The 143,106-nt window shown below is 45.1% G+C and overlaps 5 protein-coding genes and 1 pseudogene across 12 annotated transcripts; 3 read left to right on the forward strand and 3 right to left on the reverse strand.

Moving 5' to 3' along the window:
* Nucleotides 1-336: 336 nt before the first annotated feature.
* FPR2 (formyl peptide receptor 2) lies at nt 337-8,039 on the forward strand. Of its 2 annotated transcripts, none has more exons than XM_087421215.1 (2): nt 337-388; nt 5,810-8,039. In XM_087421215.1, the coding sequence occupies exon 2, from the start codon at nt 5,821-5,823 to the stop codon at nt 6,874-6,876; it is 1,056 nt and encodes a 351-aa protein (XP_087277341.1). In that variant the 5' UTR covers nt 337-388; nt 5,810-5,820; the 3' UTR covers nt 6,877-8,039. The 2 variants fall into 2 exon arrangements, with proteins under 2 accessions (XP_087277341.1, XP_087277342.1); XM_087421216.1 differs by having other exon boundaries at nt 343-383.
* Nucleotides 8,040-19,947: 11,908 nt separating this feature from the next.
* HAS1 (hyaluronan synthase 1) lies at nt 19,948-77,800 on the forward strand. 6 transcript variants are annotated; one of them, XM_087421211.1, is made up of 8 exons: nt 20,372-20,462; nt 24,517-24,763; nt 28,507-28,633; nt 69,613-69,689; nt 72,167-72,865; nt 74,101-74,322; nt 74,935-75,071; nt 76,794-77,800. In XM_087421211.1, the coding sequence occupies exons 2-8, from the start codon at nt 24,749-24,751 to the stop codon at nt 77,467-77,469; spliced, it is 1,953 nt and encodes a 650-aa protein (XP_087277337.1). In that variant the 5' UTR covers nt 20,372-20,462; nt 24,517-24,748; the 3' UTR covers nt 77,470-77,800. The 6 variants fall into 6 exon arrangements, 4 of the variants coding, with proteins under 4 accessions (XP_087277338.1, XP_087277336.1, XP_087277337.1 ...); XM_087421212.1 differs by lacking the exons at nt 20,372-20,462; nt 24,517-24,763 and adding an exon at nt 19,948-20,085; XM_087421210.1 differs by lacking the exon at nt 24,517-24,763 and having other exon boundaries at nt 20,318-20,462.
* On the reverse strand, nt 45,094-52,180 carry LOC101395877 (N-formyl peptide receptor 2). 2 transcript variants are annotated; one of them, XM_087421208.1, is made up of 2 exons: nt 52,132-52,180; nt 45,094-46,687 (listed from the first exon to the last, which is right to left on the reverse strand). In XM_087421208.1, exon 2 carries the CDS (start codon nt 46,674-46,676, stop codon nt 45,621-45,623), a length of 1,056 nt encoding a protein of 351 aa, XP_087277334.1. In that variant the 5' UTR covers nt 46,677-46,687; nt 52,132-52,180; the 3' UTR covers nt 45,094-45,620. The 2 variants fall into 2 exon arrangements, with proteins under 2 accessions (XP_087277334.1, XP_087277335.1); XM_087421209.1 differs by having other exon boundaries at nt 52,137-52,177.
* Nucleotides 77,801-83,024: 5,224 nt separating the features above from the next.
* Nucleotides 83,025-94,214, reverse strand: SPACA6 (sperm acrosome associated 6). The gene is made up of 10 exons (XM_014794328.2): nt 92,994-94,214; nt 91,742-91,819; nt 85,637-85,705; nt 84,927-84,950; nt 84,489-84,566; nt 84,270-84,376; nt 84,087-84,089; nt 83,702-83,858; nt 83,396-83,606; nt 83,025-83,123 (listed from the first exon to the last, which is right to left on the reverse strand). Exons 1-10 carry the CDS (start codon nt 93,205-93,207, stop codon nt 83,090-83,092), a joined length of 975 nt encoding a protein of 324 aa, XP_014649814.1. The 5' UTR covers nt 93,208-94,214; the 3' UTR covers nt 83,025-83,089.
* Nucleotides 94,215-110,921: 16,707 nt separating this feature from the next.
* Nucleotides 110,922-111,161, reverse strand: LOC147912791 (beta-defensin 122 pseudogene; annotated as a pseudogene).
* An 18,820-nt stretch (nt 111,162-129,981) lies between these two features.
* Nucleotides 129,982-135,380, forward strand: LOC101390603 (sialic acid-binding Ig-like lectin 14). Its single transcript, XM_087421218.1, has 6 exons — nt 129,982-130,030; nt 130,108-130,491; nt 130,713-130,991; nt 131,171-131,218; nt 132,446-132,703; nt 132,811-135,380. Exons 1-6 carry the CDS (start codon nt 129,994-129,996, stop codon nt 132,948-132,950), a joined length of 1,146 nt encoding a protein of 381 aa, XP_087277344.1. The 5' UTR covers nt 129,982-129,993; the 3' UTR covers nt 132,951-135,380.
* The last annotated feature ends 7,726 nt before the right edge of the window (nt 135,381-143,106 follow it).

The raw sequence follows: 143,106 nt of genomic DNA on the forward strand, positions 1-143,106 counted from the left end.
CTCTGTTTCTCATTAAAACTGCCCCTCATTCTTCTCATCTCAGTAACTGTTTCTTTCATTTTCCTGAATCTGTAAAGTAGAAAGGGTGTGGACACCCAGATTCCTTGACCCTTGATATTCTAGGACTGAACTCCTGTCTCCCCCAGAAGGTTGGAGGTGAGGGGAATGTTCACTTAGTTAAGTTTCTAAGGAGAGTATGCTGACAACATCTCCAGGGTGCTTTCTGGAAACTGCAAGAAGCTCTGAGTTTCTGTCACTTGATTGGTTCCAGCTCCATTGTCCCTCCCCCTTGTCCTTCAATAAAGCATTTGCAGAAGCCCTTCCAGCCTACATTCTCAACAAGAAGCCAGGAACCAGCCAGAGCAAAGGGATCTCAGCTGGTGGTAAGGTGGGGGCCTGACAATTTAAAAATTATTACTTGAACATCTCCTATGTGGCAGATGCCTCCTAAACTCTAGAGCTGGGCTATCCAACATAACATCCACTTGCCACATATGGTCATTGACCTGAGATGTGCTGCAAGCATAAAATGCATTTAGTATTTTCAAAGACTTAGCAGGATAAAAGAACGTAAAATATCTCATTGATAATCTTACATTGGTTACATGTTCAAATAATATTCTTTTTGATATGTTAGGTTAAATAAAATATGTTATTAAAATTCATTAATATATTATTAAAATAATTTCTGTTACTTTGTAAAAGGAATTGTAAGTCACATATGTGTAACTCACATATGCGGCTTGCACTGATGGCTCCAATTTATGTGTTTATTGGACAGCATTACTCTAGGGATGTAGCACTGAAAGGACTTGGTAGTCTTGTGGAGCTTACATACTGGTGTGGAGGGTGTTAAGAATAGAAAATAAATGAATGGATAAACAAACAAGAAAAGTATCTGGTGAGATCGGCTGTGCCTGGGGTAGCTGCTTTGCATTGTGGGTCAGGCAGGACCTCTCTGAGGATGAAATATCTAAGCTGAGATATGAATATTCAGAAAGAGCCAGATATGGGAAGCCTGAAAGGAAAAGCATTACAGGTAGAAGGAAAAGAGGATGCAAAGGCCCTGAGATGGCAGTGAGCTTGGCGTGTTCAAGGAATCGAAGGAATTCAGTGCGGATCGAGCACAGTGTGTGAGATGAGAGCGGATGTGTGAGGTGTGAGGGACAGACTGGGCAGATCCAGGAGTGCTTGGTAAGCTTGAATTAGGAGTGTGGAAGCCACTGGAGGGTGGTGAGCAGAGTAATGTCATAATCTGATTTGTGTTTTTGAAACATCATTTGGTTTCTGTCCGAAAGGATTGGGAGGGGGGCAGCATCAGGAGCAGGAACAAGCTATTTGCAAGGTTACTGCAAATATGCAGGTCAGATGAGGCCATGGACAAGGGAGGTGGTGATGCACATGACAGATAGAATCAACAGACTTGGACTGGACTGGGTTGTGAGGGAAAGGGAAATCATGGGTGAGTTTTAGATTTGGAGTTTTAACAACTGTGTATTTAAGCTCCAAATACATACAGACACAGGGAGAGAGGCAGACGTGGGAGGATGGAACAATTAAGAGTTTGGTTTGGGCAACGTTAGGTTTGGGGTGTCTCTGGGATTCCCATGGGGCGATGTCAAGAAGTCAGTTGGTTATACCAGGCTAGAGCTCTGGAGAGAAGCCTGGGCTGATGGTTTAGATCAGAAGTCATCAGTAAGATGTTACAAGCCATGAGACTGTATAGAGGATGGAGGGGGGCAGTTAAATTTGGAGGCAAAAATCTAGTAAACTGGACTGAAAAGAGGTGGCCAAGTGAGCTATAAAGGCAAGCAAAAGTGTGTTGTCCGTACATTTTATTATCTCAAGGCATAAGAAAAATGTGTCTTAAGAAGAAGGAAGGGGTCAGATGGGTCCTATGTCACTGAGATATCAGGACAAGAACTGGAGTCAGCATAGAAGCCATGAGCATCCTTAAGGAGAGCACATTCCTGGAGTGCTGAGGATCAAAGTCAACTTGGAGTGTCTTTAGGAGAAAAATGTGAGGTGAGGAAGGGGAGACACTCCCTTGAAAAGTTTGGCAGAAAGAATTCTCTTGAAGAAATAGGGCTGAAGCTGGAACGGAATATGGGTCAAGGATGGTTTCTTTTTGAAAGTAGGGGATATGATCACGTTTATGTGACAGTGAGAATGATCTAGTGGAAAGAAAATCTTGGGAGGGTTTTGGCAGAAAAGAAAAGGGATGATGCAGGAGGAAAATTCCTGGGAAGGTGAGAGAGAGAGGGACCCAGAGCAAATATAGGGTGGAGGGTAGCCTTTGGAATGGACAAGAACTCTATTCCCTGCAACAGGTGCAGACAGATTGCAGGATTTGGGTGAGAGAAGGCTGAAAAGTGCACAACTAATTTTTACCGTTTTCTCATTAAAATATGAGGTAAAGGCATCAGCTGAGAGTCGGGTTGTGGGAAGGGGTGAGGAAGTCCATGGAGAAAGCAGAACTGAAACCATTATTTCAAAGCATGGAAATGCTAATATGCTAGAGAAGAGGAGTCAGCTAACAAACAAGTGCGGAGTTTCCATCTCAAATCTGTGGTCATAAATCCAGAACACCCCTTAATAATTGTGACATTGGGCCACCCACTTCCCCGGCCAGAGTTATGGTTTCCTCTTGTAATACACGATGATGATACTTATGCAAAAGCAAGGATGTTGTAATTAGAGATGATGAAATGTACAGTGACTGGTACATATTAGGGGCTCACCAAATAGCAGCCACCATAGTCCAGCCGACTATTACCTGTGGTCATAGATTCTCTCCCACCCTGCAATGAGGCTGGTCCCATAAATTTACAACTTTACCTCACTGGCCTTTCCCCAGCTGTCATTGCACAACCATCCTTCTTTGTTGTATCAACATTTTTAAAGGAACAATTTAGAGATTATTGAGAACATCGTATCTTCTGAGTGCTTTGTAGGGTGTTAATGGGTGGGTAGAGTGAACCAGACTCTCTTGAGGAAATATGCGGTGGGAGAGACTTAAAAGCACAATACTGGTGGAATCAGTCTGGTTGAACTCAAATTCTGGCTCTACCCCTTCCTCACCGGGGGCCTTAAACAATTAATGTAACCAGTTGAAGTCTTAATTTCCTCTTCTGTACAATGGTTATGCTAATTATATCTAATATTATTGTACATTTACAATGCCACAGAGTATGCTCGATGCTTTATAAATATTAACACATGCAATCCTCAGGAACCCTAGGAGATGAGTCATGATGAGGGTGGAAAGAGAAGCTCTTGGCATATGGAAAAGATTCATGAGCAGTACCACTACTGTTATGAGCATTGTTCTTGACATGAACTTGAGCTTCCACAATGTCTGGCCCAGGGTTGAGCCCCAGGACATAGCATACAGTCAGGTGTGGATGTAGAGTTCTCATTTGTTGAAGACTCACTCAGTCCTGCCTAAAAGATTTCCATATCTGTTCTCACTAATCCTCACCTGAAAACCAGTCTTCATCACAAAATCACCCCCAGTCTGCAGTGGAAGAAACTGAAGTTTGCAGAGATGTTCACTGACCAAGAACTCATTTGGCAGGTGTCAGAGATGAGATGAGAATACAGACTGACCAAACTCCAGAGCCCAGCACTCCTTACACTGTAACAGGCACTCTCAACTGGGGGTGATTTTCCCCCAGGGGATGTTTGACAATGTCTGTAGACACTTTTGATTGTCACAACTGGCGGGAGGGGGTGCTACCGGCATCTGGTAGATAGAGACCAGGGATGTTGCTAAACATCCTACAATGTAAGGGGCAGTCCCCACAACAAAGAATGATGGAGCCCCAAATGTCAATGGTGCCGAGGTTGAGAAACCCTGCACTCCATCAAGCGACGTCCCATAGACGACTTGGGAGGAAGTGTCTGGTAAAGGCAAGAAGCAAAAAAAGGAAGGGAGAAAGGTAAGGAGGGAGGGAGGAAAATCAACATCCTGGGAGATGTCATCTCCAGGTAATCTTGGGGGAACCCCTTGAAAAGGCAGCACTTTAGAGAGGCAAAGACAGTGGCTCTGTAATTGGTGAAATCTGGTTTTCAAAGTTTGCTGCCTCCACTGACTGGCTGGGCATGATGTTGAACAAACTACTGAAACCCCGGGGCCATGGTTTCCCCTTGATGAAAGATGGATGATAATGGATATCCTGCAATATTATTACAAGTACTAAACGTGAACAGGTGCTCAGTAACTGCTATGTCTCTTAAGGAGGCAGAATAGCCTAGTGTAAGATGATTCTCAAATTTTTGAGGCCATAGAAAATCACCCTAGCTATTATGCAAAGAGATCCTAGGGTGGGGTTCATGAGTGTGCATTTTAACAGCCACCCTAGATGTTTTTGAGATAGCTACCACACCGCAGCGTGAGGAAATTTGGCCAGGTGGCATGGACATGGGGGTCACACAGACGTCTGGGTTGAATTTGGAGGCAATAGTTACAGATGTGACCTGGTCCAAAGGCAGACACTACAATCTTTTGGATTCTCATTCTTAAGAGCAAGGAAATCTATCACAGAGCTCCCAGGATATTTTCCCATGGTGTTATTGTCCAGGATTTAGTCATGTGCCCCCTGCTAAAACAAGCCCTTGCAAAGCAAAGGGGATTCCAGTTACTAGTGAGACTAATGAGGATTTGCCTCCAAAGATGGAGCAAGGGACATCTTCCCTGAAGGGTGAGTTACTAAACCAAATTGTGGTTTGGTTAGCAGAGAAGAACGGGGGAATGGATATCGGGTGGGCAACCAGCAATGTTGTTCACAACCAGCAATGCACAGTTGTGTCATGGAGAAAAGACTTGGAAGTCAGATCAAGCTGGATTGAAGTCCTTCCTCTGCCAGTTACTACTTAAGTGACCTCCGGCAGGTTTCATAACTGCTCTGAACAATATAACTAGAAATAAAAACTAGAAATAACAAACATTATAGACTTGTTATGTAGATCAAACTAGATCCCTATATACTGCAATTAACACAATGCATGGTCTCTAATAAGAACCCCACAAATATTATTAACAAAACTTATTACTCTCATACTCTTTATCCCACAGAATGCTAAAGATGTGCAATGGGTGAGAATTCTTTGCATCCCAAATAGAGGAGAGGTCCATAAGAAGCAGAGACAATGAAAAACAGAGGGTTGAACGCAGAGATAGGGCCCCCTTCACCGACTTCCTCCCTTCACCGAGTCCACAGGACATAACATATTACTACATATTACCAGTAACTGTTCAAGATCCTCTTCACCTTTAAACTCAAACCAAACTCTAAAACTTTAACTTAAAGACTAACCAAACAATAGGTCAAGGGTCCTCACAGAGGGGAGGGACAGGAGCTGGGAGTCTGGGAGAGCCTGGAACTGAAGGAGGCTGCACGCTTGCCAGCATCTGTGCATTGAGTCATGGGTGGAAGAAGATGTGAACCTACTGACTCTGAGTCTAGTGCTTCCCTCACTCTGCTGAAGCTGCCTCTCATCAATTTCTGTTGTCTATACACCTTCAGTTCAGTATTCTGCTGGTGGACAGGATTTTTGTAATCCTCTTGGTTAAGTAATCAGCCTGATAGGCTGAAGGCATATTAATAATTATGTGAAATGGAGAACTATCCTTTCCCTAAGGAACAGCCAAGGGAGTGCCAATTTTATAGTAGGACTGGCTGCAGGGTCAGTAGAGTGGGCATTCTGGTTGGAGTGGGAGGTTGAATGGAAGCCAATGCTGGCCATGAATAGGGATGCTGTAAGAGGGTTCCACAGCTGAGAAATGGTCATTGTTGACATGTTTCAGGTGTGGGCAAGATGGAAACCAACTTCTCCTTCCCTCTGAATGGATCTCATGAGATGTTCTATGATCCTCCTGGCTACACCGTTGTGCTGATCATCTCATTGGTGATACTTGGGATCACCTTTGTCCTCGGCATCCTGGGCAATGGGCTTGTGATCTGGGTGGCTGGATTCCGGATGCCACGCACAGTCACTACACTCTGTTACCTGAATCTGGCCATAGCCGACTTCTCTTTCACTGCTACTGTCCCATTCCTCTTTGTCTCAATGGTGATGAGAGAGCAATGGCCTTTTGGCTGGTTCCTATGCAAGCTAGTTAACATCGTGGTGGACATCAACCTGTTTGGAAGTGTCTTCTTAATTGCTTTCATTGCCCTAGACCGCTGTATTTGTGTCCTGCATCCAATCTGGGCCCAGAACCACCGCACTGTAGGTCTGGCTACAAAAGTGATCATTGCACCCTGGATTCTTGCTCTAGTCCTTACCTTGCAAGTTTTAATCTTTGTGACCACAATAAAGGATCCCACAGGGAATACATACTGTACTTTCAACTTTAGATCCTGGGGTAGCACCACTGATGAGAGGATCAAGGTGGCCATCACTGTGTTGACGGCCAGAGGGATCATCCGGTTTATCATTGGCTTCAGTATGCCAATGTCTATCGTTGCTATCTGCTATGGGCTCATTGCTGCCAGGATGCATAAAAAAAACATGATTAAATCCAGCCGTACCTTACGGGTCCTCACTGCTGTTGTGGCTTCCTTCTTTCTCTGTTGGTTCCCCTTTCAACTGATGGCCCTTCTGGACACAATCTGGATCAAGGAGATACTTTTTGAAGGGAAGTACGAAATCGTTACTGTCCTGCTTATCCCAACAAGCTCCCTGGCCTTCTTCAACAGCTGCCTCAACCCAATACTCTATGTCTTCGTGGGTCAAGACTTCCGAAAGAGACTGATCCACTCCCTGCCTGCAAGTCTGGAGAGGGCCCTGAGCGAGGACTCAGCCCAGACTAGTGACACAACAACCAAATCTGCTTCACTTTCTGCAGAGGTCGAGTTAGAGGCAATGTGAGGAGGGCTGGGGGACATTTTTGAGCTCTGCCTGCTCCTACTTTGCTCCCAGTTCCAGTTTCATCTTATCTTGGGTCGTCCTGAGCCACTCATCATGAAAAATACTTTGGTGCCCCCTTATTGGGGGCAGAAGGACATAAGGGTACCATTGGTGTCATTTTTGGTTTTTGGACCTCAGCTTAAACCCTGGGGTAAGTGGAGGTGGGAAAAGAGAACAAGAGAAAGAGTGATGGGGAATTTGTGAAGCTTAGATGGGAGAATCTATCAAGAGGAAAACTTTATTATTTCACCATTAAGTAAGATGTTTGCTGTAGGGTTTTTTTAAAGCTATTTTGCATCAGACTCCAGAAGTTTTCTATTCCTACTTTATTAAGAGTTTTCTTCTTTTTTAAATTATGAATGGCTATTGGACTGTATCTAATGCATTTTCTGCATATATTAAGATGATCATATTATCTTTATCCTTTACATCATCATAAGCTACTCTGATTAATTTTTTAATGTTAAACTATCCTGCATTCCTAGAATAAATCACACTTGGTCATGATGTAGTTTACATGTTTATAATTAATCTCACTAGATTGTTTAGAATTTCCACATTTATTTTTATGTAAAGATGTGTCTGTTATTTTACTTTCCTCTAATGTCCTTGTCAGGTTTTACATCAAACTTATAATGGCCTCCTAAAAAGAGTTGGGAAGGGACTCCTCTGATTCTATTCTCTGGAGTTATATCTTTTATAAATGTTTAGAGAAATTGGCCACTGAAGCCAATGGAGTCTTAGGTTTTCTTTCTGGGAAGGCTTTTAATGACAGTTTCAATTTCTTTAATAGTTATTGGACTATTCAGATTTTCTATTTCCTCTTCTGTCAGTTTTGGTAAATGTGACTTTCAAGGAATTTAGCCATTTCACCCAAACTGTCACACTTACTGGCATAAAATACTATAGTAACTGTGGACAGCGTGTGGTATGGTTTCCTTCACGTAATGACAATGTAAGCTGAGGGCAGGGATTTTGGTCTGCATTGTTCGCTGATGGACCTCCATAACTTATGTGTAAATAGTGCCTGATATGTGATAGAGTCTCAAGAAATAGTTATTGAATTAATGAATCAATAAACAATAGTATCACCCAGGTGTCACGTGAGAACCTTCAATGTCTGGTTAAAATTATCTCTGACCCTCGTATCATGCCTTGGGCCACGTCTGGTGAACTCTCACCCCTGTGCCCACAACTTTTACAAATTCCTATGTGGTTTACATTTTTATAAACACCTGTGGTTTTGAGTTTCTGCTGCAAGTAAAGTACTCTGGCTAACTGTTGCCTGATGACTTTGCTTTGAAATAAATCAGTCCTAAATAGCACTCAGCTTTTTTCCTTGTTTTCTGCAAATAATCACTCACAAATTGTCCTTCATGTCTAACCATTTTCCTGATGCACTGGCAAAAGAAAGAACTCAAAATAAATATTCGTCTTGTTTTCAAAAGTCCTTAATCCACACCACTACTTTACTCAGTCATCCTTCTCCCTTTCCCTCGTGTTATCTCTAAAGTTTTTGCAATTCCAGTGCAGTGCAGTTTACTCATTTCATTTACATTCTTGACTCTTAGAAATGCTTTTCAGTTCCCAAGAAATAATACTCTTTAATGCACAACTAAGGTGTGGCCATAGAAAATAAGGAACAAGTAAGAAATGCAGGAGGGCAAAGCCAGGTACCGTGAAGGATGGTGCACATCCTGTAGACAGAGAACCAGTGCTTCCAACTGGCTAATTAAGAAACTTCCTCCACTGCCAGGGCAGGCAATTCTTGCTATTCCTGCCCACTGGCCTTGGTTAATTGCAATAGAATATTGCTGGCTACATCCTTTTCTTTTCTTCAGTGAGAGTTTTCATTGTGGATGCCCTGTTCCCATTGCACCATTGTATATTGGGTCTCTGGGAGCTGAGGATTCTTTTAAGTTTATGGAATGCTTACCACAAAGAAACATTTCTAGACCTGAGTGAGTCAAAAACTCCAAAATAAAACTTTGGGGCTGTCAACATTGGGAAGGATGGGATGACTTCTCTTTGGGGAGAAGAGTATACAGGGATGCTGAGTAGAGAAAGGGGTAGGATGTGGGAGAGACTGTCAGCTTCCTATACAATGTTCATCCCCCGTCTTCATTAACAGAAGTGGGTGGAAACTCATCCACCTAAAACAATACTTTTCTCAGCCATCCTTCCAGCTAGATGTGAGTAAATTCTGCGCAATAAGATGCGATGTTTGTATCACATCAGTACATGAAGAGCTTCCTCATTCTTTTTAATACTTGCATTATATTCCATTGGGTGGATATAAGCAAGTTTATTTAATGAGTCACATAATAATGAACATTTAAATTGTTTCTAATCTTGTGCTGTTACCAAGAATGCATAACTGTGCACACACATGTCCCTTTGTGTGTGTGTGGGTTTATCTGGAGGGTAAAGGAAAAGATGACATAATTTAGTTGACTTCCCTGCTCTTATCTGTTGCTAGTGTTATAAGGCCCATTGCTAATCTCTCTTAGGAAGACAACTTTTCTTGGTGTATATATAGAAGGCTGATTAGGCTGAGGAAAGATCAATCCAATTAAGAAATTACTCTAAGTTTGTTTGGGTGTAATAGGTGCATTGGGGCTATTGTTTTTAAAATCCTTATCTGTTAGAGATGCAGACAGAAGCAATTTATGATAGAATGTTTGAAACTTGTCTAAAACGTTCCAGAGTAGAAAAAAGAAAGGGGAAGAAAAATGCCAAATGATTGGAAAAAATATTTATAATTAGTGAAGCTGGTGATTCATTATACTATCTTCATTGCTTTCGTGTATATTTGAAATTCCTGTTAAGACTTTTTTTTAAGACTCTCTTATACCCAGCAACCCCACATACCCTCCACTATAAGTATTCATGTTAAACAGCATACGTGTTCACGAATGTTCATTGCAGAATTATTCATGGTAGGCCAAAACTGTAAAGAACCCCAAAATTCATCAATAATACAATGAACAAATGGTAGGGTATTCAGAGAGTAAATTATTATTCAGCAATAAACTTTAAAAAAAATGCATCTCCATAGATGAATCTCAGATACCATGTTGAGAAAATAAAAGAAGAGATAGAGTATGTACAACATGATTCCGTTTACATTAAAAATAATTTTGATTAACAAAATTAAACTACAGCTTAGGGATACATAACTATGTGGTAAAAGTATAAAGGAAAGTGATGAATTGATTACCATAAGAGTCAAGACAGTAGTTACAGTTAGAAGGAGGGAGAGAAGATGTTGGAAAGAGGAAAGAGTATGCTGTGACTGGTGGTTTCTGGAATGCTGACAGTGATCTATGTCTTGACTTGCTGGGGGTACACGGGTGTTTCTTTAATAAAAATGTATTAATCTTCATGTTTATCTTTTATTCATTTTTTCCCCCTTAGGTCTGTTATAGTCCACATTTTAAAAGTTAAAACAAAATATCCATCAAATTCAGGTCCCTTTTCCTTTATACCAGGAAAGATTCATCACTTCTGTATTTAGGCTGCTTGAAGTAGGGTGACCCATTCATACAGGCACTGCAATTCTCTAAATCTGGACTTAATCTATTAGATTATAAATCTGCTTATGAAAACTAACTCACTGGAAATGGAGCTCCACCTTGTGGTTTCCACAGCACACAGCAGGGAAAGGGAAGTTGCTTCATCCTCAGCTCTAGGACCTCACTGGGAGAGAACCCCTAGGAGCTTGGTTATTTTCTGTGAGTGCCCCCAAAGTGAATGTCTAAGTGCATCTGAACAACAAACTTTGCTTTTTAAATCCAGGAAGTCCCCTTCATTCCAGAATGTACATTCAGAGCTGGGAGGGTCTATAGGTCTCTCCTATATCTATCCCCTCTGGCAGTTCCCACTGCCACTAGATAAAAGAAAATCTGTGTAAATGTTTCAGAATCTTGGGACAGTGTGGATTGTTCAACTGGGTTTTTTTCCTTACATTCCCATCTCACGCCTCTCCCAGCTCCAAAGACCATCTAGGTAACTGTTTCCTAAATGGTGATCTACAACTGATATTTCATCAGAATCACCTGGGGAGTTTTTTAAATACAGGTTCGGTCACTGCAGCACCAAGACATCTGATTAATAAAGTCTGGTGCAGAATCAGGAATCTGTATTTATTCACAAAGCTCCCTGGTATTTGTGATGTGCAGATTCCTCTGATTATTAACACTTGAATAAATGCTGTCTTTACAAGAGAACAGAATGAGAACTAACATTAGATCTTGGAAACACAGACATATCTTTATAGTCCCCACCCAAGAACAAATGCTCTTCTTCCTTATGGGACTGGTGAGGCAGCCAGTGGGAGGGCACTTCTGTGAACAGAAGTGCAGTTAGCAAAGTAAATCTTGACAGAAAGGGTGTTGTCCCCAACATATTGTTGAAGGTCCTCTGGAGCTGCTCTGGTCTTGAAGTGGCAGATGTGGACAAGGTAAGCTGTCAAGATTCTGTTCTTCTGAAAGGAGAGGTTCTCAGAACAGTTAACAGAATTACTAATTAATCAGAAAGATGTCTTCCCCACCCTTTCCACCTCCAAATTCTCTGCCTCCATAATCTTGTGAGCCAATACCTTATAATAAATCACACATACATGCCCACCTCCATTGGTTCTGTTTCTCTGGAGAACCCTAATATATTAAAGAAGTACTGTTAATTTTGTTGGGTACAATGGTATCATGGCTATAGTCTTTTTAAATCCTTATCTGTTACAGATACATATTAAATATTTAAGAGGGAAATGATATGACACATGATATTTGATTAGAAATATTCCTGGGGAGAAAAGGAAAGAAAGGCAATCAATGAGAGATCAACAAAATGTTTTAAACTTTTGAAGCTTTCTACTCTTGCATACGTTTCTATTTTCTATTTTAAAGTCTTTTTAAAATCACTCTATGACCCAACAAATCCACTCCTAGATACACACCCTACCAAAAAATGTGTGCTTATGAACACTAAGATATATAACACGTGAGAAAAAGCCACAGTGGTACAGAGCATGCCCTAGATGATAAAATATTTATATATTTGACAATAGCGCCAAACTGGAAACAAACCAAATGTCCATCCAAAGTAGGATAAGCAACTGCAGTATATTTCTTTTTTTTTTTTTTAAAGATTTTATTTATTTATTTTTCCCCCAAAGCCCCAGTAGATAGTTGTCTGTCATAGCTGCACATCCTTCTAGTTGCTGTATGCGGGACGTGGCCTCAGCATGGCCGGAGAAGCGGTGCGTCAGTGCACGCCCAGGATCCGAACCCGGGCCGCCAGCAGCAGAGCGCACGCACTTAACCGCTAAGCCACGGGGCCGGCCCTGCAGTATATTTCTAAAATAAATTATTATACAGCAATAAAAGTGATTGAACTAGCTACACAACATGGATGAATCTTAAGGTCATCAAGTTAAATGAGAAAGTCATGTATATCAGAATACACATGTTATATTCCATTTACATGAAGTTTCCTAAAAGGGAAAATTAAACTATACTCCTTAGGTGTGCAGAATTAGGTATCAAAGGTATTTTTAGAAAGCAAGGAATTCATCACATAAATGCCAAGAGAGTGATCACAGCTCAAGGGGGAGAGCAGATTTGATCTGTAAAGTATCTGAAAAGTACACCTGGTTGGCTGGCAGGCTTCTGAGGTTCTAGTAAGTGTCTATTTCTTGATTTGTGTGAGGGCACACAGGTATCTGTTTTACAGAATGGGTTAAGCTGTACATTTAAGTTTTATGCAATTTTCTGTATATATGTTGTTTCACAATGAAAGGGTTATTATTATTTTTTTAAATCAACCTATCTTGTGTAACCTGCTCTTTATACTAAAGAAACCTCATGACTCCTTGAGCCCAGACTGCCTGAAGTAGGGCAGCCCAGTCCTATTGGAGCTGTGGTTTCTCACACTGGGCTTCCTGGGGAGAAATCTGAGGGATCAAACAACAGCAGAATAAAACATCTATGGTTTGACCTGATGCTGATGCCACTCAGGTTTTCTTTACTTGTCCTGAGGATGAATGAAAACTCAAGTTAGAACACAATTTCCACCTCGTGATTGCTCAGAGTTGACCCACAATGAAGGAAGCTGAAGTTTTGCTAAATCTCACTTCTTCATCCTTACTAGGAGATCCCCTTAGGAGAACTTGCTTACTTCCCGATCAGCTTCTCTAGTGGGTTTTCTGGGGCCCCCTGAATGAAGAACCTTCCAAGAAATCCAGGATATCCTCATCCACCCAGAATGTAATTTCCAGAGACTGGCCCTCACCTCATCCCTCTGTTACAAGACAGAAGAAAATAGGTTATAAATGTTTGGCAATCTTGGGACACTCTTTTTGTTCAACTGTGTCCCCTCTCATTCCCACCTCCCTCTCCCACCTCCAAATACCATCTGTGGCAGTGTGTCCGTAAAGTTTACCTCTAGTGTGGCCACAACAGAATCACGTAGGGAGGGGTTTAAAAATACGGACTAAACTACATATTCTGAAAAAGCTCCCCAGCTTCTAAATATTTACCTGAGAGAAACAAAAATGTATTTCAAGAAAAAGATTTCCAGAAGGTTCATAGTAGCTTTATTCATAATGGCCCAAAACTGGAAAAAGTCTGGGAGTCCATCAAGACGAGTGTAGGTAAACTATGATATGTTCGTTTATGTTTTCTGCAATTTTCTGTATGTGTTATACCTCACAATAAAAATTGTTAAAGAGGAGGATATCAGCAACATGGCAGAGTGAGCTGTTCCCTCTGTCTCTCCCTCTTTGAACTACAACTGAATGGACATTCACTGATCAGTGGAGGATACTTACACAGCACATCAGGACACCTAAGAGACCCATACAGCTAAACATCTGAAGGTGGATGGACTACTCCTGGGGAGGTGGTGGAAATAGATGAGCACTCACCAGCCCCCTGGCAGGTCTGTACACACGTCTGACTGTTCTGGCTGGAGTGCCCATAGTACAGCTGTGGCCCCGAGGGTGAGAGTGTGCCTCGACACAACTGGGGGAACAGGTGACAGCAGCCCTGAGCCCCTGCGTGATTGTTTTCCCATCTGGTGGGGGAGTCCACAGTGCCGCTGCAGTCCCCAGGGAGCATACCAGGCTCGGATCCAGTTGGGAGGCCCCACCCACCAAGCACAACAGCTGGGATGACCTAGGAGGGGATGGTGGTGGATCTGCGTGCCAAGATGAACAAGTTCCCAGCTGCCGCAAATGCCCATAGTATTGCTGCAGCCCCAAAGGGGAAAGCATGTCTCAGTGGGACTGTGGGAGTAGGTGGTGGCAGCCCTGAGCCCCCATATGATCACTTTCCCATTTGGTGGAAGAGCCCACAGGGCTGCTGCAGCCCCAAGGAGTGGCCCAAGCTCAGACAGGCACAGCTGACAGGGATCATGGTGGGCTCAGAATACACAGCTCCTGCCCTCCCTGCCCAGTGGTGGCAGGTGGAATCTGCAATGAGATATTATCACTATGTGAAGGCACAAATGCACTCCATAAAATAGCATGAAAAAATGTATTAATACTCCAGACTACAAGTAAAAAGACAAACACCTAGAAATCAATCCTGGAGGCACAGAAATCTATAATCTAAATGACAGAGAATTCAAAATAGCTATCATAAAAAGACTCAATGAGTTACAAAAGAACTCAGATAGACAGTTCAAGGAAATCAGGAACAAAATTAATGAACAGAGGGAATTCTTCACGAAAGAGATTGAAACTATAAAGAAAAACAAATTAGAAATGTTGGAGATGAAAAACACAGTGAATGAGATGAAAAATCCGGAGTACTTAAATAACAGAGCTGATATTATGGAGGATAGAATTAGAAATTTAAAGGATAAGAATATAGAAATGCTTCAGATGGAGGAGGAGAGAGAACTAAGACTAAAAAGAAATGAAGAAATTCTCTGAAAAATATCCGACTCAATTAGAAAATGTAACATAAGGATTATAGGTATTCCAGAGGGAGAAGAGTGGGAGAAAGGATCAGAGAGCTTATCCAAAGAAATAATAGCTGAGAACTTCCCAATCCTAGGGAAGGAGGTGGAATTACAGTAAAAGAAGCTAATAGAACGCCTAATTACATCAATGTAAAAAGACTTTCTCCAACCTATATATTAGAAAAACCGGCAAAAGTCAATGACAAAGAAAAAATATTAAAGGAAGCAAGGTGGAAGAAAATAACCTACAAAGGAACCCCTATCGGGCTTTCAGTGGATTTCTCAGCAGAAACCTTATAGGTTAGGAGAGAGTGGAACGATATAGTCAAAATTCTGAAAGACAAAAATTTTCAGCCAAGAATACTCTATCCAGTGAAAATATCTATCAAATATGATGGAGAAATAAAAACTTTCTCAGATAAACAAAAGCTGATGGAGTTCATTCCCACAAGACCCCCTCCTACAAGATATGATCAAGAAGGCCTCATACCTGAAAAAAAAGAAAGGGTTTATAAAGCCTTGAGCAAGGAGATAAATAGGCAGACAAAATCAGAAAAGTGCAACTCTTTATCAGAACAGATTAGCAAACACTTAATTATAACATTAAAGATAAAGGGAAGGAAAATGTCAAGAATAAATATGATCACTTCATTTTAACAACAAACTCACAACACAAAATGGAATAAGTTGTGACAACAATAACTTAGAAGGGGAAGAAGAAAGGGATGGAACCTACTAGACTAAGGGAAGAAGAAGCTATCAGAAAATGGACTATCTCATCTATGAGATTTTTTAAACAAATTTCATGGTAACCACTAAACAAATAATCAGAATAGAGACACAAATGATAAATAAAGAGAAAACTGAGAAAACCATCATAAAGAGCCACTAAACTGAACTGGCAGTCCGAAATACATGGGATGAGAAACAAGGGGAATACAGAACAACTGAAAAACAAGCAATAAAATGGCAGCATTAAGCCCTCATATATCAATAATCACTCTAAATGTAATTATCTAATCTAAATGGATTGAATTCTCCAATCAAAAGACACAGCATGGCAGAATGGATTAAAAATATGCTGCCTCCAGGAAATGCACCTCAGCTCTAAAGACAAACATAGGCTCAGAGTGAAAGGATGGAAGACAATACTCCAAGCTAATGGCAAACAAAAGAAAGCAGGTGTTGCCATACTTATATCAGACAAAGTAGACTTCAAGATAAAACAAGCAATGAGAGACAAAGAGGGGCAATATATAATGATAAAAGAGACACTCCACCAAGAAGACATAACACATAAATACATATGCACCCAACACAGGAGCACCAAAATATATACAGCAACTATTAACAAACCTAAAAGGAGATATTGACAACAACACAATAATAGTAGGGGACCGTAAAACCTCACTTACTTCAATGGATAGATCATCCAGACAGAAAGTCAACAAGGAAATAGTGGAATTAAATGGAAAACTAGACTATATGGACTTAACAGACATATATAGAACACTCCATCCAAAACCAGCAGAATACACATTCTTCTGAAGTGCACATGGAACATTCTCAAGGATAGACCATATATTGGGAAATAATGCAAGCCTCAATAAATTTAGGAGGATTGAAATCATATCAAGCATCTTTTCAAAGCATAATGCTATGAAACTAGAAATCAACTGCAAGAAAAAATCTGTGAAAGTGACAAACATGTGGAGACTAAACAACATGCTACTGAACAACTAATGGATCATTGAAGAAATTAAAGGAGAAATCAAAGAATATCTGGTGACAAATGAAAATGAAAATACACCATACCAGCTCATATGGGATGCAGCAAAAGCAGTCCTAAGAGGGAAATTCGTAGCAATACAGGCCCACCTTAACAAACAAGAAAAATCTCAATAGCAATCGTAAATGACACCTAACAGAATTAGAAAAAGAAGAACAAACAAAGCCCAAAGTCAGCAGAAGGAGGGAAATTATAAAAATTAGAGCAGAAATAAATAAAATTGAAACCAAAAGAAAACATTAAAAAGGATCAATGAAACTAAGAGCTGGTTCTTTGAGAAGATAAACAAAAGTGACAAACCCTTAGCCAGAGTCACTAAGAAAAAAAGAGAGAAGGCTCAAATAAATAAAATTAGAAATGAAAGAGGAGGGGGTCCAGCCTGGTGGCATAGCGGTTAAGTGCTACACTCTGCTGCGGCGGAGTGCACTGACAGACCACTTGTCAGGCCATGCTGTGGTGGTGTCCCATATAAAGCGGAGGAAGATGGGTGTGGATGTTAGCCTGGGGCCAGTCATCCTCAGCAAAAAGAGGAGGATTGTCAACAGATGTTAGCTCAGAGCTAATCTTCTTCACCAAAAAGAAAAAGAAAAAGAAATGAAAGAGGAGAAATTACAACCTATACCACAGAAAGACAAAGGATTATAAGAGAATACTATGAAAAACTGTATGCCAACAAATTGGACAATCTAGAAGAAATGGATAAATTCTTAGACTCATACAACCACTCAAAACTGAACCAAGAAGAAATAGAGAATCTGAATAGACCAATCACAAGTAAAGAGATTGAGACAGTAATCAAAAACCTCCACCCCACAAAAAAAAATCCAGGACCTGATGGCTTCTCTGGAGAATTCTACCAAACATTCAAAGAAGATTTAATACCTATCCTTCTCAAACTATTCCAAAAAATTGAAGAAGACAGAACACTTCCCAACACATTGTACAAGGAAACATCACCTTGATCCCAAAGCCAGACAAGGACAACACAAAGAAGGAAAACTACAGGCCAATATAGCTGATGAACACAGACGCAAAAATCCTCAACGAAATATTGGTAAACTGAATACAGCAATACATTAAAAGGATCATACACCATGATCAAGTGGTATTTATACCAGAGAGGCAGGGATGGTTCAACATCCACAAGTCAATCAATGTGATACATCATATTAACAAAATAAGGAATAAAAACCACATTATTGGGCTGGCCCCGTGGCTTAGCGGTTAAGTGTGCGCGCTCCGCTACTGGCGGCCCGGGTTTGGATCCTGGGCGTGCACCGACGCACCACTTCTCCGGCCATGCTGAGGCCAGGTCCCACATATAGCAACTAGAAGGATGTGCAACTGTGACATACAACTATCTACTGGGGCTTTGGGGAGGAAAAAGGAGGGGGATTGGCAATAGATGTTAGCTCAGAGCCGGTCTTCCTCAGCAAAAAGAGGAGGATTAGCACGGATGTTAGCTCAGAGCTGATCTTCCTCACAGAAAAAAAAAAAAAAACACATTATCATCTCAATAGACCCTGAGAAAGCATTTGACAAGATTCAACATCCATTTGTGATAAAAATTCTCAAAAAAAATGGGTATAGAAGGAAAGTACCTCAACATAATAAAGGCCATATATGACAAATCCACAGCCAACATCATATTCAATGGGGAAAAACTGAAAGCCATCCCTCTGAGAACAGGAACAAGACAAGGGTGCCCACTCTCACCACTCTTATTCAACAAAGTATTGGAGATTTTGGTCAGAGCAATTAGGTAAGCAAAAGAAATAAAAGGAAGACAAATTGGCAAGGGAGAAGTGAAACTCTCACTGTTTGCAGATGACATGATTTTATATATAGAAAACCCTAAAGAATCCATTGGAAAACTATTAGAAATAATCAACAACTACAGTAAAGTTGCAGGGTACAAAATCAACTTACAAAAATCAGTTGTATTTCTATACTCTAATAATGAACTAACATGAAGAGAACTCAAGAACACAATCCCATTTACAATCACAACAAAAAGAATAAAATATCTAGGAATAAGTTTAACCAAGGAGGTGAAAGACCTATATACTGAAAACTACAAGATATTATTGAAAGAAATCGATGATGACATAAAGAAACAGAAAGATATTCCATGTACATGGACTGGAAGAATAAACAAAGTTAAAATGTCCATACTGCCTAAAGCAATCTACAGATTCAATGCAATCCCAATCAGAATCCCAATGATATTCTTCAAGGAAATAGAACAAAGAAACTTAAAATTCATACACGGCAACAAAAGACCCCAAATAACTAAAGCAATCCTGAGAAAAAAGAACAAAGCTGGAGGCATCACAATCTCTGACTTCAAAATATACCACAAAGCTATAGTAATCAAAACAGCAAGGTACTGGTTAAAAAAAAGACACAGATCAATGGCACAGAATTGAAAGCACAGAACTAAAACCACACATCCACAGGCAGCTAACCTTTGACAAGGGAGCCAAGAACATACAATGGAGACAGGAAAGTCTCTTCAATAATTGGTGTTGGGAAAACTGGACAGCCACATGCAAAAGAATGAAAGTAGACCACTATCTTTGACCATACATAAAAATTAATTCAAAATCGATTAAAGACTTGAAGGTAAGACGTGAAACCACAAAAATCCTAGAAGAAAATATGGGCAGCACACTCCTTGACATCGATCTTAGAAGGATTTTTTTCGAATTCCATGTCTACTCGGGCAAGGGAAAAAAAGAAAAAATAAACGGAACTTTGCCAGACTACAGAGCTTCTGCAAAGCACAGGAAACCATCAACAAAATGAAAAGACAAACCAACTGGGAGAAAATATTTGCTATAAATTGGAAGTATCCAGGACCCCCCTCTTCAAGTTGGGTTAATTTGCTAGAGTGGCTCACAGAACTCAGGAAGACAGTTTACTTACTAGATTACTGGTTTATTGTAAAAGGATATAACTCAGACACAGCCAGATGGAAGACACGTATAGGGCATGGTATGTGAGAACGGGTGTAAGGCTTCCATGTCCTCTCCGGGAGCGCCATTCTCCTCAAATTTCCACATGTTCATCCACCTGCAAGCTCTCTGAACCCTGTCCTTTTGTATTTTTATGGGTTTTACTCAGGCACGATTGATGAACTCATGGCCATTGGTGATTGACTCAACCTCCAGCCCCTTTCTCCTCCCCAGAGGTAGAGGTGGGGCTGGGGTGGAGGGGCGGGACTGAAAGTTCCAACCCTCTCATCATATGGTTGATTCCCCTGGCTTTCCAAAAGTCACCTTATTAACATAAATTCTGGTGTGGTTGAAAAGGGCTTGTTATAATTAAAAGGAACAACCACATCCCCGCCAAGATGGCACTGCTCGCTGTGAGGCGTCCTTAATTTGCCTTGTACAAAGCGGCACAACGACTAGGTAGGTATGGGCCGCGTCTCCTGAGCAAGCGTAAGGGCCTTTGCTGGCTGCGAGGCGTGGCCCTGGGGTGAGTTTTCAGGGAGAAGCGTGATAGAGGGCGGGGGACACAGAGTGCTTGTTGGTCTCTGTACGGCGCATGTTTCAAGATGGCCGCTCCCATTGTGACGCTGCTAGATGGGGGCGGCCATATTACTCACCAAGCAGCAAGGGCTCAGAATCCGGGTCTTTGGAAGGATGCGGCCCTTCAAGTCACACTGCCCCAGAGAAAGCAAGAGGAGGGGGTCCACAAAATGTGGGGACCAGAAGCGGAAGTGGGGTGTGCCATCCGTTTAAACCTCCCTTGGCGCGTTGAGGAGTCTGTAGTTGCTCGGGTACAGGTGAGGAGCTTAAGAAAGTGCTTGGGGAGGATGGTGGTGTCCGTAATCGATGAAGGCAGCCCGGGGGCGTAGGGCTTTTGGCGGTGGGCTGGGGATCTGCTTGTGGTGAATTACGGGAGAGGAGGCTTGGGTGTGAGTGAGCGGAGGTGTCAACGGAGTGGGTCAGGTTTGGGGGTCCGTTTGGGGTATGGGCCAGGGGAGCTAGGGGTTACTCCTTGTCGACTTTTGGTAGTGTTTGGTGGCTGTGTGGGTCGGTGATAACTTGAGTGTGGTGGGTCCTTGAAGGGGGCGACTGGGTTCAGGATGAGATATCAGTGTGGGCGGGAGTGGTTGGACAGGCTCGTTGGTGTTTGTGATTGAGTAGCTTGTCGGGGTGGTGCAGAGGTCTGAGAAGTGAACTGGGGGAGGTCTGGATGGGCAGGGAGTTCAGTAATTTGAGTCCACTGCTTGGGATAATGGGAACACGCTTTCTGGAGGTATAATTCTCAGAGCTCACACACAGTTTGGTCCATCATTTCCAATCTCCTTCTCAAAGCGTGTTTTCAACTCTCCTTTGACTCCAAGTCATCCTCTCTTCTTACTCTTTCTATGAAAAATGAAAATACTTTGAAGTGATTAGATTAAATTGATCTACAATAATATATGTGTTATGAAAGGTGTGGCTTTTGCCTTTTTGTCCTTAAGGTTTTTGTATATTTCACTTGAGTATTTCCTTTCTCGTTGATTATGACACAGGTGATGAGAAACAAGCCAGTTTCCCCAAAATATGCTACCTAGAGACAATTGTTAAAATTAGGCTATGTTTTTTATTTTAGGCTTTTTATGCTTTTTAAAAAGTCATTAATTGAATAATTTCTTATCACTTGAGTTTATCATATATACATCTTCTTATTATTAATTATTTTTAAAATACTTTTTTAAAAGTTAAAAAAAATTCCTTTAGTATTCCATCAAGTGAATGTACTATGGAATTTTTTGACTGGTGTCACATTAAAACCGTATATAAACTTGGGCAGAACAATCTATACTTTTATCTAAATATAAATTAATCCCTCTCTCCAGCTCATCAGAAAACTTTCTGGTTTTATTATGTACGTTCTGGAAATTTTGTTATCTTTAATAATTGCATTTTTATTGCTATTGCAAATGTTTCCTTTTGCCATTTAAACTTGTAAATTTTGGTGTGAAGAAAAGTAAAATATCTATCTGGACCTATTACTGAATTTTCATTATTGTGAATAGTGTTCAATTTGTTTTTTCCAGATTTTTTAGGAAAGCAGTCACAAAATCTTCAAATGATTTTGGTGGAAAGAATATGGATTTTAGAGTGGGATCTTGGTTTTTATCTCAATTATACCACTAGCTGGGACATTGGGAAAATTACCTAAACTCTCTGAGTGTCCAGTTTCTCATCTGTAGTAACTGAATCCACAGTGATGCTGAGGGTTGTGAACATTAAGTGAAATCTATCTAGTGCCTAGGACAGTGTGTGACATAGTAGTTATTTGATAAATGGTGGTATTGACACAAATAACCAATAACTATTCTATAGGTAGGAGAGGAAAGGTGATTTTTTCTTGAGCTGGGAAGATAATCTCCACAAAAGGAGAAAGCATTCCAGAGAAGCATGGTTTGCAGCATGATTATATACCATTTCAGAACAAAGAACGTACGTCAAGCATGATGGATACATTTTTTTTTTTCTTGACATCACCAGGAAATATTTTGCTGCAGTTCAGCACATACACAGCAGGTCAACTTGACCCTGGTTTCTGGGAAGAAAAGTTTATCTTTGAAAGAGTACCGCTATTGATGTCAAAGGAAGGGAGGCATTCATCCATATCTTCAAAGAGTGCGTCCTATGGGATAATATTTAATGTTTAAAGCAGATGTACAATGCATGTTTGACAGGCCAAGTCAGGCTGCTCTGGGAAAAACAAGTTTAGGCCAAATCAAGTTTAAACCAGAATGGCTTCCCCATATACCTCATTACATGAAATTTTCTTATTATTTTCATCAGTAGTTATTCCAATATTTATATTGCTATAGGGCTTTCTGCACTTTTAAATGTTTCTATTTCTCATTTTTTTCTTTCTTTTTATGTATAAAAAATAGTTACATACTATTTTTTGTGTCTTGCCTCTTCAGCATTGTGTTTATGAGCTTGATCTATGCTGTTACATATAGCCTGTGTCTTCATTATTATTTAGTTTGTTCATCATTATGAATATGGCACAGTTTATTTTTTCCATTTTACTGTGGAGGGACATTGGAATTTTCTCACGTTTGGCTATTATAAACTGTGCTGTTGTGAACATTCTTGTATTCATATCCTGGTTTCCAAGAGTCTATACGTTTTTTAGGATATTCACTTGAGTGGTATTGCTAGGTCATAACAATCAACTGTACTAGCTAAAGCCATGTGTTTTCTAAAAGAACTCTACTAATTTGCACCCCATCAGCAGTATGTGGAGGCTCCCTTGGCTCTACATCCTTGCCAACCCTCGGTATTGTTGGATCTCTTGCTTTTGGACCATCTGATGGGCTTGTAGGTGGTATCTCACTGGCATTTTAATTTACGTTTCCCTGATTATCAAGAGGACTCGGCCCCTTTTATTATGTTTCTTGGACATTGAATTTCTTTTTTATGACGTGCCTTTTCAAATCTTTTGCCTAATTTTTCTTGGGCTGTCTGCCCATTTTTAAGAATTGATTTGTTAGTTCTTTATATTTTCTACATATGAGCCCTGCCTGGTCATACATGTTGTAAATATGTTCTCACATTTTGTGGCTATTTTTCACGCTTTAAAAAAGATGGTTAGGGGGCCGGCCCAGTGGTGCAGTGCTTAAGTTCGATGCATTCCACTTCGGCAGCCTAGGGTTCACGGATTTGGATACCTGGCGAAGACATACACTGCTCATCAATCCATGCTGTGGTGGCATCCCATACACAAAGTAGAGGAAGATGGGCACAAGACTTTGGCTCGGGGCCACTTTTCCTCGAGCAAAAAGAGGAAGATTGGCAATAGGTGTTAGCTCAGGGCCAATCTTCCTCACCAAAAAAAAAAAGGATGATTAATTTTTTTTTTACTAATATTATTTTTAATTGCTTGTTGTTACTATATAGAAATATGGTAATCTTTATATGTTGATTTTGTATTTAGCTATGTTGTAAAAATTTTTGTTAGTTTTATTAATATATCTGAAGAGGCTTTTCCTTTATAAACAATCATAACCAAAGCAAATTATGACATTTTCTATCCTTATACTTTTTGTTTCTTTTCCTTGTTTTTTCCTGGCCAGGACAATCAATATAATGTAGAATGGAAATATTGATAGCATCCTTTTCTTCCCAATTTCAGTAGGGGAAAATTTTCACTATTTTACCCTGAAGTATGATGTTGGATGTAGGTTTTTTGTAGGTATGAGATTTGCCTGTAATTTTCTTTTCTTGCACTTTTCTCAAAATTCAGTTTCTTCCAGCTATGTGTTTCCCAATAGGTCACACTTTTTTAAAGTTGTGGATTTTAATATTTAGTCAAAGACGCAAGTTTTAATTTAACTTCCTACTAGCTGGCAAAGTTATCACTATACAAGTGTCCTCAGGATATATTTGAGAGCATCTTAGCCTTGGACATTGTATTTCCGGAGCCTTTGGATTAAAGTAAATATTTTAGGTATCAAACTCCATGTAATTTTTGTCCCCAGCTGCCTTGATCAGAGTCAGCGGAAAGCCCAACCTGGAATTTTATGTGAAGATAAGGTCTTTGCAATAAAAGCAGACATTCAGGGCCTGCAGTTAATTTGCCGTCTAAAGTGAATGTTCCCCTTAAATCCACAGATGCTGCCTTTCTGGGGAAAGACAGGTGCCATGATGTGAGGAGGTAGAGGCCCCAGAACAAGCAGTGTCTTGTTGCTGGGAGTTCTCTCTTTTTTTTTTTTGCTGAGGGAGATTAGCCCTGAGCTAACATCCGTTGCCAATCCTCCTCTTTTTGCTGAAGAAGATTGTCCCTGGGCTAACATCTGTGCCCATCTCCCTCCACTCTATATGTAGGACGCCTACCACAGCGTGGCCCGATAAGTGGTGCACAGGTCCATGCCCGGGATCTGAACCTGCGAACCCTGGGCCGCCAAAGCGGAGCACACGAACCCAACCACTACGCCACCGGGGCCGGCCCCTGAGGGGGTTCTCTTGATCAGGGAGCTCTTCCTAAGATTCAGAGCAGAGCTGGAAAAGTCATTTGAGCAGATGTTGGAGTCACTTGCCTTCCCCAAAGCGGCTGAAAATGACCAAGTCCCAGGTGAGCTGTTTTCCAAAGGGTTTGAGGCAATTACTAATAATGCACACCATTAAAAGTAACACCATACGCAGATAAAAGTCAGATGGGAAAAAAGCATAGAAGACAAGATAGGAGAGTAAGATGCAGCCCAGTTGGAGAATGGACATACGCATGGATCATGGGTCATTTAAAGAGCTTAATATTGAAACACTGCTGTATAAACCATAGGATCCAAAGCCGAGTTGCTGATTTTCCTCTGGTGCTGATGGCAGCCATAATCAAAAGAGAAACAGGCATGTTTATGAAGTACATTTTCCATTAAGAGGAAGCAGACAATTCCTCAGTCGATAAGTATTTTCTGGCGTATAGGCATCGGAAGTATTTGCATAGTTCTTCATCAGAAATCAAACTCAGCATCACCAATTCCTCCACCCTTTTTTTCTTTTTTTTTTGTGAGGCAGATTAGCCCTGAGCTAACATCTGTTGCCAATCCTCCTCTTTTTGCTGAGGAAGATTGTCTCTGCACTAACATCTGTGCCCATCTTCCTCTACTTTATATATGGGATGCCTGCCACAGTGTGGCTTGATAAGTGGTGTGTAGGTCCGTGCCTGGGATCCAAACCCTGGGTAGCCGAAGTGAAGCATGTGAACTTAACCAGTACACCACTGGGCCGGCCCCCTCCCTTTCTTTCTTGAACCTACTCCAGTTGCCTTTACTCCCACCCGTCCCCCAAAAGTGGTTTTTATCGGGATCACCAGTGACTCCATGTTGACAGTTTTTACTTGCCCTTTCAGCAGCATCTAATATAGTTGATACTTCCTTCTTCCTTGAAATCTTTTGTCATTTGGTGTTCAGAAGGCCACAGTCTCTTGATTTCTTTTCTGCCTTGTTGGCCACTTCTTGTAGGGTTCAGTTTCTTTTTTGAAGTTTTGTCCTGTCTCTTGTCCTCTAATCTTAATTCTCACAGTGTCTTAGGTCTCAGTCCTTACATCTTTTTTGTCTGTACTCACTCCCTTAGAGCCAGTCCCAGTGGCCTAGTAGTTAAGTTTGGCATGCTCTGCTTCAGCAGCCCAGGTTTGGTTCCCAGGCACAGACCTACACCACTCATCCGTCAGTGGCCATGTTGTGGCAGCAGCTCACATACAAAAAGAGGAAGATTGGCAACACATGTTAACTCAGGGTGAATCTTCCTCAACAAAACAAACAAACAAAAAAAAGCACAACATCACTCCCTTAGTGCCCTCATCTAGTGTCACAGTTGTAGGCACCACTCATAGGCTGATGACTTCCTGTTTATATCTCCAGCCCAGGCCTTTCCCCTGAGCATTACCTCCTGTGTCTCACTGCCTCCCTAACATCTGTAAGGTACGTCTTGTCAACTGAAATAAAGAGTCTAGGTGATATTAGTGAAGGAGTTTATTCAATAATCAGCGTGAGGAGTTCGAACCCCAGGAAAACAGTTCAACAGAGCGCTCTGGTGGAACTGCTCCAAGGTGTGTGGGTTTAAGTGCAGCTTATATCTCTTTCACAAACAGTGTATGTACAAGGAAGAGGAAAAAAAGGGATAGAGTACATGTGGGCGTTTCCCTAGATTATGCATTGAAGGTAACATAAATAAGAATTCCTTCAAACAATTTCAGAGATGCTGATATTATCTCTGTGTGAAGGGAAGCAAGGACCAGGGTTGTTAGTTATTCCCTCAATCCCTGAGAAAGGCAGCTGGGAAATGTGAGAGCGAGGTTCTCTTTATCCTTTCCTGTTGTGGATCTGTCCAGCTGGCGTCTTCGGTCATGAGGTATGGGATTGCAAGGTCATTTGACGCAGGCTGAACATGGCCTGTGCGGCTGCTTCACAGGACAGCATGGATTGTATTGTACTGACTTAAAGCCTACGCAGTTTCCTTGCTAGATTTGCCTGTTAGAGCAGGGACAGGGTCCCAAAAACCTGTCCACAATGTCTACAGTTGTGTCCGACTTACAATTTACTGAACCAAGCTCCTGAGCTCACCTCAAGCCTGTTCCTTCCACAGTTTCCCTACTTCAGTAAATAGCTTCTCCTAGTTTCTCAGATGAGGGGTCAAACTTCTGTAAAGGGCAAGATAGTAAGTATGTTAGCCTTTGTGGGCCAGACCGTCTCTGTTGCAACTACTCAACTCTGCCACTATAGCACAAACGCAGCCACAGACAAGAAACTAGTGGGCATAGCTCCACTTCTCACCTTTCATCAGTCTCTGTGCTTCCCACCATCCCAGGGCAAATCCTGTTGGTTCTGCTTGCAAAGTAGACCTCAAATTTGTCCCTCTTCTCCATTGCTGCAGCACCACTCTAGTCAAAGCCGTCATCATCTGTCACTTGGACCACCACAGCAGCCTCCTCATTGTTCTTGCTAACATCCTTGCTTGTCTCGCAGGCCCTGCTCCAGACTGCAATGTTGCTTTGGCTCTTTTTATTTTCCTGTAAATTTTAGAATCAGCTTGTCAGTTTCCACAAAACACCTGCTGGGATATTGGTTGTATTGCATTGGTTCTACAGATTAATTTAGAGGATAATCAACATTTTCATAAAATAGAATTTTCCACTCCAGAAACATGACGTATCCTTGCATTTATTGAGTTTTCTTTCATTTCTTTCAGTTGAGTTTTGTAGTTTTCAGCGTTGAGGTCTTGCACATCTTTTCTAAGAATTATTTCTAAGTATTTGCTGTGTCTTGATGCTATTATGAATGGTATTATTATTGAATTTCATTTTCTAATAGTTGGTTAGTATATTGAAATACAATGATTTATGAATACTGACTTTATAGTCAGGGACTTTGAGAAACTTATGAATTCTAATAGTCTGTAATTCTTATGGATTTTTTTTTCTTATGGATTTTCTACCTTCAAAATCGTGTCCTCTGTGAATGATAAATTTCTTCCTTTCCACTTCTTTTGTCTTTTATTTCTCTTTCTTGCTCACTTGCATTGGTAGGATCTTCAGTACCATGTTGAATAGAAGTGGAATTAGCAGGCATCCTTGTCTCACTCTGATCTCAGTGCAAAAACTTTCAATAATTCACCATTAAGTGTAATGTCTGCTTTAGGTTTTATATGGATATTATTTTTCAGATTAAGGAAGGTTACTTATATTCCTAATTTGCTAAGAGTTTTCATCATTAAAGGGTGTTAAATTTTATGATGTGCTTCTTTTTAGTTTTTCCTAATGTTTTCTTAAAAAAAAATTTCAGATGTACAGAAAAGTTGAAAGAATTTTACAGTGAGCACCCGTATACCAACCAACTAGATTGTAGAATTAACATTTTACTGCACTAGCTTCATCACCTATTTCAAAGTAAGTTGCAAACATTGGTACACTTCCTCCTAAATACTCCAGCATGTGTATCATTAACTAGGGTGTAATATTTGTTTATAGTACTTTTATTTATTTTTATGTAAAATTCATATACAATGAAATGTACAAATCTTAATGTACCATTCAGTAATTGTGGCACATGCATATAAACTTGTGTTCGGTGCTTTTCATGCATTCATTGTCATGCTGATGTGATTTTTATCCTTTATTCTGTCAACGTGGTGAGTTTCATTGGTTGACTTTTGAATGGCAGGATATTTTTAATGAGCTTTAAGTTTCTTCCATAAAGTGTAAGACAAAACTAGATTCACCAGACCTTGGATTATAATGTATTGTGAAAATGATCATAATAAATTCATTTTTTCCACATCATTGAATGAAAAATCACTTGAAACAAGAATATGCCGTTACAGGTAACATTGTCATATAAGGATGTGGTTGTGGACTTCACCTCGGAGGAGTGGCAGCTGCTGGATGCTGTTTCCAAGAACCTGTACTGGGATGTAATGTTGGAAAATTATGGCAACCTCGTGTCAATGGGTAAGGACACTTATATATCCCATATATCCCTTGATGAACCCCCAGTCTATTGCCTTCCTTTCTTGACTGCTAGAACTTATAGGTCCTTTGAAGTGTTTAATGTTTTTGAACTTAGGATTTATAGATGATAGAATCTTTGTGTCCATCTGAACCTGGAGAGAGGATTGTACTCTTACCTCCCACATGAAAGTTTTTCACTTTGCTGAGGTGCTAACTCTGCAACAGGCCCTTCCTACTTCTTCAGAGGCTCTGAAGACCAAGCTCTTGGGCTCATGTTTATCAATATACAAATTATTGGGCTTCCAGACTAGAAGCAGTCTTCCAGATGGAGCAAGAACAGTCATGGGTTGTAGAGAGAGAAATCTGCAGTGAGGGCCATCTAGGTGAGTGACTAAAAGCTTGGTAGATGAGTGGAAGTGTAAGGAGTTAGAACCTTTGATATGTTATTTTGAGAACTCTACTTAAAAACCCTTGAACCCTTAAATATGACACAAAACTGTTGACACAAGCTTCCTACATGTCTTCTAGATGTCACCTTGCTCATTTGAGGACTCTCCTTTGCTTGACATTTAGAAGGAAGTAGGCCCCTTATGTCTACACTCTGTATCACATTTCTGGAATCTGAACTAGGAACTTGCTTTCTTGGTTATTCTTTCTTTGCAGCATCTTCACTCTTTCCCACCAACGCTGTTCATGTTGCCTTCCTTCTACTCAACATCTCACCTGTGGTCAGAAGTATGCTTCCAGATACACATGGAATTTTCCCCTTTCCTATGTTTTGTATGACTTTCATGTCCCTCTGCTTCTCTTCTATTTTCTCTTCTCCTTCTAAATACCTCTGACTTGTATCCTGTGTCCAGCATATCATTTCTTTCCTTGATCCTTGATCCTTGTTATGAGAGTTTACCCCTTCCAGTACCTACTCATATACAGATTCGTTGGTCTCCTTCCCTGAAGATGCCTGACAAAGTGATGATGATATAGACAGCCACCAGGAAAACCCTGACAAGCCTGATTCCATGGACAGGCACTGGGAATGGGATGCATTTGGAAAAATATCTCACCTGAGAAAAGACTTTGATCAATTTGATTCAAATGGAAAAACTTCGAAGTGTAATTTAGATTTACTTTTCCAGAACAGAAATTATGTAAGTAAGAAAGATAAAAAGTTATATCTCTGAGACATTATTTCTCCGTACTAGGCATAAAACACTCATTCTGGAATTAATTGCTGTGAATATGATGGTGGAGAAGCTGTTGGTAAGAAGTAATGCCTGAATATAAATCATATAGAAATGAGATTTTACAAATGTAGTGAATCTCAGAGATCTTTCAATCGTATGTCACAACCCCTTCTACACCAGGGAACTCACACAGGAGAGAAACCCTATGGATGCAGTGAATGTGGGAGAGCCTCCCCCACAGATCTAGTCTAATTTTACATAAGAGACTTCAGACAGTAGAGAAACCTTATGAATGTGCTGAATGTCAAAATCTTTCTTTCGTAAGCCACATCTCATTAAGCATGAGAGAAGTCGTACAGGTGAAAAACCCTATGGATGCAGGGAATGTGGAAAAACTTTCTCTCTTAAGTTTAGTCTCACTCTACATCACAAAACTCATATGGGAGAAAAGTCCAATGAATGCAGTCGGTGTCAGAAAGCTTTTTTCCACAGGTCACAGCTCATTCAACATCAAAGAACTCACACTGGAAAAAAACCCTTTTCAGGTAAAGAATGTCAAAAAGCTTTCATCCAAAAATCAGAGCTCACTTTATATCAGAGAATTCATACAGGAGAGAACCCTTATGAATGCAGTCAATGTCAGAAAGCTTTCATGCTCCAGTCAGAACTCATCTTACATCAGAGGGTGCATACCGGGGAGGAGCCTCCCCGACGTGGTGAATGTCAGGAAGCCTTCAGCACTAAAATCACCACTCATTATACACTGGAGAACCACACGGGAGAGAAATTCTTCAGATGCAGTGATGTGGGAAAGTCTTCTCACAGAAGTCACAGCTCATTGTACATCAGAGGACTCACACAGGAGAGAAACCATATGAGTGCAGTGATTGTCAGAAACCTTTCAGCTGTAAGTCACCATTCATCATACATCAGAGAACACATGCAGGAGAAAAGCCCTATGTGTGTAGAGAATGTGGGAAAACTTTCACCTGGAAGCCTGGTCTAACTAGACATCACAGAACACATACAGGAGAGAGGCCCTATGAATGCAGTGAGTGTGGGAAGTCCTTTCGTGTCAGGTCACACCTCAGTACACCAAAGATGTCATACAGGAGAGAAATCCTATGGATACAGAGAAAATGAGGAAGCATTTAAGAAGATCATTCCAACACAAGATTACAGGCATATAGGAGAGAATTCTTATACAGACAGTGAATAAAGAAAAGTTTTCACTCAGATGTTTACCTTCTTAGAGACTTAAAATGAGAGAGAAATCTGTAATGCAGTAAATAAATATGGCAAAATCTTCAGTAATAACTTGCAGCTCATTGTTCATCAGGAAAATGCATACATGAGAGAAACTATGAATTCAGCAAATGTGCGAAAGTTTTCACATAAAAGTCATAGAACATTCATTACACAACAGGAATGACAACCGCTCTGAATGTAGTAATTTTGTGAAAACTTTCTGCCAGAAATGTACATTGTTTTATATCAGAGAAACTCATATGGGAAAGAAACTATACACAAGAAGGGGATGTTGCAGTATTTTCATTGAGAAATCAAATTTCAGATGCATCAAAGAATTTACACCAGAGTGAATCATATAAGAGTAATAAATGTGAGAAAAAGTTTTTATTAAAAGTCAAGGGGCCAGCCTGGTGGCGTAGTAGTTAAGTTCACGCGTTCTGCTTTAGCTGCCTGGGGTTCGCCAGTTTGGATCCTGGGCATGGACCTACGCACTGCTCATCAAGCCATGCTGGGGCAGCGTCCCACATAGAGCAGCTAGAAGGATGTATAACTATAACATACAACTATCTACTGGGGCTTTGGAGAGAAAAAGGAAAAAAGGAGGAAGATTGGCAACAGATGTTAGCTCAGGGCCAATCTTCCTCAAAAAAAAAAAAAAAGCTTATCATATAAAAAAATACATTTAAAAAGTCAAAATCATGTGATATTAGAGACTTTAAAGAATAACTCTCTGATTGCAATAAAATGCTTGAAAGCCTTTTCTGATTATGGAAAAAAAATGTCCACAGATAATATGTAAAAGAATGCAAACCTATCAATGTATTAGATGTGGAGATGACTACACCATGAAATGCAGCTTTATTGTGTGGAAGACAATTAACATTTAGGAAAGGGCCAGCCCCGTGGCTTGGCGGTTAAGTGTGTGTGCTCTGATGCTGGCGGCCTGGGTTCGGATCCCGGGTGCGCACTGACGCACTGCTTCTCTGGCCACGCTGGGGCCGTGTCCCACATACAGCAACTGGAAGAATGTGCAACTATGACATACAGCTATCTACTGGGGCTTTGGGGGAAAAATAAATAAATAAATAAAATTAAAAAAAAAAAAAAAACATTTAGGAAAAATTAAGCCAGGTCAATGAATTGAGGAAATCATTTCCTCTAGAAATAATTTTATGAAATAAGCCATGTTCTTGCTGTGACTACCATGTTGGTAAAGAAAATATTTCAAAAGGCTTTCAGTATGAAGAAGAGATTTTCACTGTGGGATATGAGACGTTTTAAGTGTGTGAATGAATGGGATAATCCAAAGAAGAGATGAAGAGGTTACCAACAATTTCAGCTGTATCTAGATGTTTTCTCCCTGGGAATATCCTGGAACATAAATTTTGTGGCTTCTTGAGTTTTGTATGTAAGTAAAGTACTTATAGGCATGAAAGGAGTATATGTGTTGTTTTGTAACTTTATTTTGAAATGCTTTCAAAATTACAGACAAGTTGCAAGAATAGTACAAAGAACTCTTCATCCAGATTCCCTAAGTGTTAACATTTTACCGCATTGGCTTTATTATATTGTCTCTCTCCATACATACAAATTATTTTGTTTTTCTAAACCATTTAAGAGTACGTTTCAGACATGGTGCCTCTTCAGTATGTATTTATTAAGAACAAGGACATTCTCCAGCATAATCACAGTCTAACTATTAAAATCAGGAACATTGATCCAATGCTACTATCTTGTTTACAGATTTTATTTGAAGTTTGTCAGTTGTCTCTAATAATATCTTTTATAACAAAAAAAAAAAGATCTGGATTCAAAACCATACATTGTGTATAATTGTCATATTTCTTTAGTTTCCTTTAATGTGGAACAGTTCTGGTCTTTGTCCTTCATGACTTTGCCATTTTGAAGAGTAAAGGCTACTTATTTTGTAGAATACAGTAGTCCCCCCTTATCTGTGGGGGATACATTCCAGGACCCCAAGTGGATGCCTGAAACCGTGGATGGTACCAAACCCTATATATACTATATTTTTTCCTGTATATGTGTATTTGAGGTGCAATGGCAAAACTAGCATGAATTTCTTTTTCCTTCTTCACAATTTCACGGATAGAAGATTCATTCTTACTGTAGATCTTAGCAACCTCAGCAAACAATTTCTTTTCTTTCCTTATTAAGTCAAGAACTTCCACCTTTTCATTTAAAGGAAGCACTTTATGGCTTCTCTTGGGCATATCTGTATTGCCAGCATCACTACTCTTGTGCTTTGGGGCTGTTACTAAGTAAAGTAAGGGTCCCTTGAACACAAACACTGTGATACCTCCACAGCCGATCTGATAACCTAGACATTATTAAGTGACTAACAGGTGGATAGCGTATACAGTGTGGATCCCCTGGACAAAGGGATGATTCATGTCCCGGGCGTGTGGAACGGGATGCCGTGAGATTTCATCACACTACTCAGAATGGTGCACAATTTAAAACTTAGGAATTCTTTGTTTCTGGAATTTTCCATGTAATATTTTCAGACTGTGGTTGACTGCAGGTAACTGAAACCGCAGAAGGCGAACCTGCGGGTAAAAGGGACTACTGTATCATTCAATTTAAGTTTGTTTGATGTTTCCTAATGATTGGTTATGTTTTAGTGGGAATACTACATAAATGATACTCTGTCCTCAGTGCATTACATGAGGAGGTGCATGATATCTGTTTGTCTGATTACTGATGGTATGAACTCTGGCCAGTTGGTTGGGTGTTCCCTGCCTGGTTTCTCCACTCTACAGTTACTGTTTTCCCCTTAGAAATTAATAAATTGCAGAGAGATAATTTGAGACTATGCAAATATTTGGTTCGTCATCAAACTTTCGTTAGTTTTAGCAACCATTGGTTATTCTTACCTGGTTCAATTATTACCATGATGGCTGCAAAATAGTGATCTTCTAGCTCTGTTATTTCATACATATTCACTATTTGGTATTCTACTGCAAGAAAGGGTTTTCCTTTCTCCCTCACTCATTTACTTATTTGTTTATTTTTCTTAATGTCACTATGGATTCAAGAATTATTATTATTATTTTTGTGTGTGTGTGAGGAAGATCAGCCCTGAGCTAACATCCATGACAATCCTCCTTTGTTTGCTGAGGAAGACCGGCCCTGAGCTAACATCTATTGCCAATCCTCCTCCTTTTTTTTTTTTCCATTTTTCTCCCCAAAGCCCCAGTAGATAGTTGTATGTCATAGTTGCACATCCTTCTAGTTGCTGTATGTGGGACGCCACCTCAGCATGGCCGGGCAAGTAGTGTGTTGGTGCGCACCCGGGATCCAAACCCGGGCCGCCAGTAGCAGAGTGTGCGCACTCAACCGCTAAGCCACAGGGCCGGGCCCCTCAAGAATTATTTTATTCACTAGTTTATCATTTCTTGCTGTCATTGCTTGTTTTGAGCTCATATTTCCTTAGATTTGGCCACTGCAAGAGGTATATTTAGAAAACAAGATCACGGTGCTAGGTGTACCCATTATTACTGAGGTGTCATTGCTTTTAGGCTATCTCAGTAGAGGGAACTAGAAAACACATACGTATGTATATATATCTGTGTATGCATGTATTTACATATGTATATGTATGTATGTATATATGTGTATGTATATATAACCATGAATCACACTGAGACTTCTCATTTTAATCCAACACCTTGGATTCATTCTAGTCTTCTTCCTCTCCATATTTGTTACTCTCTTCTACAACAGTGAGATCTTTCTCCCATTATTCTAAAAATATTTACTTATTTTCTCACTTCCTAGAATATACAGAAAGGAATTTCAGAGTAGCTAACCCATACTGTTGTGGAAAATTTACTAACTCAAGTTAATATTCATTTACAGTTCTTTTAGTCTCAAATGTATAGTTAACATACTATGTTTAAAAGTTCCTTGGGAGCCAGGCCTGATTGCCTAGTGGTTAAAGTTCGGCACTCACTGCTTCAGTGGCCCAGGTTCGTTTTCTGGTCGTGGAGCCACACCACCCATCTGTCAGTTGCCATTCTGTGGCGGCAGCTCACACAGAAGAACTAGGACTTACAACTAGGATATACAACCATGCACTGGGGGCTTTGGGGAGGGAAAAAAAAAGAGGAAGATTGGCAACAGATGTTAGCTCAGGGCGAATCTTTCCCTGCAACAACAACGACAAAAAGTTACTTGGGATAGTTTTAAAAATCACTTAGATGTGATTACAAATAATATAAAGTTAGATTAATTATTTTCTGTTTGTATTCTATTTTAGAATTTTTCTACCCATCCTTGTTGATGTTATTTGTTTTTGTGTGGAAAACATTAGCGTGCTTCCAGAAGTTACAACTATACCCAGAGGTGTATTCCGCAAAGTAATTCGTGTGGTTTTTAGTACAAAGACTTTCCCTAAAATTTCCATTTGTATTTTATATCATAACAATGCAGTATCATTATAACTGAAGTAGTATGAATTACTATACCATCTACCTACCTACTGTTTTGGATGGGGATGACTGAAGGTGTAGAGGGAAGTATGAGACCGTCTTTCCCAGTATTTCTGAAAGGGTCGAAATTCCTATGTACTGTGCTTATTCATGAACGTGGACTAAAAATAAGGATAGTTTCCTTTACAAAAAAGGATAGCTAATTATTTTATATATTTTATATGTACAAAGGCAAAAAACATGTGTGTTCATTAGTGGGACACTATCCCACTGTGCAAAGAAATGACTTAGAGCTGTATTTGTCAGTATGACTGAATCTACAAATAGAACGTTGAAAGAGAAATCTGTTCATAGAAATCTGTTCATAGAACAGTATACTAATATTTCACAAAATTAAATGGTATAAACAAGTTTCTGAGAGGTGCATATATAGCAAAACCATCAAGAAAAGTAGGGGAATGCTACACACAAAATTTAGGATAATGGTTATTTCGTGGTGTAAAGGGGAATGTGGTCAGAGAAGCATAGAGAGGAGGCTTTCGGCAGTGTTGAGGGTGATCTCTCTCTTAAGCCTGGTGGTGGATATGAGTCTGCACTCATTTTTTCTCTGTCTTACATACACATAATAGGTGGTCATTTGTATGAAATATATCACAGTTTCAGGAAGTACTGATGTGGGTCTAAAACAGCAACACATGGCTTCTGTTTGTTTTTGCTGTGATACCTGATTGACAACGAGTGTCTAACTCAAGCACTTTGTAATCGAGAACCAGTTGTATGTGAACAGTAAGATTTCATAGTGTCTTTCTGTTGTTTTTATCATCTCAGGGTTTTGTGAAGTGTCTGACAGTAAAGTCAGAACAGCCTTATCATAAAGTCAAATACTTCAGAAGTCTACTGCATGCAGAGATTTTGGAACAGTAAGAATTAAATTGCTTGGCTTCATTTTTGCTTCACGCAAACTTCCACATGACAGTTCATTAGAAACTAAGGTTTTTATTATTGTTTCAAAGAAATAAATGTGTCGTCTTCCAGGTATTGCCATAACATCAATGTAAGAAAACCTACTTTGGGCCGGCCGCATGGCTTAGCGGTTAAGTGCACGCGCTCGGCTACTGGTGGCCCGGGTTCAGATCCTGGGTGTGCACTGACGCACCGCTTCTCTGGCCATGCTGAGGCCGCGTCCCACGTACAGCAACTAGAAGGATGTGCAGCTATGACATACAACTATCTACTGGGGCTTTTGGGGGGGAAAAAAAGGAGGAGGATTGGCAATAGGTGTTAGCTCAGAGCCAGTCTTCCTCAGCAAAAAGAGGAGGATTAGCATGGATGTTAGCTCAGGGCTGATCTTCCTCACAAAAAAAAAAAAAAAGAAAGAAAACCTACCTTTGTAAAACCACTCGTGTGCAAAGTATGTCCCCCTTTAAAATTGGGTAATGCAAACAAGATACTGATCTCTCTGTTATGTCTGACCATGCCAAAAAAGAAAAATAAAAAGAAAAAAAACTTTTCTTGAACGTTGGTTACACTGAAAGACTATATTAATCGTGATTCTAGTTCCTAAAAATTACATTACTCTTTAAGCACAATTTTTATATTGAACTGGTGTATTTAAAAGTAAATGTGAAGTGTCACCTTCTCCTCTATCTTCTGGAAGAGTTTGTTGTAAGATTGATGTTATTTCTTCCTTAAGTGTTTGATAGAATTCATAGGCAGAGCTGTGCAGGTCTGGAGTTTTCAATACAGGTTTTTGATTAGGAATTCAATGTCTTTACTTAGTATTGTACTATCGAGATTTTCTTTGTGTCAGTTTTGTATGTTGTACTTTTCAAGGAATTTGTCCATTTCATCTAAACTGTTAAATATAGTGACATAAAATTATTTATAATATCTTTTTAATGTGCTTAGGGCCTGTGAAGATGTCCCTTTTTTATTCTGAAGGCTGGTAATTTATGTTTTCTCTCTTCTTTTTTGATTAATATTGCTAGAAGTTTATCAGTTTTATTGATATCTTAAATAACCTACTTTTTCACTTTGTTGATTTTCTCTTATTGATTGTCCTCTGTTTCATTTATTTCTTGTTTTCTTTTTATTATTTTCTTATACTTCCTTTGGTTTTAATTTGATCTTTTTCTAGCTTCTTAAGGAAGTTTATTTCATTGAGTTCACACCTTTCTCCTCCAATATCGGCACTTAGAGGTAAAAATTTCCGTTTAAGCACTGCCTTTGGTTGTGAATCACAAAGTTTGATATGTTTTATTTTTATTATTATTCATTTAAAAATATTTTCTAATTTTCCTTGAGATTTCTTCTCTGACCCATGGGTTGTTTGCAAGTCTGTTGTTTAATTTTCAAATATTTGGGCATTTTCTAGTTATATTTTTGTTGATGTATTGATTTCAAATATGATAAGTTGTGGTCATAGAATATTCTTTGTATCGTTTAAAGCCTTTGATTTTTATTGAGACATTTTATAACCCAGCACTTGAGAAGAATTATGTGTATTATGCTGTTGTTGGGTGTAGTATTTCATAAACGCCAGTTAGGTCATTTGAGTGATCATGTTTAAATCTCCCTATGTTTTTACCATTTTTAGTTGTTGTTCTTGGATTCTCTATTCTGGTTGTCTTCTCACTATTTTTTCCTTTTGTTTCAGTTTAGATTCTTTCTATTGGTGTGAATCCAAGCTCACTGATTCTTGATGTTGAGTTCAGTTTGTTAAACACATCTGGTATTGTATTTTTCATTTATACCATTTCCTTTTGATCATTTTGTAATTTCTGTCTCTCTGCTGAAATTTCCCAGCTCTTCACACATATTGTCCACCTTTCCCACTAAGTCCTTTAACATTTTTATAGTAAAGTCCCTGTCTGATCATTCCAAAATCTGGGCTATTCTCTGGGTCTACCTTTTATGTGTTTCTATTCTTGAATACGTATCAAATTTTGTTTCTTTGTGTGTGTCTTTTGACTTTTTATTTTATGTCAGACATTTTATATAAAAGAGCAGTGGAGACTAAAGTTAATATTTACCTTGTGCACACTGCTGTTACAGACCTCTAATACCCTACATTGCTTTTCTTGAACCTTTTTATTGTGAGGTATAACACCTACAGAAAATTGCAGAAAACATGAATGAGCAGACCACAGTTTATCCACACTCCTCTTGATGGACTCCTGGTGTTTTTCCAGTTTTGGGCTATTATGAATAAAGCTACTATGAACCTTCTTGAAGTCTTTTTGGTGAAATATGTTTTTGTTTCTCTTGGGTAAATATTTAGAAGCTGGGGAGCTTTTTCAGAACATGCAGTTTAATCTGTAAAAATACAGATTAAACTAGGTGATTCTGTTGTGACCACACTAGAGATCAGGATTATGGACACGCTGCCACAGATGGTATTCGGAGGTAGGGGAGGCGAGTGGGAATGAGGGGGGACACAGTTGAACAAAGAGAGTGTCCCAAGATTGTAAAACATTTATAACCTGTTTTCTTCTGTCTTGTAACAGAGGGGTGAGGTGAGGGCCAGTCTCTGGAAATTACATTCTGGAAGGATGAGGATATCCTGGATTTCCTGGAAGCTTCTTCATTCAGGGGGCCGCAGAAAACCCACTCTAGAGAAGCTGATGGGGAAGTAAGCAAGTTCTCCTAAGGGACTCTCTCAGTGAGGATGAAGAAGTGAGATTTAGCAAAACTTCAGCTTCCTTCATTGTGGGTCAGGTCTGAGCAATCACGAGGTGGAAATTGTGCTCTAACTTGAGTTTTCATTCATCCTCAGGACAAGTAAAGGAAACCTGAGTGGCATCAGCATCAGGTCAAACCAGAGATGTTTTATTCTGCTGTCCTTTGATCCCCAGATTTCTCCCCAGGAAGCCCAGTGTGAGATACCACAGCTCCAGTAGGAATGGGCTGCCCTAGTTCAGGCAGCCTGGGCTCCAGGAGCCATGAGGTTTCCTTAGTATAAAGGGCAGGATACATGAGATAGGTCGATTTAAAAAAATAATAATAACCCTTTTATTGTGAAACAACAAATGTGCAGAAGAGTGCATAAAACATAAATGTACAGCTTTCCTCATTCTTGTAAAATCGATACCTCTGTGCCCTCACACAGGTCAAGAAATAGGAACTTACCAGAACCCTGGAAGCCTGCCAGCCAACCAGGTATACTTTTCAGATACTTTACAGATCAAATCTGCTGTCCCCCTTGAGCTGTGATCACTCTCTTGGCGTTTATGTGATGAATTCCTTGCTTTCTAAAAATACCTTTGGTAGCTAATTTTGCACACCTAAGTAGTATAGTTTAATTTTCCCTTTTTGGGAAACTTCATGTAAATGGAATATAACGTGTATTCTGATACGTGACTTGCTCATTTAACATGATGACCTTAAGATTTTGTCCTTGTTGTGTAGCTGGTTCAATAATTTGTATGCTGTATAGTAATTTATTTTAGGAATGTACTACTATTGTTTATCCTACTTTTGATGGACATTTGGTTTGTTTCCAGTTTGGGGCTATTGCGAAATATATAAATATCTTATCATCTGGGGCACACTCTGTGCAACTGTGTTTTTTCCTCACATGTTGTGTATCCTAGTGTTCATAAGCACATATTTTTTGGTAGGGCGTGTATCTAGGAGTGGATTTGTTGGGTCATAGAGTGATTTTAAAAGACTTTAAAATAGAAAATAGAAACATATGCAAGAATAGAAAGTTTCAAAAATTTAAAACATTTTGTTGATCTCTCTTTAATTGCCTTTCCTTTTTTCCCCAGGAAAATTTCTAATCAAATATCATGTGTCATATCATTTCCCCCTTAAATACTTTAATATGTATCCATAACAGATAAGGATTTAAAAAGACTATAGCCATGATACATTGTACCCAGCAAAATTAACAGTAATTCTTTAATATGTTAGGATTCTCCAGAGAAACAGAACCAATGGAGGTGGGCATGTATGTGTGATTTATTATAACGTATTGGTTCACATGATTATGGAGGCAGAGAATTGGGAGGTGGAAAGGGTGGGGAAGACATCTTTCTGATTAATCAGTAATTCTGTTAACTGTTCTGAGAACCTCTCCTTTCAGAACAGAATCTTGACAGCTTACCTTGCCCACATCTGCCACTTCAAGACCAGAGCAGCTCCAGAGGGCCTTCAACAAGATGTTGGGGACAACACCCTTTCTGTCAAGATTTACTTTGCTAATTGCACTTCTGTTCACATTGCCCTCCCAGTGGCTGCCTCACCAGCCCCATAGGAAGAAGACCATTTGTTTTTGGGTGGGGACTATAAAGATATGTCTGTGTTTCCAAGATCTAATGTTAGTTCTCATTCTGTTCTCTTGTAAAGACAGCATTTATTCAGGTGTTAATAATCGGAGGAATCTGCACATCACAAATACCAGGGAGCTTTGTGAATAAATACAGATTCCTGATTCTGCACCAGACTTTATTAATCAGATGTCTTGATGCTGCAGTGACCGAACCTGTATTTAAAAAAATAGCTCCCCAAGTGATTCTGATGAAACATCGGTTATGTAGATCACCATTTAGGAAACAGTTACCTAGATGGTCTTTGGAGCTGGGAGAGTCATGAGATGGGAATGTGAGGAGAAAACCCGGTTGAACTATCCACAGTGTCCACATGAAATATTGACGCAGATTTTCTTCTATCTAGTAGCAGTGGGAACTCTTTGGGGTGGATAGATACAGGAGAGATCTCCAGACCCTCCCAACTGTGGTATGTACATTCTGGAATGAAGGGGACTTCCTGGATTTACCAAAAAAAAAAAAATTTCCTTGTTCAGATGCACTTAGACATTCACTTTGGGGGCGCTCACGGAAAACAACCAAGCTCCTAGGGGTTCTCTCCCAGTGAGGTCCTAGAGCTGAGGATGAAGCAAGACTTCCATTGTCCTGCTGTGTGCTGTGGCAGCCACAAGGTGGAGCTCCATTTCCAGTGAGTTAGTTTTCATAAACAGATTTATAATCTAATAAATCCAGATTTAGAGAATTTCAGTGCCGGTATGAATGGGTCACCCTACTTCAAGCAGCCTAAATCCAGAAGCGATGAAGCTTTCCAGGTATAAATGAAAAGGGACCTGAATTTGATATTTTTTCTTAACTTTTAAAATGTGGACTATAACAGACCTAAAGGGAAAAAAATGAATAAAAGATGAAAATGAAGATTAATACATTTTTATTAAAGAAACATCTATGTACCCCTAGCAAGTCAAGACATAGATCACTATCGGCATTCCAGAAGCCACCTGTCACACATACTTTTACTCATCCTCTTCTCTCCCTCCTTCTGACTGTAAACACTGTCTTGACTATTATGCTAATCAATTCATCACTTTCCTTTATACTTTTACCACATAGTTATGTATCCCTAAACTGTATAGTTTAATTTTGTTAATCAAAATTATCTTTAAAATAAATGGAATCATGCTGTACATGCTCTGTCTTTTATTTTCTCAACATGATATCTAAGATTCATCTATGTAGATGCATTTTTTTTTTTTGAGGAAGATCGGCCCTGAGCTAACATCTGCCAATCCTCCTCTTTTTTTGCTGAGAAAGATTGGCCCTGAGCTAACATGCATGCCCATCTTCCTCCACTTTATATGGGATGCCGCCACAGCATGGGTTGACAAGCGGTGCATCGGTGAGCGCTCGGGATCCAAACTGGCGCACCCGGGGCTGCCACAGCGGAGCATGCACACTTAACCGCTTGCGCCACCGGGCTGGCCCCGATGCATTTTTTTTAAAGTTTATTGCTGAATAATAATTTACTCTCTGAATACCCTACAATTTGTTCAGTGTATTGTTGATGAATTTTTGGGTTCTTTACAGTTTTGGCCTATCATGAATAATTCTGCAATGAACATTTGTGAACACGTATGTTGTTGAACATGAATACATATAATTGAGGGTATGTGGGATTGCTGGGTATAAGAGAGTCTTTATAAAAAAAATCTTAACAGGAATTTCAAGTATACACAAAAGTAAAGAAAATAGTCTAATGAATCACCAGCTTCACTAATTGTAAATATTTTGCCAATCTTATCGCATTTTTCTTCCCCTTTCGTTTTTCTACTCGAATGTTTTAAAGCAAGTTTCAAACATTCCGTGGTAAATTGCTTCCATCTCTATCTCTAACAGATAAGGATTTTAAAAACAATAGCCCAATACCCCTGTTACACCCAGAGAAATTTACAGTAATTTCTTGATTGGATTGATCTTTCCTGGCCAGCCTAATCAGCCTTCTATATATACACCAAGAAAAGTCATCTTCCTAAGAGAGATTAGTAATGGGCCTTATAACCCTAGCAATAGATAAGAGCAGAGAAGTCAACTAAATTATGTCATCTTTTACCCTCCAGATAAACCCACGCACACACAAAGGGACGTGTGTGCACAGTTATGCATTGTTGGTAACAGCACAAGATTAGAAACAATTTAAATGTTCATTAATATGTGACTGATTATTAAATTTGGTTATATCTACCCAGTGGAATACAGTGCAAGTATTAAAAAGAATGAGGGTTGGGGCCGGACCTGTGGCGTAGCAGTTAAGTGCATGCCCTCTGCTGCTGGCAGCCCAGGTTTCAGATCCCAAGGGCATCGATGCACTGCTTGTCAGGCCATGCTGTGGCAGCATCCCATGTAAAGTGGAGGAAGATGGGCACAGATGTTAGCCCAGGGCCAGTCTTCCTCAGCAAAAAGAGGAGGATTGGTGTGGCTGTTAGCTTAGGGCTGATATTCCTCACAAAAAAAAAAAAAAAAAAAAAAAAAGAATGAGGAAGCTCTTCATGTACTGATGTGATGCAACTGTTGCATCTTATTCCTCAGAATTTACTCAAATCTAGCTGGAAGGATGGCTGAGAAAAGTATTGTTTTAGGTGGATGAATTTCCACCGACTTCTGTTAATGAAGGAGGGGGATGAATACTGGGTAGGAAGCTGTCCATCTCTACCACATCCTACCCCTTTCTGTACTCAGCATCCCTGTATACTTCCCTCCCCAAAGAGAAGTCATCCCATCCTTCCCAAGGTCGATGGCCCCAAAGTTTTATTTTGGAGTTTTTGACTCAATCAGGTTTAGGTATGTTTCTTTGTGGTAAGTGTTCCATAAACTTAAACGTATCTTCAGCTTCCAGAGACCCAACATACAATGGTGCAATGGGAAGTAGGCGTCCACAGTGAAAACTCCCAATGAAGAAAAGAAACATGGGGAGGATGTAGCCAGCACTATTCTGTTGCAATTAAGCAAGGCTAGAGGGCAGGAATAGCAAGAATTGCCTGCCCTGGCAGTGGAGGAAGTTTCTTAATGAGCCAGTTGGAAGCACTGCTTCTCTGTCTACAGGATGTGCACCGTCCTTCATGGCTCCTGCTTTGCCCTCCTGCATTTCTTACTTGTTCCTTATTTTCTATGGCCACACCTTAGTTGTGCATTAAAGAGTATACATTTATTGGGAACTGAAAAACATTTCTAGGAGTCGAGAATGCAAATGAAATGGGTAAACTGCGCTGCACTGGAATTGCAAAAACTTTAGAGATAACACGAGGGAAAGGGAGAAGGATGACTGAGTAAAGCAGTGATGTGGGTGAAGGACTTTTGAAAACAAGACGAATATTTATTTTGAATTCTTTCTTTTGCCACTGCATCAGGAAAGTGTGTTAGGCAATGAAGGACAGTTTGTGATTATTTGCAGAAAACAAGGAAAAAGGCTGAGTACTATACGGATTGATTTATTTCAAAGCCAAGTCATCAAGCAACAGTTAACCAAATACTTTACTTGCAGCAGAAACTCAAAACCACAGGTGTTTATAAAAATGTAAACCACATAGGAATTTGTAAAAGTTGTGGGCACAGGGGTGAGAGTTCACTGGATGTGGCCCAAGGCATGATAGGAGGGTCAGAGATAATTTTAACTAGACATTGAAGGTTCTCACGTGACACCTGGGTGATACTATTGTTTATTGATTCATTAATTCAATAACTATTTCTTGAGACTCTATCACATATCAGGCACTATTTTACACATAAGGTATGGAGATCCATCAGCAAACAATACAGACCAAAATCCCTGCCCTCAGCTTACATTGTCATTACGTGAAGGAAACCATACCACACGCTGTCCACAGTTACTATACTGTTTCAGGCCAGTAAGTGTGACAGTTACTTTCATTTGGGTGAAATGGCTAAATTCCTTGAAAGTCACGTTTACCAAAACTGACAGAAGAGGAAATAGAAAATCTGAATAGTCCAATAACTATTAAAGAAATTGAACCTGTCATTAAAAGCCTTCTCAGAAGGAAAACCTAAGACTCCATTGGCTTCAGTGGCCAATTTCTCTAAACATTTATAAAAGATATAACACCAGAGAATAAAATCAGAAGAGTTCCTTCCCAACTCTTTTTAGGAGGCCATTATAAGTTTGATGTAAAACCTGACAAGAACATTAGAGGAAAGTAAAATAACAGACCCATCTTTACATGAACGTAAATGCAGAAATTCTAAACAATCTAGTGAGATTAATTATAAATATAAAAAACACATCATGACCAAGTGTGATTTATTCTAGGAATGCACGATAGTTTAACATTAAAAAATTAATGTAATTTGTGATGATGTAAATAAAAGGATAAAAATAGTATGATCATCTTGTTATGCAGGAAATGCATTAGATACAGTCCAATAGCCATTCATGATTTAAAAAAGAACAATCTTAGTAAAGTAGGAATAGAAAACTTCTGGAGTCTGATGCAAAATAGTTTAAAAAAAACCCTACAGCAAACATCTTACTTAATGGTGAAATAATAGTTTTCCTCTTGATAGACTCTCTCATCTAAGCTTCACAAATTCCCCATCACTCTTTCTCTTGTTCTCTTTTCCCACCTCCAGTTACCCCAGGGTATAGGCTGAGGTCCAAAAACCAAAAATGACACCAACGGTACCCTTATGTCCTTCTTCCCCCCAAATCACGGGGCACCAGAGTGTTTTTCATAGTGAGTGGCTCAGGATGACCCAAGATAAGAAGCTGGAACTGGGAGCAAAGTAGGAGCAGGCAGAGCTCAAAAATGTCCCCCAGCCCTCCTCACATTGCCTCTAACTCGACCTCTGCAGAAACTGAAGCAGATTTGGTTGTTGTGTCACTAGTCTGGGCTGAGTCCTCGCTCAGGGCCCTCTCCAGACTGGCAGGCACGGAGTGGATCAGTCTCTTTCGGAAGTCTTGACCCACGAAGACATAGAGTATTGGGTTGAGGCAGCTGTTGAAGAAGGCCAGGGAGCTTGTTGGGAGAAGCAGGACAGTAACGATTTCATACTTCCCTTCAAAATGTATCTCCTTGATCCAGATTGTGTCCAGAAGGGCCATCAGTTGAAAGGGGAACCAACAGAGAAAGAAGGAAGCCACAACAGCAGTGAGGAGCCGTAAGGTACGGCTGGATTTAATCATGTCTTTTTTGTGCATCTTGGCAGCAATGAGCCCATAGCAGATAGCAACGATAGACATTGGCATACTGAAGCCAATGATAAACCGGATGATCCCTCTGGCCGTCAACACCGTTATGGCCACCTTGATCTTCTCATCAGTGGTGCTACCCCAGGATCCAAAGTTGAAAGTACAGTATGTATTCCCTGTCGGATCCTTTATTGTGGTCACAAAGATTAAAACTTGGAAGGTAAGGACTAGAGCAAGAATCCAGGGGGCAATGATCACTTTTGTAGCCAGACCTACAGTGCGGTGGTTCTGGGTCCAGATTGGATGCAGGACACAAATACAGCGGTCTAGGGCAATGAAAGCAATTAGGAAGACACTTCCAAACAGGTTGATGTCCGCCACGATGTTAACTAGCTTGCATAGGAACCAGCCAAAAGGCCATTGCTCTCTCATCACCATTGAGACAAAGAGGAATGGGACAGTAGCAGTGAAAGAGAAGTCGGCTATGGCCAGATTCAGGTAACAGAGTGTAGTGACTGTGCGTGGCATCCGGAATCCAGCCACCCAGATCACAAGCCCATTGCCCAGGATGCCGAGGACAAAGGTGATCCCAAGTATCACCAATGAGATGATCAGCCCAACGGTGTAGCCAGGAGGATCATAGAACATCTCATCAGATCCATTCAGAGGGAAGGAGAAGTTGGTTTCCATCTTGCCCACACCTGAAACATGTCAACAATGACCATTTCTCAGCTGTGGAACCCTCTTACAGCATCCCTATTCATGGCCAGCATTGGCTTCCATTCAACCTCCCACTCCAACCAGAATGCCCACTCTACTGACCCTGCAGCCAGTCCTACTATAAAATTGGCACTCCCTTGGCTGTTCCTTAGGGAAAGGATAGTTCTCCATTTCACATAATTATTAATATGCCTTCAGCCTATCAGGCTGATTACTTAACCAAGAGGATTACAAAAATCCTGTCCACCAGCAGAATACTGAACTGAAGGTGTATAGACAACAGAAATTGATGAGAGGCAGCTTCAGCAGAGTGAGGGAAGCACTAGACTCAGAGTCAGTAGGTTCACATCTTCTTCCACCCATGACTCAATGCACAGATGCTGGCAAGCGTGCAGCCTCCTTCAGCTCCAGGCTCTCCCAGACTCCCAGCTCCTGTCCCTCCCCTCTGTGAGGACCCTTGACCTATTGTTTGGTTAGTCTGTAAGTTAAAGTTTTAGAGTTTGGTTTGAGTTTAAAGTTGACGAGGATCTTGAACAGTTACTGGTAATATGTAGTAATATGTTATGTCCTGTGGACTCGGTGAAGGGAGGAAGTCAGCGAAGGGGGCCCTATCTCTGCGTTCAACCCTCTGTTTTTCATTGTCTCTGCTTCTTATGGACCTCTCCTCTATTTGGGATGCAAAGAATTCTCACCCATTGCACATCTTTAGCATTCTGTGGGATAAAGAGTATGAGAGTAATAAGTTTTGTTAATAATATTTGTGGGGTTCTTATTAGAGACCATGCATTGTGTTAATTGCAGTATATAGGAATCTAGTTTGATCTACATAACAAGTCTATAATGTTTGTTATTTCTAGTTTTTATTTCTAGTTATATTGTTCAGAGCAGTTATGAAACCTGCCGGAGGTCACTTAAGTAGTAACTGGCAGAGGAAGGACTTCAATCCAGCTTGATCTGACTTCCAAGTCTTTTCTTCATGACAACTGTGCATTGCTGGTTGTGAACAACATTGCTGGTTGCCCACCCAACATCCATTCCCCCATTCTTCTCTGCTAACCAAACCACAATTTGGTTTAGTAACTCACCCTTCAAGGAAGATGACTCTTTCTCCATCCTTGGAGGGAAATCCTGATTAGCCTCACTAGTAGCTGGAATCCCCTTTGCTTTGCCAAGGATTGTTTTAGCAGGGGGCACATGACTAAATCCTGGACAATAACACCATGGGAAAATATCCTGGGAGCTTCTGGGATAGATTTCCTTGCTCTTAAGAATGAGGGTCCAAAAAATTGTAGTGTCTGCCTCTGGACCAGGTCACATCTGTAACTGTTGCCTCCAAATTCAACCCAGACGTCTGTGTGACCCCCATGTCCATGCCACCTGGCCAGATTTCCTCACCCTGTGGTGTGGTAGCTATCGCAGAAACATCCAGGGTGGCTGTTAAAATGCACACTCATGAGCCCCACCTTAGAATCTCTTTGCATAATAGCTAGGGTGATTTTCTATGGCCTCAAAAATTTGAGAATCATCTTACACTAGGCTATTCTGCCTCCTTAAGAGACATAGCAGTTACTGAGCACCTGTTCACGTTTAGTACTTGTAATAATATCGCAGGGTATCCATTATCGTCCATGTTTTATCAAGGGGAAACCATGGCCCCGGGGTTTCAGTAGTTTGTTCAACATCATGCCCAGCCAGTCAGTGGAGGCAGCAAACTTTGAAAACCAGATTTCACCAATTACAGAGCCACTGTCTTTGCCTCTCTAAAGTGCTGCCTTTTCAAGGGGTTCCCCCAAGATTACCTGGAGATGATCATCCCCCAGGATGTTGATTTTCCTCCCTCCCTCCTTCCCTTTCTCCCTTCCTTTTTTTTGCTTCCTGCCTTTACTAGACACTTCCTCCCAAGTCGTCTATGGGACTTTGCTTGATGGAGTGCAGGGTTTCTCAACCTCGGCACCATTGACATTTGGGGCTCCATGATTCTTTGTTGTCAGGACTGCCCCTACACTGTAGGATGTTTAGCAACATCCCTGGCTTCTATCTACCAGATGCCAGTAGCACTCCCTCCCTCCAGTTGTGACAATCAGACATGTCTACAGACATTGTCAAATGTTCCCTGGGGGGAAAATCACCCCCAGTTGAGAGTGACTGTCACAGTGTAAGGAGTGCTGGGCTCTAGAGTTTGGTCAGTCTTTATTCTCATCTTATCTCTGACACCTGCCAGTGAGTTCTTAGTCAGTGACATCTCTGCAGAGTTCAGTTTCCCCCTCTGCAGAACGGGGGTGATTTTCTGGTGAAGACTGGTTTTCAGATGAGGATTAGTGAGAATAGATATGGAATCTTTTAGGCAGGACCGAGTGAGTCTTTAACAAATGTGACTCTCCATCCTCACCAGGCTCTATGCTGTGTCCTGGGGCTCAACCCTGGGCCACACACATTTAGAAGCTCAAGTTCAGGTCAAGAACAATGCTCATAACAGTAGTGGTACTACACATGAACCTTTTCCATATGCCAAGAGCTTCTCTTTCCACCCTCATCACGACTCATCTCATAAGGATCCTGAGGATTGCATGTGTTAATATGTATAAAGCATCTAGCATACTCTGTGGCATTGTAAAAATAGAATAATATTAGTTATAATTAGTATAAGCATTGTACAGAAGAGGAAGTTAAGACTTCAACTGGTTACATTAATTGTTTAATGCCCCCGGTGAGGAAGGGGTAGAGCCAGAATTTGAGCTCAGCCAGACAGATTCCACTGGAATTGTGCTCTTAACTCTCTCCCACCCCATATTTCCTCAACATAGTCTGGTTCTCTCTACCTGCTCATTAACACCCTACAAGGCACTCAGAAGATAGGATGTACTTAGTAATCTCTAAATCATTGCTTTAAAAATGTTGATACAACAAGGAAGTGTGGTTGCGCAATGACAACTGGGGAAAGGCCAGGGAGGCAAAGTTGTAAAGTTATGGGCCCAGCCTCATTGCAGGGTTGGGGAGAGAAGCTGTGACCACAGGTGATACTCGCATGGACTATGGAGGCTGCTATTTGGTGAGCCCCAAATATGTGCCAGTCACTGTACATTTTATCATCTCCTATTACAACATCCTTGCTTTTACATAAGTATCATCATCGTGTATTACAAGAGGAAACCCTCACTCTGCTGGGGAGAGTGGGTTGCCCAATATCACAATTATTAAGGGGCGGTCTGGATTTATGACCACAGATTTCAGATGGAAACACACTACTTGTTTGTTAGCTGACTTCTCTTCTCCAGCATGTTAGCATTTCCATGCTTTAAAATAATGGTTTCAGTTTTGCTTTCTCCACAGACTTCCTCACCCCTTCCCACAACCCGGCTCTCAGCTGATGCCTGTACCTCATATTTTAATGAGAAAATGGTAGCAATTAGTTCTGAACTTTTTAGCCTTCTCTCACCCAAACCCTCCAATCTATCTGCACCTGTTGCAGGGAATAAAGATTGTCCATTCCAAAGGCTACCCCGGTCTCCATGTTTGCTCTGGGTCCCTCTCTCTCTCACCTTCCCAGGAATTTTCCTCCTGCATCATCCCTTTTCTTTTCTGCCAAAACCCTCCCAAGATTTTCTTTCTACTAGATCGTTCTCACTGTCACCTAAATGTGATCATATCACCTCCCTTCAAAAAGAAACCATTCTTGGCCCACTTTCCTTTCCAGCTTCAGCACTGTTTCTCCAAGAGAATTCTTTCTGTGAAGAAGATTCACAGCCAAACTTAAGAAGGGAGTGTCTCCCCTTCCTTACCTCACATTTTTCTCCTAAAAACACTCCAAATTGACTTCGATCCTCAGCACTCCAAGGAATGTGCTCTCCTTAAGTGTGCTCATGGCTTCCATTTCTTATCCTGTTATCTCAGTGACATAGGACCCATTTGACGCCTTCTTCCTTCTTAAAACACATTTTTCTTATGCCATGAGATGATAAAATGTACACACAATGCACTTTTGGTTGTCTTTATAGCTCGCTTGACCACCTCTTTTCAGTCCAGTTTACTAGCTTTTTTGCCTCCAAATTTAACTCTGAGTTTTGAGGTGTCCTAGGGCTTGTAACTGTCCCCCTCCTTCCTCTATACAGTCTCACAGCTTGTAACATCTTACTGATAACTCCTGATCTAAACCATCAGCCCTGGCTTCTCCCCAGAACTCTAGCCTGGTATAACTGACTTCTTGACATTTCCCCATGGGAATGCCAGAGTCACCCCAAACCTAACATTGCCCAAACCAAACTCTTAATTGTTCCATCCTCCCAAGTTTGCCTCTCTCCCCGTATCTCTATGTATTTGGAGCTTAAACATTTGCTCGTTAAAGCTCCAAATCTGAAACTCACCCTCGATTTCCCTTTCCCTCACCACCCAGTCCAGTCCAAGTCTTTTGATTCTATCTGTCATGTCCATCACCACCTCCCTTGTCTGTGGCCTCATCTGAGCTGCATCTTGGCACAGACCTTGCAAATAGCTTGTTCCTGCTCCTGATGCTGCCACACCCCCCGTTCTGAAGAAGCCAAATGATGTTTCAAAAACACAAATCAGATCATGACATTATTCTGCTCAGTACCCTCCAGTGGCTTCCACACTCCTAATTCAAGCTTACCAAGCACTCCTGGATCTGCCCAGTCTGTCCCTCACACCTCATGCATCCGCTCTTACCTCACACACTGTGCTCGATCCACACTGAATTCCTTCGATTCCTTGAACACGCCAAGCTCACTGCCATCTCAGGGCCTTTGCATCCTCTTTTCCTTCTACCTGTAATGCTTTTCCTTTCAGGCTTCCCACATCTGGCTCTTCCTGAATATTCATATCTCAGCTTAGATATTTCATCCTCAGAGAGGTTTGAATGCCTGACCCACAATGCAAAGCAGCTACCCCAGGCACAGCCCATCTCACCAGATACTTTTCTTGTTTGTTTATCCATTCATTTATTTTCTATTCTTAACACCCTCCACACCAGTATGTAAGCTCCACAAGACTACCAAGTCCTTTCAGTGCTACATCCCTAGAGTAATGCTGTCCAATAGACACATAAATGGGAGCCATCAATGCAAGCCACATATGTGAGTTACACATATGTGACTTACAATTCCTTTACAAAGTAAAAGAAATTATTGTTAATAATATATTAATGAATTTTAATAACTTATTTAACCTAACATATCACAAAAAATATCATTTGAACGTGTAACCAATACAATAACTATCAATGAGATATTTTCCATTCTTTTATCACGCTAAGTTTTTGAATATACTGAATCTTACACTTACAGCACATCTCAGGTTACTGACCATATGTGGCAAGTGGACGTTATGTTGGATAGCCCAGCTCTAGAGTTTAGGAGGCATCTGCCACATAGCAGACGTTCAAATAATTGTTTTTAAGTTGTCAGTCCCCCACCTTACCACCAGCTGAGATCCCTTTGCTCTGGCTGGTTCCTGGCTTCTTGTTGAGAATGTAGGCTGGAAGGGCTTCTGCAAATGCTTTATTGAAGGACAAGGGGGAGGGACAATGGAGCTGGAACCAATCAAGTGACAGAAACTCAGAGCTTCTTGCAGTTTCCAGAAAGCACCCTGGAGATGTTGTCAGCATACTCTCCTTAGAAACTTAAGGTCAGAACATTCCCCTCACCTCCAACCTTCTGGGGGAGACAGGAGTTCAGTCCTAGAATATCAAGGGTCAAGGAATCTGGGTGTCCACACCCTTTCTACTTTAGAGATTCAGGAAAATGAAAGAAACAGTTACTGAGGTGAGAAGAATGAGGGGCAGGTAATGAAAAACAGAGATGATGGTTAAACAAAAACTTGCTTCTCTACTCACACAACACTCTGACAGCAAATGTGTGGCTTTTTTCTACACCAGCAATTCTCCAATTCCCTGTGGACCCCAACTGGGTGTTCAATTCAATTCAATTCTGACACTATCTATCTGGAGCAAGCATCAGATCCCACAAGTTAAAGGGCTCATCTCACAAGACTACCCCCACTACAGAAGCCACTTGTAAGTCCCAGGTGGCCACCTGTACTTCCGTCTGACCAGCTATAAATCAGAGGTTCTCATGACCCCCTCCTCAAGTTCAATAATATGCTAGAATAGCTTGCAGAACTCAGAAAAGCAATTTACTTATGTTTACCACTTTATTACATAAAGGATATAACTCAAGAACAGCCAAATGGAAGAAAGGCATAGGGCAAGGTATGGGGGAATGTGTGTGCACAGAGCTTCTATGTCCTCCCTGGGTGCACCACCCTCCCGACACCTTGATGTCTTCACCAACCCAGAAGCTTATCAAATCTTATTGTTCAAGAGATTTTATAGAGCTTAATCTCTAACCTCCCTCTGACCTCCCTTTCCCAGAGATCAGGGTATGGGGCTGAATATTCCAAGCTGTAACCCCTGGTCTTTCTGAGGCTCTCTAAGGGCCCCACCCTAAGTCACCTAATTAGCATAAACTCTGGTGTGATCAAAAAGAACTCCTTACCAATAAAAAAAGATAATTCTATCATTCGGGAAATCGAAAGGCTTTTAGGAGCCTTATGCCAGGAACCAGGCACAAAGACCAAATATATTTCTTATTATACCACAGTAATGCTAACAGAAACTATAACCAGGAACACAGAGAGAGAGATAAGGGAGATGTGTCAGAGAGTACCCTTCACCCAACACTGTCACCAAGATTAATCCCCTTACCTTCTGCTCCTGAAGGAGATAATTTCTGGGCCAGTGATCTGAGAAGATGGGCCCTTTCTGAGGTTTTAAGTACCATCAGAATGTTCTCTAGAGTTATTCTCAAAATCAGTGGATAGAACCATGGAGAAAATGGGACAGCCAGAAAACAAATGTGCAAGAGAAAGAGATAAAGACAACTATTTTCTTTGTTGTCCCCAAATCACTGTACCAGTAGGATGTTTTCAGGTATAAGTTATAGAAAAGCTGTGAATTGCTGAAACCATGAAGAAATTTATTATTTTAAAACATTTGGAAGGAGGTAGGTTCTGAGTCTGAACAAGAATTGAGTTTAATTTAATCCTTCCACTCCACCATTTTATTGGTTTTCTCCCAAGGGCTTCTTGAACATGACCACAAGATGGCTGCCATTGTTCCAGACATCACATTCACATAATCTCCCAAGCCAGAAGGATGAGGATGGGCAGAAAAATTGATCTCATTCACAAGCCTCTCTCATTTCATAAGAGAAAGAAATCTTTTCTCGAGTTTCTACAGGACCTCTTCTTACCTTTAATTGGCAGAACTGAATGACTTACCCATCTCAAGAGCAATCCTTGGCAAAAAAAAAATTTTTTTAATGAGGTTGTCTTGATTGGCTTGGGATGAAGGTACATTGCCACCTGAATTAAATGGAGTTCATTTATCAAGGAATAAGGGGTGGTAGGTATTATATAGGTATAGCCTCCAAAGAAGTGTTCCCTTGCTGTCTCCTAGGGACATAGAGATTAATCAGTCATGGGCTCTGCCCTGGAGAAGCTGACCAACTGGATGGAGAGATAGAGAGTGCAGTGCTTAGTCACAGAGGAGTGGGGGTATATGTAGCGATAGAGAGATGCCTTGGTCATTATGTGATCCCCCAAAAGGAACATCTGACTCAGAACAACAGGGTCTAGGGTCACTTCCTGGAGGAGGTAACATCTAGGCTGAGCCTTAGAGACTTAGGTAAAGAGGAGAACGAAAACTGCGTTTCCGGCAGAGGGCAGTGAAAATGCACAGGAAAGGGGCCAAGAAATAGGTTTCCTTAGGTTACTAGAGCACAGGTGTGAGGCAGAGAGCAATAAGCAAGGAGTCTGTGGAAGGCAGCAAGGGGCCATCTTTTAGAGGGTCTTGGATGCTACAAGAAGGACTTTGAATTTCTCCTTCAGAAAATGAAAAGCCTTTTAATCAGGAGAGGGACTTGTCAGGTGTGTGCTTCAGGAAAAAAAATGGTCCTAGAGTCCTGCAAAGGGATGGATTTGAGAATGCTCCCAATGGGAGGCAGAGATCTTAGGTGAAGAATGTTGCAAGAGGTCAAGGTGAAGTTGTTGAAGAGCTACTCAGATGCCTTGACCCCTGATGTTGAGGGACTTGAACTTTGGCATCCTACGGAGGGTGGAGGTTGAAGAAAACAATCAGATAGTTGAGTTTCAAAAGAGCCCAGTCTACTCCCCATATGCTGTTAAAACAAGTGCCATATTGGTATCTTCTTGGGGCCATTGAGAAGCACAAGGAGTGCTGTCCTGTTACCCAATTGGTTTAGCTCATTTATCCCTTTCCCATCACTTTGGTGTATCTTCTGCTAAGACCATTAGAGCCAGAGTCACTCTCCTCAGGAGACCAGAACCTAGAACTGTCTAGAGCAAACCCACAGTATTTGGAAAGTCCAGGTGAGAAATGCATCCCTGGGGGTTGGGGAGCAGACAAGGGCATGCGCCATAGGATGATGGGGACAAAAGACTCTGGACTGAGTTGCAGAGAAATAGATGGGGATGAAACGAGTCCAGCGAACACACACAAGTGTGTCAGGATGTTGTGCTGTGAAGGAGAGCCAAGGAATTGGTTGGGGGCTAAAGAACGATGTGGACTTGAAGGATAGATTTTAAAAAAAGTAATAAGTTCTAGACCATATTGGGCTGCTGATGCAAATGAAGGAATGGAGGGAAAATATTGATGCTGCAGGAGAGAGAAGGGATAAGTGAAGGAGGGAAGTTCTTGAGAACACGTGGGTGTGGGAATCAGGACAAGAGGAGGACAGATCTTGGGCAGGGCTGCCTGTCCTCTGCTCATAGGGGCAGAGGCAGAGAGCAGCGGTGTAGGAGCAGACAGGAGAGTGGATTTGGTGGAGTATGAGGCACCGGCATTGGCAGGGTGGGGATGGGAGAGGAGGTTTGGAGCTTTGAGGAGAAAGCAGAAAGGCCAAAATAATTATTATGGTTCACAGGAAGATAAAAGTAACAGGGAAACAGTAGATTTCCAGAGCAGTGATACATCTCCACATGAAGAGACTGGTCCTGGATGTTCCATAGACCCATCAGCAGGGTTCAGCTCTGCTCCTTCAAGAATTGCAACCTTGGATGTTAGGCCAGTCACTTACCCTCTCAAAGCCCGAGTTTCTTCTTCTGTCACAAGGTGATGATGATGCTTAGCCAATTCGGAGCTTGGTGAGATCCAGGGCAAGAAAGGGAAGAATGGGGTACAGTGACTGCCACGTAGGTCACAGGTGTCAGATCACAGGTTCTCTCCCCCACTCTCAAACCTTGGTGGAGTCACAGTTGCACAGCTTTTTCTCTCTTGTGTGTCCCCTCCTGTCACTGCAGAATCTTCCTGATTCATTGCATCAGTCTTTTCAAATGGTTGCCTTAGAGATTCTTGAGGACAAATAGTTCTCAGAGTGTCTCTGTAGTTGGATGGCGGGTGGGGTGGGAAAACACCTCCAAGTTGTTTCTGAGACTGTACAGCATCGATGTTCAATGGAAATGGGAACCACATACAGAGCTTTGAATTATCTGGTAAGCACTGTGAAAAAGTAAGAAGAAACAAGTGCAGTTTATTTTTATAAAATATTTTACTTAACTATATATTGCCAAATTATTATCATTTCAACGTGTCGTCAATATAAAAATTATTAATGAGATATGTCAGATTAGTTTTTCCCTCCTAAGTCTTTGAAATCTGACAGGTATTTTCCTCTTAGGTCCCTTCCCAAATAGTGCCCAGCCTCATTTCAAGTGCCCCAAAGCCACACGTGGTGAGTGGCTGCTGTATTAGACAGCTCAGCTGTGGAGGCAGGATGGCAGGGCAGGGGCAGAAAGAGACCTTTGCTGCAATCTGACAGCAGGAGCTGTTGGGTGACTTTAAGCAATTAATTTAAATGCTCTAAGTCTCAGTTTCCTCATCTATAAAGTGGGTATAATAATAATAACAAAAACTAACATTATTTAGTACATGGTGTGTGTCACTCACTGGCCCATGCTTTCTGGTATCACCCACTTTCTCCTCACAACAGCCATTTGAGAAGGATGCTGCAAGGGTTAGAAGGGAAGGAAAGCTCTTGGCAAGAGCCTGGCATGTGGTTTGCATACAGAATCTAGTTAAATCTCACACCCAGCACATATTTGGACTGAATACTGTCCTGCTTTTCTGCATCCCCAAGAGTACTGAGCCCACCCAATGGATGGAAAAGCACAGCCCATCCATCTGGCCAAGATCACCACAGAGACAAGAGTGGAGATGAGTTGTCCTACTCTGACTTCCTCAAGCACAGAATCCACGATGTGTGTTGTGTAACACTTAATGACATGTTGTCTGCTATAACTCACTGAGTCATTTTGCCTCTCTTTGAAAACCAACCACATATTATGCCTGACCTCTCACAAAGGCAGAGGAAAAGAGGCTTTCATGACCCCCAAGTCAGAGGGCCAGACTCAGGGATGGAGAAGTTCTATACCTTGTAGCCCTCAGGAAGAGAGTCATAGGAGGAAGAAAGTCTTAGCTCGCCACTGCCTTACAAAGTGTCACGGAAGGTGTTTCTCACCAATTTTCTGATGTCCACACACCTTCTTCTTCTTTTTTTTTTCCTTTATAAAAATTGTGATAAAATACACATAACATAAAATTTGCCATTTTAAGTATATAATTCAGTGGATTTAAATACACTCACATTGCTGTGCAACCATCACCACTGTCTAGTTCTAGAACTTTTTCATCACCCCAAACAGAAACTCTGTACCCATCAAGCAATAACTCCCCATTCCCCAGTCCCTGGCAACCACTCATATGCTTTCTGTCTCTGTGAATCTGCCTGTTCTGGATATTTTGTCTAAATGGAATCATACAAGATGTGACCTTTTGTGTCTGGCTTCTTTCACTTTTCAAGCTTCATCCGTGTCACAGCAGGTGGCAGAACTTCAGTCCTTTTCACAGCTGAATAATATTCCATGGTATGGATGAACCACATTTTGTTCTCCATTTACCTGTTGATGGAAATTTTGGTTGTTTCCAACTTCTGGCTGTTGTGGAGAGCACTGCTGTGAACACGTGTGTGCAGGGTTTTGTTGGACTGCCTGTCTTCTCTCTACATCTTTTGCCCAGTGTTTTCTCTTGGAGGGCAAGGCCCTTGTCTTTAGCTAAGTAATCTGCCTGGTAGGTGGCTTGCATGTTAGCAATTGTCAGAGCCTCTGCGATACTGTGATTTATTATGAGGAATATCTATTTCATCTTCATCCCCCTTCCTGGCAGGGATCTCCTAAAACCCTTGGAATTTCCTGTGATGAGAGCATAAAGGTGTCTTTTCTTATGTTAATGAAGTGACTTTGGAAGTCACCTAAGGATGGGGGCTGGTCACCAGAGGAACCAACCATGTGATTGGGACCTCCGGGGAGTGCTAGGGGGAAGGAGATTGAGTTCAACCAATGACCAATGATTTAATCAACGCTGCCAATGTAACGAAGCCATAAAAACCCAAAAGGGCAGGGTTTGGAGAGCTCACAGGTTGGTGAACCAGAACGCTTCCACGCGACACCATGCTGGGCCCCAAATTCCACAAGGACAGAAGCTCCTTTGTTCAGGACCTCGCCCTGTGTATCCCTTCATCTGGCTGTTGATTCCTATCCTTTAATATCCTTTGTAATAAACCAGTAATCTAGTGAGTAAACTGGTTTCCTGAGTTCTGTGAACCTTTCTAGCAAATTACTCAAACCCCAAGAGGGGGTCAGGGGTCATGGGGACCTCTGATTTATAGCCAGTCTGCCAGAAGCACAGGTAACAACCTGGACTTGCAATTGGTGGCTGAAGTGGGGAGCAGTCTTGTGGGACTGAGCCCTGAACCCGTGGAATCTGATGCTGTCTCCAGTTAATAATGCCAGAAGTGAGTTGAGTCGCAGGACACCCGCCTGGTGTCGACGCCTTCCTTAGTATGGGGGAAACCCACACATCAGAATTGGTGTCAGAATCCCACCATTGCACCCCCAATAGCCATTCCTCACTTTCTTCCTCATTGACTGCAGCCTTTTTCATGGCAGCAGTGCATCCAGCTCAGAGTCTAAATCACCAGTGGAGGAGCTGGATTGTGAATTTAATTTTAATTCATTTAAATCTAAATAGCTGCACGTGGCTGGTGGCCAATGTCTTGGCCTGTGTGGCTCTAGTGTGACTGAGGGCCTCCCTCCCTCCTCTCCCACCACACTCTGAGCTTGTCAAGGCTGTTCTGGGTCTGATTTGCCTTCGTATTTGGTCACAGAGCCTGGACACAGGCCCCACGAAATAGGAAGGAATGAGTGTCCTCATGCTTTCCTGTTTCCCAGATTTCTTTCTGCTTTTGACAAATGTGTTTGGGAGACAGGCATTGGTGTTTGCTGATGACTTTAAAACCTCCAAGAGATCTGCATGTCCTAGGCAAGAAGGTCACAAATCACCCCCAATGTGCAGAGGGCCGCAGGACGATGGGATCACGGAGGCGATACAATGGAGGGAGGCCAGGGGGTTGGATATTTAGGATCCCAGGAGGCTCGGGCTTCCCCCAGTGGTGCTAACACAGGCATTGTGGCCTCACGTACTTGGCTGTTTGGAAATCAGGAGGGACCCAGGTTCCTGTTACTCAAGCTGCCCCAGGTCCACTTCCCCTTCTCTTCCCTCTGCTCTGCTCCTTTGGAAATCACCGAAGCTTGAGATGTTTTGGGCAGGTCAGAAAACAGATGCACGAGGTAGAGAACTGGGAACCTCAACTCTTGGGTGACTCAGAGGGAGTGTTGGGGGCCAGACTCCTGTATCTTTGAGCCTCTGTCTTCTCATTTGTGAAATGGGTCTATTAACAATCCCTCCCATACAGGCTTGTCTGCACAGTGAAAAGAGACAGTATATTCACACAATGAGGTACTAACCCTACAGGAATGAAAATGAGCAAATCATAACCACATGCACAACTGTGGGTGAACCTCACAGACATAATTTTGAGCGAAAGAAGCCAGGCATAGAGGAGGATGCACCGTGTGATTCCATTGACATGAAGTTTTAAAACCAGGGAACCAACCGATGCTGATTGGAGTCAGGACAGTGTGTATCCTTGTGTGCATGTAGGGTGACTGGCACGGGGCCAGTGGGGATGATCTGCTTCCTGATCTGGGTGCTGGTTACATTGTGAACATTTATTGATGGGACATTTATGATGTGTGCAATGCTCTGTATGTCTATTATACTTCAGTAACATATTTACTGAGAGAGAAAAAGGAGGGAGGAGGAGATGGAGAGAAGGGAAGGACAGGGAGAGAAAGAGATAGAGAGAGAGGTGAGAGATGGAGAGAGTAGGAAAGGAAGGAGGAAGAAAGGATGGAGGGAAGGAGAAAGGAAGAGAGGAAGGAGGGAGGGAGGGACTGAGGGAGAGAGAAGGGAGGCAGGGAGGGAGGGGGCACTTTCCTGGCACAGAAAGGCAAAGTGTGAGTTTCAATTTTCTGCAGCTGAACAGATGAGGTGGGGTAAGTTGACACAGGGCTCAGTAAAGACCGTTAACATCATTTCTTACCTTTCCCCACCCTCGCCCCCATCCACACATCTGGAGACAGGGAGGGGAGGCTGGGAGAAACACCCTCAGTGCAGACAGAAATAGTGGGTTCCAAGCACAATCATCAGTGACCTGAAATATCTGACAATGCCTGAGGCAGAGAGGACACCATTGACCAGTTCCCTCTGTCTTCAATAATATTTCCATGGGCTGGATGTGGCCTCGGTCTTCCATGTCTCAGAGTAACCAGGGACCATGATTTCTGCGACTCGGACATGATGGAGGCCCCATCTCTGTCCCCCACACACGTATCAGTGGGAGCAACACCAATGATGTGTTGAGATGGCTCATACGAGCTCACAAAGAGACAATTGTTAAAATATCAGGACTATTATGAGCCAATACTGAAAATCAATCATATGAAATTGCAATTAAATAAGTGATATTCAAAACCAAGGCAATACATTCTTAAAACTCATCACTTCCTAATTACTTTGCTCCATTTTGATGAACAAATGGAGTTCCAAGATGCACATTCTTCATTTCACTTTTGTCTCTCTCATTAACATGAACAAAATTACCAAACAGTCTGATGTTGTGACAACTGTTGGTGGCAGAATTGTGAAAACTCATACTGGGTTTTGCAAGAAATAGCAAGTTACCCTGAAATTATAGTTGTATGGAATTTACAATAAAGAGTATCGTGTATTGTATTATTATTTGTTAACTGTGTGCTACATACCCCTCATAATCAGTAAAACTTATCATAAATATACGTATTTATATACAGACATAGCTTTTTTTTTCTTGGAGAGCCGTTTGTTAAAACATTTAGCAGCACACCACAGTGCAGAAAGCACATGTGCTTAGGATTCTGTAAGAGTTGTGTTCAAATCCCAGCTCTGTCACTATTTGTGTGACCTTAAAGGAGTCAATTCCCTTTTTCAACCTCAGTTTTCTCTTCTTTAACATGGGAGCTGTAATAACTATCTGAGGGAGATCTTTTGTCTAGAGCTCATGAACATGGAGTGGGTAGCCCAAGGCTTGGTATATATCACGACCACCATCAACATGGCTATTTCCACCTGCTGGAGACAGGCCTGCTCTTCTCTGCTTTCTCTGTCCTCTGAGATCCAGAGCACAATTACATGGCTGGTCCCATCAGACCTGCCCTTTCCATTCCTCACAGTCTTCCTTCCTCATTGTACCTCCCTTTGGCAATCAACAGAATGGGGAATCATTAGGCAGACTTTAATCTGAAATCCTTGGACCTGGGAAGAGAGGAGAGAGAACAGCTTCCTTGTGTTGACTTGAAAAGCCTCAACATGAGTTTATTCTGGAATACCCAAAAGAATTGCAATTCGCGACGAGCATGTTATGGCAAACCATTGGGCAAATCCAGCAAACAAGGAAGGGAAGCTCCCTTTACAGAGAAAAATGAGGAGAAAGGGGTGCTGTTCTAAATGAAAGACCATTGGGGGAAAGGAACAACATTTCAGGGCAGCAACAGCTTCTCATTGGCTGAGATGCTGCGTTTCTCATTGGCTGGTCTGTTGCCAGGTGGGGAGAGAAATCTTCCTTCAGCACTAGTTTTACTTCCTGTCCAAGATGCAAGCATCTGTCTCCTCCTGTTTGGTCTAATTGACAATGTGTGACAGGGCATGACAGCTCACGCTACAGGCCTTCCTGACTCCAATTTAGCTAAGGTTTCTTTTGTTAATCTCCACACTTGTGACTTGTTCTGGTCCCATGCACCTTAGAAGAGGAAGGTCCCCATGAACTTCTCCAGGGCAGAGATTAGCACCCAGTGTATTGCATGCTTGCATGTATATGGCACTGGGCTGGTATATTAGATTCCTAGGGCTGCTATGACTCATTACCACTAACCGTGGGGCTGAAAACCACAGAAATATTTTTTCTCACAGTTTTAGAGGCTAGAAGTCTGAAGTCAAGGTTTCAGGAGAGTTCAGCCTTCCTTCTGGAGGCTCTGAGGGAGATCAGTTCTATGCCTCCTTTTAGCTTCTGGAGGTTGCCTGCAATCCGTGGTGTTATGGATTGAATTGTGTCCCCCCAAATTCCTAAGTTGGAGTCCTAACCCGCCAGTACTCAGAATTTGGTTAGTAGGTTTTGCTGCAGATGTAATTATTTAAGTTAAGATGAGATCATATGGAGTAAGATGGTCCCCAACCCAATATGACTGGGTGTCCTTATGAAGAGGGGAATGTCAGACACAGACACACACACAGGGAGAATGTCATGTGAAGATGAGATTGGGGTGATGCTTCTACAAGACAAAGTTTGCCAAATGTTATCAGTAAACCACCGGAAGCTAGAGAAAAGGGCTGGAACAGATTCACAGCCCTCAGATTCACAACCCTGCCAAAACCTTGACCTCAGACTTCTAGCCTCCAGATCTGTGAGACAATAAATTTCTGTTGTGAAGCCATCAAGTTTGTGGTACTTCCTACAGAAGCCCTAGAAAGCTACTGCACTTGGCCTGTAGATGCATCACTCCAGTTTCCGTCTCTGTCTTCACATCATGTTCTCCTCTGCATTGACTGTTCAGTCATCTCCCTCAGCCTCACTCTTATGAGGACACTTGTCATTGAATTTAGGTGGGGTGATCTCATCTCAAAATCTTTAACTTCATCACCTCTGCAAAGACCCTTTTTCCAAGTTAGGTCAGATTCACAGGTACCAGGACTTAGGACTTGAACATATCTTTCAGAGGCCACCAGTCAACCCAGTATAGCTGGGGACTCATATACATCCCCTCATGGAATCCTCAGGGAAACTGAAGCTATGAGAGACCAAGTCACTTTCCCAAACTCACGCTGCTAGATGTCAGAGATGGGATTAGAATACAGGTCCTTCCAACTTGCTGCTGTGTCATTCTCTGTCACAGAGGAGGCTTAGTAACGATTGATGAATGAATGAGTGAGTGAATGAGTGAGTGAGTGACTGAATGAAGCAACTCGGCAACAGGCATAGAAAGCTATCTTGTGTCACTATTTCCTAGAAACAGCAAATGACCAATGACAGAGTTTGGGAGCTCATTTAAACCAGGGTTCCATTCCTGGTCCCTCCAGCTCTCTGCATGACATTGAATATATCAAGACCTTAGTTTCCTTACCTGTAAAATGGGGATTGTAATACTTTCCTCAGATGTTTTTCAAGGGTGTTAAGTGAGAGAAAGCACACAGATCAACACCAGGCAGAAAGTAGGAGCCTGGAAATATCATTTCACTTTGGGAGGCATTTGTTCCCAGTCAGATGGTTCTCAAACGTTACAGTGCATGAGAACCATCTGGGACGTGTCTTCAGTCATTGTTGGGGCCCTGAGCTCACTCACTGGGAGTGGGGCCTGGTAATCCGTATTTTCAGCAAACGCACACAGACGACTTGGATGCTCTGATGCCCGCACACCAGCGTGCAGAACATCTGGCTACGTGATAACAAGAGCAGATGGTGGAGCCAGGTTCCGGTTGCGTCCTCTTGGGCACCTTCCTTCATCTCTCTGAGCCCCAATTTTGGCATTTGGAACTCATCACAGGGATCAGAGGAGTGTCAGCCAGGATGAAAACCCATAGCCTGGGTGCTGGCGATAGATGGACAGGACACCATGGCAGCATGATTTCCTCTTCTCATCTGGCAGGTTTCATCAGAAGGATGAAGTGATTCGAGCCACTGGATGGCGGGTGCCTGCAGCACTGACCACAGAAGGGGCCTCCAGGCTTCTGCTCCTCTGACTTCCTCTATCTGGAGCCCACAGGGGCTATTCTGAGCTTGCTGCCATGCCAAGCTCCTTGATTAGGATGGACTTTTCACCCACCCTGGAGAGATGAAGAAGCGGGGCCCGGGGATTCAGTCAATGCCCGGCATAGTTCCGTCCACTCACGTCAATGTGGTGATGGGCCCTCCTTGTCTGCCACCAGCCTTGGAACTCAGGAGTGTCTGACACCAGACCACAGGCTCCTCCCAGCTTCCTCCCTAGACGAGAGCTGAGGCAGCAGTGAAGGGTCCCCTGGCGTCCCCTGAGTCAGTCATGGAGGCCCTCAGCGACTGCTGGTTCAGGAACAGCTAAAACTCACCACAAATTCCAGTGGCCAGGCAGGCACGCTCTCTTAATCTGAAGAGCTACCCTCTGAGGGACAACTTGAGATATCCCCATTTTACAGATGAGGAAAGAGAGGCTCAGGGGAATGAGAGGCTCCTTGCCAAGAACACGCAAGTAACCGGCTCTGCCCTGGGGGCCCCAGCCTGTCCCTCCGGCTCTCCATCCTCGCAACTGTCTCTGACTCAGACTGTGGTGTTCCTCCCATGGAGACTCTTCAGGACCTGGTCTGTGGTGGGGCAAACCCTGGACTCAAAGTGGATGATGGGAACTTCAGGAAGGGAGGGGTGGAGGCTCAGAGCCAAAGTTATGTGCCAAGAGTAACCTGAGGCTCACAAAATTTTCTGTCAGAGCTCAGAGGGTGATGGACTCAAGAGTCCAGGGGCCAGGCCTCCTCTTCAGCACACAGGAGTGTAAATCCCAGATCTTCCTCCTCTTGGTCCAGGAGTCCAGGCCCCCAGCCCCTCCTCCCACAGTGACCTTCTTGCCTGGCTCTGCTGCCCCCTAGCTGCATCACTCTGGCCAGGCCTCCTTCTCCCTCTCTGGAAAATGAGACCCCTCCTCTCTTGCTGCAGGGATAGAGCTGCTGCAAAAGGAAGGCTCCCTCTCTCTCTGGCTCTTTCTGGCTCTGTTTCCCTCCAGGGAAAAGGGTAGGAGCAATGGTGGAAGCTGGAGTGGAGGCATCTTCAGCTGGAGGACAGGGTTATGGGCAGACAGGGCCCTCCCCTCCTCCTCCCCTCTCCAGAGGTCCCACAGCTCCTCCCAGAGGCAGAAGCTGGATGTAGAGTCATCAGCATCTCCCTCCCACCCTCGCTCCCTCCCTCCCAGCATTTCTGCAGAATCTTGGGGGCTGAGGTGTTTCCCACAACAAGGGTGTGTGGGAGGAAGGGCCCCGCGTAACTCCAGCGGGTCCAGGCTCCACTGAGAGCACGGGGACCACGCCCTCTGAGTTCCTGGAAGCCCGAGGTGCTCTGCTTCCAGATTCGGGAACTCTGCTGATGCAGGGAGGCCTCGCCCAGAGTCCCACCTCCCTGGGAGCTCCCATTCCTTCCCTCTGAGAGGTGGCCACCCCGAGCTGCTGGGTCGGGTGGGGGTCCCAGCTGCCTCCCACTTCTCTGCCTTCTTCCCTGTCTCTCCCTCTCCGTCCCCTCCCTCCTTGTCCTCCTCTTCTTTCTCTTTCCCTCTCTGTCCACCACCCTGACTCTCCATCCCAACCTCACTCATTCATTCATATTTATTGAGCACCTACTATGTACCAGGCACCCGTCCAACCCTGAGGAAACAGAGTCATGAACACAACAGGCCAAGACCGCTGCCTGTGTAGAGCTTGCATTCTGGCAAGGGAGACGCACATCGTACAGAAAAGATAATAACCAGGCCAGGTGTGCTTTATGTGGGAGGGGGATAGATGCTGTGGAGAACAGAGCAAGGAGAGGAGGGTACAGGGGATCAGGACTCCAGGGTGGGGCAGGTTTCCACACTAAACAGGGTGGTCAGGTGAGCCAGCCCCTCTCCCTCCTCCCACCCTCCTCCCTTCCTCTCTTGTCCCCTCCTCCTCCTCCCTCCCATCCTCCCTCCCTCCTGTGTCCCCTGCCTCCAGCTTCATCCCGTCCCTCCTTACCTCCTCCCTCCTATCCTCCCCACTCCCCTTCTCCCTCCTTCCTTTCCTCCCTCTTTTCCTCCCTCCTCCTCTCTCCCTCCCCTCCTCCTCACTCCCATTCTCCCTCCCTTCCTCCCTCCTTCTCCCTCCTCTCCTTCCTCCCACCCCTCCCTCCTCCACCCTTCCTCCCTCCTCCCTTCCTTCCTGTCTTCTCTGTCTCTCAGTATCTAGACTGTCCTGAAGCACTTCCTTCCCACCCAGGACACCTGGCAGAGAAATCATTTTCCTGGACTCAAGCATTTAACAAACCCAGACTTCCTCAAGTTACTCCCGGGCCCTACCCTCCCTAGTTCCCCAGGAGGCCAGTGATCACTAAGCAGGTACCTGCCCAAAATGAGGCAAATGTGGTCAGAAGGAGCTCAGAGGAAAGGCTCAGTGAGCCCGCCCACCATGTCTGCTCTCCAGTGTCCCTGCCCCTCAGGGTTTCCTCAGACACCTCTGCTCAACCTCGCTCTGCACGACCCCATTGCTCCTCCAGTCCCACAGCCTCTGCCTGCATCGAAGCTCAGACTCAGCTCTCTCTCGCCCAGAGAAGACCCTCCTATGACCCTGCCACCCAGACATCCTGGCTCAAAGTCCCCAGTCCCTCATCCAGTTTATCCCTCACAGGCGCCCAGAGCTGACCCTGCCACTCCCCTGCTCCAAGCCATCCCATGGCTCCCCAGCACCCAGGACAAAGTCCTACATTCAAAAGCCTGCATGGAGAGAACCTGGCTGTGCACTCCACACCCACCCCTGTGCTTCACCCTTTATGCTTGACAACATCAACCTGCCTGTACTTTCCTGACTGGCCAGGACATTTCTTGCCTTGATGCCCTTCCCAGCCCGCCTTCCAACCCCCAGCCCCACCCCACCCCGGCTTGCTCTGGCTAACTCCTTATCAGTCAGGACTCAGCTCCTCCAGGACATTCCCTCCTTCAAGAAGCCCTCCCTGACTCCCCCACCCCCAGGTTGGTACATCCCGGTCTGTGGTTTTTCTGTTTACACAGCTGTCTCCTCCACCAGATTGGCAACTCCTCAAGGGCAGGGCCCGGGTCTGAGTCATCTCTGTGTGCCTGGCATCACCCAGCCGAGAGCCTGGCCCACCACTGGCACAAGAGATGTCTCTACGGTGAATAATGTTCCTTCCTCTGCTTTTTGTCCATTTCTGCCTTATTACCTCCCCACTCTTCCCTCCTTCTGCCCTGGTGTTCTGTAAACCACACCCCGAGGTTGTCTGATGATAACTGAAATCGTGGGAGGGCCACTGTGGACCCAGGGCAGGGACCAGAGATCAGCCCCCATTGCAGGGGAGGGTTCTGGGAGAGATGGCTGTTACAGAGGGGAGCAGGAGGTGGTCCCACCACTACCAGGCCCTGCCTCTTGTGGGAGGGCCCATTTTCATCTGTCCTGGTCTTTCACCTCTTGTCTTGGCTGCTTCCAGCCTTGGTCATCTCTCCCTGCAAGGAATTCTGGGAGACTGGACATTAGGGTCTCAGGGAGGAGGGGGCTGGGCCTGGACTCCTGGGTCTGAGGGAGGAGGGGCTGGGGGTCTAGACTCCTGGATCCTGCAGGAAGAAACACTGGGGTTTAAAGTCCTGGTCCCTCCTCCATCATCCACACTCTGGTTTTAGAAACATCTGGTTTTATACAGCTGCTCCACCCAGGCAGGGCAGGGTGGGGGCTGGGCAACCAAATGCCCAGCTTCTGAGTGGAGCCTGGGCTGTCCCCCACCCCCACGCCGGGGTAGTAGAATCACCCTCCCCTCCTGCTCTGGGCTTGGCTCCCACCGGAGGACCCATCATCCTGACATAGCCAGACACCAGGCAGAGGCCCAGGCTCCTAGCAACAGTGTCAGAAACTGTCGGCCAGCCCCGCCCTGCTGAGATGGGTGGGGTGCCCCTCACTTGGGTCCTGAACTGGCTTTCTTCTCCCTGACATCCAGGCTCAGGCAAAGGCCCAACCTGGCCATAGACCCCCACACCCTCGTCCCCGGGGAAACACGGGGAGCGAGCACTTGGCATCTTGCAGGGGAAAGCTCCGGGACAGTCTGGATGAGATGGAGCCGCAGGGAGAAGGGAGGACTTAGAGCCAGAAAAAGAGAGAGAAACAGTGAGTGAGAAAGAGAGAGAGACATAGAGAGACATAGAGCCTCAGAGATACACAGAGATGCAGAGAGACAGAGGGAGGATAGAGACCGAGAGATAGAGAGAGACAGACAGAGACAGAGAAAGGAGAAAACAGGCAGCCATTGAGAGGAAAAATAGAAACAGAAACAAAAACTGGGAGACAAAAAAAAAGGGGATAAGGATACAGATATTCAGAGAGAAACAGAGAGACGGAGACAGACGAAGAGAGAGAAAGGCAGAGAAACACAAGGAGAGAAAGAAGAGAGAAAGAGAGAGAGACAAAAGATGAGAAAGTCAGGGAAAGACACAGAGAAAGAAAGGGAGACAGAATCAGAAAGTCAGGGAGACTGAGAGGCAGAAATTCAGAGACAGACAGACGCAGACCCAGAGGGAAGCAAGCAGAAATGGACACGCAGAGAGGGAATGGAGAGAGAGAGAAAAATGACAGAGCTAGGGAGGCAGGGAGAGAACCAGACAGACAGATGGATGGAGAAACAGACCCAGGAAGACAGAGACAAAATGACAAAGAGAGAGAGAAGGAGATGAGGACGTACAGAGATAAATAATCAGAGGTGCAGACACAGGGAGAGAGACAGCTGTAGGGAGAGAGAGAGACATCAGTAAGAGGAGCGGAGGGAAAGAAGTAGGTGCAGAGATGTTTATAAAAACTCATGCAAAGAAGGGCACAGAAACAATGACATTTATCACTGAGTCTCTGGGTCCTGAGGGGCTGGGGGCTCAGACGCCCTGAGACCCCGTCTCTTTGGCCTCTGAGAGGCCACTCTCACCCCTCCTCTGACTCAGTCTCCTGTGTGGCTCCTGGGGGCAGCTGACCAACAACTCTCTGAGTTCAGCCCCCAGCCCCTGGAGAGACAAATCCCAGTGCTCCACTCCCCTCCCCAGCCCCTGGTGCGTGCACACACACGTGCACACGAACAGGCACACGCAGACCCACATCAATTAGGCACTGATGGGACAGACATTCACTCACAGCTCCAATTCCAGACAGCTGTGCCTCACAAGCCAGCGCACACAGTCACACCCACAAACACGCACGTGTGTGCATTTTACTCCATCTGCCAGTTGCCCTGACAAGTCCCTGGGGGACAGGAGGAGCGGCTGTGGGGAGAGGCTGTATGTTGGGAGAGGGGCGACTAGGGTGGGTGAGAAACGGGGGGAGGAGAGAGAGATTGGGGAGAAAGAAAGATGGAGAGAAATACAGAAATAGGCGACAAGAGAGATGAACAAAATGGGAGAGAAGCATAGAGAAGAGAGAGCGGAAGAAATGGGGGAGAGAGACGGGGAAAGAGGTGCGTGTGCGTGATGGGGGGACCTAAGAGGAGAGGGAAGGGCGGCGATGGGGGACTGGGAAGGGAGGCTGGCTGGGTGCGGGGGCTGGGGGTGATGGCGGGAAGCGGGTGGAGCTGCCCGGCTGGCCGTGACCTCACAGCCCCTGGCCCAGCTCAGCCCTGACGTCAGCCCCTCCTCCCACCCCCGCCCGCGCTGGTCTTCAAAGGACCCCCAGCTCTGTGGCCACAGAGAGAGACAGCGAGCCAGAGGGAAAGAGCCGGCGGACCCACAGCCATGACACAGGTGTGTGAGCGTGTGACTGTGGCCCTGTGGGGGACCACCACGACATGTGTGACCATGTGGAGGGGGAACCATGTGCGAGAGATTTCATGCGTGTGCTCGTGTGGGTGACAACCACCTTCTGTGTGGGGCAGCGACCACGTGAGGCTGTGTGTGCGGACGGCCATCCCACCTATAGGGATGTGAGATGTGACATGTCCATCTTTATCTTGCTATAAATCCGTGTATGTCTGTGTGCCGGGGAGAGGGAGGGGGGAGAGAGAGGGAGAGCTGCTGTATTTGCCTGACACGTGGGTCTGGATTTCTACTTTTAGGTGTTCAATAAATATTAACTTGAACAAATGAAATTGCCGACATCTGATTGCTTTTGACCTATAAAAATGGCAATTTCATACGGTTCAATTTCAACTGTTACTATTTCTTCTGAAACTCTGTCCCGTTGCTCCAGACCCACGGCTGGGTGTCTATGTGTTTGTTGCCGTGTGGGCATCTCATCCTGTTGTTGCTCCTTCCTGCTGAAAGGCATGTGTCCCCAAGTTCACCTGTGTGGCTGTCTGGGGGTCGCAGGATCCCTAAGTTCTGCCTGAGAGCAGGTGTCTGGGGTCATCTTCTAGAACATGAGTGTTTTCCTGTGTGGGCACATTCTGTGTGTTCCTTGTCATGTGTGAGTATACGTGTGTGGGGTGTTTCCACAGTCGATACACGTGTGTTTGTGCATGTGGCTGAGATTACAACCCTCTGGATGCCCACCTATCTCGGTTCTCCCAGCATGAATTGGGCCACCCCCAGAAACTCAGGCAGGGCCAGGTTTGGGGCAAAGGGACAGAGAAGGAAAATTCTAGAAGAAATAATAATAACTGTTAATATTGAGAGATTACCGGTGCCAGGTAAAGGCTCCATCTCAGCTCTGTCCTAGAGAAACATAACGTGAGCCACATACATCATTTAAAATTTTCCAGTAGCCACATTAAAAAAAGTAAAAAGAAATAGGTGAAATTAATTTTAATAATATGTTTTATTTAACCCAGTGTATCAGGGGTTGGCAAACTTTTTCTGTACAAGGCCAGATTGTCAACATTTGAGGTTTGCGGGCCATACGGTCTCTGTTGCAACACTCAACTGTGGCGCAGTGTGAAATCAGCCATAGACAATATGTAAACAGACGGGCATGGCGGTGTGCCAAAAAAACTTGATTTACGGACACTGAAATTTGAATTTCATATAATTTTCATGTGCCGCAAAATATTATTATTCTTTTGACTTTTTTCAACTATTTAAAACGTAAAAACTATTCTTAGCTTGAGGGCCGTAGTAAAAAGGTGGCAGGCACTGGGCTCTTGGGGCCAGAGTGTACCGACCCCTGCTCTGTATCAAAAATATTGTCATTTCAGTCTGCAATCAATACAAAAATATTATGGAGATATTTTAATTTCTTTTTTCGTACTCAGGCTTCTAATTCCGGATGTGTAAGCACATCTCACGCAGACGCTACAGTGTCCTTGGAAATACTTAATCTGTATTTAGATCTCGTAAAATTTACAGTTGAAAAGAAGCTTCACAGATCCTACTCGTTCCAAACATACTTAAAAGCTTTCCCATAACAGTAACAGTGTTTACATTTAAATTAAATTAAATTAAATTAAAAATTCAGCTCCTCGGTCATACTGACTGCATTTCAGGTGCTCAGTAGCCACCTGGGCCCGGTGACTCCTGTAGTGGACAACACAGATCTTTCTCTTAATGACTCACTTAACTCGTAACAAGCCCTTGAGGTGGGAACCCGTGACCTAGGAGGCAGCTTAGCATAGAGAAGGATGATGGAGCCAGGCTGTCCGAGTGACCCCTGGCAAAAGAATTCACTTCCCTGTGCCTCAGTTTCCTCATCTGTATCAGGAGAGGGTGTTCAGATCCCAGCTCCTCCTCTTTCCAGGTGTGACCTTAGCCAGGTTGCTGCCTCTGTGTGACTCAGTTGCGTCATCTGTAGAATGGAGATGATAACAGTACAGACCTGATAGGGCTGTTGTGAGGATTAAAATAAGTTAGTTCCTATAAAAGGCTTAGAGCAGCACTTGGTACATATCATACTGCATTATTCTTTTACAGGTATATTATTATTACTATCATCGTCTCAATACTAAGAAACTTTTGATTGTGAGATGAATCATTATTTTATGTGCCACTAGGAAAGGGAGGGACCCTGTTAAACCGTGACACTCCATTGAGTGTAATCTTCATAGATTTAAGAGCTGTTAAAAATGTGACAAAATGCATTAGAATCAATATAATCAGGCATTAAGCCCTGATAACTGTTTGCCACAATTTTTCATTGATGAAAATAACTTTGCAGTACCTAGGGAATTTTCTTTACAAAAAGGGGATGTTATCATCGCCTTGGGAAAAATACCCAGGAGGTCTTCTCTTTCCGGAGGAGGATTTCAGGACTCTTTTCCCTTACCCTCCCCTCTCTCCGCTCCCAGCAGGACGGCTCCAAGCCCACCCCCCCAGCCCGCCACTGCTCCGGCCTGGCCCGGCGGGTACTGACCATCGCCTTCGCGCTGCTCATCCTGGGCCTCATGACCTGGGCCTACGCCGCGGGCGTGCCGCTAGCCTCCGATCGCTACGGCCTCCTGGCCTTCGGCCTCTACGGGGCCTTCCTGTCGGCGCACCTGGTGGCGCAGAGCCTCTTCGCGTACCTGGAGCACCGGCGGGTGGCGGCGGCGGCGCGGCGGGCGGCGGCGCGGGGGCCCCTGGACGCGGACACGGCGCGCAGCGTGGCGCTGACCATCTCGGCGTACCAGGAGGACCCGGCCTACCTGCGCCAGTGCTTGGTGTCCGCCCGCGCCCTGCTCTACCCGCGCGCGCGACTGCGCGTCCTCATGGTGGTGGACGGCAACCGCGCCGAGGACCTCTACATGGTCGACATGTTCCGCGAGGTCTTCGCCGACGAGGACCCTGCCACCTACGTGTGGGACGGCAACTACCACCAGCCCTGGGAACCCGCGGCGGCGGGTGCGGCGGGCGCCTACCGGGAGGTGGAGGCCGAGGACCCCGGGCGGCTGGCGGTGGAGGCGCTGGTGAGGACGCGCAGGTGCGTGTGCGTGGCGCAGCGCTGGGGCGGCAAGCGCGAGGTCATGTACACCGCCTTCAAGGCGCTCGGCGACTCGGTGGACTACGTGCAGGTGAGCGGAAGGCCTCCCCACGCCCCGTGACTCGACCCCCTCCCCCCACAATCCCACTTCCCTCGGGTCCTTGGTTGGATGTAGAGATTGGAACAAACCTCTTCCTTCCTCTTTTTATTCATTCATCCATTCAGTGTAGAGATTCTTTCCTTCATTCACTCATTCTTGCATCCATCTATCCATTCCTCCAATATGGACATCATTCATTTTATTCCTTCCTGTATCCATTCAATGTAGAGATTCGTCGTTCCTTCCTTTCTTCATGCGTTCATCCATTTGATGCAAACTTTCCTTCACTCTTTCACTCATCCATCCATCCAATATAAAGGTCATTCATTCTTTCATTGATTGATTCATCCATTCAATCTAGAATTTCTCCTTCCCACCTTCCCTTTCTTCTTTCAGAGTAGTCTTTCCTTCACTCATTCAGTCATCTATCCATCTGATATAGAGATTATTCATTCCTTTATTCATCCATTCAATGTAGAGATTCATTCATTAATGCATTGCATTAGTTTTCTATTGCTGCATAACAAATTACCACAAATTTGGCAGCTTGAAACGAAACACGTTTATTATCTTATAGTTTCCATGAATCAGGAGTCTGGGCAAAGCTTAGCTGGATCCTCTGTTCAGGGTATCATCAGGCTGCAGTCATGGTGTCAGCTGGGGCTGGGTCTTATCTGAGGCTCAGGGGCCTCTTCCAAGCTCATGAGTTTGTTGGCAAAATTCATTTTCTTCCAGTCGTAGAGCTCACGGTAGCTTGCCTCTTCCAGACCAGCAGGAGAAAGTCTCTGACTTCTAGACCTTCTTTTAAGGGTCTCACCTGATTAGTCCAGGCCCATCCACAATCATCTCCCTTTGATTAATTTAAAGCCAACAGATTAGTGAACTTAATTATATTGCAAAACCCCTTCACCATTTCCATTTAAAGGTAATATAATCATGGGAGTTATAGCCCATCATTTTGGTCATATTCTACTGGTTAGAACAAGTTACAGGTCTTGCCCACACACCAGATGAGGGTATTATACAAAAGCATGGGTCTTGGGGGGGGTGGAGGGGAGGACAATCACCTTAAAATGTAATTAAACATTGAAAATAACTAAAAAATTTGAAGTTATGTTCAGATAGGCTGCAGAGCGCCCCAGCTGCTTGCCACCCCTTGATCCCTCCCTTCAAGCACCATTCCCATGCAGGAATCTGGCCTGATCCTGGCCCCTTTCACCCCACAGGTCTGTGACTCGGACACGAGGCTAGACCCCATGGCACTGCTGGAGCTGGTGCGGGTGCTGGATGAGGACCCCCGAGTGGGGGCTGTTGGGGGGGACGTGAGGATCCTTAACCCCCTGGACTCCTGGGTCAGCTTCCTAAGCAGCCTGCGGTACTGGGTGGCCTTCAATGTGGAGCGGGCTTGTCAGAGCTACTTCCACTGCGTGTCCTGCATCAGTGGTCCCCTAGGTGAGCAGGGGTGGGGCTTGGGAGGGCCATGGATGGGGTGGAGAGGGAGAAGGGGAGCTGCAATGGGTGGAGGATGTGATTGAGGTTGGGGACAAAGATGGGCCTGGGGCAGGAATTAGGGACAGGAATGAGATTGGAAGCTGGAGTTGGGGATGGTGTTTCGTGTTGGGAATGGGTTGGAGAAAGGGTGTGGATGGGGATTGGGGTTGGGGCTGGGGAGGGTTGGGGAGAGGGATAGGATGGGGTCAGAGTCAAGGACAGAGTTGGGGCCAGGTTCTGCATTAGAGATAGGTTTTTGGATGAGGAGGAATGGGGGATGGGGCTGAGAATGGATGTGGGATTGGGGATGTGGTTGGGGTGGGTTTGCTGTCAGAGTGATTGTGGGTCAGGGACAGGATTGGGGCAAGTTGGGATGGGTATGGGATTGAGGATGGTTTTGCGTTGAGAACAAGATTGGGGCTGCAGTTGCCGTTGGAGGTAGAGCTGAGGGTGGTATTGAGATGGTTAAGGATGAGGTTGGAATTGGAGATGAACTGGGGTTGGAATCAGAGATAGGGGATGGTGTTGGCGACAGCACAGGCTGATGCTCCTGTACTCCCCACCCCCACCTAGGCCTATACAGGAACAACCTCCTGCAGCAGTTCCTGGAGGCCTGGTACAACCAGAAGTTCCTGGGCACCCACTGTACCTTCGGGGATGACCGGCATCTCACCAACCGCATGCTCAGCATGGGCTATGCCACCAAGTAAGCTAAGGGGCCGGGTGGTCGGGTGTGTGCTGGAGGTCAATGAGTATCCCGGAGAGCGTGTGTGTGTGTGTGTGTGTGTGTGTGTGTGTGTGTGTGTTGGGAATTCTCCAAACTCAAAGTAACTTGCAGGACAATGGGCCCTCCCAAGGAAGACATTAGGGGAGATTGGAAGATACCATAGGGACAGAGGGGGCATTTGCATTGAACCATGTGACCCAGTGGACTTCACCAAGTGGGGCAAGGGGAGGGTGGGGAATTCCACCTGGAAGATAGAATGGAGATGGGCCAAGATGGCCCTACCATGGAGAGCAGCCATTACTCCAAGTGAGGTGGGAAGGGAAAGAGATAAATAGATAGAGTGGGACCTAACTAGTCAGAGAGTGAGGGAGACGAATCAAGTGGGAGAGGAGGGGAGCACCCAAACTCTAGTAGGTGTCTCGGGAAGAAGAGATGTAATTCAGTGAGACTTGAGGAGGATGGGCTAGACCAGGTGAAGTTCAGGGGAAAGTAGTTTGTACAAAGCTAGACCCAGTGAAAAGGCCAGAGAGAACGTGGGGTACGCCAGGGGACCCCAGGCATTCATTCACTCAACAAATATTCTTTAAGTGCCTCCAATGTGTTAAGCTCTGGGGATACAGCAGTGAACAAAAGAGACACAAATTCATGCTTACGTTGAGAGAGACAGACAATAAATGAGATAAATAAGTAGATGTATAGTATGTTACATAATGACGCCTGCTCTGGAGATAAATAGAGCCAGGAACAGGGGTAGGAAGTTTCGGGGTAGGGAATGAAATGTTAAATATGGTGCCCGAGGAAAGAGAGGTAGGGAGGCTGACATAGTGCATGTGGAGCAATAGCAAAGGAGAGTGTCAGGGGAGGAAGACAGAGAGTTACCAGGGGGCCACTCGTGAACGGCCTCTGGGCTACGGCAAGAACTTTCAACTAAGATGAGGGAGTCCTGGGAGGGTTCTGAGCAGAGGGCTGACATGTTGTAACAGGATCCCTCTGGCAGCTGTTTTGACTGCAGAGTGCAGGGGGATGGGGGTGAGCAGGGAGGCCATTGAGGATGCCAAGTGACACAGAGGAAGGAGACTAAGACACTGTCACGTACACTGCCTGTGGAGGTAGAATAGATGACCCCTCCTAACAAACTGACTGCTGCTGGCCACCTGATGACCTTCCATAAAAGAGATTCTAGCCTGGTATGGGCTTAGCTGGATGGGGTTGGGTTTGACTAGTGGTGTCGCCATGGCCACAGGAGGGGACTTGATGGTTCCCTTGAGAAGCTCTAACACATGGGCTACCCTAGGTAGGAACCACGCCTGGCTTGTTCCTTACCACGGGGCCAGCCAGTAATGGTGAGCACAATCGTATTCGTAATAGATTAGTGATAGCATTAGTAACAGCATCCGTCATAACCGCAATGATATTAGTAATGCAATAGTGATATTAGTCATAGTAAAAACAGCAGTGGTAGCTAACGTTTATTGAGCAAGTACAATATGCTGGTCCTAAGTACTTGGCATTTAATCCTCATTCCGTCCTCACAATAGCCCTATTCGGTAGGAACCATTATGGACCGCATTTTACATACAAGAACACTGAGGCCCAGAGAGGTTGAGAAAACTGGCCCCAGTGGCCATCCGGCAGTGGCGCCCCACTCCTGTCCGACCAGCAGGGGGAGCCGTGCTGATCCCTCCTTCTCCCCGGGTCCAGGTACACCGCCCGCTCCCGCTGCTACTCGGAGACGCCCTCGTCCTTCCTGCGCTGGCTGAGCCAGCAGACGCGCTGGTCCAAGTCGTACTTCCGCGAGTGGCTATACAACGCGCTGTGGTGGCACCGGCACCACGCGTGGATGACTTACGAGGCGGTGGTCTCGGGCCTCTTCCCGTTCTTCGTGGCGGCCACCGTGCTGCGGCTCTTCTACGCCGGCCGCCCGTGGGCGCTGCTCTGGGTGCTGCTGTGCGTGCAGGGCGTGGCGCTGGCCAAGGCGGCCTTCGCGGCCTGGCTGCGCGGCTGCGCGCGCATGGTGCTGCTCTCGCTCTACGCGCCCCTCTACATGTGCGGCCTCCTGCCCGCCAAGTTCCTGGCGCTGGCCACCATGAACCAGAGCGGCTGGGGCACCTCGGGCCGCAGGAAGCTGGCCGCTAACTACGTCCCTCTGCTGCCCCTGGCGCTCTGGGCTCTGCTGCTGCTCGGCGGCTTGGTCCGCAGCGTGGCGCACGAGGCCACGGCCGACTGGAGCGGCCCTTCGCGGGCCGCCGAGGCCTTTCATCTGGCCACCGGGGCGGGCGCCTATGTGGGGTACTGGGCGGTCATGCTCACGTTCTACTGGGTGGGCGTGCGGAGGCTCTGCCGGCGGCGGGCGGGGGGATACCGCGTCCAGGTATGAATCAGGTGCGCGGGGCGCAGCCCAAGGCTGTTCAGGGAAGGCACGAGGAGACCTGACGGGGCCCCAGGGCCGTGAACTTGCTGGGCGATTCTCCCTGTGGAAACAGGAGGGCCTGTTTCCCTCCTCTGTGAAGCGACGGGGTCGACCCAAGATTCCGCAGCCTGGACTCTTTTGGGGCAGGGACTTGTGGGTCTCTGGGGAGGGGTATTTATTGATCAGGGTGTAGATTTTTAGGGGCAGGGGGGAAAGGAGTCCCTACATGCTGTACTGGGGCCCCCTATTTCTCCCTGTTCTTATTTAATCTGTATTTGTACTGTGTGATTAGGATATAATAAAGAATTTTATTTATTTTCTTCTGAGCGTCCTCCTTTTTTTGAGAACCAAGGGGTCTGGGTGGTTGAGAATTGAGGCCTCATGGCTCAGTCTTGGTGCCAGCTGTTTGAATCTAGACCCGATACTCTCTTTCCTCAGAGCCCTCTCTGGGAAGACAGGGATATTAATCCCATGGGTCAAGGTTGTAAAGGTGAAATTTCTCAACGCCTCATTCACAGATTCTTATGGAGCATCGACTGTGTGCTAACACTGTTAGGCACTGTGGACAGAGTTTTCCCGGTCCATCCACTTTGCTACTCTCTAAGAAAGGTAACTCAAACCTTCTCTCCTCAAACCCCCAGCATCTCAGTTTAGCTTGCTTTGTATCTCACTGAGAAAACAGAGGTGACAAGAAGAAAACTTTCAGAGTCCCCACCTCCACATCTTCCCACTCATCTGTGTCCAGCCTCACACAGGCCACCTTCCCCCGTTACTGAGAGTCAACAGTCTGTGCTCTGAGCTAATGCCAACCCCTTCCACTTGGGCACTAGACATCATGTACTCAAAGATCTCCCTCCCTTGGTTCTTCCCACCTGCTCCTCCATCATCAATTTTCCCTCCCTCCAGGGTCTTTCCCATCAGTACTCTAAGGTGCTGTTACTCTCTGATTTGTGTGTGTGTGTGTGTGTGTGTGTGTGTGTGTGTGAGGAAGATTGTCCCTGAGCTAACACTTGTCCCCATCTTCTTCTATTTTTGTATATAGGACGCCAAGACACATGGCTTGATGAGCGGTGTGTAGGTCCGCGCCTGCGAACCCCGGGCCACGTAAGTGGAGCATGCCGACTTAACCACTACGCCCCGGGGCCAGCCCCATACTCTCTGATTTTTAAGACTCCCTGTCTTGACCTCAGTTTCCCCTCAAGCTACTGTCCCATTTCTCCAAGAGCAGAACTCCTTGAGGGCTGTCTCTATTTGTCTCCAATGCTCTCCCACAAAGTTCACCTATTTAAAGTGTATAATTCATTGGTCTTTAGTAAGTTTAAACATTTGTTTAGCCATCATCATAATCTCCCCAAAGGAACCCCACAGCCATTGGCAGTCACTCTCATTCCTCACACCTCCACCACCCCCCCCAATCTCCCAAACTAGGCAACCACGATCTACTTTCCATCTCTATGGATTTGCCTATTCTGGACATTTCATATAAATAGAATCATGCGATATGTGCTCTTTTGTGACTGACTTCTTTTGTCTAGCATGTTTTCAAGGTTCATCCATGTTGTTGTGTGTATCACTGATCTATTCCTTTTCTTGCCAAATGATATTCCATTGTAGGGATACAGCACATTTAGTTTATCCATTTATCAACAGATGGACATTTAGGATGTTTCCACTTTTTGACTATTGTGAATAATGCTATGAACATTCACATATAAGTTTTTGCGTAGATGTAGGTTTTTAATTCTCTTGGGTGGACTTCTCCGGTTGTGGAATTGCCGGGTCATACAGTAATTCTATGTTTAATTTGAGGAACTGCCAGGTGGTTTTCCACAGGGGCTGCACCATTTTACATTCCCACCAGCAAAGTATGAGGGTTTGAATTTCTCTACATCCTCACCAACATTTGTCATTACCTGACTTTTTGATTACAGCCATCCCAGTGCCTGTGAAGTGGTATCTCATTGTGGTTTGATTGCCATGTATCTCATTGTGGTTTGATTGGCATTTCCCTAATGACTAATGATGTTGACTTCCATTGACTCATAAACCCATGCCCATCAGGGGGTCACCATCACCGTTCCATGGAAATTGCTCTTGTCAAGTTCACCAATGATATCCATGTTGCTAAATCCAATGGCCAATTCTCAGGCCTCCTGTTTGACGATTTGGCAGCATCTGAACCAGTTGATCACTCTTTTCTCCTCGAAATGCTTCCTGCACTTGCTTTCAGAATGCCACAGCTGCCTTCCTCTCCCCCTTGGTTTTCCTTCTCGGTCCCTCTTAATGTTGCTGATGCTTAACTTTGGAGGAACCTCTTCTCATCCACCTCTCTTATCCATCTACACTCATTTCCTCTGTGCATCCAGTGTTATGGCTCTGAGTGCCTCATTCATGCTCCATGCCTGAAGGTGGGACTCTGAAACTTATCTTCAGATCAGAGCTTGCCCCTAAACACCAGACTTGTACACCCAACTGCCTCCAAGACATTTCCACTTGGATACCTAATAACGAGACCCAACTCCTAATCTGTCCTCCCTTTCCTCCTCAACTCTCATGAAACCTGCTCCTCCAAAGTCTCCCTTAGCTCAGTACACAGAACTCCATCCTTCTAGCTGCTCAGGCCAAAAATGCTACAGCTGCACTGTCCACAACAGGAGCCAGCACCACATGGGAATATTCAAAATGTTTTTTCATTCATTTATTCATTGATTCAATCAGTCAGTCATAAAAACGTTTACCAAGGACCTATTGAATTCCATGCGCTTGCCATGTTTGCAAATACAGAAATGATTAAGAGGCAGCGCCTGCCTTCCAGGAGCACCTAGTCAAGCAAACAGAGTGTGATCCACAGTTAAGAATCCACAGTTAAGGATACCCAGATTTCTGCTGTCAGAGGAACAATTTAGATTTAAATGATTAAAGCTATAACAGATTATAAATTCAGTTCCTCAGTTGCACTGGCCACATTTCACGTGCCTCATGGCCCCATATGGCTGGTGGCTGCCATTCTGGACAGCGCAGATCTAGAACATTTCCATCACAGCAGAGGGTTCTACGGGACATTGCTGCTGGCCTGACTTGATCCTTGACCCTTCTCTTTTTTCTCTCATCCCCAACATTCTGATCCATCAGCAAATCCCATTGGTTCTACCTTAAGGAGAGATCTAGAACCACTGCTCCTCATCTTGTCACCACTTTGTCCCCGAGCTGCGTCTCTCCTGGATTGAAGCTGCTATCTCATGCCTGGATTAATGCAGCACCTAACAGTGACCCCTGCTTCCAGCCTTGCCTCTTACAGCCTGTTAGCCATGCAGTAGCCACGTAAATAGAATCAAGTCATGACCTTCCTTGGCTCAGAACTGCCCATGACCTCATACAGAGGAGAATCCAGACCTGACAGTGGCCAAGATCCTGTATGATCTGGTCTGCGTTCTCTCTGACCTCACTGCACACTCATTTCCTAAAGCCAGACCCAGCGGCACTGGTCTCCTGGTTACTCCCCCGGCATCTAGCACACTCCTGCTATTTTTTCTGCCTGGAACACTCTTCACATAAATGTCCACATGGCTCATGCCCTCATCCTCTTCTTGTTTTTTATAAATTATTTTATTGAGGTCATATTGGTTTATAACATTGTGTAATTTGGGGTGTACCTTATTTCAGTTACCGTATAGACTGCATTGTGCTCACCCCCAAGTCTAGTTTTTATCCGTCACCACATTTATGTGCCCCTGTACCCCTTTCGCCCTCCTCCCACTCCCTTCCCCCCTGGTAACCACTAATCTGTTCTCCTCATCCATGTGTTTATCTTCCACATTATGAATGAAATCGTACAGTATTTCTTTCTCTGTCTGGCTCATTTCGCTTAACATAATACCCTCAAGGTCCATCCACGTTGTCACAAATGACATGATTTTGTGGGTTTTTATGGCTGAGTAGTATTCCATTGTGTATATATATACACCACATCTTCCTTACCCATTCACCTGTTGCCTTCTTTATTCAAATGTGAGGCCTTCTTCAAAGATCCTTGCTATCTCTCTCCCCTCAGCATTCCCTATCTCTGTTTCCTGCTTTATTTTCCCCATTACACATATGACTTGATGCATATTTTATTTTCCTTAAATTTCTTGTTTATTGTCTGACCATCCACTAGAATCTAAACTCCATGTGGGTGCAGATTTTTGTCTGTTCTGACTTGTTCATTGCTGTCTCTACAGTGCCTTGAAAATGTCTGAAACATAGTAAGCGCTCACTAAATCTCCGCTGAATGAATGAATCAGTGAGGGGAAGACATCAGTGAAGGAGAATGAGTACATGCCCAGAAGGAGCTTACCTTTTAGGTGGGGAAGAAACAAAACCAAATGGAAAAGTAAGTTTACATTAGGTCTGGATGAGCGCTAGGCACAAGCTAAAACAGGTTGTCGGTCATGGGGGGAAGGGAGCAGTCAAAGGTCACGTTTGAGCTGAGACCTGTGTGGTGAGAGGCAGGTGGCTTCGCGAGGTTCACAGTAGAGTCGTTTCAAGTACGAAGAACAGCACATGCAAAGGCCTGGAGATGGGACCAGCTTTGCATGTTCAAGGGACAAAAAAAAAAGACTAGTGGGGCTAGAGAGTAAAGAGGGGGACAAGAGGGAGGTGGCGTCACTAAATAAATTCAGTGCCGACCGCACATAGTTGTTGGAGGGATTAAATGGGTTAATATATGTAAAGGCTCTTCAGGGGAAATCATCACTGAGTTCACTAGACAAAAAAAGAAGAAAACGTTACTCTAGGCAGGAGACAGCATGTAATAAGAAGGTGAGAAGAATCATGATGAATACAAGGAAGGAGCACAGGCCAGACAAACCGTGGGGCAGAAGAATCAAGGGAGAAGACTGGTGGCCAGAACCCGGGGTCCTCACAGGCCTTGACGAGGAACTGGATTTTGTTCCAATGGCGAGAGGGAGCCACTGAATGCTTTTGAGCAGAATGACCTGATCTGACATAGTTTAAAATATGATGCTGGCTGCCACGTGGAGAATGACTGCAGCTGGGCAAGGCTGACCAGAGGCAGGGGGGCCAGGGGGTACGCTGCTGCAGTGATCCAGGCAAGAGATGGTGGGTGGCAGTGGGGACCATAGAGAGAGGGCAGCTTTGAGAGATGTTTGGGAATTAAAGGCTGAGACTTGGAAATAGAAGTGGAGAAGGAATTAAACATGACTCTTAGGTTTCTGGTTGAGCAGCTGGGTGGATGGTGGTGCCCTATATGATAGCAGGAAAGCCCAGGGAGAAACAGACATTCAAGTCAACATCTAGGACTCTATCTGCGGGTGTCTTCTGCAAGTGGAAATGTCAAGGAGGCTGCCAGAAATCTGGCGAGGGGTCCGAGCTTGTAACGAAAACTCTCAGCACAGGGCTTTGTGCCCTGAAAGCTGTGCATATTACTGTCATCGTGGCGGCCAATACACCTGGACATATTTGGGGTAGGCTGTCCCACCCCCTCAGTTAGTAGAGACCACTTTCAAAGATGAGAAAATCCATAGAGCTGAAATATATTTTTTATTTTATGGATGCAAATAAGCCAAGAAAGAAAAAGATACCTTTGTTAGTTGCCACTGAAGTACCATCGAAAGAACATCCTGGGGAGACAAGGAGGCGTTTGTGTGTGTGGGGGAGAGACCGAGGACCAGAAATCTGGCTTCTGGAAGCCTGGATCCCAAAGGTGGATAGGGCTTAGACTCTTGGATCTGAGGGAGGAGGGGCTAAGGGCCTGGACTCCCGGGTCTGGGGAAGGAGGGGTCCGGGAGCCTGGACTCCCGGGTCTGAGGGAGGAGGGGCTAGGGGCCTGGACTCCTGGGCTCTGAGAGGAGAGAGAGCCCGATGCTGGGACTTTGGAGTCCCGGTGACTCACCACGCCAACACAGTCACAGTCGCCGATGCTAAGGCCGCGACGGCCGCCAGCAGGCACTGGTTGCTCGGCGTCAGAGTCCCGGGCCTGGCCAGCAGCTCGCCCAGGCTCGGCGTCCAGGGTTCGATCATCTCCGCCTCCCGCGGAGCCCAGCGTAGAACCTCCCGAAAGTTGACCTGGAGCTCGGTCTCCCGGCGCGGGGGCGGGCCCGTCACTATAGGAGTGCGCACATCAGCTGGCCGCGAGCCCCGCCCCTCGCGCAGCCCCGCCCCTCGCGCAGCCCCTCCCCTCGCGCAGCCCCGCCCGCACCATTGAGAAAGAAGTAGAGCCGCGCCAGGAGGCGCTGGTCGTGCGTGATCACGCAAGAGAAAGTCCCGCGGTGCGTGGGCTGCACCGGCCGGATCCGCGCCAGGTATCCTCGGGCCCGCGGTATGTCTCGGAAGTAGGTCAGGTCCTGAGTCCGGACCTGCCGGACGCTGGGGCTGAAGCAGCGAGAGGAGCGGCGCCCCTCCCCGGCTCGCCACACCGCAACGGAAAGCCCCGCCTCCGCGATAGACCACGCCCTCTTGGACCCTGGCTCCACCCCTCAGTCCTTATTCGCCGACCCTTCTTGCATAGCCCGCCTCCTACGTTCTGACTCCGCCCCGTGGGCCTAGAACTTGCTCTCCCACCCTAAATGCTTACACACAGCCACCCCCTGAGCCCTTGCTTTTTGAGCCTTGACCCCTCCCCTGAATGGCTGGGCCCTCCCCTGGCACGAAGTCTGAATCTAGACCGAGCTCCCCCAAGTCCCATCCCCCTGGGCCCTCACTTCCCATCCTCTAGTGAAGCGTCACCCGCCTCCTAAACCCTCCGCGCTGGCCCCGCCCCGACTCACACCTCCTGCGAACTTCCAGGAATAGGTGATCTCCTCCTTCGGCAGCTGGAAGTTCACGGTGCAAGAGAACATGGCCTGCTGACCCCGGGTCACCGTCACGTCCTGAACTGAAGACGGCCGCGTCACCACCCCGGCCGCGCCCCGGGCCACCCCCTTCCCCGCTCTGCTCTCGCTGCTCCGGTTCGTCGGGTTCCTGGCCCTTCCAGGCCCCGCCCTCACCTGGGCAGTCCAGCGGGAGGTCGCAGACGGCGGAGTAGCACCCGCGGCAGCGGAAGCGCCGGGCGACCTCCTGGAGTCCTGTGGGGAGGGAACGGCGGGTCTGGCTCCCTCTGCCTTCCCCAGCCCGGGTCCCCTTGGCCAACTTAGCGTGTGTTAAGCCTCCCTGGGTTCCATCGGCCGGACAGACTCTGGACCCCGCCTTCCCTGCGCTCAGTGGCTGACTCGCACCACTAGGATTCCTAGTGGTTTGCTTTGGCTTTCGGACCCGCCTTTTATGAGGTTTGTGAACAAATACCTAGTGGACTGACTTTTCTCCAGAGCTCTTACTGGCCTCCTTCGGATCTGAGGCCCACCCATAGTCTCCCACTCGAAGTCCTAGGTTTCAGCCCCGACCACCTCCCTTCCTCCGCAATTCTGAGCTTTCAATTAAGTGCTTACCGCAGGGAGGGATGCAGGCCTGGACTGCGGAGAGAGGAAGCGTTACTACCCTGGAAGTCGCAGGAGGTGCCCACCTGAAGCTCACCTAGAGGGTATGTTACTAGGCCGGATGCATTCCTCCGAGGGGCGGGGCCAGGGCTGCCACCTCCCCCAGGGGCGGGGCCAGGGCTGCTGTACACCACCTGAGGACCAGGCCAGGCCTGCAGCATTCCACTAAGGGGTCAGGCACAGGCCTGCTGCTAGCCATTTAAGGGGGGCAGGCCTGCTGCATGCGCTGAGGAGGCTGGGCCAGCCCTGGTGTATTCCACCGAGGGGACGGGGCTAGATCCTGGGCGATGCTCAGAGAGGACAGGGTCGAATTAGGGGGTCCAGTTAGAAAAGAGGTGTGGCCAGGCTAGAAGTAGCCCACTAAAGAGGCCCAGTTGTATAGAAAATCCTTCAGTGTGTGCAGGGCCAGACCCAGGGATCCAGGAAGAGGCCGGGACTCATCTGGACAGGACCATCCCAGGAAGGGGTCCTAGCTGGAATGGACACCTTTGGGGGAGGGGGCGGGCCAGACGCAGAGTGGTCCATGTGAGGAAGAGGCTGTGTCCAGAGTGGTCCACAAGGGAAGCGGCTCAGGGATCAGGCCAGGAGATTGGACTGGAGGGAGCAGATGGGGGTCTCTAATTGTGTGCGTGCCTGGGGGAAGGAAATGGAGTCTATTTTACCTTCTTTAAGCTGTAGAATGACCTTCTGTATTTTCTCCGCGGCATCAGGGAAGGCAACCTCAAAGGACCCTGGAAGGTGGAGGGGGCCCTCGTAGTAAAGGCCCTTCCCCTATGGCTGGCTAAGCTAGATAGGACTTGCTGTCACAGTGTCTGTGCCCCTTGCCCAGCCCCTCTCCACCCCTCTGACTCCGGTATACACCACCTCCTCCCACCTTGTCTACCCAGAAGGCTGACAAGTCCCCAGTCTCCTTCCTTCTGCCTCCCGACTATCTCTCTGATGGAACCCCTCCTCTGCACCATCTGTGTTTATCTTGTTGAGGGCAAAGCAGAGGATCAAGATCACATTTGTCACCAAGGCCTACTGGGCCCTTCATAGTCTGGCCTACTTTCCTCTCCTTCTCTATTCCATCCCTATTGCTCACCTTTCATTTCCTCTAACAGCACCTCAGGACCTTTGCACATGCTGGCTTCTGTTTCTAGCACATCTTTCCCCCTGCTCCTACTCATCCTTCATGTCAACCCTTGAGTCACCTCCTTAGACGTTTTCCCTGACCACAATCTAATGGAATCCAGTTCTGTATTTATCTCTCATAGTTCAGTGCCCCATTCATTCCATTCAGAGCTCTCACCAGTTTGCAATTATATATATTTATATAATGGTGATCATTTAAGTCTGTCTCTTAAGGAAGTGAACATATCCTTCTTTAGTGCTGTGTCCTCAGAACCAAGGAGAGGGCCAAATCTTAGGAAGTGCTCAGTAAGTATGTGTAGAATAAATTCCAGTGAGACCACGACTGGTGGCCTCTGGCCCCAATCCATCTCTTGGAAGTGTTATATTTGGCCTGGAAATTATTAAAAAAAGGAAACAGTTGCCATCATATAAAATTTGGGAAAGTCACATAAAATGTTTGGCATCTTTTTCAAAAGATTTGGAAGAACTGTAACACAGAGACTGTATTTCCAGAGGCAGCAATTCACTGGAGCTCAGTAGCAGCCATTCCTTCTCCATAGTCCCCAGACTCTGTTCATTTCTGCTCCTCTGAGTTTTGAGTTTGAGTTTTGACCATTGTCACGGCCTCCAAACTGTAAGGTTTTGTGGTTTTTTCCAAAGTAGGTGACTAGACTGATGTAGTGGTGGTTTTGGAAACCAGAAAGCAGAAGTGTGGAAGGAATTGTGTCCCTCCCAAATTCATATGTTGAAGTCCTAACCCCTACTTCCTCAGAATGTGACTGTACTGGAGACAGAGTCTTAAAGCGGTCATTAAGCTAAAATGAGGTCATTAGCATGGGCCCTAATCCAAGATGACTAATTTCCTTATAAGAGGAGGAGATCTGGACACAGGCACACACAGAGGGAAGACCATGTGAGGTCACAGGGAGAGAGAAGATGGTCATCTACAAGCCAAAGAGAGAGGCCTCAGAAGAAACCACCCCTGCCAACACTGACATCTCCATCTTGAACTTATAGCCTCCTGAATTGTGAAAAAGTATATTTCTGTTTAAGCCTCCCAGTCTGTGGTACTTTGTTACAGTGGCCCTAGCAAACTAATCCATGGGGATTGCCAGTGCCTCCAAATTTCTATTTTCTCTTTGGTAACGGAACACTCCGTTTCAGCTGGGAAAGTACCCCCCAATAAAAGACTACATTTCCCAGTCATCCTTGCAGTCAGTTGTGGTCATGTGACCACCTAGTGTGGTCATACGACCAGGTTCTGGCCATTGAGATGTAAGTGCAAGTGTCATGTGGAAATCACAGGAAGTAGCTTTATTTTTTATTTTTCGCTGAGGAAGACTAGCCCTCAGCTAACATCTTTTGCCAATCTTACTCTTTTTTGGCTTGAGGAAGATTAGCCCTGAGCTAACATCTGTGCTGATCTTCCTCTACTTTGTATGTGGGACACCGCCACAGCATGGCTGATGAGTGGCGTAGGTCCACGCCTGGGATCTGAACCCGCAAGCCCAGGCCACCGAAGCAGAGTGTGCTGAACTTTAACCACTACGTCATGGGGCCGGCCCCAAGGAAGTAGCTTTAAGAGAAGTGGTACCATCTTACTGATCCCTTCCTCTTTTCCATCCTGTGGTCTGAAACTTGGATTTGATGGCTGGAGCTCTAGCAGTCATATAGGACCATGAGGACAAGGGCTATACCCTAGGGTCGTAGAGCCGAAAGCTGGAAGGAGCTTGGGTCTCCAAAAATATAAAGTTGCCACACTAGCCTTAAGTGCCTACCTCAAGACTTATTTTAGATGGGAGAAATCAACTTTTAGCTTGCTTATGCCATTGCAGGTTCCTCTGTGATTTAAAACCATACATAACGGGGAGAATTGAGGATACTGGCATAAGCATAGCTGAAGTGATGATCATTGGGTATAAGCTGGAGAGAGGGTCACTGAAGTCAGGAAGTGGGTTCAAAACGAGGGATCAAGGACTTAGAGGTCTTTCCTTGGCCACAGAGCGGGCGTGTAGTCTGGAGATGGCAGGATCCTCAGGAGGATGTGGTCAGATTGTTCAAATGAGAGGCCAGGATGTCGGAGTCATCATCCAAGGAATATCTATGGGCCAAACCCAGGACCTCTCGGGGAGGGTGAGTGTGGGATATACCAAGTGAGCGTGGGGCGGGGTGTGTTCTCTATCTAGTAAACCAGGCAAGGAGGGATGGAGTGAAATGTCTCAAGAGGCCAAGGGGAGGGTTATATCAAGTGAACCACAAGGCGGCGCAGGGGGATGTTTTAAAGTCTCCCCAAAAGAGGTGCACATCATTAGGAGCTTCAACTGTTTCGGATCATCTGAATTTGAGACCTGGCTCCTCCATCTATGAGCACACCAGTCTCACATCTGAGCGATCCATTGCAAGTCCTCCTCCCTGTGTGACCTTGGTCAAGTGAATTAACCTTCCTGATCCTCAGTTTCCTCCTTCATAAAATGGGGATGATAGCAGTGTCTACCTCACAGCGTTGGGGGCAGGATTTAATGGCATTCAACGTAAAAGCATCCTCATCCCAAATTATGTGCCAGGCACCCTTTATGATTGCATGAGATAATGTCTGTAAGCGCTTGGAATGGTGCCTGGCACACAGTGAGTGTTATGGAAGGGTCAGCTACTCATACTACCTTCCCCAAGTTTGAGATGGGGAAACTGAGGCACAGAGAGGTTAGGAAGGTGGCCCAAGGTCATGTAGCTAGACTGGAAGCCAGGCGGTTGGGCTCCAGAGCCTCCACATGTAACCACTGCCTGTGGTATATCCCCTCCTCTCCACACCATACTGCCCACTGCGTGGTTTATATAGTCTCACCTGCCACCACCAAGAACCACTCTAAGTCAGCACATTCATCTCTCAGGTCCTCCATCTGAGAAAGACCCAGGGGTCATCCTGGCTTCTTCCCATCCCCCTCACCGTACTGACATCCGGTTCAGATCTCCTGGGTCCATCTTCCCTGTCCAGCTGAGCCCCAACTTTGCCATCTGGAAAATGGGGCCATAAAACCCCACCTCAAAGGCCTGGTACGAGGATATCTTCAGGAGGATAATTAACATAAAAACTGTCTGTCTGGCAGATACAGCCTCTCCCATATAAGGGAGGTTTGGCACATAGTCAAATCCTTGATCTTCCCTCTGCTCCAGCCTCATGCCCCATCCCCCTCAGCTCAGCCCTCATCTTGGCCCACCTGGATCACCGAGACTGGCCCAAGTACTACCGACCATCTCCTCACTGGTCTCCCTGCTTCTGCCCTCATCCCCCATGGACTTAGTCAGATCCTCTCTCTCTCCCTCCCTCCTTAAAATCCTCCAATGGCTCCCCTACCTCAAAAGCAAAAGCCGAAATCAGTCCAAGGGCCTCCAAGAGTGGTTCTCAAAGTGTGTTCCTGGAGCAGCAGCAGCAGCACCTGGACACTTGCTAGAAATGTCCATTTCCGGGCCCCACCTCAGACATACTGTCAGAAACGGAGGGTGGGGCCCAGGGGTCTGCATCTTAAGCTCCCAGGGGATTCTGACGTACACTGGGCTTGAGAACACTGGCCGAGAGGGCCCTACAGGATGTGCCCCTTGCTGCCTCTGATTTCACCTCCTCTCGCTTTCTCCCTCAATGACTCCACTCCAGCCCCACTGGCCCCAGGGCCTTTGCACTGGCTCTTCCCTCTGCCTGGACTGCTCTTTCCTCAGGTTATCTGCATGGCTCTCAGTCACCTCCCTCAGGTCTTTGCTCAATTGGACCCTCTCCTTTGAGCCTCCCCTGACCCACCTATTTAAAATGATCAGCCCACTGGCCACCTCATCCTCTTCCCTTCTCTGTTTTCCTCCGTAGAACAGATCAACAATGGACATACTATAGTATTTCACCGACTGTGTTTATTATCTGTCCCCCCAGCCCCTCTGCAATATAAGCAACCTGAGGGCAGGTGGTGTGCAGTTTTGGTCACAGCTGTGTCCCCGGTGTTGTTCCTGGCACATTCAATAACTATCTGTGGAACATATTGCACCAGCTTCTCCCGGCCTCCAGTCTGTCCTCCACACGGCCCCAGAGGGTCTTTCTACACCCAGAGCTGAGCCTCCCTGCCCTTCACCTGCTCACAGCCCTGCTCCTCCAGGACAGAATCTCAAGTCTCCCTGACCGTTCAGCAGAACCCTGGGCCTGTATATCTAGCTGCCTCGTGAATATCCCCTGGGCCCCTCATAGTCACCAAGTCCTAGTCCAGTTCACCATCTGCCTCCACTCCTGCTCTTTCTCCTGGGCCCCCTCCCACAGGGATGACCACTGCCCACCCAGGCATGGAGCCAGACCCTGACGCTGTCCTCTATCCCCTCCCCTGAACAGCCCATCAGACCCAAGCCCCATCCCTCCTGCCCTCAACTCTCTCGGCCTGTCTCCTCTTCTCCACCTTCACAGCCCCCACCCCTGCTCTGGCCTCCTTCACCCCAGCCTCCACCCAGGCCTCCCAGCCTCTACCGAGGCCTCCCAGCCTCCACTCTCTCCTGGCTCCAAACCATCCCACACACAGCTCTAGAGGGTCTTCTACACCCAGAGCTGGACTGATTCCTGCTCATTTCAAAACCTTCTGTGACAAGATGGCACGTGGGGAGAAAGGGCGTCTCTCCTTGGGTCCCGAGCCCCCTGCCAGCTTTGCATTCCTCAGGGCCTGCTTTGGGGATGGGGGATCTATAGCTGAACTCTCCCATATGCTGGCCCCCCCAGACACCTCCTGGATGGACAGGAACCTCCACATCTTTGCCGGTTTTTTGCCAAAAAGCTTGGTGGGCAAGAGCAGGAAGCAAAAGGACTAACTTTAACATAAAAATAAGCCCAGACCTCCGAGGCAGCCGCTTTATGCTGCACAAGAGCACTGGGGCCTCCCCCACACCCGCAACGTTCCAGTCTCCGGCACGTTCAGGGGGATCACGTGTCCTGCGACCATGGTGACCTGGTGTGATTACTGCTAACTCTGCCCCTCAGCCACCAATGTGCCCTCAGCCCCGAGGTCCCTGTGCACAGCCACACGTGTCTCCCGAGCTGCTCTCATGTCTTGCCCACCCCGAGGCTGTCACGTGTGCGTGTCTCTCTTCACGGCCATCACATAACGATCCTCTCCCTGTTTCTACCTGTTTTCCTGCCCCCTAATAGCCTCACAGGTCAAAAATGTGGTATCCCTTTGTTAACTATGAGGAACAGATGTGTTACCTCCTGGAGGAAGAGCCCCTCCCTCAGGTCTGTCTCCTCAGGGGGCCCCTCCTCTTACTGAGCTCCCGGCCATCCTGGGAGCAAGGACAGCGTCCCACCTCACAGGCGGGTAAGTTGATGCCCAGAGGGAGGCAGTGATGCATCCAGAACTGCATAGCGAGGAAGAGGGCGAGCCACACAGCCAGGTCAGATCTCAAGACCATCTGGTCCCCATGGGCTTCAGACTCCAGGTCACTTCTGCCCTGTCCCTTCCCCTCCCGCCAGCATCGCCCATCCCTTCTCCCCAACAAGTAACCAGGCTCACTCAGCTTCCCTGGCGCCACCTCCTCCCAGATCACTGCCGTGCTCTGGGGGCCCTCCCTGCACACACATCCCCCTCCTGGGGGCTCCAAGCCCATGTCTCCCACGGCCCCGTCCTTGCCCCACTCACCCTGCGCGGTGGCCGTCTCCTGGAGGGAGTGGGTCATCTGGGTGAAGGCGTCATGCAGGTGGTTTCTCTCATCGTAGTCTGGGGGTGGGGTGGGGGAGGGGCTGGGGGAAGCAGTTCCCCCACCACACTACAGCCCAGTGTGGACACGCTTGGTCTCTCTCTGAGTCTCTGTCTTGCCCCTCAAGTCTCTACCCTCCCCTCTCTGAGTCTCTGCCCTCCCATCCAGTCTCTACCGTCCTTTCTGAGTCTCTGTTCCCCCCAGTCTCTATCCTCCCCTCTGAGTCTGCCCCCCAGTCTCTATCCTCCCCTCTGAGTCTGCCCCCCCAGTCTCTATCCTCCCCTCTGTGAGTCTCTGTCCCCCACAGTCGCTATCTTCCCCTCTCTGAGTCTCTGCCCTCCCATCCAGTCTCTACCTTCCTTTCTCCGAGTCTCTGTCTCTCGCTAGTCTCTATCCAATCTCTGGGTCTGTACCCCCCCAGTCTCTATCCTCCCCTCTGTGACTGTCCCCCCAGTCTCTAGCCTCCTCTGAGTCTGTCCCCCCAGTCTCTATCCTCCTCTGAGTCTGTCCCCCCTAGTCTCTATCCTCCCCTGAGTCTGTCCCCCGAGTCTCTAGCCTCCTCTGTGACTGTCCCCCAGTCTCTAGCCTCTTCTCTCTGAGTCTGTCCCCCCAGTCTCTATCCTCCCCTGAGTCTGTCCCCCGAGTCTCTAGCCTCCTCTGTGACTGTCCCCCAGTCTCTAGCCTCCTCTGAGTCTGTCCCCCCAGTCTCTATCCTCCTCTGAGTCTGTCCCCCCAAGTCTCTATCCTCCCCTGAGTCTCTGTGCCCCCATCTCTATCCTCCCCTCTCTGAGTCTGTCCCCACTAGTCTCTATCCTCCCCACTCCGAGTCTCTGTCCCCCCAGTCTCTATCCTCCTCTGAGTCTGTTCCCCCAGTTTCTATCCTCTCCTCTCTGAGTCTCTGTCCCCTCATCTCTATCCTCCCTGAGCCTCTGTCCCCCCCAGTCTCTATCCTCCCCTCTCTGAGTCTCTGTCCTCTCCAGTCTCTATCCTCCCCTGAGTCTCTGCGGCACCCCTCCCCCCAAGTCTCTATCCTCTCCTTGCTGGGTCTGCCCCCCGAATCCAGTCTCTCTTCCCCCTGCTCTGGGTCTATCCCCCGTCTCTGTCTACCTGTGTATGTGTGTCTCTCCAGCCTCTCTGGTCCCTCCCTCTGCATACCCCCCAGGGCCCCAGAGGACGGTGGGGGGGTCTCCTCACTGATTTCAGTGTCCAGGAGGCCCTTAAAGGCGGCTGTGAATGCCTCCTCACACTTCTCAAGCTCCGGGCTCTCCACGCCTGCAAAGATCTGGCAGATGCGGAGCCGCTCATTGTAGGATGTGAAACAGAGGAGACAGGCCCAGGCGGGCGCCCTGAGGAACGCGAGGGCCACCACAGTGGAAGGGACAGCACTCGCTGGGGCCAGCAGGGCCATGGCGGAGTGTCTAGGTCCCGGCCCTGGGAGAAGCTGATGACCTTTGTGAGGTCACCATGGGGTGGGGGAGGGGCCCTGGTGTGGGGTCAGAGGTCGGGTTTCAGTTGCTGGTCAAATGTCAGGCTCCAGGATTTTTAGGGAGGAAGGGTGTGAGGGGTCAGGGGTCAGGGGTCAGACTGGCAGTCCCCAGGCTTGTGGTTGGGCCAGACGCCAGGCTCCCAAGAACCTCACCTGTGACCCTGGACGTCCTCACAGGTTAAAGGGTCTCAGGGACCCAGAGACCGGCAGTGTCGTGTGTGGTGGGGTGGGGCAGGGGGTGCGTCAGCGGTGGAGATGGCACAGAGACACCGTGAGGGCCTGAGAGACGGAGACTGAGACGCAGAGAGATATCAGGAGGATCAGAGACCCAGAAAGCACAATCAAAGAGAGATGGAGACAGCGTCCAAGAAGCCACCATGCAGGGGCACACAGAAGACTCCAGAGACACCGCGGAGATGGACACACAGAGAAAGCAAAACAGAAGCTTCTTGATGGGAGAAAAACTCTCTGCGGGAAGGGAGAGGAGGGAATGCAGGGACAGGAGAGACAGCCCAGCTCCTCCTCCCAGGGTCCCTGCGGCAGCCCCCTGAGCCCGGCGGGGTGGGGCAGCAGTCAGGGCCCCAGGGGTCCCCGCCGGGCCGTCCCGTGCAGGGCGCAGCCTGGGGAAAGCTAGGAGGCCGTATAGTGATCTCCGTGGGTGTCCTCCTCAACTATACAACCTCCTACCTCAGCCCGGGGGGCGCGGCAGGTGGACAGACAGACGGATGGACGGACAGACGGGGGACCAGGAGGGCCGGGGAGGCCCCAGCCGCGATGGTGAGCCCCCGACACGGACCCACAGACACGAGCTTGTGTGCGGCGAAGGCCTCGCAAGGTCGGTTCTACGGGTGGGTGCCAGGACCCAGGGATCCGGGCCCCCGGCCCCCTCCTCCCCAAGGAACCCAGGAATCAATCCCTCGGCCTCTGCCTCACCAGGGACCCAGGAGTTCAGGCCCCCAGCCCCCTCCTTCCCAAAGGTCCCTGGAGTCCAGGCCCCAGCCCCCACCTCCCTCAGACCCGGGAGTCCAGCCAGGCCTGCCTCCCTGGAGAAGGCACAGCCTTGCTTCCTGGATGCCGGGTTAGTGGGAACCTCACCTGTTTTGGAGTTTGGCCCCTTGGGCAAGATGGCTCCCTACCTACCTGTCAGATTCGGGAATCCAGGATCATGGCAGAAGAGGACCAGGGAACATGAAACCTTCAAAGCATCTCTGGGTTATTTTTTTCCCCTCTCTCGTCCCTTCTTTTGGCCTCTCATCATTTATAATGATGACAGCTATGATCCCTGAGCACTGACACCGCCCCAGGCCTCTGCCATCTCGCAGGCAGGAGTGCAAGGTGCTATCAGCACCCCCATTTTGCAGGTGAGAATGCTGAGCCCCAAGAAGGGAAGGGACTTGGCCAAAGCCAGCCTCCCACTTACTGTGGGAGGGGCTGGGCTTCCAAGGCCAGAGGGACCCAGCACCCACCCTCCCCATCCCTGGCTATGGGTCTGTACACCTGGGCGTCTTGCCCACTGTGCATTCTCTGTCCCTCTGTCCATTCTCTGCCTGTGTTGCTCTCACTGTCTCATGCCGCATCTCCACCTTTCTGGTGCTCTCTCTCACGTCTGCTGCCGCTTGGTCTCTGTTTCAGCTTCGGTCTCACCTGGTTTCCTTCTCCTGCATCCCTCATTACCCCCTCTGCTCTGTCTGTCTTTCCCTTCTCTCTCACAGTGTCTTCCTCACTCTATGTCTCTCCTCTCCTCTCCCCCCTCTTATTTTCCTCCCTCCCTCTCTTCCTCTCAGATGGTCTCTCCCTCGCTCTCTTCTCATTCTTTTTCTTTCCCTTCTGTCTTTCCTCCTCCCCTTCTCCTCCTCCCCCCCTCCCTCCGTCTTTGCCCCTCTCATTCCCTCTCAGTCTCTCTCTCCCTCAATTTCTGTCCACTCTCTCCCTCCTCCCCTCCCCGTTCTCTCCATCTTTCATCTCTCTGTCTCCTTCTCTCCCTCTGTCTCTGTCTCTCTCCTTTTCTCTCTCTTTCTCCTTCCCTCCCTCCTGGGTCTCTCTCCTTTCCCTCCCCCTCCATCGCTTCTCTCTTTCTGTCTCCCTCTCTGCTCCTTCTCTCTCTCTCTCTCCCTTTCTGTCTTTCTCCTTCCTTCTCTCCCTCCCCCTCGCAGCTCAGAGCCAGGTCTGGAGCTGGGGGTGGGGTGGGGGTGGTTGGAGAAGGGGCCCAGGGCTGGGGTAGCGACCTGCTGAGGAGGGGGAGGAGAGGCGGGAAGGGGCGGAGGAGGAAAGGGGGAGGCGGGGGGCCAGAGAAGGGTCTCCGGTCCCAGCTCTCATCCCCCTTCCCTCCTTCCCAACCTCCCAGACCCTCAGGCGGGGGCGAGAGTCAGGCCAAGGTGGGGAGGAAGGGGAAGGGAGGAGGCTGCCCCCGCCCCCCCCACAACAACCTGGCCCAGAGCCCAGGCCTGGGTTCCCAGCATGCCCCGGGGCTGCCTGGGGCCTGAGGAGGGGGTGAGAGGAGAGGGGAAACCGAGAATCTTCAAGATTTGCGGGACCTGAGCATCTCCTCACTCCCCCAAGAAATTTCTCCTTGGGGAAAGTGAGGGCCAGCAAGAAGGGTCAGGACTTGTTCAAGGTCACTGGACAAGGAGTTGGTGGAGATGAGAACTCCTGGGCCCACAGGCCCGATTTGGGGAAGGGGTTGGCGCTGGACTTCCCCCAGGTCTGGGTCCCCCTCCCCCTCTCTGCAGACCCTGGGGAGCCCCCAAGGGTCAGAGAGCAGACCCAAACAGTCTGGCACCATGGCAACCAGCTGGCCCCGCCCCCTTAACCCCCGGAGGGCTGGACTCCAGCTGGGGCTAAGGAGGAGGTGGGGACTCCTGGGTTCGGGGGAGGCAAGGGCTGGGGGCCCGAACTCTGGGGTTTCGTGGAGGGTCGGGGCTGGAGTGTGGACTCCGAGGTCTGTGGGGAGAGGCTGGAGACCCACACTCCCGGGTCCTGGGGTAAAGGGGGCTAGGGATTCGGATTCTGGAATTCTGAGGGAGGGGGCCGCGTTGCGGATTCCCAGGTCTAAGGGAGGAGGGGCCGGGGCCTGGAATCCCGGGTCCCCAAGGGAGCCTGGATGCTGGGCCTCTCCTCCGCCAGACATCCCCTGCCCCCGCCGCTGACCCTGGCCTGTCTGGCAGCCCAGACAACCTCGCCCCTCCTCCGCGGCCCCCTCCCACTTGCACGGCTCACCCTTGACCCCTCAAAGCCCCGCAGCCCCTTCCCTGCCCCTCCCCCTCCCCTCCAGCCAGACGTTAACCCTTCCGCTGCCAGGGGCACCTCCAAGGCCAGACTCTCTCCCTCCACCTCCCCCGAGGGCTCGGGCGGGCATCTTGCCCCCAGGCTCCTCCAGCTCCGAACCCAGCTCTCGCAGCCCCATCTCTCTCCGCGCAATGGAATCCAAGAGGTGTTGCCTGCCCTCTCTTCCTTCTGGACCCCGGAATCCTGGCCCCCAGGCCCTTTTCCAATGATTCAGGAGTCTGGGTTCCCAGCCCCCTCCTCCTCCTCCTCCCAGAACCCAGAAACCCAGGCCCCCGGCTGCCTCCTCGCTCAGGGTCCTCCCTCAGGGACCCTGGAGTCCCGGCCCCGGGCCCCATCCCCCGCCCTTCCCGCAGACTCACGGCTCCGCGGCTCCCGCGTCGGAGGGAAGGGTCCCCTCGGTCAGCCCCCAGGCCTGGCTGAGCCCGCCTCACCGCCGCCGGTTCCTCTCCATCCTCTCCCCGCCTCCGCCGCCCCACGGCCTCTCCCCTTCCTCCTCGAGTCCCCGCCATCCTCCTGCCCTCCGCCTCGGCTCCCTCCGGCCTGCGCCTCCTCCCCGGCTCCGCAGGCCGGCTCCCCCGCCCGGGACCCCGCCGGACCAGCCCCCTCCCCAGGGGGCCCCCGCCCCGGCCCCTCCCCACCGCCCGGCCCAGTCCGGCCTGGCTTCCCCCCTGCCCCGGAGCTGGCCCCGGTCCAGGGGAAAAAATTCCATCCAGCCCCGGGGAGGAGGAGCGGGGCGGGGGAGGGCGCGGGGAGGGGCGGCCGGGCCGGGGAGCGTGACGCAGGGAGGAGGGAAGGGACAAAAGGAGCCGGGAGGCGGCGGGGCCGGCGGCGCTCCCACTTCTCCCTCCCTCCTCCTCCCTCGGCCGGGGCCCGTTTCTCTCTCCTCGCTCCGCTTTCCCTCGTCCCTCCACCTCTCCTCCCGTCCTTCTCTCTGCCTGCCTCCTCCTTGCCCTGTGCATTCTCTCCTCTCTCCTTACATCACCCCCCCCCACACACACACACCACCATCGGGGTCGGCTCTTCTCCTCTCTCTCTCCCAGCCTCCTTCCCCTCCCTCCGCTTGGGTCTCTCCACCCCCCCCCCCCATGGGGCTTCCGAGGTGAATCAGACCCATATCTGCCCTTGCAAATGGAGCTCACAGTCTGATGGAGGAGACAGACCCAGCGCAGACAGTTCCAATCCAGGGTGATCGGGGTACGACAGAGGGGAGACCAGCGGCTGTGCAAGCACAGGGGCAAAAGGAATCTTTTTAGCTGGAGACATCCGACAGGACCTCCAGAGAAGGCAGTGGTTGTGGCCTGACCTCCAAGAACCGGGAGAAGTTAGATCTGAATCCTTGAGGGAGGCGGGGGGTGGGGGGCGGGCAGGCAGCAGTAAGGGCGGTCCAGGCGGAGAGCACAGCTTAAGCAGAGGCCCAAAGGCAGGAAACCAGGGGCGATTCCGGGAGAACAGCACAGCAGTCAAGTCTGACGGGAGCCTTAGAGGACAGGAGCCAAGGAGCATAGAAGATGAGGCTGAGGTGGTGGGCGGGGCTAGGTTCGCAAGCACTCTGAAGACCAGGCTGGGGACTTTCTCCTGCGGGTGATGGGGAGCCATAGAGGGTTGTGAGCAAAGGGAGGGGCCGGGTCAGATGTGGGTGTCAGAAGGACCCCTCTGGGGTCCTGTGGGGGATGGATTGAGAGGGAGAGACTGGTGGAGGCTGGGAGGCTGGGGAGGAGGATGCCTGAGCTGAGGCTGGGACCCTGGGAATAGAGGAGGGGGGTGGGGCAGAGAATGTGAGGAGGCAGGAGGGACTGGGGACTGACAGGCTGTGGGGGGTGACAGGGAGGGAAGAGGTGAAGAAGATACAACAACCGGGAGTCTGTCTGGCCCACGAACTGAGGGGACAAGAGTTTTTCCCAGTGGGGAACCAGGAGGAAGAAGAGGGTACAGGAGAGGGAGGATGCTGTGTACAGCTTGGAATTTAGTGGACGTTAACGGCCTGGGGACATTTAGGGAAGCCATGCAGGCAGTGGTGGCTGTATGGTTCTTGGGTTCCAACAGTGAAAAATGCATTTCCCTCCTACCTTGTCCCCTGGCCACCCAGTTCTTTCTGGGGACAGCTTATGTTACCAATTTCTTGTGTCTTTCCAGAGGAATTCTGTACATCTGCGCACATATAGTATACCATCCTCTTTCTATTTTTGTCCCCAGATGGGATCACCTATTCTACACTTTGCTTTTTTAACACTATATCCTGAAGATTCTCCTGTATCCATGCTTATAGAGCTACCTCGTTCATTTTAGTGGCTGCATAGTATTCCATTGTATACATTTATCCATACTTATTCAGTCAATTGGGAGTTTTTTTTTTACATTAAGAAATTAATGCTTATGCATATGCAAATTACTGAGGTTTCTTGTTTTTAACTTATTTCTTCCAATGCTCTTAAGCCTCTGAACACAGATATTTGACAAATACTTACTTCTAGGTCTTTTAAAATTTGTTATTAATTACTAATGATAGGAATAATAATAATGACTACACATACCCCCTATTGAATGTCTATGTGGGGACAGGCGCTGGTCTGGGTATTTGTTATACATTATATCATTCAGTCATCACAGCAATCTTATTTTTAGGAACTGTTATCATCTCCATGCAAGGATGGGGGAACTGAGGTTCTTAATAGTGAGTTGCCCAAGCTCACAAACTGAGTGGCAGAGCCGGGATTCGAACCGAGGTCTCTCTGGCTCCAAGCTCCATGCCTTTTCTTGGGAGGTGGGCTGCCTCTGTGAAAATGTAGAACTACTTGCGATTGATTTTGGGCACATGCACACAAATTCACATATGATAAAATGGACTTTTTTTTCAGCCCCTGCATCTTGACTTGGTATCCAGAATCACTCTGCATTCACCCCCAGATGCCCCGTAGTGAAGTCAGGACAGTAACCACACCACCCTGCTGTCTCTGTCCTGGCCCTGATGCCGCCGTGTTGTGATTCTCGGTTTCTAGGTCTGTCTGGGAATTCTCTGAGGGCACACTCCCTGTCTGAGTCATCTCAGTGTCCTCAGTATCACTCAGCTTAGGGTGTGGCTCAGAGCAGAGGCTCAGGAAAATGTTTGCTAAATGAATGAATGGAGGGATGGATGAATAGCAAATGGCTTGTGGGTTAGGCTGGGACTTTCTTAAGCCTCTGGGATAAGAACATAATTCCTGTTAGTTCCTGAAATATAAGGGCTCCATTCTCATTGGTTAATGAGTCACCGGGACCACTGTTTCCATCATTCTCTGATATCCAGGGTTCTCAAATCCCACAGCACCTAAGACTCAGCTACGGCAGTTCCCACAAATCCCCGAGACTCAAGATCCATTGTTCCCGTCAGCCCCTGAGACTCGGGAACCGCCATTCCCATCAGCCCCTGAGACACAGGGGTGACCATTCCCATCAGCCCCTGAGACTCGGGGGCCGCCATTCCCATCAGCCCCTGAGACTCAAGCTCCGCCATTCCCGTCCGTCCCTGAGACTCAGGATCCTCCGTTCCCATCAGCCCCTGAGACTCAAGCACCTCTATTCCCGTCAGCCCCTGAGACTCAGGATCCAGCATTCCCGTCAGCCCCTGAGACTCAAGATCCGCCATTCCCATGAGCCCCTGAGACTCGGGATCCACCATTCCTGTCAGTCCTGGAGACACAGAGGCCATCATTCTTATCAGACGTTGGCACACAAGTACTACTGTTCTTGTCCGTCCCTAATATGCAACATCCATAATTCCCATACCCCTAAGATACAGGGACCACCATTCCTATCCACTTCTGAGACACAAGTTCCACCATTCTTATTATCCCTCGGAACAGCATGCCAATCGAAAATGGAAACATCTCGCCCTTCACCAGGCCATCCCCAAGTTCCTGGGATGGGAACTGTTAGCCAGGAAGACACTTCAACCCTTCAACCTGCCTTGAGGTAGGTCTGAGTCAAAGACTCACTTATTAATACTGTGGGAAAAAAGACACTAGATCAGGAAGAACGTCAAAGTAGTGGAGAATCCTTCTATGTGATCAACCTAACCCAAGATAATCCTACAGCACCACCAGAGAATCCTTCCAGGTGGGGGTTAAACCCCAAACTCAAGTTAATCCTACAGTGCCACTTAATCCCCACAGGTGCGATAATCCTCAGACTGGCAGAGCATCCAAAATACCAGATGATCCAAATGCAACAGATGCTCCTGTTGCGCCATTGAATAATCCTAAATGGCATCTTGCCCCTGGTGGACTTGTAGGAATTGGGGATGGAGGCATCTTTTCTGTGTGTGTGTGTTGGGGGGAGAAGATGACAAATCTCATTCCCACTATTAACCCTTTCCTGGACAAGGGGGATAGGAAAACTGGGTGTGATTTTTAGGGGAGAGTTTCTCCATAGCCTGTCTCTTCACTTTAGGTTCATCTGAATGGTGAAGGGCATTCAGCTGCTCTGCTCTTCACGTTCCAGCGAAAGGTAGGGAAGGTGAATCTGAGGTTCAAGGAGACTGGAGTGGGAGTGGCTATAGTTTTTGCAAGCCCATCAGCTGTCATTCACTTCCCCTTCCTCTGGTAATAGAGCCTCTCCTTCCTGTGAGAAGCCCATTCCACATGAATCTAACAAGAATGTTCTAACAAAACTCCTCTCCTCCCTCCCCCCAAACACATGGTCTGGACATGTGACCCAATATGGGCCAATCAGAACATTCATTAATTTGTGACCCCGCATCAGAGCTGATTAGAATTCAAGATTTTTTTTATCTTGACACTTTACTTTATGTCTTCTAAAAGATACAAGCATTTGTATACACATATAGTGTTTGTGATTTTCAAGAACAGAATTATATTGTACATAGCAAGGTGATGAAGAGCACAGATCCTGAAGCCAAATTGCCCTGCTTTGAATCCTGGTTCAGCTATTTTACTAGCTATGTCTCTTTATGCCTCAGTTTTGTCATCAGTGAAATGGATATGATAATAATAGTACCTGCATCACAGGGTTGAGATAGGAGGATTAAAGGAGTTAATTCATGTAAAGTGCTTAAAACGGTGTCTGGCACATAGTAAGCCACAGACAAAGATTATCTGTTATTATTATTCCCACAGATAAATATAGAGCTAGCTCTTGACTCCAATCTCTTCATGCATATGCACAGAATTTTACATAAATGGGACAATTTATGCTCATGGAGATATGACATTCATCCTCTCCCCTCCCTCCACCTTTCTTTTTTCTTTGCTTGCCTTTTCTTGACTTCTCCTTTTTTGTCCATTACCCAGGGGCCTCTCCCCGCTAAATCACATATCTGTTGTGGGTTTAATTGTATCTCCCCAAAAAGATAGGTTGAAGTCCTAATCCTCAGTACCTGTGAATATGACCTTATTTGGGGGTCTTTACAGATATAATCAAGTTAAGATGAGGTCATTCTTGGTTAGGGTGGGCCTTAAGTCCAATGACTGGTGTCCTTATAAGAGAGAGAGAGATTTGAGGATACAGAGGAGACACACAGGGAGGAAGACCATGTGACAATGGAGGCAGAGACCAGAGTGATGCATCTGCAAGCCAAAGACTGTTGGCAACGACCAGAAGCTGGAAGAGGTGAGGAAGGAACCTTAAGAGGGAGCTGATACCTTGATTTCTGACTTCTGGCCTCCACAGCTGTAAGAGAATAAATTTCTATTGTTTTAAGCCACCCAGTTAGTGCTAATTTGTTATGGAAATCCTAGGCAAGCAATATAGTATCCATGTTAACCTGTGTGTCTTTCCATACTTTACTTCATGCTTAAGTAAAGACACACACACACACACACACACACACACACGAGTATACACATATTTAGTTTGCATTAAAATTCAGCCTCAGCCTCAAAATTTTCTTTTTGAGTTCAGCCTGACCTCGGTCTTTTGAAGGCTGAACCACTGAATGCCAACCTGAAGGCCATTTCTGGCAGCCCTGAACTTGTGTGGGCTCCATGAATACGTGATCAATTGGGTTGTCATTGCTTCCAACTGGTGTAATAACATTAGTAATATCGAACAAGTCAAGTTGTTCCTATCTAATGTTGAGATCTTAATAATCACTTTCAAATTTAAGCGTCCCAGTGTAACTTGGAGTGAAAATCTTGTGTGTGCGTTCAAGGTTAAAATTTTATCAGTCAGTTGGAGTATAAGCATGTGTGTGTGTGCGTGTGTATGTGTATAATTGTATAATTACAGGAGTAAGAGGCTGAAATAATTAAAGATGATTGTGAAAGCCTGTGGGCTGCAGGTGGGGTTTTTCAGGAAAATGATTGTAAAACAGAAATTAGAGTTCAGGAAATTAATAGGAGAGTGCCCTCAGGCTTAACACTTGGAAGGGAGTGAAGGAAGCAGGATTAGGCATTGGGAGACGTTGAACTGTTATGCAGTCATAACAAAGGGCTCAGCCAGTCCACAGGGAGCTCTGGGGCTCGATGGCCCTGAAGACATGTCTGGAATTAGGGCCAGGGGACTGGGCCTTTATATTACACATTGACCACTCTTTGGATGTGGGCAGCCCCCAGGAAGGGGCCACCACCAACCATGGGTGAGGCGGTTCCCTTCCTCTGAGGGCAGTCTCTGGGAGGGGACACTCACCTTCAAGTCCTCAATGCTCCCAGCAGCTGAAGTACATCAGTCCTGAGAGGGTCTATCAACTACACCCTGCCTTTTATGCCCCAAAACAAATTTTGAGAACTTCCGTGTAATTATACAAATCAGGAAATAGAGTGAGTGTTGGTATGAATATCAAAGGAAAGCCATTTAGATACCATTAGGAAGAATATTTTCTCCTCTTGGAACTAACAAATGCTTGTAAAAATGTAAATAACATGAGGCAAAAAGCAAAGATTAGATTAGATGGAAATTCAAGGCAAAAAGCAAAGATTAGATTAGATGGAAATTCACAGATCATTTTTATGGCAGGTGGCCTTCTTTGTAGAATTATTGGGTATTCTATCACGCATATTGTTAAAGAAAATAATCTTTAATAAGTGTATTTGAGTTTTTAGTTATTTAATTTCGTTTAGGCCAGGCATCTTTTAAGAAAAAGTATTACTTGGATATTCTTCACATTTGTGAAGGTGAATTAAAAAAGACTGACAACTTTGCTGACTTAAATTCCTTGAAATGGAAATACAATTCTCTAAAATCATATATAACAACTTCTGTGATAAATCACCTTTGATCCAGACATAATAATGAATGCAAAGAGCACACACACACAAAAATAGGAAAGTGTTAGAAATGAGGTCCCCCAAACACATTTTGTTCTCACTAATTGAACTTCAAAACAACATAGTATTTTATAAGAATAGTTTTAAAAAGATAAATTCTTTTTAGTTTTGAGTCTATTGAAGCCAAAACCTTAAATCGAAGCTGCCAAATTGACTACAAAATACTGTCAACCATTTTCAGAAGTGGAAGACGAATGATTTTCAAAATTTGCCCAAGATATTATTCCTAAAAGTTCTTTCTAGAAAACATGTTTTGAAAAATTATTCTGGGGCCAGCCTGGTGGCATAGCCGTTAAGTGTGCACGCTCCGCTTCGGCAGCCTGGGGTTCGCAGGTTGAGATCCCAGACACACACCGATGCACCGCTTGTCAAGCCATGCTGTGGCGGTGTCCCATATAAAGTAGAGGAAGATGGGCACAGATGTTAGCTGAGGGCCAGTATTCCTCGGCAAAAAAAAGAGAGGAGGATTGGCATCGGATGTTAGCTCAGGGCTAATCTTCCTCACAACAAGAAAAAAAAAGAAAAATTATTCTGGATTATATTAAACTGTGCACAGAATTATTGTATATATGACTTCTGTATCTTGTATATGAAACATTTGGACATGAAGAAACAATCAGATGTCTTTTCATCTGACTGGTAATGAATTTAACTATGTTTCCATTCAGTTGCTGAGATATTTCTGGGCCTTACACATAGTTAACAACATAGTGAATATGATTTATGAAAAGTATGTAGAGTGGAAAATCAGCAGTTGTCATTGATAATGGAACAAAAATGGCAAAGACTATGAGTGAATCAGAAATTATAAGCATATTTTGATTTATTCACACTTTTTAGTGGTGTGTCCAAAAATAGAGAGAGCTCAGTATCAGGTGAAAGAATTCCTGGCCATAAGCAGAAAGATGGTGGGCTACACTTTCATCATTCCTCTTCCACCAAAATCAAACTCATGACGTAGGAAAGATTTTGGAATTGTATTCATCCGAGATAGTCAAACAAAATGGCAAAGAAGCTCTTCCATGTTGAAAGGGCTACTCGAACAAAAAGAGATTTCATAGTGTACTCTGCAGATGACAGTGCTAACAGATCAGGAATTACTGACAGCTGAGAGTTGCTTGCAGAGAAAGTGGTTTATGTGATGAAACTACTGAAGAAGCAGCCAAACCAATGTGCTCTGAAGGCAGCAGTATTTCATACACGATATATGTTAGAAAAGCTTTGCTATTGTTCCGCTCCACCAAGGTGCTGAAATTGGTGTGCAGCTTTTGAAAGATGAGCTAAATTTGGACATTCAGACCATTTTTGTGGTGTAGGCAGCCTTCTAAAATGGCTCCCAATGATCTCCACTTCCTGATATTCGTCCCCTTGTGTGTAATTCAACTCCCCTTGGGTGTGGGCTGGACCTAGTGACTTGCTTATCACCAACAGAATATGGCAAAAGTGTTGGGATGTCATTTCATTTCCAAGATTAGGTTACAAAAGACTGTGACTTCTGTCTTGCCAGCAAACTCTCTCTCTTGCCTTCTTGGTTTTCGAGTATTAATGAAGTAAGTGGCTATATTGTGAGCCACCATTTTGGAAAGGCCCATGTGGCAAGAAACTGAGGGAATCCTCTGGCCAACAACTAGCAAGGAACTGAGGCCCTCATTCCAAACTCCTGTGAGGAACTGAATGTTGCACAAAACCAGTGAATGAGCTTGGAAGTGGATCATTCCCCAGTGGAGCCTTCAGATGAGACTGCAGGCCTTGGACGAATACCTTAATTATAGCCTAGTGAGAAACTGTGCAACAGAAGACCAAGATAAGCTGTGCTCAAATTCCTGACCCACAGAAACTATGAGATAATAAAAGTGTGTTGTTTTAGGCTGCTTAGTTTTGGGGGTAATTTGTTATGTACCAATAGATAACTAATACGATATTGATATCTTGAAAGTCAATGGCCTTGCTCCACTGTCATAGTTCTCATTTACGATTTGTGGACAGATTCTTCCTAAGTGATTATGTAGAACAGCAAGTGCATGCAAAAATCGTAGGAAAAAAAGTACATAAGAGAGGGCAGGACTTTCTCTCTCTCTCTCTCTTTTTTTTTTGGTGAGGAAGATTGGCCCTGAGCTACTATCTGTTGCCAATCTTCCTGGCCCTGAGCTAACATCTGTGTCAGCCTTCCTCTATTTTGTATGTGGGTTGCTGCCACAACATGGCCACTGATGAGTGGTGTAGGTCCACCCTCCGGGGATTGGAACCCACGAACCAGGGCCACTGAAGCAGAGCACGCTGAACTTAACCACTACACCACCGGGCCGGCCCCAGGACTTTCTCATTTTTGATAACGGCAGGCTATGTTATTTAGATCAACCCTTCTGTTGAAAACAACTCAAAGTGCTGGATAAAATACTAAAAACATTCTTTACAAAATCGTGAAAGATATGCCAGTCCAGTGAGGAATTTCCCAGCTGAAGTTTAGAACCCAGAGAAATAAGCAGAACATTCCAAGCTGCTCTTCTCCAATGAGCACTTGCTTGTTCTGATTATGGAAATGAGCTGTAGTTTTCAACAGGCTCCTGGAATGAGGAGAACTGAAATAAAACTGATACCAAACTGGTGCCATGGCAAATGGAATAGCAAACTTAGACCCTCTCTGGAGGAAGGTACTTCAGTTGCAGAAGGAAAATGATCCCGGGTGGAAAGACTGAGATACACAGAGCAAGAGGATGGAAATGTATAGATGTGTCAGTCAGAATCTCAACAGGAAACTGATGGCGGTGTCAGGGGCCTAATTAATCATAAATTAATGAAGGGACTCGTTACAGAGGTGTGGCATCATTAAGAGGTCCAGTAAGGGATGGTCAAAGATCCGGGTACAAGCAGCAGTGGGAAGCCATTACTGACTCCAGATCTGATGGGGCAAAGGAGGGAAGGATGGTGCCTGAAGCAAGTGAGAGCTGTAGCCTTGGAGGACGGGTGTACTAGTCAGGGTTGTGTGGAGAAACAGAACCAATAGGATAGAGAGACACTGTTTTTGTTAGTGCTGTCCAGGGACTCCTAGGGACGCTGTGTCCAGCAGAGTGGAACTCCATCAGGTCTTATTGCACCATCCTCTCTCACCTTCCGGTGCGATATCAGACAATGCTCCGCTGCTGTTGACAGGGTTTTCATGGCCAACGTTTTCCAAAGCGGGTGGCCAGGTCCTTCTTCCTAGTCTGTCTTAGTCTGGAGGGTCCACTGAAACCTGTCCACCATGGGTCACCCTGCTGGTATGTGCAATACTGGTGGCATAGCTTTCAGCATCACAGCAACATGCAGCCGCCACAGTGTGACAACTGACAGATACATATAGATACACAGGAAGAGACCTATCATAGGGAATTGGCTCATGCAATTATGAAGGCTGAGAAGTCCCAAGATCTGTTCCATTAAGCTAGACATTAAAAGTATTTGCAAAAATGTAGAACAATGCCACTCTTGTCATTGATTTTTGTTTTCAAAAATATAGGTATTTGTCGTTAAATATATTATTTGTGTTAACAGGTAATTTTTAAATGTTATTTTAAATAAATTAATACAAAATATTTTGACATTTTCTCAGTTTTAATTTCTAATAAAGCAAATATCTATAGATATCGTCTGCACAAGTCAAAGCTCTTGAGGCACTCAATAATTTTTTCAAATAGTGTAAAGGGGCCCTCAGACCCAAAAGTTTGAGAATCACTGCACTAGAGAGGTACTTGTGCACAGTTACACTAGATGTGTGTGCAAGAAGGCTCACAGCAGCATCATTTGTCATGGCCCCAATCAAGAGGCAGTCCACTTAGAGTCAGATGGATAAACTGTGGTATATCCACACAATGGAATACTATGCAGCAATGAAAAGAAATGAACTATCACTGTACAACAACACAGACAACTCTCACAAACACAATGTTGGAGAAAATAAGAAGATACAAAAGAATATGTAAAGTCTTCTTCCACATACATAAATATTTTAAAAACAGGCAAAAGAAAACTACATAAGTGATAGTACTAAAAAAAAAAGTGGGGACAAGGCTATCAAAGAGTTAGAATGTTGCTTACTTCTGCAGGGATAGAGGAGTTATTATGGGGGAAGTCACATGGAGCAGATTCTGAAGTATTGTATATATTTCATTTCTTGACCTATATGACTCCAGGAGTGTTTACTTTAAAATTATTCATGTGTGTGAATACATTTGTTTTATGTGTCTTTCTCTATGTATGTTATACTTGACAAAAAACATAATTGAGGGCAACAATCTTAATTCTGCTTCTGAAACTATTGAGAAAGCAGCAAAGATTCGGTTTGTGGTGAAGCTTTAATGCAATTACATCATCGCTTTTGACCAAATCTTTTGACTAAATCCAAAGAGGAAGTAATCGTTACCTTTAGTTAGTTTCTATTAGTGAGGAAGGAAAGCTTAATAAGTTGGTGGTAACATCACTATCACTAGGATCCTTTACTGGCAAATTAAGCATCTATTTAGTATCAGAACTGTGCAGTATGGTGAACAGAGGAAAAATAAAAAACAGCTAAACGTGCTGAGAAATCATTGTTCCCATACTCAAATGTTAAAATGTTAAAATTGGACTAGTATACAGTTTTAATTCTTTATGTTTAACTAATTTTAGTGTTTTGAAAAGTTGCAAACACGCTTCTGAGAATTCCTGTACACCCTTCTCCCAACTTCCCCAAGTGTTAACGTCTTATGTAATTGATGCCAAGAATACACAACGGGAAAAGGACAGTCTCTTCAACAAATGGTGTTGGGAAAACTGGATGTCCACATGCACAAGAATGAAACTGGACCCTTATCTTACACCGTTCACAAAAGTCAACTCAAAATGAATTAAAGACTTGAACGTAAGACCTGAAACTGTAAAACTTCTAGAAGAAAACATAGGGGAAAAGCTTCACGACATTGGTCTTGGCAATGTTTTCATGGATGTGAAACCAAAAACACAGGCAACAAAAGCAAAAATAAACAAGCAGTAAACAAAATAAACATCAAACCGAAAAGCTTCTGCACAGCAAAGGAAACAAACAACAGAGTGAAAAGACAACCTACAGAATGGGAGAAAATATTTCCAAACCACATATCTGATAAGCAGTTAATCTCCAAAATATATAAAGAACTCTCATAATTCAAGAATAAAAAAATCTAATAACTCGATTTAAAAATGGACTAAGGATTTCAATAGACACTTCTCCAAAGAAGACATAGAAATGGCCAAGAGGTATATGAAAAAACGCTCAACATTGCTCATCAGCAGGGAAATGCAAATAAAACCCACAATAAGGTATCACTTCACACCTGTCAGGATGGCTGTTACCAAAAAATCAAAAGATAAGTGTTGGCAAGGATGTGGAGAAATTAGAACTCTTGCACACTGTTGGTGGGAAAGCAAAATGGTGCAGACACTATGGAAAACAGTATGAAGGTTCCTCAAAAAATATGGTAGAACTACCATATGATCCAGCAATCTCACCTCTGGATATTTATCTGCAAGAATTGAAATCAGGATCTCAAAGAGATGGTAGTATTCCCATGGTTACTGCAGCACTATTAACAATGGCCAAGATGTGGAAACTACCTAAATGTCCATTGACAGGTGAATAGATAAATCAAATGTGGTATATACATACAATGGAATACCATTCATGAAGCCTTAAAAAAAGGGAAATTCTGCCATATGTGACAACATGGATGATCCTTGGGGACATCATGCTAACTCAAATCAGCCAGTCACAGAATGATTCCACTTACGGGAGGTATCTAAAATAGTCAAATTCATAGAATCAAAGAGTAGAAGGGCGGTTGCCAGGGGTCGGGGGGAGGCGGCAATGGAGAGTCACTAATCAATGACATAAAATTCAGTTATGGACGATGGTTAAGTTCTAGAGAGCTGCTGTACAGCACTGTACCTGTACTCAACAATACTGTAGTGTGCACTTAAAAATTTGTTAAGAAGCTCAGTCGCATGTTATCACAATCAAATAAAAAATTTGAGAACTCAGGAAATTAACATTGGTACAATACTACTACACATTACTATATATTTTTAAATAATAAAGTTATTGAGAACCTTTTTACATAATTAGCGTCAATTCGGACTTTCTTTTTGTGAAATCTGCTTAGGTCATTAGCCAATTTTTCTATTGGATTGTCTGTTTTTTCTAATTGAATTTGTAGTTTATAATCCTCATCCAATGAGGAATTGTTGTTGAAATATTTATTAATTCACCTAAAATAACAATGATAAGCCTATACATGTTAAAACAATGTATTTAATGAAAAATACCTCTCTTTTCAAAAAATCAGTGTAGACACGTTGTTTTACATTTTCGCAGGTCTCTTTAATGCCTGGCTGAATGGAAGGTAACTGAATTCGAACACCTGCTTTTTCATTCAGTTTGTAGTGATATTTTTTTTTCTATTTGCCTTGTATTCAGTTGTGTCGCCATGCCAAAGTTTATGCCACCATTTATCCAACTGATGGTCATTCACTATGTTTCCAGTTTTGTAGGTTTTGTTTTGTTTTGTTTTTGCCATCACAAATAATGCTGCAATAAACATCTGTGTACGTTTGTCCTTATGTCCTGTTGCTTTTATTTTAGTGGGATAGATTCCCAGGAGTAGGATTGTTGAGATTAAGTGGATGTGTAGATGTGATGCTAATGGATGGTGCCTGATTCCTTCCACACATAAGGGTACCTTTTCCCTCACATCCGCCAGCCACAGGTGTTCAAATTCCCTCTATTTTGCCAGATTATAGGCGTAAAGTGATGTCTTATTTTTACTCAGCTGTGCACTTTTCAAATGCCTGGTTAATTTGAGCATTTGTTTGATGTTTAGCTTTTTGAATTTGGTTTTCTCTGAATTCTCTATTCACACTCATTGCCCATTTTCTATGGGATTGTTTGCTCTTTTTTTGACTTCTTGTAAGAATATAGATCTTGATTTTTATCTGCCATCTGTATTTTTTTTTTTTTCCAGCCAAAGGTGTTTTAATAAAGCTCAGGAACCTACTCAGGTCAGGCTCAGGGCAGAGTGATCTTCATTTTTGTGCCCTCAGGCTTCAAGTGCTAATTGACTTCCGTGACAAAACTGGCTGGAACTTGAGCTTCACGCAGCACAGTTTACCACTCGTGCAGAAAACATAGACCTTTTCGTTCTTGACGCATTTGTCACGGCAGGAGCCATGCAGATTCCAGCATTTTTCAGTGCTGCCTAATAGGCCCTGAGTGCATCTCGGTGAGAGGTGAGACCTCTCCAGGGACTGGGACATTGGCGGCGGCCATTGTTGTGGCCTGGTGTGGGCGTGCTGACACAGACGCCATTGGAGTTCTCCCTGAGGCCTGCTAGCCCAGGATCTCTGCCATCTGTAAGAAAAATTTACTATCCATGACCCTTAATACACTGACTATGGTTTTGGTACATTTTCCCATACAAAAGTTTTTATATCCCTAGAGCCACATGACTGTTTTTTTCCCCAGAGCTTTTGGGTTTCTTGTTTAAGAAAGTTACCTCCACAGACACGTGGTTTCCCTGATTTTTTTATAATCGTTTCATCACTTTTTCTTTTTAACGTTTAAGCCTTGCATGCATTTTTGTATATGGTGTGAGATGAGATGGAAGTCCAGCTTTATTACTTGTTTTTCAGATAGGTCTGTTTTGCCAAGGCCCATTTGTAAAATAAACTCTCCTTTCTCATTGAGTATGACTATCACGATTGTTATATTTAAAATTCTCATGCAGACTTGGCTCTATTCTAGATTCCTTATTGTGTATTTTGATCTATTTTTCTATTAATATTCCAATATTACACCAATTTGATAACACTGGATTTATAGTGTATTCTGACATCATGTTAAAAAACAGAAACACCCTTCTTTACTCCTCTGGAGGTTTAATAAATGAAAGACAGGAAAGAGAAAGACTCCTACTTGCTCTGTCATTGTAGATTGTAGGAACCATATAAGGAGCAGCCTGTAACCACCTTTCTGGGCTTCAGTGGAAGAAACTGTCTATGAAGAATGAGTTGAAAATCTTCTCAACAGATGTGGAGAACTAACTTCTTGCCATTTCAGTCTCTACAGGGGGAGGTGAGTACCAGTGAGGGGGGCAAAGAACCAACAATATCAGCCCCACCATGAAATGATGAACTTCAGCCCATTAATCACTGACTCTACTTACCTGTTGGGCTAAGAGTAAGACAACTATGGGAATTGTGGTCATAGAACAGAAGTATTATAAGTCATTCCCCTATAAAAATAATATACTGACAAAATGTGAGAAAAATGAAAGATGGAACATGATAGAAGAACATGCAATTCATAAGGTTTCATAGGTGGAGTAAAATAAAACTGTAGATCAAATGAAAGGAGAATGAGTATTTTAAGGTATAAAAGTAAAAACTAGAAGAACTAAGAGAAACAGCAAAATCAACTAAAATTGGGTGTGGAGGGGAAAGAGAGGAGAGGAAATGGAAATATTCTAATTTTGTCATCACTCAGAGTGAAGAATGATCACACACGCAAACACGCAATGATGCAAAGAAAACACAGAAATATAATTTCAAATACGCAATAAAAACAGAAAGTACAGCGTTAAAATGCTGATAAGACTAAGGTCAAATATATCTGTCCTGGAATGAATTTAAGTGTGCTTATTCTACGTATTTTTTAAAAAAGCAATTATCACATCGGATCACACGATAAGACCTAACTATTTTCTGGGAATATGAGAGACATGCTAACATAAATTGACTCAGAAAGTTTGAAAATGAAAAGATGGGCCCAGACACATCACACCAACAGAAAGAAGAAAATAGCAGGCTTCAATTTTAGTATATGACAAAGTTGAATTTGGAACAAGAAGCCATAAACAGGATGAAGAAAGATATTTTAAAGATAAAAGATGTATTATGCAAGAATGATCTAACAGCCATGCTTATCTACATGCCAAATAATATAGCATCAAAATTTAAACAGCAAAAGCCACAGAATATGAGGAGAAATACACAAATATTTATCTGTAGTAAGAGATTTTAATTAACCTCTCTCAGCCATGGTAGATTCAATTTGGATAAAAATAAGTAAAGTTTTAGAGCTGTGCTGCCTAATATGGTAACCATTAGCCGCACATGGCTATTTAAATGTAAATTAATTAAAGAGAAATAAAATTGAAAATTCAGTTAGTCACAACTACCCATATTTCAAGTGCTCAATAGCCACATCTAGCTAGTGACTACTATACTGGACAGCACAGATAGAGAACATTTCCATCACTATGGCAAGTACTATTAGACACATTGTATAGGGGATCTATTTCATATATTTAATGAGTCACTATATATATAGCAAAATGGTAAAAAAATCGCACACATATGCACCAAAAATGGGAGGAAAACATTTTCCGATAATAGGCCAAAAAGGGAAACCAAAATCACGATTTCAGAATATCTAGAAAATAATTATAACAAATCCAACAGAATACAGCCATCAACCGCTAAAGAAATTTAAAAGCCATTGGTGATAATGGTGAAATTCTAAAGTCTTCCCATTTATGCCAGGAACAAGGCAGAGTCCCACCATGAACACATTTATAATTATTCTTAAAGTGCTAGGAAAGGCAACTAGACAGGAAATTGAAATAAGCAGTGTAAACATGAGAAATGGAAAGACAAGGTTACCTTTTGCAAATGACAGAAAACCCAAGAGAATTTACGGAAAAACTTTAGAACTCATAATCAAGTTCTTCAACTTGGCAAGAGATAAGATAAATATACTAATTAAAATCACATGAAGAGGGGCCAGCCCGGTGGTGCAAGCAGGTAAGTGCGCTCGCTCTGCTGCGGCGGCCCGGGGTTCGCTGGTTCGGATCCCCCGGGCACACCGCTTCTCAAGCCATGCTGTGGCAGCGTCCCATATAAAGTAGAGGAAGATGGGCATGGATGTTAGTCTTCCAGGGCCAGTCTTCCTCAGCAAAAAGAGGAGGATTGGCAGATGTTAGCTCAGGGCCAATCTTCCTCACACACACACGAAAAAACATCATATGAAGAATCAACAAGTAAAATTAGGTCCCTATCTCCCACCATACACAATGTCATTCCAGATGGATTTAATATTTTAAGGCGACTTAAATATGAACAAAAATTATTTTTCCATTATAATATTCAGTTGGTCATTTTTTAATGTAGGAAAGTTATTGATTTTTATAAATTAATTATGCAACCCAATTCCAGTGGGGATGGTTTTGCCCTCCCTCCAGGGGACATTTGGCAAGGTCTGGAGACGTTTTTGTTTGTCCTGGGGGGGAAAGAAGGGCGCTGCTGGCATCTAGTGAGTAAAAGACAGAGATGCTGCTAAACATGACATCCCCCCACCCCCATCAAGGGATTATCTAGTTCCAAAAATCAGTAATGCTGAAATTGAAAAACTGTGATGTAACTTGACACCTTATTGAGTTACTATATTGCTCCTAATAGTTTTTCCAGTTAATTTTGGATTTCCCAGTTAATTTTGGATTGCAAATAATAATGATACATCCTTTCCAGTATTTATACCTCTTATTTGATTCTGTTTTGTAATTGCAGTTAGCTGGCACTCTCAGAACGATATTTGCAGTGAGCAACTGAGATATATTTCTCTATTCGGGAATTCCATCATTGTGTGAGGTTTCACGTCCCATCACTAAGGACCTAAAGGCTAGATACTTGCTTTCCCTGAAAACTAGTGGCTGGCGTGCAGGTGTCTGACTGAACTCACACTGATTCTTTATTAAGACATCAAGAAGGGTCCGGTGCTCACTTTGATGGCCTTGGCATGGAACCAGGCTGTCCCTAGGCAAACTTGGCGATGATTCTCCTTTCATTGTTTTCTTGGATTCTGACCCATTTTCTAAACTTGGTCCTTTAGCTTTCTCATCCAATCTGTCAGCTGCCCGATGTCCTGTGAATGAATTCCTTTTTTGCTTAAGTTAACCCAAATTGGTTTCCTTTGCAACCGAGAACCCCACTGTTGGAATGTTAAATAATAATTGTGATAGCGTGTGCCGTTATCTTGTTCCTGACTTTGTTGGAAAATAGTGTCTTGTCTGCACTCATTCATTAATTCATTCATAAAACAAATATTGAAATCCATGAGTTCACTCCTTTACCTCCAGTTCCAATCCAATACCACATGGGTCATTCTAGTTTTCTGCCTCCCCATATGTGTAAATCCCTTCTCTGAGAATGAGAAACCTGTTTTCCGTTATTCATAATATATTTACTTATTGCGTCAGTCCCCCTGAGTGTAACCAGTTCCCCGTCTATCCACTGTTCCTCCACACTGTGTTTGTCCTCCTCATCCTGCTTGGCTCTGCCTCCCCTGCTAAGATGTCCCTAACCCATCCCATCCCACCAAGGACTCCTTCATCACCCTGCCAGGTCATTCCCAAGTGCAAACACATGTAAATGCCCTCCTCCTGGCTCAGGTTCTGCCATTCCTCTTTGACATTCTTGGGTAGACATCCTTCTCACTCTCTTTAAGACAACCCAGGGACCAGCTCAGTAGCGTACTGGTTAAGTTCACGTGCTCTGCTTCAGTGGCCTGGGGTTCACAGATTTGGATCCTGGGCTCAGACCTACACACTGCTCATCAAGCCATGCTGTGGAGGTGTCCTGCATACAAAATAGAGGAAGAATAGCATATATGTTAGCTCAGCGACAATCTTCCTCAAGCAAACAGAGGAAGATTGTCAACAGATGTTAGCTCAGGGCCAATCTTCCTCACCAAAAAAAAAAAAAAGACAACCATTCCAGGCCACCTATCTGCACAGGTATCCATCTTTCTCCGTCACACCTGAGCTCTATTGCTCAGAAGAGGAAGAGAAAGGAAGAAAGGGGAAGGGAAGGGAAGGAGAAGAGGATGAGTTCTGGATACATTTTGAATGTAGAGCTGAGAGGATTTCCGACTGGATGTAGGGCATAAGAGAGGAACAAGAGACAAGGGTAACTCTGAGATCTCTGGCCTGAGCAGCTGGAAAATGCAGTTAACATCTACTGAGATGGGGAAGACTGTGGGAAAAAGTTTGGAGCAGAAATCTCGAGTAAGGTTTGGACATGATGACATTAAGATGCATATTGGATACCCAAGCAGGCAATCACATGTGTGAGTCTGGAGCTCTGGGGAGAGGACAGGAATGAAGGGAGTTATCAATATTTGATAGTATTTAAAGCCCTTGGACTGGATGAGATTGCTCTGGGAATGAGTAAAGATGGCAAAGATAAGTGGTCCAAAAACTGGGTCCTGGGGCAGGTCAATGTCGTGTTTTATACAGAAGCATTTAACTTGGCTTTGGTTTTATGTGGCCTATTGATGGGTAGGGAAATAGAATTCTAGATTAAGGAAATAATCTTACAGAAGGGGATTTTTGTTGGGAAAGATCCCTGAATTTTAAGAGTGCCCTTTCAGCATGTAACAAAGTGATATGCATAGTTTCCTTTGATCTATCCAAATGAAGATTTATTTTAATAGATATTCTAACATTCAATCATATCTGTATTCCTAGGTAATATCCATCTGGCCGTGGTATATATATATTTAATGTACTGGAGGCTTCTATTGCTAGTTGTCTGTTTGGAATTTTTCCATCAATATTCTTTGGGGAGATTCATCTGTAGTTTTCTCTGTTTGTGATACCATATTAGGTGTTTATATTATGTGATGTTGGCTCTATACCGATAATTGGGAAGCTTTAAATGTTTATCTTTAGTTTACATTGAGTCAGAAGTGTCTGTTTGTTGATAGTCTGAAATAATTTAATATGATCCTGTCAGTTTATTTCATAGTCACCAATATATTTAACATGTTCATCTCTTCTTGAGAATATTTTTTTTTTTGTAATTTACATGTTCCTGAAAAATCATCCATCTATCCCAAGTTTTCTCATTATTAGAAAGGAATTGAACAAGGAAGTCTCTAAGTAATTTGGTTCCTCCAGAGCTATCCTCTTCCCTCTCAGCATTTTCACCACCGATTCTTTCCTTGACATTCTGTGCAATTTTCCCCACCCTGGACTTGATGCTCCTGGTTTTTTTTTTTTTTTTTTTGTGAGGAAGATCAGCCCTGTGCTAACATCTGCCAATCCTCCTCTTTTGTTTTGCTGAGGAAGACTGGCCCTGGGCTAACATCCGGGCCCATCTTCCTCCACTTTATATGGGATGCCGCCACAGCATGGCTTGCCAAGCGGTGCGTTGGTGCGCCCCCCGGGATCTGAACCAGCGAACCCCAGGCCACCACAGCAGAGCACGCACACTTAACCGCTTGCACCACCGGGCCGGCCCCAATGCCCCTGGTTTTTATTTTCTGTGTGCCTAGCATTGTATTTTATGCTTCTAAGCCCATTTTAATTTTTCATTGTCATTATTTGCTCCTTAATTATTTCCTCTAGGTTTTCTAGTTCCCTTTTTATTCTGTCGTCTTATCATTGCTTATATCTAAAAAGAAAGTTTTCTTTAATTTCCTTAAAAATCGGAAGCTGCTACAGTCTACCATTTTTTGTTTCATACGTTAATCAGTTAAAATACTGTTTATAATTTTTTTTCATGCTATATTCTGTTTCTACTTTATTATTTGTCAAAAGCGTGTTGGAAGAAATGGGGAATCTTGGTCTCGCCGTGATTTACCAGTCAAGAGTGCTGAGTGCACCTTGTCCAGCAGGGGGCGCACTTGGACTTCGATTGCCTTCCCGCCTCCGGTGAGCAAGATCCGCTGTCGAGAAATTCAGTTAGAGAGTAAACTTCTGGCGAGGGGAAGTTTTGTTTGATGGGTCAGTGCGTCTGTTTCCCCAGGAGATACAAATCAAGTCTCTACGATAGAAATGCAGCTATAGAAAATGAATGTAGCAAACCCGGGGTAAGAAAAACAATGGAGCAAATGTGCTGACAAATGTACCTGAGCTCTGGCCTCAGTTCGGGAGACCATAGCACTTGGCGGGAGAGCGCGGCAAGATAAAGCCGCTCCTGCTCATTTCTGTCATGCGGGAATGCCAGATATTCAAATTTTTCAAGAGAAGTTAGGCACTCAGATTATTGTGAGATATCTCCAAACGTTAAACTGTGAATGAATGAATTAAAAACGTTTTAAAAAACGGTATGTAAACTAAATACAAACCATGACTAGAATTTTTTTTGGTGAGTGGCGCTGGATTCACTGTACTTACATAGCACGGGCTTCCAGTTATACTGAAGAGTGAAATACTGAGCACTTTTCCCCTAAGGTCAAGGAAAAGACAAGGATGTCTATTCTGACCACTCTATTCAACATTGTGATGAAGTTACTAGAGGGTGCAATGCAGCAGGAAAAGAAATAAAAGGCACAGTGATTGGAAAGGGAGAGGTAAAACATTGCTGTTTTCAATGACAAGATAGCGTACATAGAAAATCCAAAATATACAAGCAAATTATTGGAATTAATAAGTAATTTAGCAGAGTAGCTGTATCCAAAATCAACATCCAGAAATAATTTCTATATCTATATTAGCAACATCAGAAAATTAAATTAAAAATACAATTTTTTTTCAATTATTTTACTGAAGTCATAATGGTTTATAACATTGTGAAATGTCGGGTGTACACTATTATTTATCAGTTTCTGTATAGAATGCATCGTGCTCACCACCTATAGTCTAGTTTTTGTCCATCACCATACATATGTGCCCCTTTACCCCTTTTGCCCACGCTCCCACCCCCTTCCCTTCTGGCAACTACTAATCAGTTCTCTTTATCCATGTGTTTTTGTTTATCTTCCACATATGAGTGAAATTATGTAGTATTTATCTTTTCCTGTCTGGCTTATTTCTCTTAACATCATACCCTCAAGGTCCATCCATATTGTTGCAAATGGGATAATTTTGTGTGTGTTTTTTTATGGCTAAGTGGTATTCCATTGTATATATATACCACATCTTCTTTATCTATTCCCCTGTAGCAGGGCACTTGGGTTGCTTCCACGTCTTTGCTATTGTGAATAATGCTGCAATGAACATAGGGGTGCATAAATCTCTTTGAATTGTTGATTTCAAGTTCTTTGGATAAATACCCAGTAGTGGGATAGCTGGATCATATTGTATTTCTATTTTTAATTTTTTGAGAAATATTTGTCTGTTTTCCATAGTGGCTGCACCAGTTTGCATTCCTACCAGCAGTGTATGAGTGTTCCCTTTCTTCCACTTGGTCTCCAACATTTGTTATTTTTTGTCTTGTTAATTATAGCCATCTTTTTAAAATCACCAAAAATCACAATATTCCTAAAAGTAAGACCAACAAAATAGTTTCAAGACCTCTACACTGAGAGAAATTAAAGAAGCCCTAAATAAGAGATATATCATGTTCATGAATTAGAATGTTTGATATTTTAAAGATGTCAATACCTCCCTGAGCCAGGAGGTGCTGAGGGCTTTTTCCTCCTGGACCAATCTGTGTTGCGGGGGAGAGGGAAGGAGTTTGCTGTCAGCCAAACAGACCAGATGTTCTTCATTTCTGTTACAGTGTTTTTGATTTCTAGAATTTCCTTTTGATTCCATCTTAGAGCGTCCATCTCTCTGCTACATCACCATCTGTTCTTGCATGTTGTCTACTTTTTCCTTTAGAACTTTTGACATAGTCATCACGGCCATTTTATTTATTTTCTTTTTTATTTTATTTTTTTATTGCAGTAACATTGGTTTATAACATTGTATAAATTTCAGGTGTACATCGTTATACTTCTATTTCTGCATAGATTACATCATGGCCATTTTAAATTCCCTGTGTGATCATTCCAACATCTGTGTCATGTCTGAGTCTGGCTCTGATACGTAGTTTGTCTCTTCAGACTGGAGTCTTGTTTTAATAGACAATTTTTAAAAGCAGTTTTAGATTCACAGCAAAATTGAGCAGAAAGTGTAGAAAGTTCCCATATCTCCTCCCTGTTGTTTGTTGTTTTGTCTAGTTTTGTTTTGCCATTTAGCATGCCTTGCAATTTTTTTTTATTGAAAGCCAGACATGATGTATGGAGGAGTAGGAACTGAGGTAAATAGGCCTCTAGTGTAAGGTTTTATGTTAATGTGACTAGGAGTTGGGTTGTGTTTAAATGTTTTCTGTAGCTGTAGGTGCCATAGCTCAAATTGATCCGGTGTCCTCTTCCAGCTGTAATCTGCTGTTCTTATACTAGAACTTTGCAGGTGTGGCTAAGGGAAGCATTGTATACTCTTACGTATTAGTTTTCTAGGGCTGCTGTAACAAATTGCTGCAAACTCAATAGCTTAAAACTACACAAATGTATTCATTTCTGGATGCCAGAAATCCAAAATCAGTTCCACTTGGTTAAAGCCAAGAAGATGTCCGCAGGGCTGTTTCCTTCTGGAGGCTCTGAGGGGAGAATCTGTTTCAGTGTCTTTTCCAGCTTCTAGTGGTCTCCTGTATTCCTTGGCTTGTGGCCCCTTCCTCCATCTTCAAGGGCATCACTCCAATCTCTGCTTCCATCATCACATCACATTTTTCTCTTCTGCAGTCAAATCTCCCTCTGCCTCTGTCTTTTAAGGACCCCTGTGATGACATGTAGAGCCCACCCAGATAATTCAGGATCATCTCCCCAACTCAAGATCCTTGACTTAATCACATCTGCAAAATCTCTTTTGCCATATAAGGTAATATTCATAGGTTTGGGGGATTAGGACTGTATATCTTTGGAGGTCATTATTCAGTCTACCACAACCTATGATTAAATCTGTCTTTTAGTGGGTGTAGTATAAGTGCTCAACATTAAGCTTTTGATTGCTGAGACATCCATTTCAAAGACATCCATATTTGAATGTCTTTGCCAGCTATATGACATGGCTACTAGCAAAACAACCAGATAAAAAATTAAGCCAGCTCTACGCATGACGGTCACTCTCTCAGAAAGTCCTGGGTAACTTAGATAACTGACCATTTGAGTGACCCCACTTTTCCCTTCCCATGCCCTGATTCTCTCTCTTATGTTTTAAATTATCCAATAAAAAGTGAACCAGTGAAACCCTAGACACATCACTCTCAGACTCTAATAAAGGCAGAGCCCCAGGTCCATGCTCCCTCCTTGTCTCTCTATCTGATACCTCTCTGTGTGGCCCTTGGGACGTGCAGGATACCCTCCAGGACCTATGACCAATAAATCTTGTTCCTCAGAGTTTCCTGATGGTTGCTGTTGAAGTGCATCCTACAGTCATAATAAGAACCACAAGGATCAGTCCAGCCATAACATTGGCTCTGGCTGGGGAAATGTCCGTGGGGGCTGGCCACCAGTAATATGGGCTGGGTGGGTGGGTCAGGCATTTCTAGCTGATAGCATCACTATCAATAGGCTGGGCCCCACACAGTGGGCCTGTGTCCCTGGGCTGTGGCCTTCACAAGAGAATCTCAGCTTCCCGACACCCTTGTAGGTGAGACAGGAAGACTAGAGTGTACTAGATTTAGAGAAATGGGAAAGTCTCTGGTAAAGTCTTTTCCCTGGAGAGCAGGCTTATGTTATGAGAATGTTCTGGGCATATTTAACAACCATTACTCTTTGTTCTCCCTGGCAGAGCCACGAGGGGCTCTTCACTGTGCACACCTGGTGGGGTTCCTGGAGGCAAAACCCACGAAAGTGTGGGGACCCCTAAGACCAAGACCTATAGGAGTTTCTCACTGTCATGGTAATCCACACTCAGCCTCCCTCAAATTGTCAAAACTACCACGTAAGTGTCCCTGTCGGTCTATGATTCCAGTAGCTTCTGCTCTAGGTAAACAGATCTCAGTTGAAACTTCCTGGATTTGCCAGTGTCTCTAGATTTTGAGGCTGTGGCTTGCTCTGTGATCTCAGTTCTCTGATGGGTCCAAAAAAGTTACTGATTCCCAGTTTGTTCAGCCCCTTCTTGTTGTAAGCATGAGAATGACAACTTCTAAGGAATTTGCAGGTCAGAAGTCTCTTGCTATGTCATTTTTATTCTTTTTTCGTACATTTTTGTTGGAGGCTGAGCCTTGCACATCTGCACTTGGTGAACATGATCTCCTTAAGCTTAATGTCTAAAATGCTAAGTTCACCTGGTCCAGCAGGGGGAGCCCCTGAGCTCTGGTTTCTTCCCTTTCTCAAGGAGAGCTTGACCTCTGCCAAGTCCAGTTAGAGAGAGGCAAACTATAGCTTGTGGGATTTTTGTTTGGTAGTTACAGGGCTCCTCAAATCAAATCCCCACGTGGACAAGGCAGTTATGGTGAATGAGTGAAGTAGACTAGTGTAAGGAAAACAGCTGGGCAAGTGTTCTGACAAATGGTACCTGGATTTGGCTTTAGTGGAGGGAGACGATAGAGCATGGTGGGGAGTGCAGAAAAGTAAAGTCAGTCAGTTCTAGTTCAGCCTCAGCTGATTGCAACCATGTGAAAATACCAGATCTCTCAATTTTTCAAGAAAATCTAGGCTTTCATGTTATTGTGAGATATCTCCCAATATTTGAATGTCGTAAGTTTATTAGTTAAAATATTTCCAAACCATTCCAGTCATACAAAATACAAATATGACCTATATCTAGCCTGCTGATTGGAAGCCAAATCAAGGGAGAGACAGTCTTCACAGGTGCCTGGTTTTTCCTTTCAGTTCTGGAGGAACTGCTGGTCGAGTGTAGACGCTGTCCTTCCTGTGGTTGACATCCATGCTAGATGGAGCCCTGCATAATTTCCTCCTCATGTTTCACCTTCATTATGTTGTAGCATGTTCTCAGACAGGGGTTATGCCTTGCTTCTCAGCTCCTTCTGTCCACCTTCAATTAAGTCCAAATTGTTTACACCAGATTAATATCCTCAGCGATTTTAGTATCATGTGTGGTACAAACTAGAGGTCCCGCAAATCCTGCAGCCCTTCAGGATTTTTAATATCTGGAGAAAAATAACTGGAACCCCCATGCCACTAAAATACAGTAAATGCAAAACTGCCAATTCTGCATACTCTTTGGGAGGATTGCTGTCGATGATGCAATTATCCTAAGTGTCATATGCACAGTGATGTCCCTTCTTCCAATATGGGAACAAAAACATCTTTCTTTGATTCCCCAGAATTATTAATCCAATGGTATTATGTGTAACATACTAAAAGTTTGGGAACAGCAGCGGGGAATGGCCCCATAAAAAGGGAGCAACCTAAATGAGATGTTAATCCCCACTGTCCATCTCCACGCCACGGCGCCTCATACCAGCTGTGTGTCTCCTGTTGCCATGCTGCTGGGGCCTCACCTCTCGTGGTGGAAGACCAGCTCCCATCCTCACCACCTCCATCACCCCTGAGACCAATGCTGCCCACAGTCTTTTCCCTCTTAGCCACAATCTTAGGATTCACATGATTTTATTAGGCAGAGAAATTTTAGCCTACTTTTTAGCTCAACCTCTAGACTAGTCCCGGGCTTTCTGTTTATATATTCAAAAAGGTAATTGATTTCTTTTGAAAAATAAGTGTATGAGTCTTCTCCCTGAGATGAATTTTGTAGCCCTTCTTGAAATGTGGAGATTATTCCACAACACTGTGAAAGACTGAATATACAAACAGATGGTCTCAGACCCTATGTAAAACTAGAACTCTGAGATGCCAGCCTGGTGGCATAGTGGTTAAGTATGCACACTCTGCTTCAGCAGCCTAGGATTCATGGGTTTGGATCCCAGGCATGGACCTACACACCGCTCATCAAGCCGTGCTGTGGCCTTGTCCCCCACACAAAATAGAGGAAGATTGGCACAGATGTTAGCTCAGCGACGATCTTCCTCAAGCACAAAGAGGAAGATTGGCAACAGATATTAGCTCAGGACCAATCTTCCTCACCAAAAAAAAAAAAAAATAGAACTCTGATCCACAGTCTGCAGCAACCAGCCCAGGAGGCTGACCCATCACCTACAGTAACTGGCCCTGGAAGCCAGCCCGCTATTGACAAGTCAGACTAGTAGAAAGTCAGACCACATCTCTGGCAACCTGTTCAGGAAGTCAAATGATAACCCCTGTGTAATCAGCCCCAAATGGCCAGGACTTGGTGAATAACTCTCAGCTTCCCTAATTTTTGTTCCTCCCTCTACTACCAACCAGAAAAAGCCAAATATGTACCTTAATGAATTACATAGGATGCCCCACTTCTACTTAGCCCACCTCCAGCTTCCCCAGGCCAACAGCCTCCAATCAGAGCACCCTGAAGCCTTTTCTTCTTTATGAAGCTCTCCCACTCCTCTGCCTGCCTTTGAGTCTCTGCCAAAACACAAGTGATGGTGGCTGACTCCCTTGTTATAGCGAGCTCTGAAAGATTAGCCTCTGCTTGTTCTCATTTGGTTGGTTGTTATGGACTGAATGTTTGTGTCCCCCCCAAATTCATATGTTGAAGCCCTGACCCCCAATGTGATGGTATTTGGGGGTGGGGCCCCTGGGAGGTAATTAGGTATAGATGAGGTCATGAGGGTAGAGCCACCATGATGAGATTAGTGCCCTTACAAGAAGGAGAGGAGAGACGAGTGTTCTTTCTCTCTCTTTCTCCCGTGTAATGACACAGCAAGAAGGCAGCAGTCTGCAAGCCGGGGAAAGAGCCCTCCCGGGAACTGAATCAGCCAGCAGCTTGTTCTGGGACTTGCAGCCTCCAGAACTGTGAGAAATAAATTCCTTTTGTTTCAGCTTCCAGTCTGTAGTATTTTGTTATGGCAGCCCAAGCTAGGACGTTGGTCTTTATTTCTGCAACCAGTTTTGGTCCTGTTCATTTTATATGGGCGGGCCTCAGAGAGGGACTTGTTAAAAAGCATGAACCTTATGTCACCATACTTCCCAGAAATCCACGGATGGGTTGTGACAAGTGAAATTGAAGTCAGATGTACTGGGGAGGTTTTTACAGCTTCAGGGGCTGAGCCAGAGTAGGTAAGGGTGCGTGGGCACTGCGGTTAGGGGAGAGGTTGTGTTAGACACACACAAGATCTTGCCAGCTCATGTTGGCCCGATGGAGAAAACAAAACAAAACAAAAGCACTGTTGACTCACTTAGCTTGAAAAGTTCTGGACATTGGCCTCAGGCACAGAGGGTTCCAGAGCTCGGTCAACATCACCAAAGCCCTTTTTAAAAAATTTGTTAGTGGGGCCGGCCTGGTGGCGCAAGCAGTTAAGTGGCGTGCTCTGCTGCGGTGGCCCGGGATTCACCGGTTCTGATCCTGGGCGTGCACTGACGCACTGCTTGTCAAGCCATGCTGTGGCGGCGTCCCATATAAAGTAGAGGAAGATGGGCATGCATATTAGCCCAGGGCCAGTCTTCCTCAGGAAAAAGAGAAGTATTGGCAGTTGTTAGCTCAGGGCTGATCTTCCTCACACACACACACACACAAAATTGTTAGCCCTGTAGGTCTGCTGTCTTCTGTTGGCTTTGCTCTCAGGCAAGCTCTCACCACGTATTGGGCTCTGAGGTTGTCCAGTCCAGCCTCCTCCCTGCCGTGGGTCCTTCCTGCCTCAGAGATGTAATGGGGAAACTTCCTTTTCTGTTGAATCAGGATCCTTATGTCCACACTTTGTGGCTTCTAGATGCAACTTCCTTCCCGCTCACTGATCTCATCTGTGGTCACACTCCTACGAGATGAATCAGAGCTTGGGGTCAGAGACTGAAGTAATCCTGGCACAGACTCTTGACCCTGCAGCCTAGAGATGCTTCTGCCCTCTCTGCTACTGACCAGGAACCCCAGAGGGTGGGTGGAGACAGGCGGTGGGGCTGGCCCTGTTCCAGTCTCTGTCCCCCTGGATGGAGCCCGGGAGCATGCAGGAAGATACGCGTGACCACAAGCCCCCAGCCTTCCTCCACATCTAGTCTGACTTTGTCCTCAGGTCTGTGAAGCCCCAAATTCATGTCTGCCACATTCAAAATTCCCCCAGGACACGTGTGACTTTGGTGCTCTGCTTCCCTCTCTGGATTTCCACTCTGTCTTAGATTTTTCACTGAAAATTCTTTTCTCTTGTCAGCCCTTCAATGATTTTAAGAAGATTTACAATGACATGTTTCCCCCTTGTATTTATAGATATTTTCGGCGGGAAGGTAGGTCTGATACTCAGGTCATAGAACCCCCAGGGATGGTCCTCATCTCTTTTCCATTTGAACTCCTGCCCTTTGTGACTTCACTCAGGCTCATGACTTTAAATACTATCTGTATGGTGATGACTCCAAGTTCATGCATCCAATTAGAACTTTTTGCTAAACCCCAGACTTGCACAGATCAAACACCCTCTGCTGATTTTCCACTTGTGTGTCTTATATGCATCTCTAACCCACCATGTCCCAAATTGAGCTCCTGAATCTTTTCTTTAAAAATCTCTGAAAATCTTTCCCTTTTCCAACAATGACAGCTTTGTTACCGCACAAAATTGGAGTTCTCTGCCCGATGTGCATAAACGAGCCAATTAATTATGGCACCAGCCTTTGAGGGGAGAAATCAGCTTTTTATTCTGCAAGATCAATTTCCAGGGAGACAGGGGGCATGTGCCCTCAGGTCTGTCTCCCCAATTCAGGATTTGGGGAAAAATTTAAGAGGTTAGGGAGAACAGGTTGGCACACGGAAACACTGGTGGGACAGGTTTCGATTGGTGGGCTTCAGGTATTTATGGTAAGGATTTAAACATTTATGATGATGTTCTAAATATCTATGATGAAATTGGGAAGGAATTTTAACACTGGATTTTCCTGAATGAGGGACCCTTCGCTTCTGCTACTAGTCCGGCTTTCAAGTTCCGGTCACGTCACGGTCCTTGGGTTCCGTAGAAGGAGGCTCTTTGGTTCCGAGGTCGTTTCAGGTTATGATTTCTTCTTTTGCTCATGCCCTGGCTGCGTGACTTTGCAGTTTTTCTGAAAGACAATCCTTAATCACTTTGTTGATAAGAGATGAGGTCTGTTCAAACTGGCTCTAAATGGGTCTGTGGTTATAGCTTCACACCTGCAACTGTTCTCCACTTTTCTCTTTCTCTCCCAATGTGGGTCTGATCTGCCAACAAATACTGCTAGCCCATCAGCCTCTCACCAATTCCACCATGTCCACCCAGACCCAGGCACCCCCGTCTCACTCCCCAGGTGTTGCAATAGCGTGGGAGGAGTCTAGGCTCAGTATAGCAAGCAGAGTGACCAGGTGAAAGCAAATTGGATCCTGTCCCTTCTCTGCTCGAGCTCTGAACTGCCTTCACTCCTGTGACACTGTGATTTATAATAAGAAATATATGTGTTTGGTGTTTGTCCCTGTTTCTGGCACAGAGCTCCTAAAAACCTTGGAATTTCCTAACAGAAGAGAGCAAGAAAGTTGTCTTTTGTTAGGTTAATGAGGAGACTTTTGGAAAGACCCTAAGGATGGAGGCTAGTTGCCGGAGGAGCCAACCGTGTGATTGGAAGGTTAGAACTTTCAGTCCCACCCCCATGACCTCTGGAAAGGGGAGAGGGGCTGGAAGTTGAATCAGTCACCAATGGTCAATGATTTAATCAATCATGATTATGTAATGAAGCCCCCATAAAAACCCCAAAGGGATGGGGTTCAGAGAGCTTCTGGGTTGGTGAACACGTGGAGATGTGGGGAGAGTTGGAGGCTCAGAGAGGGTGGGAAGTCCATGCCCTTTCCCCACTCCTTGCATCTTGTTAACCTAAAAATAAAGAGCCAAAATGAGAGGGTGAGAGGCATTTATTTGTGATTGAAGAATTGCAATTTGGGATACACACATTTGGATAGCAACTCAAATAGTGTCCCACTAGGGAGTAAGAGGCAAGGACTTTTAAAGGCAAAAGAGGAGGGCTTGCATTACAAAGAATATTAATTGGGGTTGGCAGCAGAAAGCTAATCTTGGCTAACCATAATTGATTGCTAAGACCATGGCTAGAGGGAGGTAAAAGTTGGTCACGGTGACAAGCTGCAGGTTTTTCACAGTGTTCAGGGAACATTTGTGTCTCGACTCAGTTCAAAAGTTTACGTTCTGGCAGCTAACCCGGTGGTGTAGTAGTTTAGCTCAGTGTGCTCCACTTCGGCAGCCCAGATTCACGGGTTCAGTTCCTGGGCAGGGATCTACACCACTCATCAGCCAAGCTGATACAAAATAGAGGCATATTGGCATGGATGTTAGCTCAGGGCTAATTTTCCTCAAGAAAAGTTAGCTCAGGGCAAATCTTCCTCACCAAGAAAAAAAAAAGTTCACCTTCTGCCAGATGGAACATGAACAAGACCCATTTCCTTAATGGCTTCCCAGCTCCATTTTAAAGCCCTTAGACATAAGTGACCCCATTCTGTTTCACGTTTCACAATCCCTTCATCTGGCTGTTGATTCGTATTTTTTAATATCCTTTGTAATAATCTAGTAATCTAGTTTACCAGTAATCTAGTGAGTAAACTGGTTTCCTGAGTTCTGTGAGCCACTCTAGCAAATTAATCAAACCCGAGGAGGGGGTCATGGGAACCTCCGTTCTAGTCAGAAGCACAGGTGACAACCTGGACTTGCAATTGGCGTCTGAAGTGGAGGGTGGTCTTGTGGGACTGAGCCCTTAACCTGTGGCATCTGATGCTGTCTCTAGGTAAATAGTGTCAGATTGGAGTTAACTTCTTGGTGATGTGGAAAAAAACACACATCAGAATTGCTCTCGGAATCATAATGGCTTACTCAGTGTAATGGTTCATTTTATCTGTAAACTTGACTGGGCCATGGAGTACTCAGACATTTGGCCAAACATTATTCTGGGTGTTTCTGTGAGGATGTTTTTGGATGAGACTGATGGTTAAATCAGTAGATTGAATAAAGCAGATTGCCCTCCCCCATGTGGGTGGGCCTCATCCAATCAGTTGAAGGCCTGAACAGAACAAGAAGACTGACCCTCCCACGAGTAAGAGGAATTCCTCCTGCCTGACTGCCTTCCAGCTGGGACATTGTTTTTTTCCTGCCTTCAGACTTGAACTGCACCTTGGGAATTTTGAATGTGCTGTTCCTTCCGAATGGACCACTTTTGCCTGGATGCCTGCACAGCTCACTCTCTCACTTCCTTTATGTCTCTACTCGAATGTCACTTTCTCCATGAGGCCTGCCCCAGCCACATTTTTAGAGATTTCAGCAGCCCTCAAAGATTTCTCTTCTTGTTTTCGTTTTCTTTTTCTTAAAATATATCATTCTCTAAGAGACAGTGTATTTTAATTTTCTCATTAAAGGTTTGTCCTCTGACTAGTTTTTGACTCACCTTTTCGATCCTAAGGGCTTTTCCTTTGCTGTATCTCCAGCCCCTGAAACAGGGCCTGGCACACAGTAGGTGTCCACAAAACAATAGTTGGATGACGGATACTCATATGAACTCGTTTGATCCCTTTACAGCATTTCTAACAGTGTCCCTATTTTTCAGATGATCCAACTGAGGCACAGAGAGGTTAAGTAACTTTGGTAAAGTTGAACAGGTGGTGTGTGAGGGGTCTGGGTTCCAACCTGGGTACTCCACGCCCTCAACTTCTGCGTTCCAAACGCCCTGCTCTCAGGCTTGCTCTGGGCGTCAACTCCAGGGCAAGAGTGTGAGGCTACCTGGGACGAGGACAGGGATGGGAATGGGGACCCAACTTCAAGGGGTCAGGAGGCCCCAGGGTCACTGGTGGGGACTGCATCTCTCAAGAATCCTGTCGACCAAGTCATGTCCATCTGATATTTTTGTCACTGAGAACTCACCTTCTCTCCTGACACCACCTCCTGGACCCTCAGCCTGTGCTCCCCTCCTCACAGCTCCCATCATGTGATAATGAATTTGCTCTTTGAGCTCCCTGAAGGCCCAGAGGCTCTGATCCCCAGGGAGCTGGTAGGTGCCGTTCTTTTCCCTGTGTAGACAATGGTGCATGAAGAAAGGACCAAGTTATGGGATCTTGTGAGGCTAGAGAAGTCTCTCACCATCTCAATAGCTCACAGTTTCCACCTGCAAATAGGAGAGAGGGTGAGACAGGACGGTTTCTTCGCCCCCACCTCCCCCTACGGCCTGTGGTGTCCAAGTTCCCCTTCCGTGGAGGCTGCAACTCTCCCTTACTCACTGGCTTCCTGTTGGGGCTTCCTCGGCCCCACCTCACATTTGGGGCATTTCCTTGCCTGACAGAGGGAGCTGGACCTGGCCTGTGCCCTGGCCGAGGCAGACATGGTGCCCCTGCTGCTGCTGCCCCTGCTGTGGGGGGGTGAGTGGTCGAGGGGGGAGGGACGGGACTGGTGTGGGAGGGGCTGGAGCTGCAGCTGAGCCTCTGTGTCCCCCCAGGGTCCCTGCAGGAGTATCCAGGGTACCAGCTCCGAGTGCAGGAATTGGTGACAGTGCAGGAGGGTCTGTGCGTCCTCATACCCTGCTCCTTCTCCTACCCCTGGGATTCGAGGTATCGCCATGGTGAACTCTACATCTACTGGTTCTGTGATGGGGACTACACGCACTACCATATTCTTGTGGCCACAAACAACCCAGAGCAACAAGCAGATATAGAGGCTCAGGGCCGGTTCCGCCTCCTCAGGGACCCCAGGACCAACAACTGCTCCCTGAGCATCAGAGACGCCAAGAGAAGTGACACAGGCGTCTACTCCTTCCGAGTGGAGAGAGGATATTATATGAACTATAGTTATAGAGATAAGAAGCTGAATTTGCAGGTGGCAGGTACGGCAGGGGCCCCAGAAGAGGACCCTGGGATGTGTCGAACCCTGTTTTAGAACAGGAGCAGGACTCTGGAACATTATCTGCTCCAGACCTTGGTGCTGGGATGGTCAGAGGGATACAGGACCCAGGTCAGCTCCAGCCCTGAGGCTCTGGTCCCTTTCAGGTCACACCCTGGGTCCCCACCTCCCTGGGGCCCAGGCATCTCCCTGTCTCCTCCTCAGACATGACAGAGAAACCCAACATCCACTTTCCGGAGCCTCTGGAGTCCGGCCGCCCCACAAAGCTGATCTGCAGCCTGCCAGGGTCCTGTGAGGGGGGAAGACCTCTCACGTTCTCCTGGGTGGGGGACGCTCTTGACTCGCTGGACCCCAAGGCCCTCCAGTCGTCGGTGCTCACCCTCACCTTGAGGCCCCAGGACCATGGCACCAAGCTCACCTGTCAGGTGAAACTCCAAGGATCTCAGGTGACCACGGAGAGAACCATCCAGCTCCATGTCTTTTGTGAGTGTTGGAGGGATGGCTCATCCCTGAGGGCAGTGTGGGCAAGATTGAGGTCCAGTCCTGGGATCCTTCTCCCAGAGGAGACTGGGGGAAGTAAAACCCCATCCCTTCCACTTAGGGAGCTCCCGGGATGAAGGGCAAAACCCCACCCTGCCCCTCGCCACCTCTTCCCTTCCCAGATGCTCCAAGGTTGATGACCACCAGCCTTTTCCAGGGAAACTGTACAGGTAGGAAAGATCCTCTTTTCTGAGGCTGTGATGGGAGTGGGGCCTCTGCCAGCTCAGGGCTTGGAGATGAGACCCTCGACCCTCACTCCTCAGCCTCCTGGGTCTGGTTCTGTCCCCCACCCACCCTCACCACCGTCTCACATCGGTGGGCCCAGTATCACTGTTGGCTCCTCCCTGTTCTTTTCTCTAGCTTTTATTTATTTATTATTATTTTAATTGAGATGTAATTGACATATAACATTATATTACTTTGAGGTGTACAATATAATGATTCGATATTTGTATATATTGTGAAATGATCACCACAATATATCTAGTTAACATCCATCACCACACATAGTTACAGAATTTTCTTTACTTGTGATGAGAACTTCCAAGATTTACTCTCTTAGCTACTTTCAAATATGCAACACAGTATTGTTAACTATAGTCGCCATGCTGTAGTTACCTCCCTAGGACTTATTTATTTTGTAACTGGAAGTTTGTTCCTTTTGATCCCCTTCATCTTTTCATTAGTTTTTAAGTTTATTTTTAATTGTAGTAAAAAACACATAGCATAAATTTTACCACCTTCACCATTTTTAAGGTTACAACTCAGCAATGTTAAGTACATTCACAGTGTTGGGCAACCAGTCTTTTCTTGCAGAACTGAAACTCCATACCCATCAGACACTAACTCTCCATTCCCTGCTCTTCCTCCCAGCCCCTGACGACCACCATTCCTCTTTCTGTCTCTGTGATTTGGACAACTCTCGGTTCTGCTCCCTTTTCTTGAGTTTCTGTCTGCTCTCACCTCCTATGATATGCACCCTCTTTCATCTCTGATGTGATCATCTTTTCCAGGAACCTTCAATGTTCCCGTTCCCCATGGCTCCACCCTGGACCCTCATTTCAATCTCTCTCCCCTTTCCTGGGCATATTCATTCCCTTCCATGTCTCCACCTCAGATCCTATCCCTACCGTGATGCCTCCATAACTTTATATCCAACCACGGATCTACACATTTAGCCACCTCTTGCTGATGCCTCTCAACTGCCCCCAACTGACCCCTGCTTAACCCAGAGGTGATCTGGACATAATGCTAGACCCTCTCTTTCTCGCTACCGCACCTCATGAGTCAGCGAGGCTCCAGAACTTCACTTCTCAAATTAATTCCCTCTTCTCCTTGCCCTTGGCCCCAGACCCAGGTCTCAGCTCCCCCCACTTTGCTGTGTGTCTCTCACCCAGCCCTGAAGACCCTGAGCAATGGCACATCGCTGCCAGTCCTGGAGGGCCAGTTCCTGCGCCTGGTCTGCGTGGCTGACAGCACCCCCCCTGCCAGGATGAGCTGGTCCCAGGAGGGGAAAGCCTTCAGCTCCTCCAAGCCATCAGCACCTGGGGTCCCGGAGCTGCCCCAGGTTGGGGCTGGAGATGGAGGGAAATTCACCAACCGAGCTCAGAACCCGCTGGGCTCCCAGCATGTTTCCTTCAGCCTCTCTGCGCAGAGTGAGTTGCAGGACAGGTGCTGGGGGCGGGCAGCCTGGTCAACTGTTTGGCTGTGGGAGGGGCTAGGGTCTGGAGACAAAACGTCACCCCTTCTCCGCTTCCCCCAGGAAGCCCCTTTTCCTGCAGCTGTGTGACTGGGGAACAGCAGGGCTCCTGGCCCCTGGTCGTCACCCTGATCAGAGGGACCCTCATGGGGGCTGGCTTCCTCCTCACCTATGGCCTCACCTGGATCTACTACACCAGGTGAGCAGGCCTGTCCCTCTCCAGGGAAGTCCAGTGATTGGCCCCTGAGTTCCAGGGGCACTGAGTTGTCCCACTGCCTGGAGTGGGAGTTAGAGCGACCGACGCTGATCTGAGACCCGAGTTGGCTCTGCAGGTGTGGAGGCCCCCAGGGGGCAGGGCTGAGAGGCCTGACTGAGCCTCCCTCCATCTCAAGATGGGACTGAGGTGTAGACTCGGAGCCCAGAGGGACAGACATGCAGACATCACTGTCAGCTCCTCCCTGGAAACTCTGGACTCAAACTCTGTCTCATTTGTACTGATGGATTTCAATTTGTGGAGGTGAAGAGAATGATGATATGGAGAGGTCAATGCCATTGAAAGATTTTTATTACTTACATTTCCAGAGAGGAGGTGGCACATCACCCCCTGCAGGGCCACAGGGGAAGCACCAGGTTTGATCAGGAGACAGAAGCAGGCATGGGGGAAGCCTAGGCCAGGGCCTTTATTGGGGTTTCCATGGGAAAGGAAGTTAGGGCAGGCACATGGTTTAGGATTAGCTAGTTTGAACAATTCTGTGGTGCTTTGCCAACAGGGGTGGTCTCTAGTTGTCTGGTACCTTGTCCTGGGTGATTAGGGCAGGGGAAATAGTGGCTTGGTGTGTGGGAGTTAGATAAAGGGGTGTCTGGGGGACATGGGCTCAGGATTGGTTGGTTTGCATTGAATGATGTCTCCTGGCAGAGCCCTTTGCTGTCACCAAGATTTGGCTACTCCTTGGAGTGGGGGCAGACTCTCCCAGGGCCAGCAAGCTTTTTAAGGTGTCAAATCATCATAAGATAAACAAAATAAAAACATGATCATTTCATACACACCCCATTGACTGCCCCCTTGTTTCTGCCTGCTCCCCTCCCTATCTGTTACCAAACCCTCCTTGTTGGTCCTGCCCACCTCTCCTCCTACCCTCCTCTCTCTCCCTCCCCAGCCCTATGAAGGGAATGAACTTGGGGCCTTACCCTCCTGTTACCCAGAAGTTACCTGGTTAACACCTGAGTTTCTGGTCTCCCAAACTTCCCCATCAACGGAGACATCCATACAGAGTAGAGTCAGGAGCACAGTTTTTCTTTCCCAGTTTAAAGACGCCCATCTCGTAATTATTATTATAAAAGATGACAACATTTATTTATAAATAAAAGTTTTAGTAAGCAATACAACTTAAGAAGCAATGTTACCATTGAGTGTCTCCGTGGGAGTTTCTAGAGCAAAATTATGTGTGAATCTTCTGTTCTTTTTTTGTTGAACTTGTTTCCACTACAGCTTTTTGTCTATTCATTGTTTTCTTGATGCCTAACTTATATTGAGTAAAACATGCAAATCTAAAGAGTACAACTAGAGGAATGTTTATGTATGTGCACACCCACACTTCCACCACCAAGCTCCACATACACGTTCTTTCCACCCACCCCTGTGGTCAGGTCAGGCTACCAGAGAGAAAGGGGCTGAGCTGAGGTTGGAAGGATGAGAAGTGGGCGGGAAGCTTGGGTGGGGACATGACAAGAGCTGAGCCAGGCTGGCAGATGTGGGGGTGCACCTGTGTCTGCTGCTTGTGGGGAGGACCAGGAGAACCCAACACACACGATGGTGGGAAAGAAGGCAGCTCAGATACCCAGATACAGCCTTGAGTGCAGGCTGAGGACACTGGGCTTCATCTTGTGACCCTTCAAGTCAGCACAGTCCCGAATGTACCACCTCCCTCTTTCCTGTCCTTGTAAATCTGTACTGCCAGTGTTTGTGCTTCGTAGAAGTGGAGTCAAACTTCATATTCACTTTAATGTTTAGCTGTTTTCTCCCAATGTTATGGCTTTCAGATTTATCCCTGTTGTTCCATCTATCAATAACTCATTGTTCCTTTTAGTATTGGTTTTCCTTTTAATATAGTATTTCATGTGTGAATATACTTCCGGTTATTTATCTATTCTACAGATAAATAAATTCAATGGCATTGAATTTGTTTCCAGTTTATGGATTTTCAAAAATAATTTTGATATGAATTTTGGGATGAAAGTGGGAGCACTAGCACTTTGTTCCTGGTGGTTATGTGGTTGCTCTGTCGTAAGGTAGGCATGTATTTAGCTGTAGAAGATGCTATCAAATGGGTCTCCTGAATGGTCAAGTGAGTTTACATCCCCACCATCACGTATGAGAGTCCTCATCTCTCTACATCCTTAGCCGCACTTTTATTGTCTGCACATTCAGTTTTAATCATTGCAATCCCTTTGTGGTGCTATCTCACTGTCGTTTTAATTTGCATTTCCCTAATGAGTCATGATGTTGAGACTTTTTCATATATTTCTTAGCCATTTGAATATCTCCTTTTGTGAAATGCCTGTTCTGGTGTCTTGTCCATTTAAAAATAAAAATTGGGCTATCTTTTCTGTATTGATTTTTTTCAAGTTCTTTATTCTGGATGTGAGTTTTTTAAATTGTGACTCTCTTTTCCCACTTGTCACTCTCTTTAGTGATGAGCAAGAGTTTTAAACTTTTTAATGAAATCTCTTTTGTCAGTCTTTTCACTTATGTGTAGTGCTCTTGCTGTCCTAGTTATGAAATCTCTGTATATCCCAGTATCTTAATGATCTTATCAAACATTTCCATTGATTAATTTTTTATTAAATAATTATATGCTAAAATTTATTTGTTTTTTTTTGTTGTACACTTCAATGAATTTTAATGGATAGATAGACTTGTTTTACCAACACCACCACAATTAGAATACAGAATTATTTCTTCTCCCCAAATGCTCCCTTGTGCTGTTCCTTGATAGTTACACCTTCCAACCAGCCTTATGCCCGGCAATTCCTGATCTGTCCTGCATCTATTTTTTTTTATCTTTTCAAGAATGTCATAGGGCCGGCCCCGTGGCTTAGGGGTTAAGTGCTCGTGCTCTGCTGCTGGTGGCCCGGGTTCGGATCCCGGGCACGCACCGACGCACGGCTTCTCTGGCCATGCTGAGGCTACGTCCCACATATAGCAACTAGAAGGATGTGCAACTATAACGTACAACTATCTACTGGGGCTTTGGGGGGAAAAAAAAGGAAGAGGATTGGCAATAGACGTTAGCTCAGAGCCGGTCTTCCTCAGCAAAAAGAGGAGGATTAGCATGGATGTTAGCTCAGGGCTGATCTTCCTCACACACACATACACAAAAAAAAGAATGTCATACAAGTGGAGTTATATGTTGTGTATCCTTTCTGAGACCAGCTTCTTTCGCTCTGCACAATGCCTTTGAGATTCATCATAGTTCATATCTTTTTATCGCTGAGTAGTATTCCATTGTATGGAAGTACCATGTTTATTTATCTATTCACCTGTGAAGGACATTTGGGTTGATTTCAGTTTTTGACAATTATGAATAATGCCTTCTAAGCATTCATGTACAAGTCCTCGTGTGGACATATGTTTTCATTTCCCTTGGACAGATTCCTAGGAGTGGGATTACTGGGCCATATGGGAAGTTTATATTTAACTGTATAAGAAACTGTTAAACTGTAGTTTGTGGTTTTCCTGGAATTGGTCCACTTATTTAAGTTGTCAGATTTATATGCATAGAGTTGCTCGTACTAGTCCCTTATTATCCTTTCAGCACCTGTGGGGTAGGCAGTGATGTCCTTTCTTTCATTCATGATATTGATAATGTGTATCTTCTCACCTTTTTGTTTAATCTTGTGAATCTCGTTAGAAGTTTGTCAACTTGGTTGCAATTTTTAAAGTACTAGTATTTGCACTCATTGTTTTTAAATCACTTTTCTGTTTTCAGTTTTCTTGATTTCTTCTTTATCTTCATGATGCATTCTGCTTGCTTGAGTACAATGTATATTCTGCAGTTCGTGGATGCAGTGTTTTATACCTGTAACTTAGGTCAAGTTGCCTTATTGGTTTCAAATATTTTATTTCTCTATGTAATTTTTTTGCTTGTTCTATTAGTTACTGAGAGAGGTAGATCCATCAACTTATGCGTGGTATATTTGAAACTATGTTATTAGGTGAATATAAATTTAGAATTATTATATATTCTTGTTGAAGTGAACTTTCTCTTTAGAAATACTTCTTGCTGATATCATTATAACTATAAGTTTTTTGGTTACTGGTAACATGTCAAATCTTTCTCCATTCTTTTTTCTTCAATCATTTTGTGTTCTTACGTGTAAAGTATGTCTCTCAAATAGCTAATGTTCTTTTTTAAAATCCATTCTGGCAACCTTTGTCTTCTATTTGGATTGTTTTGTCTTATTACAGACATTGTAATTTCTGATATAATTGCTGCTACCACACTCGGGGGAGACAAAAATGAGGATTCATTGTTTCATGGGTACAGAGTTTCAGTTTTGCAAGATGAAAAAGTTCTCAAGATCTTTGCACAGCAATGTGAATATTCTTAACACTACTGAACTGTATATTTAATTATAGTTAAGATGGTAAATTTTGTGTTATGTATATATTTTGCCGTACTTAAAAATTAAAAAAAATAATTTTCTTTTGACCTGAAGAATTTACTTTAGTATTGTTATAATGAAAGTCTGAAGTTCATATGTTCATTTCTTTTTGTCCTGAAATAATATTTCAATTTAGTTTTTGAAGGATATTTTGTCTGGGTGTGGAATTCTGGGTAACGTATTTTTTAGATCCCTTTAAAGTTATCACTCCATTTTCTTCTGACTTATAGTTTCTCGTGTGTTGTTATCTTCACTATTATTGTCACTCCCTAAAGGCAACTAGTTGTAATTTTTAAAAATATTTGGCTACTTCTAAAATTTTCTAATTGTCTTTTGACAATAAGCCCCTACTGCTAAGTGGAATGGGGGAAGGGATGAGGGTGAGGGGTTCAGGTGGGGGTTGAGCTGGGCTTGCTGGCTGCCTCTCTCCCTCCAGGCAATGACCTCACGCTCTATACCTCCTCCTACCTCTGGAATTCTGAGACTGACTGATGAAGCTAACGGTTCTTGGCCAAGCCTTTCATGTGTGTGAGCAATGAATCCCATCATCTCCTCTAGTGGCTGTAACTGACTCTAGATCCAAATGTACAGAACAGAATCCAAGTCAATTTTACTACTTTAAGATCACCTAACCAACCACTGCTCCCTGAGGATTAGCATCTCTCAGACTGTTGGGGTGGGGGAACCAGGAGGTACTTGTTTCTCATGGAGAAAGTCTCATGTGAGATGTGCTCTGGACTATAAAAAAGCTGATGGCACCTTGTCCAGCAGAGGGTGGCCTTGGCCATGCTTTCCTTCCAGGCTTGGGGTGAGCCAGACCCTTGCTGAGCAGTTGAATTAAAGAGACACCCTTTGGCCTGTGGGATTTTTGTTTGGTGCATCAGTGCATACATCTTTCCAGGAGCCCCAAATCAGATTCCTACAAGGGTGAGGCAGGTGTGGTAAGTGAGTTTAGTAGGTCTAGTGTAAAGAAAATCATGGGGGAGTGTCATGATAAACAGCCCCTGAATTTTGGCCTGAGTGCCCCGGATACACCAGCACATGGTGGGGAGTGTAGCAAAGTAAAAGAGGCTGCCCTTGGTCAGCCCCAGCTGATCACTATCATGAGAGAATGCCAGATCTTTCAATCTCTGAAGAAAATTTAGACTTTCCTATTATTCTAAGAGACGTCCCACTGTTTAAATGTTGGAAACTAATTTATAGTAATTGTTAGGGAAATGCAAATCAAAACCACAGTGAGATACCACTTGACACCTATTAGGATAACTATTATATAAAAAGAAAATAACAAGTGTTGGGAAGGATGTGGAGAAACGGTAACCCTTGTGCATTGCTGCTGGGAATGTGAAATGGTGCAGACACTGTGGGAAACAGTGTGGTGATTTCTCAAAAAATTAAGCACAGAATTACCATACGATCCAGTAATTCCACTTCTAGGTGGATACCCAAAAGTATTGAAAGCAAGGTCGAGCATACATTTGTACACCCATGTTCAAAGTAGCATTATTCACAGTAGCCAAAGAGTGGGAGCCACCCAACTGTCCATCAATGGATGAATGGATAAACAAAATGTGGTATATACATACAGAGGAATATTAAATTCAGCCTTAAAAAGGAGGGAAATTCTAACACATGCTGCAACATGGATCAACCTTGAAGACATTATGCTAAGAGAAATAAGCCAGACACATAATGACAAATATTGTATGATTCCACTTATATGAGGAAGATGGAATAATCAGATTCATAGTGACAGAAAGTAGAATGGTGGTTGCCAGGGGCTGGGGTGTGGGGGAAATGGGGAGTTAATTTTTAATGGGGACAGAGTTTCAGTTTGAGAAGATGAAAAAGTTCTGGAGATCGATGGTGGTGATGGTTGCATAACCATGTGAATGTACATTAGCCATTGAATTGTACACTTAAAAACGGTCAAAATGGTAATTTTTGTTATATATATTTTACCAAAAGAAAACATTTTATAAACACATTCAGTCAAACAAAAGTACAAATACAAGCTAGACATAACCTATCCAACGAAGACAAATAAAGGGAAAGACTTCATGGCTGCCTGAGTTTTCTCTCCACCTGGAGCAATCATCTTCCTTATGGTCCACACCTCTCCTAGTTGGAGCCCTTGATAATCGCCTCCACATACTTCCTGTCTCACCGAATCATACCACTTACTCAAAGGGGTTGTAACTTTGTTCCCAGTTCCTTCTCTCTCATTTCAATTCTGTCCAAATTGTACTACACCAGACTGATATTTCCCAAGATAGTAGCAGCAGATTTTGGTTTTTATGGTATAAACCAGTAGTCCTCAAATCGTGCATCCAGGCTATATTTTCATATCCATAGCAAGTAACTGGATCTCCCATGCTTAATAATTACAGAGAACCTGAACCTGCCAACCCACCGCAATATGTGCGAGAGTTCCTGGGGGTGTTGGGGGATCGTCATATGTAAGCTGACGTCCTTTCCCCTTCTTTCCTGCATTTCCTGAGCACTAAATACAAGGGTATTTTGTGTTACACTCTTCACTGAAGGTTTAGGGACAGCAGAAGAGAATGTCTCTCCAGGACAGGAAGCAGTTTAAATTGAATACTAGGCATCAGGTTGCAAAAATTTCATGCATCCCCACCACAGAAAGTCTTTTCCTGAATGTCTCTCCTGTCACCATGCTGCTGGGACAAAGAGGCAATCTCTCAAATCCTCATCTCATTGTGATGGAGTCTAGAACTTTCAACAATGCTTTATCCCTCCTCCACAAGGGGGAGCCTTATGGTTCACATTACTTTATGATCCAACATCATTTCATCTTGTCCTCCAAAAGCTTGTATATCCAAAAGCATCATTAGTATTTTTTTTGTCATGTAAATATCATCTCAATAAAAATATTATCATTAGTTTGTTTAAAAATATATATATATAAAGGGCCAGCCCCAGTGGCCTAATAGTTAGGTTTGGCGCGCTCCTCTTCAGCAGCCTGGGTTCGGTTCCCGGGTGTGGACCTACACTGCCGGTTGGTGGCCATGCTGTGGTGGTGGCTCACACACAATATAGAGGAAGATCTGCCACAGATGTTAGCTCAGAGTGGATCTTTCTCAACAACAGCAACAACAAAACATATATATATGTGTGTGTGTTTATATATATATATACATATAAACACACTCCTCTCTTTGGGAACTCTGTACCTCTTCTTGAATGTTTTAAAATGGTTACTTCTTTCCCCCAGTTCATTAATTTGGGTTATTTTAATTTCACTAGGATGGGCTTTGTGCCCCTGAGGTGGGCCTGCCTGGCATCTTCCTTGTCCCTGGGGCCTGGCTTACCTAGTACAGGTTATGAGGAAATTTCCTGTTCTGCCCTTCTGTCTATACCGTGTGGCTTCTGGTTGCAACTTGCTTTCAGCCACCTCATCTGCTTCTCACCCCTAACAGACAGGACAGAGTATGGGGATTAGGGGAGTGAGACTGTTCCAGGAAACATCTGGAATCCCCAGCTTGAGAGATGCCTCCAGTGTTGGGTCAGATGAAGACCAGGATGGGAGTGGGGCTGGCACTGCAGGCATCTCTGTCCCTCACCCCAGGGAACAAGTGACCAGAAGCACTTTACCTTCTCCTACACCTGGGATCCTGGAATGCTGAGACTCACTGTCACCACACACATGGTTACTGTGCTCTAGTGGCCACACGTGAACAGGATGGAAGTACAAAGTATAATCCCTAAGGTCAATGTTACCTCCTCAGTTTCCTCCAGAACAATAACTGTCTCTGAGCACAAGGGAATCACAGATGGGCATCAGTGGGAGACATATATTGAGAGGATTTGGTATAACATACAGCTGTTTACCTATGGAGTCACTGTGAGAGTGACAGGTGGAGCGATTCTCCAAGAGAGGGCAACAGAGGTAGAGAGTGGGATAGAATTACAGATGGAGTGAAGATGGGATCTTCTGTTAGTCATGGTTTGGAAGGGACCCTGGAAGCAAATGGAGAGGAACCACCCATTACCTTCTCTCAGACAGCTGCTGCCTTCTCCTCTCAGGGATCTGAGATCTGTGACTACTCGGTGGTCATCTTCAGTCCTTGTCTTAGTGGTCACCTTCTCTCCTTGTCTTCAGGTTCCCTGCCTGGAGCTGGAGTAACTGTGGAGAGAACCATGATGTCCAGGTCCTGAGGAGGTAAGACTTATGGATTTCAAGGAACTAGGGAAGGATGTCCAGGACCTATGGAGGCAAGACCTCTGATGGGTAGAGGCCAACACATGGACTAGGGGCAGGAGAATTGTGGATGGTCAGAAGATTCCTGTAGACTCTCCTAGTCCAGGGCAGTCTGGAGCTCAGCATCCCCAGGATCCCTGCCCATCTCCCTGACATTCTTGGTGCAGAGCGAGGGTCAGGGACTGGGAAAAGATTGCCTTGGTTCTGGGAGGGCATAGAGATAAGGGATGGGACTACGGTCTAGAGATAGGAATATTAACTCCACTTTCTCCTCTTCTGATCTGGCCCTACTTCCTGTTCCTGTACCTCTGGGATGCTGGGGGCTCCTGGTACTCATGGTGCTCAAGGGAAGCCCTGATGGGCGCATCTTCCTTCTCACCCATTGTCTTACCTTGATGGACACCAGGTGAGCAGGCCTTGCCAAGCCCAAGATAATCAGCTTCTAGAATCTTGTTTCTTCCTACCTTGACTCTTAGAACTGAGTCACTGAAATTACACTTGGAGATAAACCTGGGAGGCCAGACTGAGCTCCCCTCTGCCCTCTGGATACAGTAGCCCTGGAAGGATGTCCTCATAGCTGTTCCCAGCCTCACTCTCATCCCACTCCAAGCCTTCTTAGCTTCATCTTCCTGTCTCATCCTGCTCCCCTCCCCAGACCCCTTCCATTTCCCCCCTCCACTTACACCCTCAATCAGGGCTAAGAACATCAAATCTCTCTTCTCTATACTGAAAATCCATGTATCACTCTGTCTCCATGGGAACCCAAACCAAGGCATATTTGATCCTTGGAGTCTCCTAAGGACCAGCCTTAAACCAGTCCCTTTTTCTCTCACAGTTCTCCATTCTCTACACGAGTCTTAGACGTCAGGATTCAGGGCTGGGAATTTGGTGGAGGACTATCCATAACCTTCTCCACGCTTGTCAGAGAAAAAAGATCGACTACTACACATCCTTTTCACAGTCCTATCAGTTGGCCTCTCTTACCCTGATATTCTGAATCCTGACATGAGCTAAATCAACCATACAAATTCATTATTTTTGCATTTTTATTGAAGTAGTGCATTATAAAGTGCACTTATTTAATGTGATGTGATAGATAGATAGATAGACAGGTGATAGACAAATAGATAAACAGATAGACGTACAGGTACTGATATAGATATAGAGATGTAGACATATATTGCCGTGAAACTACCACTCATTTTAAGATATATACTTTAAATATATTCCATATTCTAGATGGTTTTTCCATGCAATATGGGCTGTACTACTTCTCAGTCCACATCCTCTACACTTAGAGAAACCATTATTCTCACATTTGTCATCACCATTTAGTTTTTTGGGTGCTAAGAATTTCCATATATGGAATCCTGAAGCATCGAACTCTTTTGTACCTGTCTTCTTTTCCTCAGCATATTGTCTGTAAAATATACTCATATTCTTGAGTGTGTCTGTAGTTGACTCTTTATTGC

The sequence above is a fragment of the Ceratotherium simum genome, chromosome 33 (assembly GCF_057802395.1).
Source record: "Ceratotherium simum simum isolate JZ-2026a chromosome 33, ASM5780239v1, whole genome shotgun sequence".
NCBI lineage: Eukaryota > Metazoa > Chordata > Mammalia > Perissodactyla > Rhinocerotidae > Ceratotherium > Ceratotherium simum.

Bases quoted from the DNA above. Each gene is read 5' to 3' on its own strand.
- LOC101395877 (XM_087421208.1), bottom strand. From the start codon at position 46,676: ATGGAAACCAACTTCTCCTTCCCTCTGAATGGATCTGATGAGATGTTC.
- HAS1 (XM_087421210.1), top strand. From the start codon at position 20,376: ATGTGGGGACCAGAAGCGGAAGTGGGGTGTGCCATCCGTTTAAACCTC. The intron at 28,634-69,612 runs GTAAGGACACTT...TGGTCTTCAAAG, and splicing joins TGGCAACCTCGTGTCAATGG to GACCCCCAGCTCTGTGGCCA. The intron at 75,072-76,793 runs GTAAGCTAAGGG...CCCCGGGTCCAG, and splicing joins AGCATGGGCTATGCCACCAA to GTACACCGCCCGCTCCCGCT.
- SPACA6 (XM_014794328.2), bottom strand. From the start codon at position 93,207: ATGGCCCTGCTGGCCCCAGCGAGTGCTGTCCCTTCCACTGTGGTGGCC. The intron at 84,951-85,636 runs GTAAAATAGACT...CTCTCTCCGCAG, and splicing joins CATTCTACAGCTTAAAGAAG to TCCAGGCCTGCATCCCTCCC. The intron at 84,377-84,488 runs GTGAGGGCGGGG...GGCCGTCTTCAG, and splicing joins CCTCCCGCTGGACTGCCCAG to TTCAGGACGTGACGGTGACC.
- FPR2 (XM_087421215.1), top strand. From the start codon at position 5,821: ATGGAAACCAACTTCTCCTTCCCTCTGAATGGATCTCATGAGATGTTC.
- LOC101390603 (XM_087421218.1), top strand. From the start codon at position 129,994: ATGGTGCCCCTGCTGCTGCTGCCCCTGCTGTGGGGGG. The intron at 130,492-130,712 runs GTACGGCAGGGG...TCTCCTCCTCAG, and splicing joins GCTGAATTTGCAGGTGGCAG to ACATGACAGAGAAACCCAAC. The intron at 130,992-131,170 runs GTGAGTGTTGGA...TTCCCTTCCCAG, and splicing joins CATCCAGCTCCATGTCTTTT to ATGCTCCAAGGTTGATGACC.